Genomic DNA, 144,179 nt, shown 5'->3' on the forward strand with positions numbered 1-144,179 from the left:
ATAAGATTAACTTGGCCTTTTTTGGTTTTTAACTTTGTGAGGTTTTATCATACAGACACACACACAAAAAAAAAAAACAGTCATAAACTTTAGTACAGTATCTTGGCTGTGCAATAATATGTCCACATCATAATATGAGTGACTAAGGTCCCTATAAGGGGTGCCTTGGGTTCCACATAGAAGAGCCTTGATGATGTAAGATGATTATCAGTAAGAGTAGGCTTAAATAAATGCCATGCATGTCTCTATGTCTGGAGTATAATGAATCTGGAGTTTCTGCAGAGCCAGCTGAAAGGCTCTGTTTGGTTTATCCCTAGGACCTGGCTTAGACATGTACAGTGGTGCTTGAAAGTTTGTGAACCCTTTAGAATTTTGTATATTTCTGCATAAATATGACCTAAAACATCATCAGATTTTCACACAAGTCCTAAAAGTAGATAAAGAGAACCCAGTTAAACAAATGAGACAAAAATATTATTCTTGGTCATTTATTTATTGAGCCCCTCCTAGAACTGCCACCTTATTGTGGTGGAGGGGTTTGTGTGCTTGAATGATCCTAGGAGCTATGTTGTCGGGGGCATTATGCCCCTGGTAGGGTTTCCCAAGGCAGACAGGTCCTAGGTGACAGGCCAGACCAAGAGCAGTTCACCAAAAACCCCCTATGGAGAAAAAATCCAGGACCGTGACGTCGCCCGGTAGGACGCAGCCGGGGCCCCACCCTGGAGCCAGGCCCGGGGTTGGGGCTCGTATGCGAGCGCTTGGTGGCCGGGCCTTTGCCCATGGGGCCCGGCCGGGCTCAGCCCGAAGAGGTGACGTGGGCCCGACCTCCTGTGGGTTCACCACCCACAGAGGTAGCAGTAGGGGTTTGGTGCAATGTGGATTGGGTGGCAGTCGAAGGCAGGGGCCTCGACGACCTGATCCCCGGACACAGCGGCTGGCTGTTGGGACATGGAATGTCACTTCGCTGGGGGGGAAGGAGCCTGAGCTTGTGCGGGAGGTTGAGAGGTACCGGCTAGAGATAGTCGGGCTCACCTCCACACATAGCTTGGGCTCTGGAACCCAGCTCCTTGAGAGGGGCTGGACTTTCCACTTCTCTGGAGTCGCCCGTGGTGAGCGGCGGCAGGCTGGTGTGGGCTTGCTTATAGCTCCCCAGCTCAGCCGCCATGTGTTGGAGTTTACCCCAGTGAACGAGAGGGTCGCCTCTCTGCGCCTTCGGATTGGGGAGAGGGCTCTTGCTGTTGTTTGTGCCTACGGGCCAAATAGCAGTATAGAGTATCCGGCCTTCTTGGAGTCCCTGGGAGAGGTACTGAGGGGTGCTCAGACTGGGGACTCCATTGTGCTACTGGGGGACTTCAATGCTCACGTGGGCGACGACAGTGACACCTGGAGGGGCGTGGTTGGGAGGAACGGCCTCCCCGATCTGAACCCGAGTGGTGTTTTGTTATTGGACTTCTGTGCTAGTCACGGTTTGTCCATAACGAACACCATGTTCGAGCATAGGGGTGTCCATAAGTGCACGTGGCACCAGGACACCTTAGGTCGGAGGTCGATGATCGACTTTGTAGTCGTTTCATCTGATCTCCGGCCCTATGTCTTGGACACTCGGGTGAAGAGAGGGGCTGAGCTGTCAACTGATCACCACCTGGTGGTGAGTTGGATCCGCTGGCAGAGGAGGAAGCTGGACAGACCTGGCAGGCCCAAACGTATGGTGAGGGTCTGCTGGGAACGTCTGGCCGAGCACTCTGTTGGGGAGGTCTTTAACTCCCACCTCCAGGAGAGCTTTTCCCAGCTTCCGAGGGAGGCGGGGGACATTGACTCTGAGTGGACCATGTTCTCTACCTCCATTGTGGACGCAGCTGATCGGAGCTGTGGCCGCAAGGTCTCCGGTGCCTGTCGTGGCGGCAATCCCCGAACCCGGTGGTGGACACCGGAAGTAAGGGATGCCGTCAAGCTGAAGAAGGAGTCCTATCGGGCCATGTTGACCTCCGGGACTCCTGAGGCAGCCGACGGGTATCGGCAGGCCAGGCGTGCTGCAGCTCGGGCAGTTGCGGAGGCAAAAACTCGGAACTGGGAGGAGTTCGGGGAGGCCATGGAGAAGGACTATCGGTCGGCCTCGAAGAAATTCTGGCAAACCGTCCGGCGCCTCAGGAGGGGGAAGCAGTACTCTGCCAACACTGTTTACAGTGCGGGTGGGGAGCTGTTGACCTCGACTGGGGACATTGTCGGGTGGTGGAAGGAATACTTTGAGGATCTCCTCAATCCCACCGTCATGTCTTCCACTGAGGAGACTGAGGCTGATGACTCAGAGGTGGACTCGTCCATTACCCAAGCCGAAGTCACTGAGGTGGTTTGCAAGCTCCTCGGTGGCAAGGCACCGGGGGTGGATGAGATCCGCCCTGAGTATCTCAAGTCTCTGGATGTTGTGGGGCTGTCTTGGTTGACACGCCTCTGCAACATCGCGTGGCGGTCGGGGACAGTGCCTCTGGAGTGGCAGACTGGGGTGGTGGTCCCTCTTTTTAAGAAAGGGGACCGGAGAGTGTGCTCCAATTATAGGGGAATCACACTTCTCAGCCTCCCAGGGAAAGTTTACTCCAGGGTACTGGAGAGGAGAATTCGACCAATAGTCGAACCTCGGATCCAGGAGGAACAATGCGGTTTTCGTCCTGGTCGCGGAACACTGGACCAGCTCTATACCCTTCATAGGGTGCTCGAGGGTTCATGGGAGTTTGCCCAACCAGTCCACATGTGCTTTGTGGATCTGGAGAAGGCATTCGACCGTGTCCCCCGTGGTATTCTGTGGGGGGTGCTTCGGGAGTATGGGGTTCGGGGCTCTTTGCTAAGGGCTGTCCGGTCCCTGTACGAACGGAGCAGGAGTCTGGTTCGCATTGCCGGCAGTAAGTCAGACCTGTTCCCAGTGCATGTTGGACTCCGGCAGGGCTGCCCTTTGTCACCGGTTCTGTTCATAATTTTTATGGACAGAATTTCTAGGCGCAGCCAGGGGCCGGAAGGAATCCTGTTTGGGAACCACAGGATTTCATCTCTGCTTTTTGCGGATGATGTTGTCCTGTTGGCTTCTTCAAACCAGGACCTTCAGCATGCACTGGGGCGGTTTGCAGTCGAGTGTGAAGCGGCTGGGATGAGAATCAGCACCTCCAAGTCCGAGGCCATGGTTCTCGACCGGAAAAGGGTGGCTTGCCCTCTCCAGGTTGGTGGAGAAGTCCTGCCTCAAGTGGAGGAGTTTAAGTATCTCGGGATCTTGTTCACAAGTGAGGGAAGGATGGAGCGTGAGATCGACAGGTGGATCGGTGCAGCCTCCGCAGTGATGCGGTCACTTTACCGGTCCGTCGTGGTGAAGAAGGAGCTGAGCCAAAAGGCGAAGCTCTCAATTTACCGGTCGATCTACGTTCCGACTCTCACCTATGGTCATGAGCTTTGGGTAATGACAGAAAGAACAAGATCGCGGATACAAGCGGCTGAAATGAGTTTCCTTCGCAGGGTGGCTGGGCGCTCCCTTAGAGATAGGGTGAGAAGCACAGTCACTCGGGAGGAGCTCGGAGTAGAGCCGCTGCTCCTCCACATCGAGAGGAACCAGCTGAGGTGGCTCGGGCATCTTTTTCGGATGCCTCCTGGATGCCTCCCTGGGGAGGTGTTCCAGGCATGTCCCCCCGGGAGGAGGCCCCGGGGAAGACCCAGGACACGCTGGAGGGACTATGTCTCTCGGCTGGCCTGGGAACGCCTCGGTGTTCTTCCCGAGGAGCTGGCTGAGGTGTCTGGGGAAAGGGAAGTTTGGGCTTCCATGCTTAGACTGCTGCCTCCGCGACCCGGTCCCGGATAAGCGGAAGAAGACGAGATGAGACGAGATTTATTTATTGAGGAAAATGATCCAATATTACATATCTGTGAGTGGCAAAAGTATGTGAACCTTTGCTTTCAGTATCTGGTGTGACCCCCTTGTGCAGCAATAACTGCAACTAAACGTTTCCGGTAATAAGCAGTCCTGCACACCGGCTTGGAGGAATTTTAGTCCATTCCTCCATACAGAACAGCTTCAACTCTGGGATGTTGGTGGGTTTCCTCACATGAACTGCTCGCTTCAGGTCCTTCCACAACATTTCAATTGGATTAAGGTCAGGACTTTGACTTGGCCATTCCAAAACATCAACTTTTATTCTTCTTTAACCATTCTTTGGTAGAACGACTTGTGTGCTTAGGGTTGTTGTCTTGCTGCATGACCCACCTTCTCTTGAGATTCAGTTCATGGACAGATGTCCTGACATTTTCCTTTAGAGTTTGCTGGTATAATTCAGAATTCATTGTTCCATCAATGATGGCAAACTGTCCTGGCTCAGATGCAGCAAAACAGGCCCAAACCATGATACTACCACCACCATGTTTCACAGATGGGATAAGGTTCTTATGCTGGAATGCAATGTTTTCCTTTCTCCAAACATAACACTTTTTATTTAAACCAAAAAGCTCTATTTTGGTCTCATCCGTCGACAAAATATTTTTCCAATAGCCTTCTGGCTTGTCCACGTGATCTTTAGCAAACTGCAGACGAGCAGCAATGTTCTTTTTGGAGAGCAGTGGCTTTCTCTTTGCAACCCTGCCATGCACACCATTGTTGTTCAGTGTTCTCCTGATGGTGGACTCATGAACATTAACATTAGCCAATGTGAGAGAGGCCTTCAGTTGCTTAGAAGCTACCTTGGAGTCCTTTGTGACCTTGCCAACTATTACACACCTTGCTCTTGGAGTGATCTTTGTTGGTCGACCACTCCTGGGGAGGGTAACAATGGTCTTGAATTTCCTCCATTTGTACACAATCTGTCTGACTGTGGATTGGTGGAGTCCAAGCTCTTTAGAGATGGTTTTGTAACCTTTTCCAGCCTGATGAGCATCAACAACACTTTTTCTGAGGTCCTCAGAAATCTCCTTTGTTTGTGCCATGATACACTTCCACAAACATGTGTTGTGAAGATCAGACTTTGATAGATCCCTGTTCTTTAAATAAAACAGGGTGCCCACTCACACCTGACTGTCATCCCATTGATTGAAAACACCTGACTCTAATTTCACCTTCAAATTAACTGCTAATCCTAGAGTTTCACATACTTTTGCCACTCACAGATATGTAATATTGGATCTCATCTCATCTCATTATCTCAAGCTGCTTTATCCTTCTACAGGGTCGCAGGCAAGCTGGAGCCTATCCCAGCTGACTACAGGCGAAAGGCAGGGTACACCCTGGACAAGTCGCCAGGTCATCACAGGGCTGACACATAGACACAGACAACCATTCACACTCACATTCACACCTACGGTCAATTTAGAGTCACCAGTTAACCTAACCTGCATGTCTTTGGACTGTGGGGGAAACCGGAGCACCCGGAGGAAACCCACGCGGACACGGGGAGAACATGCAAACTCCACACAGAAAGGCCCTCGCCGGCCCCGGGGCTCGAACCCAGGACCTTCTTGCTGTGAGGCGACAGCGCTAACCACTACACCACCGTGCCGCCCTAATATTGGATCATTTTCCTTAATAAATAAATGACCAAGTATAATATTTTTGTCTCATTTGTTTAACTGGGTTCTCTTTATCTACTTTTAAGACTTGTATGAAAATCTGATGATGTTTTTGGTCATATTTTTTGCAGAAATATTGAAAATTCTAAAGGGTTCACAAACTTTCAAGCACCACGGTATGCACATAATTTCGGAGAGGATAACTCAACTATTATAGGCTAACTTGACCCCAAGGAACAACTTGGGATGTGTGCCAAAATCACTATCCAGGGTGAACAGGCTGAAAATGACCAATCCAAGATGGCCGCCAGTAGCCATATTGAAAATATCAATTTTTGAGCCACTCACCATGGAAGTATGTGTAATACCTAATTTTATGGGTTTTGGGGTATGAGGAACCCATTAATTATATCATTTTCATGATGGAAGGACAAGGGAACAAGTTAGGGTCAAGGTCAAAATTCACCAAAAATGACCAAAATTGCACTTTCACAGAAAACACGAGAAAAACAGAATAACCCTACCTTAAACATGAAATCATGGAATTGGGAGACCTATGCACATAATTTGGGAAAGTATAAGAAAGCAAGCATTTGATGAATATAAAGAAATTGTATTTTCAATCGTACTATTATGATCAATGGAATGTTAACTTAAAGTGAAAAATACGAAACAAAACCTTACTTTAGTAGGCAGCAATATCTTGAGAGCCTAAATGTTTAACAGCCAACAATACAACTTTTAACATCACATTATTACTGTTTATGTGTCACATAAACCAGGGTCAGGAGCATGAAGAGTAACACAACAGTGTCCTGGTATCATTATGAGGATGATGAGCATTGTTCAGGCAGTGATAGGGTTTTTGCAATGATCACCTCCCTTGCATTCGCAGTACTTGCAGCAATGGATCCCAGCTACCTGGCAGGGACACCCATTCTTGTGCGCACACTTGCCACACATGCAGGGATCTGGCAGGCCTTCTGGTTTTGAGATCACAATCTCAGGGACTAATAAACTGCTTCTTATTACAAAACCATAAGACTCGGCATTCATAAACAAGGTGACATCTCTAAATGGGGCTTGGACCCAGAGCTGCTGTTGGTAATAGCTTCTAAGGATATGTTTCCTTGCATTAGTTGAGGTGCAAGGGGTTCTCTCAAAGTCCATCTTGAGGGCTATTGGTTTTTCACAGATTCTGAACAATGTGTGTATTTTCTTCTGTTTAACTGTCTTGTGATCTGCACCACAAAAGATACAGACATTTTTAGTTACACTGAACTTTAATTTCTTGCTGCATCATTCAGATGTATCATTAATAGGCCCCTGCTGAGATGGTTCTGATTGTTCTAATGGTTGAGTTATGCTGTCAGTCTTAGCCATATCCCTTTGAAAACTTCTGTAGCAAGATAAGGTGTGGTATTTCATGATATCCTGCTCTTGCACTGTCAACTGAAGAATCCTAATAGCTCAAATGTCATTACTGTCTGTTTGTTTGGCAAGTGAAACAATAACACTGCGGCCGATTGAACCACTAGAGAGGTACTCAGATCGCTTCTTCTTCTGGCATAGGATGCACTCCTCTAGATTGATCGGCTTAGGCTTATGTGTAGCAGAAGAAGCAGTGAGAGGTACCTCATCCTGAAAAGAAACAACTATACTACTATTAGATTGCTAAACAAAGCTAAGACTAATGTTTGTCTGAAAAAGAAATAACTATATTACTATTAGATTGTTAGACAAAGCTAAGACTAAAGTTTGCTCTGCCATCAAATAATTTCCACCTTAAACAAAATTCAATAAACTTGTTTTGCCATTATCTTTCTGTACTTTAGTGACATTTCATCTTGGTGACACTGGATAAATAAATCATTTCCTCACTCTCTTCAGATCTTGTAGCACTGGTGCTAGAAACAAATCATATCAGTCTTGTTAGTTTATAATTCAGTGATTATATTAATCAGTAGAGGACCTGGCTTAGGCATTTAGGCATGCATGCACATAATTTAAGTCTAGAACATTTAAGTTAATAAATACATGGCTTCTCTCAAGTTTGCTTCTGGAAGTCTGTAAAACTGCAATTTTGGCCAAATTTTGGTGTGTTTTTTTTTTTTTACCTTGCCCTTGACCATAGCTTGTTCCCTTTTCCTTCAATCATGAAAATGATGTCACTAATGGATTCCCCATACCCAAAAACCCATAAAATGAGGTACTGCACATACTTCTGTGGTGAGTGGTTCAAAGATTTATATTTTCAATATGGCTACCAGCAGCCATCTTGGATTGGTAATTTTCAGCCTGTTCGCCCTGGATAGCCATTTTGGCACACATCCTAAGTTGTTCCTTGGGTTCACATTAGCCTATAACAGTTGAGTTATCCTCTCCTAAATTATGTGCATACATGTCTAATCCAGGTCCTCTATTACTAAGGTGTACATAGCACTATTGTTTATTTGTATGGGAACTGAATGATGGAGCATATGAACTTGTTAAATTTTTTGTACAGTGTATCTGACCTCCACAGAAAATGACGGCCATTCGGTGGGTTCTGGCCTTTGGAACTATGCAGTTTGTACAACTTGTCATATGACTCTCAAGAGAAGATGTACTGGATGCAGAAAATGGTTTCTTACTTTTTCTGGCCATCTCTAAAAATACAGTTCAGTAATGAAATGAATGAGAAGACCTTGGTTCCCAATGCTGCTTTCACTTGCTACCACAACACTCGGACAGCTTCCTCCCTGAGCTGATCTGCTGCTCCAAAAGTTTCCTTTATATGGCAGTAAGACATGGGGGCTTTAAGCAGAGGCTGGCTCACTGGGTGTGGCATCCTCATGGGCATTACATAGAAGTATGTTGCTCCAAAATGCCTGCTCAGATGCTACCTAAGCATACATTTTCTTCAGGTTATTAAAGGCTAGTCTCACCTGTGAGTGCAGCGGTCATCTTGGAAAATCTTTCTGATTAGCTGCAATCATGCAGTCACCTCAGATTATTGGAACTGCAAGGCCAACACTTTTGTAGTACACTGAAGACATTTGAATTTGAGATCAAACAATGAATGAGAGACAATAGTTCAGAGTTTCAGATCTAATTTCCAGATATTTACATCTAGATGTGTTAAACAACTTAGAACATGCACCATTTGTCTGGAATGCAGGTGGCAGATAGATGTAAAAGCTGGAAGAGAGTTTATTCAGGTAAAGTGACAGGCAAATCCAAATCATTGGCAAAAATCAGAATTCAGAAACAGGCAAAGGTGAGGCAAGGCATAATCAGGTTAACAGAGGCAATATCAGAAAGCACAGTCCAAACCAAGTCAAAACCAGAATCAGCAGAACAGTGACAAAAGGCTTGGTAAAGTCAGACATAAGGAACTGAGCATAGACTTCACAGTGAGCTGTGAATACTGACGTCCTTAAATACTGTGCTTGTGAATAGGTGTGTGCAATCAATAATCAGGGGACTGTGAGCGCTGAAGTGCAGGATAGGTGTTGTGGTCCATGGTGGCTATATTTGAAGGAAGGCTGCTGTGAATTCTGGGAAGTGGATTCTTAGGAGCAAGTAGGTACAGACATGGCACCATTGATGGCAGACTGGCCTATTTTTAGGTAAGTAAATGTAGAGGAACAGATAGTATTAAAGTAAATAACACTGAATATTTGGTTGAATATACCTCGCTTGCAGTAACTGCATGAAGCCAGTGACCCACTGACATCACCAAACTGTTGCATTCTTCTTTTGTGATGTTTTTCTAGGTATCAGCTTCTTCCAGTTGTTATTTGTTTTGGGGGATTTCTCCCTTCAGTCTACACTTCAGGAGGTGAATTGCATGTTCAATTAGATTAAGGTCTGGTGATTGACTCAGACAGTCTAAACCCCCCCCCCCCCCCCCCCATGAAGTCCTGGTTCTGTTGACCAGAAGTGAACCAAGGAAGGACTACTGGTGAACTGGTGACAAGGTCATGGGTGGCCAAGGCTCACTGATGTGCATGGGAAGTGAAAGCTAACCAGTCTGGTCTGATCCATAGTAGAGCGTCTATAGTGCAAATTGCTGAAAAAGTTAATGCTGGCTATGATAGAAAAGTGTCAGGACACACAGTGCATCACAGTTTGCTGTGTATGGGGCTGCATAGCCATAGACTGATCAGAATGTCCATGATGATCCCTGTCCACCACTGAAAGTGCCTACAATGGGCACATGAGCATCAGAACTGGACCATGGAATAATGGAAGAAGGTGGCCTGGTCAGATGAATCATGTTTTTTTGTACATCATATGGATGGCCGGGTGCATGTGCATCACTTAACTGGGGAAGAGATGGCTCCAGGATGCACTATGGGAAGAAGGCAAGCTGGAAGAGGCAGTGTGATGCTCTTGGCAATGTTCTGCTGGGAAACACTGAGCCCTGGCATTCAATCTGGATGTTACATCAACATGTCCCACCTGCCTAAACACTGCTGCACACCAGCTACACCCCTTCATGGCAACAGTATTCCCTAATGACAGTAGCATCTTTCAGCATGATAATGCAACCTGCCACACTGCAAAAAATGTTCAGGAATACTTTAAGGAACATAACAGAGTTGACAGTGTTGAACTGGCCTCCATATTCTCCAAATCTCAATCTGATCAAGTATCTGTGGGATGTACTGGACAAACAAGTCCAATCCATGGAGGTCCCAGCTCACAACTTGCAGGACTTAAAGGATCTTCTGCTAACATCTTGGTGCCAGATACCACAGCATACCTTCAGAGGTCTTGTGGAGTTTAAGCCTAGACTGGCCAGAGCTGTTGTAGTGGCACAATGGGGATCTAGATAATATTGGACAAATGATTTTAATGTTATGGCTGATATCTATCTATCTATCTATCTATCTATCTATCTATCTATCTATCTATCTATCTATCTATCTATCTATCTATCTATCTATCGACAGGCTGTTGTTGTGTATACTGTATTATTTAAATAAGCATATCAATAGTCAAGGAAAATTTTACAGTAGCACACAAAATTTAAGGCTTTGTGTTGTGTTGTCTAGGTCACGTTTTGAGTAGACTGTTAGACTTTTATTTCCCTCATGTTTATTTTTATTTTCCAGCAGTTACTTTTAGATGACCACTAGTGGTCATGAGTTTTACATACTCTGCATATTCCTATGCACCCATGAATTAAAATACAATTCTGTGATTTATATATTTATTTATTTATTTTACCTGGGCTCAACTTTCCCATCTCTTTGGGTCCAAATATTTACTAGGGACTAAAACAATTGAAATTGGGCCAGTATTGATTTAGAATGCTTTAACCAACGACTGCAAAATGGCTATACAATGTAATTCTATGGGGAAATCATCCACCTCAAAGGAAACTGCTTGTTTTTGCCACTGAAAGGTTCATAATGTTATTAAAATTGTCAAACAACATGGAAGTGATCCCTAGAGAGAAATGCCTGTGTCTGTTTACCTCTAACTGTAAAGAAACGGGAGAAAATAACTGTTTCTACAATCATTGATTTACCTTTCTCTTCTTCTGGTCTCTGATTGAGTACCCCATTCAGTGCCTGTAGTCGATTGTCACATGGGGGCTGTTTTATGATATTTACAAAAGGAGAAGTCATGCAGAACTTGTGAAGAAGTCTATTTCCAAAGCACTGCCTACATATTTAGCTGATTACGACAATACGAATGAGCATTTGACAACATGGAAAGGATCCCTTTTGTCAACATCAGAAAACGGCCATCATACGATAATCACCCACAAGCAGTTTTAACACTAAAGCCGATTTTACACTGTGCAATTCCAGCAGTCTTTTACAGTTATTACTTGTCACACTGTACAAGAAGATCCCAATAAGAATTCTGTAACAGACTGTGTGATCACATGTGTCCTTCATGTCAGAGTAAACAAGGAAGATAGCTAATATGTTCTGTCATGCTGTGTGCACAGCAATGCACGCTAACTCTTCATCTGGAATGCATAAAATTAGTTTCACTTTGTCATCATAAACCATTATCTTATATAATTATAAATATACAACCCTGATTCCAAAAAAGTTGGGACAAAGTACAAATTGTAAATAAAAACAGAATGCAATAATTTACAAATCTCAAAAACTGATATTGTATTCACAATAGAACATAGACAACATATCAAATGTCGAAAGCGAGACATTTAGAAATTTCATGCCAAATATTGGCTCATTTGAAATTTCATGACAGCAACACATCTCAAAAAAGTTGGGACAGGGGCAATAAGAGGCTGGAAAAGTTAAAGGTACAAAAAAGGAACAGCTGGAGGACCAAATTGCAACTCATTAGGTCAATTGGCAATAGGTCATTACCATGACTGGGTATAAAAAAAGCATCTTGGAGTGGCAGCGGCTCTCAGAAGTAAAGATGGGAAGAGGATCACCAAACCCCCTAATTCTGCATCAATAAATAGTGGAGCAATATCAGAAAGGAGTTCGACAGTGTAAAATCGCAAAGAGTTTGAACATATCATCATCTACAGTACATAATATCATCAAAAGATTCAGAGAATCTGGAAGAATCTCTGTGCGTAAGGGTCAAGGCCGGAAAACCATACTGGGTGCCCGTGATCTTCGGGCCCTTAGATGGCACTGCATCACATACAGGCATGCTTCTGTATTGGAAATCACAAAATGGGCTCAGGAATATTTCCAGAGAACATTATCTGTGAACACAATTCACCGTGCCATCTGCTGTTGCCAGCTAAAACTCTATAGTTCAAAGAAGAAGCCGTATCTAAACATGATCCAGAAGCGCAGACGTCTTCTCTGGGCCAAGGCTCATTTAAAATGGATTGTGGCAAAGTGGAAAACTGTTCTGTGGTCAGACGAATCAAAATTTGAAGTTCTTTATGGAAATCAGGGACGCCGTGTCATTCGGACTAAAGAGGAGAAGGACCACCCAAGTTGTTCTCAGCGCTCAGTTCAGAAGCCTGCATCTCTGATGGTATGGGGTTGCATTAGTGCGTGTGGCATGGGCAGCTTACACATCTGGAAAGACACCATCAGTGCTGAAAGGTATATCCAGGTTCTAGAGCATAGGTGGCCAACCCGCGGCTCGCGAGCCGCATGCGGCTGTTTGCCTGGTGTCATGCGGCTCTCACCTTCACGTCCAAGTTGGTGTTCGTTTGTGGTTTTATGTGCGTTTTCGCTTCACTGCAGTTAATTACGGTTATTTTATTAAAGGTGCTTCGCTTGGTTTCATTACGGTATTTTCACATCATGACAAATGCGCAGGTGCGTGAGATGATATGCTAAATTCCCCTACAAGTAGCACTTCTGCTGCTGTGTGTGTGTATATGTGTGTACATTTGAGTATGTGAATGTGTGCTGATGTGAATTCAGATACACTACAGGCCAAAAGTTTGAACATACCTTCTCATTGAAGTAGCGGGTGACCGTTTGTGATGCTAACTGCGTGTGTGAGTATTGTACTATCCCTGCTGCTGAGGCTTGGGATACGCGCTGGGTGCGCAAGCCTGAGAAGTGGGTGAGTGCTCATTCAGTTTTGATGCCTTGAGTGAGAGTAGAGTATACTGTAAGTGTAAATAGTCATGAGAACACAGAACACATTGAATGAGAAGGTGTGTCCAAACTTTTGGCATGTAGTGTATATACATTATGTATTTGTTCATTTGTTTTCCAGTTATCAATTTGTGTGTGTGCGTGTGTTCTTCTTTCAAAAAATTTGAGCATTGTATTATATTTTATCTATATTTGCACTTGCACTGATCACTGTTCCCAGTGCCTATGGAGCTTGTACTGTTTGAGGAAATTAAATTAGCACTTTAATTTCCATTTTCCGACTGACTGTATTTATTTGAATACTTATTTATTTGAATGCAGGTCTTGTGCAGGTCATGCAATTGAGAATTCAAGCTGAATCAAAATGGCTTTTGCATTTTCGATGTTAAACAGGTAACTCCAAAATGCACTAGAATACAGGAAATTGCATCTAAGAAATCCAAAATTTTTCGGGGGAGGCCCCCCGGAACCCCCCCAATGGGGGGAATCCCCACATGTAAACAATGTCTGCCTTTGTGCCCCACCTACAATTTTCTTCACCAGTCGCCACTCTTGAAAATGACTGGCCTGTGGTCTTGGTACTGCAGTAAATGTATCATCATGTTGGTGTGGGGCATTGGTTAAGTTGGAGTGTGACATCAATGTGGCTGTGTGTGTGTGTCCGCGCGCGCAGAAGGAAGGGTAATTGTGTGCCCATGTTCATGTGCCGATGTGGCTCTTTGCCGTAACACAGTAAGAATTGTGGCTCTTGGGCTCCGACTGGTTGGCCACCCCTGTTCTAGAGCAACATATGCTCCCATCCAGACGACATCTCTTTCAGGGAAGACCTTACATTTTCCAACATGACAATGCCAAACCACATACTACATCAATTACAGCATCATGGCTGCGTAGAAGAAGGGTCCGGGTACTGAACTGGCCAGCCTGCAGTCCAGATCTTTCACCCATAGAAAACATTTGGCGCATCATAAAACGGAAGATACAACAAAAAAGACCTAAGACACTTGAGCAACTAGAATCCTACATTAGACAAGAATGGGTTAACATTCCTATCCCTAAACTTGAGCAACTTGTCTCCTCAGTCCCCAGACGTTTACAGACTGTTGTAAAGAGAAAAGGGGATGTCTCACAGTGGTAAACATGGCCTTGTCCCAACTTTTTTGAGATGTGTTGTTGTCATGAAATTTAAAATCACCTAATTTTTCTCTTTAAATGATACATTTTCTCAGTTTAAACATTTGATATGTCATCTATGTTCTATTCTGAATAAAATATGGAATTTTGAAACTTCCACATCATTGCATTCCGTTTTTATTTACAATTTGTACTTTGTCCCAACTTTTTTGGAATCAGGGTTGTAAATAAACTCTATGTACAGAGGATCTGCATGCTAATTAGCTAGCTACCAGTCATCATATACAAACTCAAAACTGTACTTGTCACTGAGGTGGTACACGATAATGCGCACCATATCCACATTATCCAGGTGAAAGATACATATTAAAGATAAAAAAGATAAGGGGATGACCTCCATGCCAAGGCCGGGTACACTTTTTTTGTGAAAATGTAGAAGATAATACCACAAATTCTGAATTGACTAATTAGTTTACATAATTTCATTTTCAGAAGACCTGTATAGAAACAGGTAAGAAAACATGCAGATCATTTGTGTTCAAATATGTATTCACTTTTTCCCTGACTTCGTTTACTATTACATATTTAGAGGTGGAAAGAGCATGATTGAGTTTTTGTTACCGCTAGAATATATTTTTTGCTTTAGTTTCTAGCAGTTAGTTTCTAGGTTCTTTCTTTTCGTTATCTCCACCAAAGTTGTTGGAGGAGGTTATGCTTTCGCTTCCGTTTGTTTGTTTTTGTTTGTTTGTTTGTTTGTCTGTCTGTTCCCAACATAACTCAACAAGAGTGCAATATCCTCCGCTGGCAACTATGCCATAACTCTGGTAAAATGCGACTGAATTGAACAAAATTGCAATATGCATTATTACCGACATATAACAAAGAATCCTGTCAAGTTTCATGAAATTCCTCCAAAAATTGTGAGAGAAGTTCATTTCAGAAGGTGAGTACCCTTCCCGGGATAGACAGAAGGACGGATGGACATCACCATGACATAATCCCCCTTCGGGCCTTTCGGCCAGTGGGGGATAATAAAAATTGTGCAAGAAGTTGATTTCAGAAAGCAAGTACACCTTGATGAAATTGCCAAAGTACAAGTTTGTTAATAATAAAGGACATAACTCTGGTCAAATTTGCCCAAATTAAACAAAATTTCAATATGCGTATAACTGTCGTATAACAAATCCTTTTGCCAAGTTTGGTGAAATTCCTCCACAAACTGTGAGAGGAGTTGATTTCAGAAGAACGTACACCCTCATGAAATTGTCAAAGTACAAGTTATTTAATCAAGGGTCAAAACTCTGGTAAAATTTTCACAAACAAAATTAAATCGCAATATGCATATTACCGTCATATAATAAGGCCTTTTGCCAAGCTTCGAGAAATTCCTCCAAAAATTGTGAGAGGAGTTGATGTCAGAAGGCAAGCACACCTTCATGAAATTGTGAAAGTACAAGGTTGTTAATCAAGGGCCACAACTCTGGTAAAATGTGACCAAATTGAACAAAATTACAATATGCATAGTACCGATATACAACAATGCCTTTTACCAAGTTTGGTGAAATTCCTCTACAAATTGTGAGAGGAGTTGGTTTCAGAAGGAAAACACACTCTCATGAAATTGTCAAAGTATAATTTTGTTAATCAAGGGCTGTAACTCTGGTAAAATGTGACCAAATTTAACAAAATTACAATATGCATATTATTCACATATAAAAAAGAATCCTGCCAAGTTTGGTGCAATTCCTCCAAAAATTGTGAGAGGAGTTGATTTCAGAAGGTGAACACCCTTCCCGGGACGGATGGATGGACGGAAATTGCCACAATATAATCCCTCTTCAGGTCTTTTGGCCAGTGGGGGATAAAAAGTAGTGAATGGATTTTGATGAAATTTTGAGGAGAGGTGGGCCATGTGCCAAGGAACAACTAAATAGATTTTGATGCAACTCCGGATATGTATGTGGATCCAATTTTTTTTTTTTTGTGGATATTCTAATACATTATGTGGCTTGGCAGAGGTGTGCACCAGTGATGTGCCCTTCTAGTTTGTAGTGGTCTTTCCTGTTCATGACCATTCTGTACAATTATGTTTGTAATAAAAGGTTTTAAAATATTTCACCTATTACCCAAGAATCAGCATTCATTTTATAGACCTACTGTAATGGTAGTTATCAGTGGATTTTGTTTTGGTCATTTGGAGACATGGTTATGGTGGTGAATTCAGTGAAATAATGCATGAAATGAAATAATATGCCAAGCTTTATGTTTTGTTTAAATTGTTCCACTAAAGCGAGTATAAATAGATTCATAGCACTATCTATTCCTGAATCATTTTGACAAACACAGTATAGTGTGCTATATCTTCCTGAAACAACCAAGCATTGCATTTCCTTGTCCTGATCGTACATTATTTCTGGATGGCACGTTTTAGTTTCCCTCTTCTAATATATTTGACTCAATTCAACACTGAGCTCAATACAGTTACGCATTCTTTATTAGTTTGAATTCAGTGGTTCACAACAGGGAAAACATCATAAATGTGCAATTTGAAAATCCTGGAAAATAATGCTAATTAACTATGCATTTGCTTTCAGCAGATTTTGGCTGGGGCTAAGACATTATTTAAAAACTCTGAAAGAAACTTTATATTATTTGATTCTGTCTTATAAGATATGTATGCGTGTGTGTTAAAAAGCGAGCTTGTGTTCAAAAAGTGCTAGAAGCAGTAAACATGACCAGCCCACCAGCAGGCCAATATTCTGCAGAATAAACATAAGAAATGGATGTGGAGAGTGAATTCTGCTCATTTCAGGCATCTAGAGAGAGAGAGAGAGAGAGAGAGAGAGAACTTGAGTGACAAATATGTAGATTGCTAAATCAGTGGGTATGATCTCAAAACTATTAAGAATACCCTTTTAGCATATTGATTTTTTTTCTTTTAACATCTGACTTACCATCTCTACCAGTGACAGATAGAGAAATATCCCGGCCGTGACAGTAAAGATCCACTGTTGAACTTCCATTTGTGAGGAGACAAAGAGACCAATGTAGAGCCCCATGAAGGCTGTGAGGGCGCTGACAAAGTTCATGAGCACAGCACACCTCACTGACAGACCAGAACTCAGTAACACTGCAAAATCACCTACAGAGAGACAGCATTCCTGCATTCATAAGTAGTGACCCATTTACAGAATGAGTCTGGATACTTTTTGTCATTGAGTTTTTGTGGCACTAACAGTGTACATGGACCAGAAAGCAAGTACTTTTTAAACTTAAATAAGTAAATACTTCTTTTCAGATCTATATTATATTATTAAAAAAAAGTTTTCAAGATAAAGGTTTTTTTAAGTATACTGCCCTACCAAACAAACAAACAAAAAAAGTCGCGCACTCAAATATTTGGTTGGACTGCCTTTAGCTTTGATTACAGCATGCATTCGCCATAGCATTGTTTCAATAAACTTATGCAATGTCACAACATTTATTTCAGTCCAGAGTTGTATTAATTTTTCACCGAGATCTTGTGTTGAGAATGGGAGCGTCGAACCACTGTATAAAGTCTTCTCCAGCACATCCCAAAGATTCTCAATGGGGTTAAGGTCGGGACTCTGTTTTGGCCAATTCATGTGTGAAAATGATTCCTCGTACTCCCTGAACCACTCTTTCACAATCTGATCCTTAATTTTATGCCCATGCCATTAGGGAAGAAAAAAATTCCATTGATGTGATAACCTGGTCATTCAGTACATTCAGCTAATCAGCTGACTTCATTTTATTGCCCCATACAGTAACATTGCTGAACCTCGACCTGACCAACTGAAGCAACCACAGATCATAACACTGCCGCCAGAGGCTTATACAGAGGCCACGATGCATGATGGTGCATTGCTTCATGTGCTTCCTGACACACCCATAACTCAGGTAAATCTGGACTTATCAGACCACATGACCTTTTTCCATTGCTCCAGAGTCCAATCTTTATGCTGCCTAGCAAATTGAAGCCTTTTCTCCTGGTTAGTCTCACTAACAAGTGATTGCCTTTTTTTCTTATGGCCACACAGCTGTTTAGTCCCAATCCTATGAGTTCTCATCATACTGTGAATATGAAAATGCTCTTACTTTCACTATGAAACATAAACGTGAGTTCTACTGTCAATTTGGTTTTTTTTAATGATTCGACTTCACTAAGCATTCAAGTGATCTCTGATCATGGTCAGTCAGGATCTTTTTCCAACCACATTTTTTCCATGCAGCAAATGGTTCATCATTATTCTTCCAGGTATTAATAATGTGTTGGATAGTTCTTAACCCAATTCCAGTCATTTCAGCAATCTCAGCTGTTTTCTTTGCTTGATGCAGGCCAATAATTCGCCCCTTCTGAAAGACAGTAACATGCTTATATATATATATATATATATATATATATATATATATATATATATATATATTTATTGTGACATCACGAGAGGTTGGCTGGCTCTCAGCGGGACCCTTCAATCAGTGCAAGGACACAAAGGTTAGAACAAATTAAGATTTTTAATGTTATGCCAGGAGATTAAACAGAAAAGGTATCTCAAAGTCCAATGTTCAAACGAAGATGGATTCCCAAAAGTCAAACTCAAACAATGTCTCTGGCTTTAGAATAACAAAATTATAGGCAGGTTTCCTTCAGTCCAATATCCTTTTCACGGAACAAACAAAATCTTCTGCCTTACTTGGAGTCCAGTCAACAATCCCTGTAGTCTTCAGCCCAGTGGCGGTCCAGTAGCAGGCGTTCATAACACAGGCAAGTATTTCAGTGAAAAATCCCTCAGGTAAGAATTCCAGATAAGCATTTCGATGAATACTCCGCCCAGCAGGATCCACTCAGCAGGAGAGTCCATGAACCTCGCTCCTCTCTCCTCCACCTTCACACTGGGAGTTTTGAGCTCTCACAAAGCCCTCTTACTCATTAGGCCCTCATTGGCCACAGGTGTGTTGCCGTGTTGTGTGCTGGGGGGTGAAGTTCCCAACTTCACCACCAGATGGAGATATAGCTGCAAGTGGTTGGAGCCATCTCCGTGGAATATAGCGCCCCTCCAAGACGCAGCCTCTCGGGATGTCACACATCCCCCCCCTCGGGACCGACGTCCTCGTCGGGCTGAAGGTTGCGAAGAAGGCATCTCGCCGGGACAGGGCATCCGCATTGCCATGGTGCCTGCCAGCCCTGTGGGCAACAGAGAAGTTAAACGCTTGCAAGCTTAAAAACCATCTGGTAACCCTACTGTTTGTCTCCTTGTTCTTGGCCATCCACTGCAGAGGGGCGTGGTCAGAGATCACCATGAAACGCCGGCCCAGGAGGTAATATCGTAGGGACTCCAGGGCCCAGGTAATGGCGAGACACTCCTTTTCAACTGTTGAATAGTTCTTCTCTCTTGGGAGTAGTTTTCTGCTTAGATATAGGATGGGATGTTCCTCACCTTCATGCACTTCAGCGAGTACAGCCCCCAGCCCCACCTCTGAAGTGTCTGTCTGAACCACGAACTCCCTCTTGAAGTCGGGTGCCACCAGAACCAGACTGGAACTGTTAGGGTTTTGCTGGGATTCGAACCTGGTTCGTTGGTGTGATAATCCAGCAAACCCCCACTAGGCCACCAGGGGGATGACTCAAATGCAGAGGCGTGAGGCGGAAGTAGAAAAAGAATCAAAAGGTTTATTTAAACTATATACACTATATACAGGGCAAAACAAAAGACAAAAAAAAACCAAAGAGTATAATCCAAAAGAAAAGCAAAGTGCAAAAATACAAAAGCTAAGAAGATCAAAAAACACAGTACAAAGGAAACTGGAGATAAACATAACAGCACAAAGACTCCGTGACAAGAGGACTGAACTCAGGGGTATAAATAGACAAACTAATTAAGGACACAGGTGAAGATAATTAGGCAATTAACACAAACACAAAACACAGGAACAGTGGCGGCCTCTAGAGGCCAAAATAAACACGACATGAAAAGGAAATAACAGCGGCCTCTAGAGGCCAAAACAGTCCTAGTCCTAACAGGACCCCCCCCTCTAGGAGCGTCTCCTGACGTTCCTAGGGCGATCCGGATGGGCCGAATGGAAGTCCCGACATAGTTCTTTATCAAGGACATCCCGAGCAGGAACCCAGCAGCGCTCCTCAGGACCATAGCCCTCCCAGTCCACCAGATATTGCAACCCGCCGCGGACCCGGCGGGAGTCAAGCAGGCGATTCACAGTGAACACAGTCTGCCCCTGGAAGATGCGGGGGGGTGGGGGGTTCCTAGGGGCAGGGGCATACGTAGACGTCAGTACGGGCCGTAACAGGGAAACATGGAAAGTGGGGTTGATCCTCAGAGTCCGGGGCAACTGGAGCCGGTAGGAGACAGGGTTCACCCTGCGCACCACCTTGAAGGGGCCAATGTAGCGAGGAGCAAGCTTGCGGTTCTCCACCCGCAGTGGAAGGTCCTTAGTGGACAGCCAAACACGCTGCCCAGGGCGGAAAGCGTGTGCAGGTCTTCTATGGCGGTTGGCCTGAGTCTGGTTGGTTCTGGAGGTCTGTATGAGGGTCTTCCTGACCTTGCTCCAGGTCTTGCGACACCGTCTCACATATTGGTTGACCGAGGGCACCCCCGCGTCCTCCTCCTGGTCCGGGAACAGAGGTGGCTGGAACCCGAATTGGCACTGGAATGGCGACAGCTTGGTGGCCGATGACTGCAGGGTGTTGTGGGCGTACTCCGCCCATGGCAGCCAGGTGCTCCACGATGTCGGGTTATCCATAGCCAGGCCTCGCAGGGTGGTTTCCAGGTCCTGGTTGAGCCTCTCCGTCTGACCATTGGACTGTGGGTGAAACCCAGAGGAGAGGCTGGCAGTGGCTCCGATGACCTTGCAGAACCCGTGCCACACTCGGGAGGAGAACTGGGGCCCTCGGTCTGAGACGATGTCCTGTGGAAGACCAAAGACTCGGAAGACATGATTAAACAAAAGTTTCGCAGTTTCAAGAGCAGAGGGGAGTTTGCACAGTGGTATGAAGCGGCAGGCCTTGGAGAATCTGTCAACTAAGACCAAAATGACCGTGTTACCTTGTGACTCAGGGAGACCCGTGATAAAGTCGACTGCCACGTGGGACCAGGGACGCCGGGGAATGGTCAGAGGATGCAGGAGACCCTGGGGACGCTGTCGTGGGTTCTTGGTTCTGGTGCAAACCTCACAGGACAGGACAAATGACCTTACTTCCTTCTCCATGTTAGGCCACCAGAAGCGTCTTTTCAGGAAGTCCAGGGTCCTCCGAGCTCCCGGGTGGGCGGTGAGAGGGGAAGAGTGACCCCACTGGAGAACCTTGGCCCGGGCTTGATGTGGGACGTACAAGAGGCCTGGTGGCCCCGTCCCAGGACCGGGGTCCTGGCGTTGGGCTCGTCGGACAGCCTCCTCAATACCCCAGCGGACAGGGGCCACAATCCGGGACACAGGGATAATAGGCCCGACTTCATTCTCCCTGTTAGTGGCAGAGAACAGTCTGGACAGTGCGTCAGGTTTGGTGTTCTTGGAGCCGGGGCGGTATGAGAGGGTGAAGTCAAACCGACTGAAAAACAGGGCCCACCTAGCCTGTCGAGGGTTCAGTCTCTTGGCTTGCTGGAGGTACTCCAGGTTCTTGTGGTCAGTCCAAACCAGGAATGGATGTTGTGCTCCCTCCAGCCAGTGCCTCCACTCCTCAAGGGCCAGTTTGACCGCTAGCAGTTCTCGATCCCCCACATCGTACCGGGACTCAGCAGGACTCAGGCGGTGGGAGAAGTAAGCGCAGGGGTGCAGCTTTCCTTCCGAACGTTGAGAGAGCACCGCGCCGACACCACTGTCCGAGGCGTCCACCTCCACGATGAATGGTTGGGAGGTGTCCGGGAGAACCAGAATGGGTGCCGTGCAGAAGCGGTCCTTGAGGTCTTTGAACGCCTTTTCTGCCTGAGGAGACCAGCCATAAGATCCACCTGTCCCTTTGGTGAGGTCTGACATGGGTGCTGCCACAGAACTGAAGTTCCTGATGAACTTGCGGTAGAAGTTAGCGAATCCTAAGAACCGCTGAACCTCCTTAACGGACTTGGGAGTAGGCCAATCCCGGACGGCCAGGGTCTTGGCAGGGTCCATTTGGAGTTGGCCTGTCCGTACAATAAATCCCAGAAAGGAGACCTCGGGAACATGAAATTCGCATTTCTGGGCCTTGGCGAACAGATTGTTCTGTAGCAGCCTCTGGAGAACCTGGCGGACATGGTGGCGGTGCTCCTGCACGGTCTTGGAAAAGATAAGGATGTCGTCGAGGTAGACAAAAACGTATAGGTTAATCATGTCCCTTAAGACGTCGTTGATTAGGGCCTGAAAAACAGCTGGTGCGTTGGTGAGTCCGAAGGGCATCACCTGGTATTCGTAGTGCCCAGACGGGGTGTTAAAGGCAGTCTTCCACTCGTCTCCCTGTCGGATACGGATGAGGTGGTATGCGTTCCGTAGGTCCAACTTGGTGAAGACGGTGGCGCCTTGGAGCAGGTCGAAAGCTGTGGACATCAGCGGAAGGGGATATCGGTTGCGCACAGTGATCTTATTCAGGCCCCTGTAATCAATACATGGTCGGAGCCCCCCATCCTTCTTGCCGACAAAGAAGAAGCCGGCTCCAGCAGGTGAAGTGGAGGGTCGAATAAACCCAGAGACCAGGGCATCTTTGAGGTATTCCTCCATGGCCTTGCGTTCTGGCTGAGAGAGTGAAAACAGTCTGCCACGAGGAGGGGTAGTCCCAGGGAGCAAGTCGATGGCACAGTCGTAGGCCCGGTGCGGAGGAAGAACGGCGGCCCTGCTCTTGCTGAATACCTCCTTGAGATCCCAGTACTCTGTGGGAACTTGAGATAACTCGGTGAGATCAGGGGGCTCGGCAGGAGACACAGGAGAGCTAGAGAGCAGACAAGAGGCATGGCATGCAGGGCCCCATTCCACAACCTGGCTTGTTACCCAGTCTATGCGAGGGTTGTGGCGAGTAAGCCAAGGAAGGCCTAGAATAACTGGGAACTCAGGTGAAGGAATCAGGTGCAGGGATATTTCTTCCTTGTGACCTTGAGACTGGAGGAAAACTGGAGACGTAACTTGGGTGACTCTTCCATCACCTAACGCTTGGCCATCGAGGGCAGACACAGACAGTGGGACTTCAAGAGGTGCAGTCGGAATATTGATGCTTTGGGCGAAGTGAATATCCATAAAGTTCCCAGCCGCCCCTGAGTCTATCAAAGCTTGACAAGAGTGGACAGACTCACCCCAGGAGATGGAGACCGGGATGTAGATTCCTTGGCCAGGGAGTCCGGGAGAGAGGGTAGGCCCCGTCACAACCCTCCCTCGGCTGGACGGGGCGGTCCTTTTCCCAAGAGTTCGGGACATGATGCTCGGAAGTGACCAGGCTTGCCACAGTAGATGCAGCACTTGTCCCTCCTTCTGCGCTCCCTCTCAGATGCGGAGAGGCGAGTACGACCCACTTGCATGGGTTCTGGACAGTCACTGAAGGAGGTAGACGGTCTCCAGGTAGAGGTAGGGAGGCTGGGGGGGCTCAAGGCTTGGTGGCGTTCTCTCATCCTGTTGTCCAGACGAATAGCATGTGAGATGAGGGTTTCGAGGTCACTTGGGCGTCCAATAGAGGCCAGACCGTCCTTGATGGGGTCAGACAGACCATGGTGGAAGGCTGACACCAGGGCAGTCTCGTTCCATCCACTTACTGCTGCGAGTGTTCGGAACGAGATGGCGTAATCTGCGACGCTTCCTCCTTGCCGGATGGACATGAGCTTTCGGGCTGCGTCGGTACTGATGTCTGCCTGATCGAAGACCCGAAGCATCTCTTCAGAAAACAGCTGGAAATCAAAGCACTCAGGTCCCTGTCTTTGCCAGATAGCAGTAGCCCAGGCTCGCGCCTTACCAGCTAATAAGGTGATCACAAAGGCAATCTTGCGGCGATCCGTAGTGTAGGTGGTAGGCTGAAGCTCAAAGGTGAGTTGACACTGGGTAAGGAACTCTCGGCACTCACTGTGCTTGCCATCATACCTCTGTGGTGCAGGAAGGCTGGGTTCGCGAGGTGAAGAAGGCAGCATTGCAGGAGGCACTGGAGCAGGAGTGGGAGCTGGATCAGGAGCAGGAACTGGATCAGGAGCAGGAGATGCAGGCAGAGATGTCAGCTGTGCCAGGGTTTTCCCAATTTGCTGAAGCAGTTCCTCGTGGCGAGCGAGGGCCTCACGTTGGCTGGTGAGCGTACGTCCATGAGCGTCCATGGTCGCTCCGAAGCGTGTCAAAGCTGCCATAATTCCCTGAAGGTTGGCCGGGTAGACAGTTGAAGCAGCCTCTGCTGAGTCGGTCATGACGGAGTCTTTCTGTTAGGGTTTTGCTGGGATTCGAACCTGGTTCGTTGGTGTGATAATCCAGCAAACCCCCACTAGGCCACCAGGGGGATGACTCAAATGCAGAGGCGTGAGGCGGAAGTAGAAAAAGAATCAAAAGGTTTATTTAAACTATATACACTATATACAGGGCAAAACAAAAGACAAAAAAAACCAAAGAGTATAATCCAAAAGAAAAGAAAAGTGCAAAAATACAAAAGCTAAGAAGATCAAAAAACACAGTACAAAGGAAACTGGAGATAAACATAACAGCACAAAGACTCCGTGACAAGAGGACTGAACTCAGGGGTATAAATAGACAAACTAATTAAGGACACAGGTGAAGATAATTAGGCAATTAACACAAACACAAAACACAGGAACAGTGGCGGCCTCTAGAGGCCAAAATAAACACGACATGAAAAGGAAATAACAGCGGCCTCTAGAGGCCAAAACAGTCCTAGTCCTAACAGGAACAGAGGGCCTGCTTCAGGTTGATGAAGGCTGCCTCCGCCGCGGGATTCCACTTCACCATTCTTGAGTGTCATTTGGTTGTCAGATCTGTCAGGGGTGCAGCAATGGAAGCAAAATTGGCAATAAAACGCCGGTAGTAGCCGGCTAGGCCCAAAAACGACCTCACCTGCTTCTTTGTGAGGGGTCGCGGCCAGTCTTGTATGGCCCGCAGCTTCGCTTCCTGTGGCTTGACCAGTCCCCGGCCCACGGTGTACCCCAGGTAATTGGTTTCACTGAAGGCTAGCCTGCATTTTTTCGGATTTGCCGTCAGACCTGCATCTCTGAGGGAATCAAGCACAGCTTGTACATGGGGTAAATGACTGTCCCAATCTGGACTTTGAATGACAACATCATCTAAAAATGCAGCTGCATACCTCTTGTGGGGAGCAAGGACCCGATCCATTAAGCGCTGGAACGTGGCCGGTGCTCCATGCAGACCAAATGGAAGCCGTGTGTATTGGTAGAGACCTTCTGGTGTGGCAAAGGCCGTCTTCTCCTTTGATGCTGAGGTCAGGGGCACCTGCCAGTAGCCTTTTGTAAGGTCCAGAGTGGTGAGGAACCGGGCATGTCCTAAGGAGTCTACTAAGTCATCGACACGGGGCATAGGGTATGAATCAAACTCTGACACCTCATTCAATTTGCGATAATCATTGCAGAATCTCACCGACCCATCTGGTTTGGGAACCAGGATGATGGGGCTTGGCCAGGCACTTTTGGACTCTTCGATGACTCCCAGCTCTAGCATCTTTCTCACCTCCTCCTGGATAGCCACCTTGCGAGCCTCCGGCACATGATAGGGACGCTGGGTCACTGTTCGGCCCGGGACGGTGCGGATCTCGTGTTGGGCCACCTCTGTGTGCCCGGGGAGTGAGGAGAAGATGTCTCAGTTGTGGTCCACCAGCTCTAGGATCATCTGCCGCTGGTGTGGGGATAGGCCTGGCCCCACCTGAACCTCCTCTCTGGCGGGTTCTTTGGACTCTGTAGGGGGCAAACAACTGAACAATGCCTCCCTGGCGTGCCATTTTTTCAAGAGGTTAACGTGATATATCTGCTCAGGTTTTCTTTTATCAGGCTGTCTCACCTTATAATTCACTTCTCCTACCCGCTCGATGACCTCATACGGTCCTTGCCAGGTTGCCAGGAACTTACATTCCATGGTCGGCACCAGGATCAGCACTCTGTCCCCCGGCTTAAACTCTCTCGGCTGGGCAGGTCGGTTGTAGGAGGCCTGCTGTTGCCATTGAGCAGTCTCCATGTGTTCCTGCACTATCGGGTAGACTGCCCTCATTCTCTCCTTCATGGCCCTGACATGCTCGATCAGGGTCTGCTGTCTGCAGGGTTGCTCCTCCCAAGCCTCCTTGGCAATGTCCAGCAGCCCTCTGGGTCTGTAAGAAAGCAAAAGTTCAAAAGGCGAAAAGCCAGTAGAAGATTGGGATACCTCTCTCACTGCAAACAGCAGGTATGGCAGCAGCTGGTCCCAATTCCACCCATCCTCTTCAACCGCCTTCCTCAGCATTGACTTCAGATTCCTGTTAAAATGTTCGACCAATCCATCTGTCTGGGGGTGGTAGACAGATGTTCGCAACTGTTTGATCTTCAACAGGGCACACAGTTCTTTCATCACCCTGGACATGAACGGGCTGCCTTGGTCCATTAATATCTCCTTTGGAATTCCTAGACTGGTGGAGAGGAGGAACAGCTCCTTGGCTATTTGTTTGGAGGTCGCCTTCCTCAGGGGGGATGGCCTCAGGGTACCGGGTTGCATAGTCCAGGATGACCAGGATATACTGATGCCCCCTAGAGCTTTTTGGCAAAGGACCAACTATATCCAGTCCAATCCTCTCAAAAGGAGTTTTGATAATTGGTAAGGGGATGAGCGGGTTACAGTATGGGGGCTTAGGCGCCACCTTCTGGCATTCTGGGCAACTACGACAGTAATTCTCTGTTTTCTTGTGCACTCCAGGCCATAAGAAACGCTGTAAGATCCTCTCTTTTGTCTTCTCTACACCTAGGTGGGCCCCCAGTGGATGTGTATGTGCCAGATTGAGCACAGTCGCCCGGTGGGGCTGTGGTACAAGGAGCTGTTCATGCACTTCGTCATTTTTCTTCACTACCTGATACAGTAGGCCATGTATAATTGCGAAATGGGGGTATGTAGGGCTTGCTCTATCCCCTAGCAGTACACCCTCTAGCACCTGCACATTTCTTAAGGCATTTGCAAGAGTGGGATCCTGCAACTGGGCAGTACCATACTGGCCTGTGAGAGGGGGAAGCTCCTCAATGCCTGGGGCGTCTTCCTCGTTTGAGCTCGGAGAGCTTTCCGGGGCCACATTCTCTTCTCCAGTGTCCGGGCCAGTCTCTGTGTCGGCCTGGGTGCCTGTCATCTCTGTGAGGGCAAACGTGGGGATGAGTGGTTGTGCGGGTTGCACTTGTGTGTTTGCAGGACGAGTCTTACCCCTCTGACTGCAGGGTACCCAGGCTGGCCTCTGCTGGGTCTCTCTCCACAGCAGGTGGAAGGCTGGGCAATCTCGCCCAATCAGAACAGGAACAGGGAGGGAATCAACCACTCCCACCCTCGTGTGTATAGTCCCCCTGGTGGTGGTCACTTTTAGTTCAGTGGTGGGGTACTCTTTGGTGTCTCCATGGACGCAGAAAACTGGGAGAACTTTGTCAGTGGTCAGACACGATGGATGCACCAAGGTTACCCGACTACCCGAATCTAACAATGCTTCGACATCATGGCAATTCACCATCACTGGGCAGGTGGGGGGTTGATCTGGGGGCCCGTCTGCGGCCCCAACGAGTGATGCAAACAGCTGGGAGGATGGTGAGCTGAAGGACCCTGCAGTGGGCATAGGCTCGTCCACCGATTTCCCACACTGCCAAGACATGTGTCCCATATCCCCACACTGGAAGCATTGTCGGGTGTCACCATCACGGGGAATTCTAACCAGACCCGGCTGCCTTCTGGCTCCCCCTGGAGCATAGCCAGGTCCTGCTGTGGCTGGGCTGGACACCTTGGGGTTTTTGGGGCGGCCTCCCCCTGTCGACAGCGGGGGTGCAGTCCTGGGGTCCTTCCTGGAAGCACGGAGCATTTCAGTTGTGGCCTGGTACTTTTCCACAGCTTCAACAGTCAATTCAGCTGTGGTTAGGGCTTGTTGGCTGACGAAGCGCTTCACCTCATATGGCAGGGCTCGTATGTAGTGATCCATGACAATGGCTTCCACTACTGCAGCCACTGTGGTCTTTTCAGGTTCCAGCCATTTCCTCGTGATTCTGGAAAGTTCATGCATCTGCGCACGGGGAGCCTGGTCTGCTTGGAAGGTCCAGCTGTGGAAGCGTTGAGCTATACTGAACTTGGTGAGCCCATGTCTGCTGAGGATCTCCGTCTTCAGAGCATCATAGTTCGTAGTCTTGTCAGGGGGTAGGTCTCGGACAGCATTCAATGATTCTCCCGTTAAGAATGGGGCTAACAGTCCAACCCACTGTGCCCTGGGCCATCCTTCCCTAGTGGCCGTGGCTTCAAAGGTGTGCAAGTATGCCTTAACATCATCTGTGGCCCCCATTTTGGAGATAAAGTTACTTGCCTTTATTGGGCCCACACTCCGAACAGCCATCCTCTTCTGTAGCTGCAACTCCTCTGCCTTCAGTTGGTTGGCTTTCCTTTGTCCTCCAGGAGGGCCGCACTCACCTGTATTTGGGCTTGCTGGCCTGCAATGAGGGCCTTCAAAATTTCCTCCATCTTGCTGTGTGGAGGGACTATAGCTAACGGGGAAATTAAGCAATCAAATGTTCAGTGTCCTCCTCATACACGCACTATTATTGAAATGCCCGCATTCTCCACCATATGTGACATCAGGAGAGGTTGGCTGGCTCTCAGCGGGACCCTTCAATCAGTGCAAGGACACAAAGGTTAGAACAAATCAAGATTTTTAATGTTATGCCAGGAGATTAAACAGAAAAGGTATCTCAAAGTCCAATGTTCAAACGAAGATGGATTCCCAAAAGTCAAACTCAAACAATGTCTCTGGCTTTAGAATAACAAAATTATAGGCAGGTTTCCTTCAGTCCAATATCCTTTTCATGGAACAAACAAAATCTTCTGCCTTACTTGGAGTCCAGTCAACAATCCCTGTAGTCTTCAGCCCGGTGGCGGTCCAGTAGCAGGCGTTCATAACACAGGCAAGTATTTCAGTGAAAAATCCCTCAGGTAAGAATTCCAGATAAGCATTTCGATGAATACTCCGCCCAGCAGGATCCACTCAGCAGGAGAGTCCATGAACCTCGCTCCTCTCTCCTCCACCTTCACACTGAGAGTTTTGAGCTCTCACAAAGCCCTCTTACTCATTAGGCCCTCATTGGCCACAGGTGTGTTGCCGTGTTGTGTGCTGGGGGGTGAAGTTCCCAACTCCACCACCAGATGGAGATATAGCTGCCAGTGGTTGGAGCCATCTCCGTGGAATATAGCGCCCCTCCAAGACGCAGCCTCTCGGGATGTCACTATATATATATATATATATATATATATATATATATATATATATATGAAGGTCCTGGGTTCGAGCCCCGGGACCGGCGAGGGCCTTTCTGTGTGGAGTTTGCATGTTCTCCCCGTGTCCGCGTGGGTTTCCTCCGGGTGCTCCGGTTTCCCCCACAGTCCAAAGACATGCAGGTTAGGTTAACTGGTGATTCTAAATTGACCGTAGGTGTGAATGGTTGTCTGTGTCTATGTGTCGGCCCTGTGATGACCTGGCGACTTGTCCAGGGTGTACCCCGCCTTTCGCCTGTTGTCAGCTGGGATAGACTCCAGCTTGCCTGCGACCCTGTAGAACAGGATAAAGTGGCTAGAGATAATTAGATGAGAATATATATATATATATATATATATATATATATATATATATATATATATATATATATTGATTGCCTGGGCAGTGTAGAGTTGAGATCAGAAGTTTACATACAGTGACATGAATGTCATCTTGGATATGAATATCATGGCAATATTTGGGCTTTCAGTAATTTCTCTAAACTGTTCTTTTTCTGTGCCAGAATGTACAGCATACATCTTTAATTAAAAAAACACACTAGAATTTGGTGCACAAGTTTTAATTTTCTTTGGGTTTTCTGAAATCAACACAGGGTCAAAAATATACATACAGAACACCTAAAATTTGGGTAAAATGTCTTTTCGCAAGATTCACCTTGACCAAACATTTTTGCTTACCACGAACAAGCTTCTGGCAGAATTCTGGTTGGATATTTCATGACTCTTCATGGTAGAATTGGTAGAGTTCAATTAATTTTTTTTTCTTGTCATGGACTTGACTCATAAGCACAGTCCATATATTTTCAATAGGGTTGAAGTCAGGACTTGTTTTAGGTTTAATATTAGCCTGCTTTATCCTCCATAACCAGCTCTGATGCGTGTTTGGGCTTATTGTCCTGTTGTAACTCCCAAGTCCCAAGTTGTGTTCAAGTTGCTGATGGTTTATGCTGAAAAATTCTGAGGTAGTCCTCCTTCTTCATTATTTCATCCACTTTGTGCAATGAACCAGTTCCACTGGCAGGAAAACAGACCCAGAGCACCAGCTGGTACAGTGTCCAACTGTACATGATGGTCATTGTGGCCAAACAACTCAATCTTTGTCTCATTTGACCATACAGCTTTCCTCCAGAAGGCTTTTTTTCTTTGTCCATGTGGTCAGCTTCAAACTTTATTAAGACTGAAGGTGTCAATTTTGGAGCAGGGGATTATTTCTTGGACAGCAGCCTCTTAGTCCTTGGTGATCTGAACTGTAGACAGTGATCCATCAGCTTCCAGTTCATGGCAGGGCTGTGCCATGGTGGTTCCCAGGTTGTTCCTGACCATCCAAACCAATTTCCTTTCAGCTGAGGGTCACAGTTTGGGTTTTCTTGAAGCAAAGTGGCTTGGCAAAGTGACTGCATCTCACAATAACTTGGATACAATTGTTTGAACTGATCTTGGAAGTTGCAGTTCTTTAGAAATGGCTCCAAGAGACATTCTGGAATTGTGTACATCTGCGATCCTCTTTCTCAGATCTGCACTGAGCTCCTTGGACTTTCCCATTGTATTGTGTGTTGGTCAATCCAAGGAGTGCTGTAAACAAACCATTTTATGAAGGCACAGAGAAGCTACCAGCTGTAGTCAATCATGATCACTAACAGGAAGTTAAGAGACCTTGGCCTTGGCAAGATAAGAGACATTTTGGAAGTTTCAGCCACTCTGAATTAATAATCTCAGTAAGCATATGTAAATTTTTGCCCCTTTATGTATAATTTTGACCCTGTGTTGATTTCAGAAAGCCCCAAAGAAAATTAAAACTTGTGCACCAAATTCTCATGGTTTTTTATTTAAAGATGTATGCTGTACAATGATTCTGCCACAGAAAAAGAACAGTTCAAAGAAATTACTGAAAGCCCAAATATTGCCAAATATTGTCATGACATTCATATCCAAGATGACATTCATATCACTGTCTGGAAACTTCTGACCACAATTGTATATACTATTAAGTGCATTTTGTAGATCAAAAATAAGCAGACATTCCACATATTTGGGCGCACTGCATAGCCCAAACGGCATCACTCAGAATTGCCACAACCCTGTTCCTAAACACCGTAATTGCCTGGCAAAGCAACTCATGGAAGCAAGCTCAGGATTTGGAGATGTCCATGGGTTCCAGACATCAGGCAGTCATTGACCGCAAAGGATTTGCACCCAAGTCTTAAAAATAATTCTGATATTTATAATTTTTTTAATTTGTCCAATTTCTTTTGAGGCTGTAAAAATGGAGGGATTATGTAAAAAATTGATGTAATTTTGAAACAGTGAATGAAATATTTTTGCTCAAGCCCTTGAATTAAAGCTGAAAGTCATTTCAAAATCATTGTAGTGGTGTACAAAGGCAAAGTTCTGAAAATTGTGTTGCTGTCCAAATACTTATGGACTGACTATGTGTATATTTTACCCTTGCCTGACAGTTTGATTGCACAAGATTTTTTTTTAATTTTGTTTGATTCACATTTCCAATTTCTTCAAGAGAGGACAATTTAGGTGTAGTGTAAACTGATGGAATAATTTAAGGTCTAAGATATTTATCATGGGGCAGCACAGTAGTGTAGTGGTTAGCACTGTTGCTTCACAGCAAGAAGATCCTGGGTTTGAGCCCAGTGGCCAACGAGGGCCTTTCTGTGTGGAATTTGCATGTTCTCCCCATGTCTGCGTGGGTTTCCTCCGGGTGCTCCGGTTTCCCCCACAGTCCAAAGACATGCAGGTTAGGCTAATTGGTGGCTCTAAATTGACCATAGGTGTGAATGTGAGTGTGAATGGTTGTTTGTCTCTGTGTCAGCCCTGCGATGACCTGGCGACTTGTCCAGCATGTACCCCACCTCTCGCCCATAGTCAGCTGGGATAGGCTCCAGCTTGCCTGCGACCCTGCACAGGATAAGTGGCTACAGATAATGGATGGATATTTATAATGAGAGATATTAAGGCAAGCAAGGAAATGTCACAATTGCTTAAAAATTTTGCTCACTTAAAGCTAAGTAAATTGAGGTCTTTACATTAATTTTCACTTCAAAATTTAACTCACCCATTTCATGGGGAATCTCATGGCACAGGATAGCTACTGTTGTGGCCATGCCAGTTTCGACTGAGTTGGAGAAAGCTGCTCCCACCATCAAACCATCTGCAAAATTATGCAGGCTGTCACCCACTATCACCATAACAGCCAGCAGTGGAATGCCTTGTTCTGGGGAAATATAGAGAAGAAAAATAAATTAGTCTGTAAAGATGATGATAATGATGACATAGAATATGAGGGTACTTTGAAAAGTTCTCGGCCTCACCCAGAAAACGTCACAGGAGAAAGATTGTTCTTGCATTATTTTCCATCACAGTCTTCTTCAACTTCAATGCACTTGGTCCACTGATGTTCAAGTTTCACTCTCCCTTCATGGAAGGTCACATCTTGAGCCTCCAGATCCTCCTCAACAGCATGGATGACTTCATCATCACTCTAAAAATGGTGACCACCAAGTGGGATTTCAGTTTGGGAACGAGATAGAAGTCAGACGGTGCCAGGTTGGGTGAGTAAGGTGCATGCGGCAACAGTTCAAAACCACATTTGGCTGTTTCTGCCCCTGCCACCTGTGCTGTGTGGATGAGCACATTGTCCTGGAGCAACATCACGCCAGCTTGAAGCGTTCCTCTCCTTTTTTCTTTGATTGCTTCTTTCATTTGAGTTTTTGTGGACAGTGATATAAGGCTTTATAGTATACAGTTATGCCCCAAAATGGGAGCTACACCCCTTGTTTCTGGGTGAGGCCGAGGACTTTTTGAAGTATCCTTGTACACTTACTCTGTTGCTGACCAGGATTGGTGCTGGGCTCCACTGGTTGTATTTCTGTACACTCTGTCTCCTCTAACCTTCTCTGCACACAAATTTAACAGGTCCACTGAGGTGAATATTGTGCCAGTAATTATTCACTCACATCTCTGAAACAACATATCCCACAGGCATAATGTAGTTTCATAAGAACCCATAGCACACACTGACCAATTGCATGGTGGACACTGATTTTCCTCGCTGGCCTTCTCCATTACAGCTCAGTTCCACAGGCAAGCCATGTGAATGACTCTGCGAGAGAGAACACAATGCTACATACTGAGATATACATGCATCCAGGATACATTTGCCTGAATATCCAGTGTACTACATACACCAGATGTGCACACATGGGGTTCACAAGTAGTAAAAAGAGGTAGACAGCACAAACTCTAAACACTAGATGGCACTTTTTCAAGGAGAAAATAGAGATTACACAGACTAGTTATACACTCACTGGCCACTTTACTAGGAACTTGTTCTTGATTCTAAGATTCCTGTTCTTGGCTGCAGGAGTGGAACCCCATGTGATTTTCTGCTGTTGCATGCTGAGATGCTTTTCTGCTCACCACGGTTGTAAAGAGTGATTATATGAGTTGCTATATCCTTCCTGGCAACTCAAACCAATCTGGCCATTTTCCTCTGACCTCTCTTATCAACAAGACGTTTCCACCCACAGAACTGTCGCTGACTCAATGTTTTTTTTTGTTTGTTTTTTTGCACCATTCTGTGTCAACTCTAGAGAGTGTTGTGTGTGAAAACCCCAGGAGATCAGCAGTTTCTGAAATACTCAAACCAGTCCATCTGGCACCAACACCCATGCCACAATGAAAATCACAGAGATCACAATTTTTCCCATTCTGATGGTTGAAGTGAACATTAACTGAAGCTCTTGATTTGTATCTGCAAGATTTTGTACATTGTGATGATGTCAAGGGATTGGCTGATTAGATAACCCACAGAAGACAGCAGGTGTATGGGTGCACCTAATAAAGTGGCCAGTGAGTGTATACTGTATAATTCAGTTGTATATGCTATATACTAAAATCTATACTTGTAGTATGCAGTATAGTATGCAGCATGCCAGAATTATTATCTGTCAAGAACTCTTAGCCGTAGTTAATTTTGCATCTCTTACATCACAAAAGTGGCCAATTGTGGCACAAGAGGAAGTGGGTCAATGGGGGAATTACTTGATTTGATTAGATTAGATTAGATTAGATTAGATTAGATTAGATTAGATTAGATTAGATAAAACTTTATTGATCCCTTTGGGAGGGTTCCCTCAGGGAAATTAAGATTCCAGCAGCATCATAACAGATAAACATAGAAAAGAAAGAGAGAAAAACTTCTAGATAAATTAAAAATAAATTAAGTATTTACATATACAAATATAAAAGAATAAGATATGGGGAAGAGAGGAAGGGGGGAAGGAGGGGGGAAAGGGGGGAGAAGTGGGGTTAGGGTAAGTGTGTGTGTGTGGGGGGGGGGAAGCAGGAAAGATATTGCACTTTATATTGCACATTATATTGCACATTGTCCAGTATTGCTTATTGTTAGGCTAGGCTACTGCTCCTTCCCGTCCTCTGTCCTCCTGTTACTCCTCCTCCCCCCCAGAGAGGAGTTGTACAGTCTGATGGCATGAGGGACAAAGGAGTTTTTGAGTCTGTTCGTCCTGCACTTGGGAAGCAGCATTCTGTCACTGAACAGGCTCCTCTGGTTGCTGATGACAGTGTGCTCTTAATAATAATAATAATAATAATAATAATAATATTTAACTGGCAATGTGTCTCGTCTACAGCGTTTACCTTTAACTGTGTTGTATTGGCTGGCTGCAAACTAGATAGTGTGTTATTTGGATAGCTTGCTTGCTAACTAGAAGAATTAGGTAATGAGGTTACAACATATTTCATGTAAAGATGCACTAGTTGACCATTAAAAACTGATCTGATTTATAGACTGCTATGTCCATGTTTTACACTATGGCCAAAAAGTATGTGGACACCTGACCTTCACGTGGGCCTTCCCCAAACTGTTGGCACAAACTTGAAAGTCCACAATTGTCTTCAATGTCTTTGTATGCTGTAGTTTTAAGATTTCCTTTCACTGGACCTAAGGGGCCCAAACATGTTCCATCATGACAATGCCCCTATGTGTCAAGTAAGATCCTCGAAGACATGGTTGGCCAACGTTGGTGTGGAAGAAGTTGAGTGGCCTGTACAAGACCCTGACCTCAACCACTAAACATCTTTGGGATGAATTTAAATGACAGTTGTGCACCAGGCCTCCTCGCATGACACTGGTGCCCAACCAAACACTAGTGAAAAGCTTTCCCAGAAGAGTAGTAGCAAAGGGGGAAGAACTCAATACTAATGCCAATGTTTTTGGAATGGGATGTTTAATATTCAGGTGTACGCATACTTTTAGCAAAATAGTGGATTTATAAAGGAAATTGTATCAGATCAGATTCACGGTCATTAAGTTTTGCAACTAAATTGTATTACGATACAGTAAGGTTGTTTTGATTCTTCTGATTTCCAAAGTTTTGCATTTTTTCTTTTTAGCTGACTGCATTTTTTGCGCCTCAACATGTTGGACCCTATAGAGTGCGTCCCTATAAGACAGGGTTTAATGTAGACTCTTTTTTGGAAGCTAATAACACCTAAATATCCAGAAAAGCCATAAAGAACCCCTTTCCTACAAAGAAGAAATGACAGGGAGAAGAGTGATTTTGAAAATAGAATTGAAACAGTGGATTTTTGAAAGAACTTACATGCCCATGAGATGACATTACAAACGAGAAGATTCTCTCAATAAGAAAAAAACCATAGATCCCAGAAATAATGCCCATGATCTTCCACAGGTACTCTTTTTGTTCCATGAGGTTAGAGTCATCGTGCTGGCTGTCATCATGAAGGCCAAGGATCTCCAAATTAGTTGGGAAAATGTGGACAAAAACATATGAATAGTAATGATTTCAGTTTAATGGCCAGCTATGACATAATTGCAAAGGTTTCTGTCAAACCTAGAAGATACTGCTAACTTCTCAGCCCTGTTTATGAATCTTGGATGACATGCAGAGTGGCTAGCAAAGTAAAGGAAAGGGATGAGCCATGTCTTTCTGTTTATCCAATAGGAGTACAGCCAATTGCATTATTAAGCATCTTTGGACATTGATGACTAACAACACAGCTTAAAAAAAAATCAATCCTGAATCCTATGAACAGACCCCAGCTTTCACTAATCATAATCAATCTAAACATTGTGCTGTTAGGTTTTGCTCATCAAATACTCAAAACAAATTTTATTAAAATCTTCAGAGATTAGTTGGTAGATTTTATATGCATTCATAAGTAATAATAAAATTAGCATAACATCAGTCCAACATATTAGAGTAAGATTTACCATTATAGCCCTTTCATATCCTTATGATTATATGGATTATTTTAAATTCTGTGACCCCCGAATTAGATACAGATTATGGAGTTTTTGACACCCACCAAGAAGACAAATGTACTGAAAACATTTGGGTTAGGTGGTATAGAGAGTTTTAGGGAGTCAATTAAAAATGTACTGTTATATATAAGTTTACTATCGAGACTTAGGTTGGTTACCTCTGGTATCAGATGGAGCAGTGCCTCTCCTGACAGTGTGCCCACAGCAAGCCCAACAAACAGCTGCAGGATGAGATTGTAAGTCTTCTGACAGGAGCTAAAAAAGATCAGGCAAATCCCCAACATCGAACCCAATGTGATCAGCAACACAGCAACTGAACTGTAGCCGTACTCTGTTGAAGAGAGATATAGAGGTATATATATATATATATATATATATATATATATATATATATATATATATATATATATATGGAAACTGTTTCATACAAGCTACATCTCCACATGTCGCTTGTGAGGAAATTGCTGAGTTATTTTTATAAATTTGGGTACTTTTTGTTTGTGAATGTGTCTATATCATAAAAAGAAAATCACACACTGGCTTGAAGACATGAAGTTTATCTTCTCGTGCTGAAAAACTCACATTTTTCATACAAAATACACTGCGGATCTGAGTGACATATTTCCCGAAATTTCACTCCAATGACATCACTCCCAGTGTTTTCCCACTGACTGGAGCCGCATTGTCAAAATGGTGAACCGGTTCAAAATTAAAATTCTTTTGATTACCTTTTTTTTGTGGATATATCTAGATAATATAAAGAACATTACATGGTTGCGCAAAGATATGAAGTATATCTTCTCGTGCTGAAAAATATATTACTCATTTGTGATATATTACATTATAGGCATTTAGCAGATGCGCTTATCCAGAGCGATGTGCCACATGCTCAGAGCAACCTGGGGAGCAGTTGGGGGTGAAGTGCCTTGCTCAAGGGCACTTCAGCCATTCCTGCTGGTAAGGGAATCAAACCAATGAACTTTCAGTCCCAAAGCTGCTTCTCTAACCATTAGGCCATGGCATTCTCATGGCCAAATGGTTGGAGTTTATATACACAACCCCAATTCCATAAATTTGGGACACTGTGTAAAATGTAAATAAAAAAAACAGAATATGATAATTTGCGGGCGGCACGGTGGTGTAGTGGTTAGCGCTGTCGCCTCACAGCAAGAAGGTCCTGGGTTCGAGCCCCGGGGCTGGCAAGGGCCTTTCTGTGTGGAGTTTGCATGTTCTCCCCGTGTCCATGTGGGTTTCCTCCAGGTGCTCCAGTTTCCCCCACAGTCCAAAGACATGCAGGTTAGGTTAACTGGTGACTCTAAATTGACCGTAGGCGTGAATGTGAGTGTGAATGGTTGTCTGTGTCTATGTGTCAGCCCTGTGATGACCTGGCGACTTGTCCAGGGTGTACCCCGCCTTTCACCCGTAGTCAGCTGGAATAGGCTCCAGCTTGCCTGCGACCCTGTAGAAGGATAAAGCGGCTAGAGATAATGAGATGAGATGAGATGATAATTTGCAAACCTTGGAAACTCTATATTTCATTGAATATAGTACAAAGACAGCATATCAAATGTTGAAACTGAGAAATTTTATTTATTATTAGTATTTTTTTAAATGCTCATTTTGAATTGGAGGTCAGCAACATGTTTCAGAAAAGTTGGGACAGGGGCATGTTTACCACTGTGTTGCATCACCTCTACTTTTAACAACACTCTATAAAAGTTTGGGAACTGTGAGGACCAGCTGCTGTAGTTTTGAAAGAGAAATGTAATTCAGCATTAATGATGCCTTCCCAGATGTACAAGCTACCCATGCCCTGTGCACTAATGCACCCTCATACCATGACAGATGCTGGCTTTTGAACAGTGCACTGATAACAAGCCAGATGGTCCCTCTCCTCTTTAGCCTGGAGGACGTGGTGTCCATGATTTCTAAAAAGAATTTCTACTTTCGATTTGTCAGACTATAGGACAGTTTTCCACTTCACTTCAGTCCAACTTAAATGAGCCCAGGCCCAGAGAGGGTAGCAGTGTTTCTAGATATTGTTCATATTTGGTTTCAACTTGCAATTGTGGATGCAGTGACAAACTGTGTTCACAGACAATGGTTTCTGAAGTGTTCCTGAGCCCGTGCAGCGATTTCCACTACAGAATCCTGTCTGTTTTTAATGGATGTTCGCCTGATCACAGGCATCCCATGTCAGTTTTCAGCCTTGTCTCTCACATCCAGAGATTTCTCCAGATTCTCTGAATCTTTTAATGATATTATGTACCATAGATGATGTGATCCCCAAATTCTTTGCAATTTTACATTGAGGAACGTTATTCTTAAATCCACCAGGGCCAGAATAAATGCTTGGTGCAGGAGAATGCAGCACAATGCACAGGACCAACGCCTGATGAGATGCAGGAGGAGCCTGGCCCAGAGACAACCCACAGAGCCCAGAACCTCCAGGTGCGCAGCACTCCAACTCCTAGCAGAGTAGCCCAGAACCATTGGATCAAGTGGCCTCAAGCAAAGAAGCACGAGCTGTGGCAACAGTTTGATGAGGATACATCCAGTATCATCAACTCTATGGCAAAGGGAGGCGTAGAAGGCTGACTCAAGTACCTGACCACCATTATTACAAACTTTGGGGCCGAAAGGTTTGGAGTTGAGGAGTTTAAGTCCAGCAAGCCCACTTACACCAACAACTGCAGGGCAGAGAGATCCACCAGCTACGGAAAGAGCTGTGTATGCTGGCAAAGCAATTCAAAGCTGCAGCTGAGGAGGTCAAGCCACCCCTTGTGGAGCTCCGGCACACCTGCCGGAAGAAACTCATGACCCTGCGTAGAGCTGAATGGCATAGGAGAAGGAGGAGAGAAAGAGCCAGGAAGCAAAGTTCCTTCCTAGCTAACCCTTTTGGCTTCACAAAGTGGTTATTAGGACAGAAACGAAGTGGGCATTTTGAGTGATCCCAGGAGGAAGTGGACAACTTCCTGTACAACAGCCTCAGCGACCCAAACAGAGAGCAAGAGCTTGGACCACTGAGAGCCCTCCTGGACATGCCAGCCCCTACAACGGAGTTTAACACCTCAGAACCCACTTGGAAGGAAGTCCAGGAGGTGGTAACAGCAGCCAGAGCCAGCTCTACTCCAGGCCCAAGTCGAGTACCCTATAAAGTGTATAAGCGCCACCCAAACCTCCTCAGAATCCTCTAGAAGTTGCTGCAAGTGATTTGGCGGAGGGGAACCATCACAGACCAGTGGAGACAGGTGGAGGGCGTCTGGATACCTAAGGAGGATAACTCAATCAGGCTGGAGCAGTTCTGATCCATCTCACTCCTCAGTGTAGAGGGAAAGGTCTTCTTCAACATCCTCAACAGAAGGATGACACACTTCCTCCTAAAGAACAAGTACATCGACACCTCAGTACAGAAGGGTGGCATTCCTGGAGTTCCTGGCTGCCTGGAACACACTCAGCTGATCAGGGAAGCAGGTGAGGGGAATGGAGACCTGGCAGTGCTTTGGCTGGACCTAGCCAATGCATATGGGTCAATCCCCCACAAGTTGGTAGAAACTACGCTGGACCGACACCACATACCTGACAAGATCAAGGACCTCATCCTGAATTACTATGGGAACTTCAGGCTGAGAGTGACTTCAGGGAGCGTAACATCAAATTGGCATCGGCTTGAGAAAGGAATCATTACTGACTGTACAATCTCAGTTATCCTGTTCACCCTTGCCATGAATATGTTGGTAAAGGCAGCTGAGACGGAGTGTAGAGGCCCCCTATCCAAGTCTGGAATCCGACAGCCCCCCATCCTAGCCTTTATGGATGACCTGATGGTGACCACCACATCAGTGCCTGGATGCCAGTGGATCCTTCAGGGCCTGGGAAAGCTCATCCACTGGGCTAGGATGAGCTTTAAACCAGCAAAATACAGATCCATGGTCCTGAAGAGAGTGAAAGTAGTGGACAAGTTTCGCTTTTTTGTGGACGGTGTGGTAATACCATCTACTGTATCACTGAAAAACCAGTTGCAAGCCTGGGCAAGGTTTTCAACAGCAACCTCAGAGACATGGCAGCAGTCCAAACTACCATCAAGAAGCTTGAAGCATGGTTGTCTGCAGTGGACAAGTCTGGCCTTCCTGGAAGGTTCAAGGCATGGTTATACCAACTTGGCATTCTGCCCCGCATCCTCTGGCCACTGTTGGTGTATGAGGTGACCATGACCACCGTGGAGAGCCTGAAGAGAAAGATCAGCTCCTACCTCCGAAGATGGCTGGGCCTGCCACGTAGTCTCACTAGCACAGCACTGTATGGGAAGAGCAATAAACTTCAGTTTCCTTTCAGCAGCCTGGAGGAGGAATTCAGAGTCTTCTGCACAAGAGAGGCACTAGCCTATTGAGAATCCAGTGACTCCAGAGTTGCAGCAGCAGGTGTTGTGGTAAGGACGGGCAGGAAGTTCAGAGTTCAAGAGGGGCTGGAGCTGGCGGAATCCCGACTAAGACACAGGGCTCTATTGGGCTCAGTGGCTGTCGGACAAGCAGGGCTGGGGGTCATCACTCAGCCCCGCTGTGACCTAGCCCAGGGAAAGGTCAGATGCCATCTTGTCCTAGAGGAGGTGCGGGCAGGGGTTGAGGAGGTGAGGACCAGCAGGATGGCAAGCATGAGGCAGCAGGGAGCATCAACAAGGTGGGAAGGAGCACTGGAGAGGAAGCTGACCTGGAATGACATCTGGAAGGTAGAGCCACAGCGCATCAAGTTCATGGTCCAGGCTGTGTATGATGTGCTACCCAGCCCAGCCAACCTGCACACCTGGGGAAAGCTTCCAACATGTCCTCTCTGCCCAGGAAGGGACACACTGGAACACATCCTTAGCAGCTGCCCAGCAGCCCTCAGAGGAGGCCACTACTGCTAGCGTCACGACCAGGTGCTGAAGACAGTGGCCGAGACCATCTCCACTGCAGTGGCCAACAACAAATACATCCGTAGCTAGAGGCCAGTACTGTTTGTGAAAGCCGGAGAGAAGCCACGAGCACAGTCACAGCCAATACCAGCAACCAGCCTGCTCTCATCGGCATCAGACTGGGAACTGCAGGTTGACTTGGGCAGGCAGCTCAAGTTCCCAGCGTATGTGACAACAACCTCTTTGAGACCAGACGTGGTGTTGACATCTGCCTCTTTGAAGCAAGTCCTCCTATTGGAATTAACAGTCCCTTGGGAGGACCGCATGGAAGAAGCCAATGAGCACAAGCGGCTCAAATACCACAAGCTGGTAGAGGAATGCTGGAGGAGAGGCTGGAAAGCCCGCTGTGAGCCAATAGAGGTGGGATGTTGAGGCTTTGCAGCCCGCTCCTTATGCAAGACCTATACCCTCCTTGGCATCACAGGAGTTAGGAAGAGGAGAGTCATCAAGTCCACCATAGAGGCTGCAGAGAGAGCATCTAGGTGGATTTGGATTAAAAGGTCCGAAACATGGGCTAACGCTGCTGGGACACAAATCAGGGTCTGATCAGGCCCGGCTGGGTCGCCTGAGTGAGGGTGTCTGATGTTGAAAGACCCGAAACACCCAGTGACCTCAGGAACATCACTGAAGATGCGTCCCAGTGCATCGCAAGATGTATCTATACACATACCATAGATGATGTGATCCCCAAATTCTTTGCAATTTTACATTGAGGAACATTATTCTTAAATTGTTGCACTGTTTGCCCACGCAGTCTTTCACAGAGCGGTGAACCCCTCCCCATCTTTACTTCTGAGAGACTCCGCCTCTCTGGGAGGCTCTTTTTATACCCAATCATGTTACTGGCCTGTTACCAATTAACCTAATTAGGTTTTTTTGTTTAGCATTACACAACTTTTTCAGTCTTTTGTTACCCCATCTCAACTTTTCTGAAACATGTTGCTGACATCAAATTCAAAATGAGCGTATATTTTTCAAAAAACAATAAAATTTCTCAGTTTCAACATATATTGTCTTTGTACTATTTTCAATGAAATATAGGGTTTCCATGGAATTGGGGGTTTGTTTGTTTGTATATATATATATATATATATAGAGAGAGAGAGAGAGGGCGGGCGGCACGGTGGTGTAGTGGTTAGCGCTGTCGCCTCACAGCAAGAAGGTCTGGGTTCGAGCCCCGTGGCCGGCGAGGGCCTTTCTGTGCGGAGTTTGCATGTTCTCCCCGTGTCCACGTGGGTTTCCTCCGGGTGCTCCGGTTTCCCCCACAGTCCAAAGACATGCAGGTTAGGTTAACTGGTGACTCTAAATTGACCGTAGGTGTGAATGTGAGTGTGAATGGTTGTCTGTGTCTATGTGTCAGCCCTGTGATGACCTGGTGACTTGTCCAGGGTGTACCCCGCCTTTCGCCCGTAGTCAGCTGGGATAGGCTCCGGCTTGCCTGCGACCCTGTAGAACAGGATAAAGCGGCTACAGATAATGAGATGAGATGATTATATATATATATATATAGTATACACACACACATATACACACATATATATATATATATATATATATATAGAGAGAGAGAGAGAGAGTAATGAAGGTAGATGAAAGTGCAGATGATTTATTAACCGAAAACAAGCACAAGGGTGAGCATAAGGAACATAAACATGAACTACAGTCACAAGGCAAGAACCATATGAAATAGAAGCAAAGTCATGGCACACACAGAACAATGACAACAATAGCAAAGACTTGACAAACGGTACTACACAAGACAGCACTTATATACAAGTGCTCATTATCTCACAACATGATTCAAGTGCTGTTGATCTTTCTTGGTGTGTGACATGGCCATGTACTGTACAGTGGCTGATGGCTATTGTAATTCTGCGCCTTTGGCACTACACTGACACTCTTTCAAGTCTTTGGAGTATTTTAAGTCAGGAGACATTGCCCATGTTTAGGCTCACAGATGTTTCTTCATTATCAAAACAGTCAAGTACATCCAGTAAATAGTGAAATAGTGGGGAAAATATATCCATCCCATCCATTATCTGTAGTCACTTATCCTGTTCTACAGGGTCGCAGGCAAGCTGGAGCCTATCCCAGCTGACTAAGGGCGAAAGGCGGGGTACACCCTGGACAAGTCGCCAGGTCATCACAGGGCTGACACATACTGTAGAGACAGACAACCATTCACACTCACATTCACACCTATGGTCAATTTAGAGCCACCAGTTAACCTAACCTGCATGTCTTTGGACTGTGGAGGAAACCAGAGCACCCAGAGGAAACCCACGCAGACACGGGGAGAACATGCAAACTCCGCACAGAAAGGCCCTTGCCAGCCGCTGGGCTCGAACCCAGGACCTTCTTGCTGTGAGATGACAGTGCTAACCAGTGTACTACCGTACTGCCGGGAAAATATATATATGTTTGCTTAATTGTTTATTTGTTTGTTTGTTTATCCACATGTTGTCATTTGTTGTGTAGTTGCAAAATACAGCTATCTTTCATTTTAACTTCTTGGATTTTTTTTTTACATTTTTTTTTTAAACACATGATAAATTAGAGTTATGTTTTCTTTTTATTCAAGCATCAATATGGGATGCAAACTTGAACTATTAAATGCTGAATTGGAAGTTATGTGCTATAAGTACCTGTAAAGAATGATCACAGATCCTTCAGAACAGAAATACCTAAATCACATTAAAACAACAGCTGACTCAAAGTAATAAGATAATAATTAGTAATGAGTCTTACTCTCAATGTCACTTGGTGTTGATTTCCTAGCTACTGATTGGGTAGGGTTACAGGCATCACCCAGCAGCTGCTGAATGATTGCAGGACAGATGTTTCTGAAGTGACCTCTGGTGATTGGTGAAAAAGAATCAAGGGCAAAGATGTCCAGCAGCTGGCTAGCTGAAAAGCACATCTGTATGAGGATATAAATTTTTGAGATTCAAAAAAACATTCTACATGCCTAAAAAATCAGTTTGCAACTGTGCAGCAAACCTGCATCCAAAATGTTGTACTTGTTAACTTATTCACCAGTATTAAACCTCTTTGAATGATAGTACCTGCATCCAGTCTCTGGTTCCTCTTAATAATTCGTGACGATATGCATTGGAAGATGGTCCTGTTGTGCTTCTCATTCTTCTGTCTTGTGATTTGTTCGTTGCAGCTACACCAACACCAAGTTGGAATAATAACTGCTGCAGATCTAAATAACCAATAAGTAGCATCTGTCCTCCATGCATATTATGTACACACAGTGTTTCTGTATGTGTGAATTTGTGTTTATAATTACCCATGAGGTGGAGATCACTGGTTTGGTTGAGAGATTGGAAGATGTAATCAGTGAAGAAAGCAGGCGAGGGGAGGTTTTGTGTCCTGATGCAATGACCTTGGCGCAAGTGATTGACAATAGCCAAAGCCAACAAAGGAACAGAGGATGAATCAATACCTCTGCTATCAGTCACGCCCAATTCCTCCATCAGGTGTGTAGCATCAATACACTGAAGGTACACATATACATGCAATTATTGAAGTTTCTCTGTAATGCTTAGCCCTATAGTTAACAAAAACTAAGACTAAAACTAAAACTGGCAGTGAAAAAAATCATTAACTGAAATAAAAATAAAAACGAGAGTCTTTAAAAAAATGAAAACTACAATGGACAATGCAACACAAACCGAAATGAAATAGAATTACAGGTAAAATCAGCTTCATTTTCAATTTCATTTTGTTTTACCCCTCGAGACAGTAGCGGACTAGTTCCAGAAGGTGGCAGTAATATAATGCCAGCTTCCATAAAACTCCAAAGAAGAGGAAAACTAAAACTAACACTAAAACAAAATAAAAACTAAACTAAAACTAGAGCCGCAGCTACAATTATTGACACCTTAATGATCTTTTGGCTGTTGCAAAAGTAGAAAAGACTTTCAATACGTAAATTGTGCATGAATAATTACTCAAACTTCAACTGAAAAAAAAATAGCTGATTCCTGATTACTTGGTGTATCAGTCCATGTGACACTGTTCCACAAGTATTGACACCTTTGTTCACAATTATCGACACCATTCCACAATTATCGACACCCAGATGATTATTTATTTAAAAAATAATAATAATCGGTATTGTTAACAAAACATAGTTTTTATTTAAAATTAATTTTACATAGACTTTTATTTAGTACAAAAATATCTTTTATATAAATATATTGATGTTGGTGCTTACGTAAATGAGGAATTAATTCTAATGTTTGTAAACTAATGAATTCATAATGTTTAACCTGTCAGAAAATCTTTTTGTTCCCCTTTCTACCCACTTTCAAAATATTTTCATAGATCACATTTTGTTAATCATATATTGTTGTTTGTATTATTTTCTAGTTTTGTAGTTTACCAATAAATATCAACAGGTAATTGACATTGTAACCGCATGGAAATCCAGGTCAAAGGTTGCATGTCATTCCTCGAACCAAAATATAAAATGTCGACTGATATTGTAATATGTGGTAGAGATTTACAACAAACTGCAAAAAAAAAAAAACAACAACAACATCTGAATGGAATAAAAAAATCTGAATCTTTCAAGCATGTAATTTTTTTTATACGCTAGGAATTTAATTCAGGTCTAATTCTATTTATTGTAATAGGATTCAAAATAATTCCAAATAATGGAATGCTCTATAAGCATTCCATTCTGTTATGAATCAGAAAAAAAAATCATTATAAATCACAGCACTTTTATTTTTTTAAGTACTTCATCTACTTTCACAATGTTATACAAAGATCCATGCATAACAGTTGTAAATGCCACTTAAAGGAGAACTGAAGGCAATTTTTTTTTATTAACAAAATTCTATTTATCTCATTTTATTAAATATCGGAATGCATTTCTGACAGCTATTTTGTCACTGCTATAGCAAGTTATGAGTGTTTGAAATATGCTCTGTAATATATCAGTCCATATGTCAAAGCAATGGCCGTAAACGAGACTTGTTGAGACCTGTGCGAGACATCATAGGACGGAAGTAAAATGTACAGCAGAAATCAAAGCGACCAACATCTGCCAATGTTGTCAAAAGACGTGCACACCCTCTTTCGAATGCTGACGTAATCAAGCCGGAAGTTTTGTTTGTTTTGATAGCAATCAGGAAAGTTTGAAAAAAGTAGGCAGTGATTGTCATTTAAACTCATTTTTGTGCAATATTTCATTTGGAAAACAGTTTTCAAAATGGCGGCACTGACACCTGGCTGACACTTCACGTTTCGAAGTCTCTGGTGAAGATCGTGTGGATAAGCGACACCTGCCGTGGACCAAACGAACTAAATTCAACATGGCTAAAAACCGAACAGGCCAATAAGTATAATATTTAATTGAAATTAGTTGCCAATACGAGTCACGATATAAGGTTACTAAAACCGAAAATGTAATTGGATAACACGTAAATTAAGAAATAAAGCAAGTTTAAAAATTACTTCAGTTCCCCTTTAATTCCACAGGGTGTCGATAATGGTGGACACTGGTGAAAGTGATCACTATTATCGACACCTCATGTGACTTCTCAAATACATGTTTAGATACAAAATGGCGACTGTCAAATGAAAGAGTAAGAAACAAAGTAGGTTTCGACAAGGAGATCATGAAATATCAGTGAATTTGAGAAGTAAAAACATGTCCATGATCTTTCCACCATGCTTACCTGCGATGATAACGTCCAGGTTTTCCTCAAATTGCTGATCATGCTAAAAAAAGAATTCCATCTCCGGTAACGAGCTGTGTCATCAGACAACAAGATCGAAGGGCGAAGCGGGTCTTCCAGTTGATTAATTAACCAACAATAACTGTTGTAACCGAAACTCACCTTTGTAAAATTGTTTTTTTTTATTGGTAAATCTGAAAAGGTGTTGATAATTATGGACTGTCGATAATTGTATCCGTTGCTCTAGTCTCATCTCATCTCATTATCTCTAGCCGCTTTATCCTGTTCTACAGGGTAGCAGGCAAGCTGGAGCCTATCCCAGCTGACTACGGGCGAAAGGCGGGGTACACCCTGGACAAGTCGCCAGGTCATCACAGGGCTGACACATAGACACAGACAACCATTCACACTCACACTCACACCTACGGTCAATTTAGAGTCACCAGTTAACCTAACCTGCATGTCTTTGGACTGTGGGGGAAACCGGAGCACCCGGAGGAAACCCACACGGACACGGGGAGAACATGCAAACTCCGCACAGAAAGGCCCTCGCCGGCCACGGGGATCGAACCCGGACCTTCTTGCTGTGAGGTGACAGCGCTAACCACTACACCACCGTGCCGCCCCGTTGCTCTAGTCAATTTTTCAAAATAAAAAGAAAACAACTTCTGCACTTTTAAAGCTAACTAAAACTACACAGAAATAAACACACACACACACACACACACACACACACAAAAAAAAAAAAAAAAAAAAACACTAAAGAAAATTTCAAAACTATCATAACTGCTCAGCCTTATACAAGTGTGCCAAAGGAATACTCCATTTTATCAATTGTATTACGATACGGTGTGTGTGTGTGTGTGTGTGTGTGTGTGTGTGTGTGTGTGTGTGTTTGTTTGTTTGTTTGTTTACTGTGGAGAAGAATTACAAAACGTTTCTTCTAGTCATAAAAGGGGGGGAAAGCCAGTTTTCTTGAAATTCACATGTTTGTGTTGAGATGTAAGGTCAGTAACCTGTACTTGTTTTGAAGCAGGCCTTTTATCTGGTTGGTAGTATTGGTTAATGAGTTGCAGGATGCTTTCTGTCTCATTGGTTGAGAGGAAACGTCCATCTTCCGATGAGTGTAGTGAAGTCAGAGCTCGAAGACAGTATGAGAAATCATGATATAAAGGTGAAAAGAAGGTGGAGGGTGACAAAGATGAAGCATTGGAGGAACAAATCTGTCTCATGTTGATGATATAATAGAGGAGCATGGTGGATATCTTATGGTAGGTGTCCTCACTGATGGAGTCATTGCCATCGCCCTCTAGTGCTGACATTAGCCAGTCTTGAGGAACGCACTAAGAAGAAGCATCAGAAATAAGAAACATAAACTGTTAGAAAGGCTTCAGAACTGTGCAACAATTGTGCATATTAACTGACAAATAGAGAGCTTAGATTGCTTATAAGACAGACTGATTTATCGAGGAAATAATGTTTTACCAGTGTAAAAAGCATAAACATCTCTTATATTTTCCGAACAATGTTATACAACCCTGATTCCAAAAAAGTTGGGACAAAGTACAAATTGTAAATAAAAACGGAAAGCAATGATGTGGAAGTTTCAAAATTCCATATTTTATTCAGAATAGAACATAGATGACATATCAAATGTTTAAACTGAGAAAATGTATCATTTAAAGAGAAAAATTAGGTGATTTAAAATTTCATGACAACAACACATCTCAAAAAAGTTGTGACAAGCCCATGTTTACCACTGTGAGACATCCCCTTTTCTCTTTACAACAGTCTGTAAACGTCTGGGGACTGAGGAGACAAGTTGCTCAAGTTTAGGGATAGGAATGTTAACCCATTCTTGTCTAATGTAGGATTCTAGGTGCTCAACTGTCTTAGGTCTTTTTTTGTCGTATCTTCCGTTTTATGATGCGCCAAATGTTTTCTATGGGTGAAAGATCTGGACTGCAGGCTGGCCAGTTCAGTACCCGGACCCTTCTTCTACGCAGCCATGATGCTGTAATTGATGCAGTATGTGGTTTGGCATTGTCATGTTGGAAAATGCAAGGTCTTCCCTGAAAGAGACGTCGTCTGGATGGGAGCATATGTTGCTCTAGAACCTGGATATACCTTTCAGCATTGATGGTGTCTTTCCAGATGTGTAAGCTGCCCATGTCACACGCACTAATGCAACCCCATACCATCAGAGATGCAGGCTTCTGAACTGAGCGCTGATAACAACTTGGGTCGTCCTTCTCCTCTTTAGTCCGAATGACACGGCGTCCATGATTTCCATAAAGAACTTCAAATTTTGATTCATCTGACCACAGAACAGTTTTCCACTTTGCCACAGTCCATTTTAAATGAGCCTTGGCCCAGAGAAGATGTCTGCGCTTCTGGATCATGTTTAGATATGACTTCTTCTTTGAACTATAGAGTTTTAGCTGGCAACGGCGGATGGCACGGTGAATTGTGTTCACAGATAATGTTCTCTGGAAATATTCCTGAGCCCATTTTGTGATTTCCAATACAGAAGCATGCCTGTATGTGATGCAGTGCCGTCTAAGGGCCCAAAAATCACAGGCACCCAGTATGGTTTTCCGGCCTTGACCCTTACGCACAGAGATTCTTCCAGATTCTCTGAATCTTTTGATGACATTATGCACTGTAGATGATGATATGTTCAAACTCTTTGCAATTTTACACTGTCGAACTCCTTTCTGATATTGTTCCACTATATCGGTGCAGAATTAGGGGGATCGGTGATCCTCTTCCCATCTTTACTTCTGAGAGCCGCTGCCACTCCAAGATGCTCTTTTTATATCCAGTCATGTTAATGACCTATTGTCAATTGACCTAATGAGTTACAATTTGGTCCTCCAGCTGTTCCTTTTTTGTACCTTTAACTTTTCCAGCCTCTTATTGCCCTGTCCCAACTTTTTTGAGATGTGTTGCTGTCATGAAATTTCAAATGAGCCAATATTTGGCGTGAAATTTCAAAATGTCTCACTTTCGACATTTGATATGTTGTCGATGTTCTATTGTGAATACAATATCAGTTTTTGAGATTTGTAAATTATTGCATTCCGTTTTTATTTACAATTTGTACTTTGTCCCAACTTTTTTGGAATCGGGGTTGTATGTTGTGTGTGTTGGGTCCCCAAGTTTGTTTAAGATAAGCAAGAACTGCTCTCTTAAAGGTAAGTTTTTAGACAGAAAGACAGGGAACCCTTTGTTTCTTTACACACACACACACACACACACACACACACACACACACACACACACACACACACACACACACACATTCAAAAATGCCATTAAGCAGCTCTTTGTACTTAGGGCACAGGCTTTGTATTTCTTAATCACACATCCAAACACACTGACACAGAATAAACCACTTCACTTGTCATACTCAGTACTTTTCCCATGAGTTCCTTTTATTATTAAAGAAACAACAAAGTCCTAATTCCAAAAGTGCACAGATTGTTGGAAAAGAAAAGTCTCCTGCTGACATTAAGTTTAAAGCTGTAATGAGGAAAGCTCTGTTCACAGCACACCTTAACAATCTCTTGGTTTGCTGTAAGAGATCTAGTGAGAGTATTGTGATTATGATTCGAAGGAGCTGGCTGAAAACTGATGAAGTTAAAGAAATAAACAAGCAATAATGGGGCATCATTTAAAGTGTGTGGCAAAGAATAGGAAAAAAAAAAGAATATAAGTTTAAAATATATATATTTTTTAATAATTTAGAACCTGACTTGTTTTCTTTTGGTGCTGATGAGAGATTTGTTATTAGAAAGGTGTCCTTAATCATTCACAAAAATAATTAAATAATTAAAAGTGGACAGCACGGTGGTGTAGTGTTTAGCACTGTTGCCTCACAGCAAGAAGGTTCTGGGTTCAAGCCCAGTGGCTGATGGGGGCCTTTCTGTGTGGAGTTTGCATGTTCTCCCCATGTCCGTGTGGGTTTCCTCCGGGTGCTCCGGTTTCCCCCACAGTCCAAAGACATGCAGGTTAGGTTAACTGGTGGCTCTAAATTGACCGTAGGTGTGAATGTGAGTGTGAATGGTTGTTTGTCTCTGTGTCAGCCCTGTGATGACCTGGTGACTTGTCCAGGGTGTACCCCGCCTTTCGCCCGTAGTCAGCTGGGATAGGCTCCAGCTTGCCTGTGACCCTGTACAGGATAAGCGGTTACGGATAATGGATGGATGGATAATTAAAAGTACTTTGTGAAAATAAATGTAAGCTTTTTTAAAACTTAAATACTACTTAATTACAGGATGCATTTCTTGGAAATAATGTGAATTAAATTGACCTATGTTTGTGTTTTAGCCATGCACACTCTTCTTCAATGTAATCATTAGTCTCCAGCTTGCCTGTGACCCTGGAGAACAGGATAAGTGGCTACAGATAATGGATGAATGGATAGATGGTGCCTAAAAGTTGAGCTCCTGATGAGTGTATGAGCAAAATATTTACAAGGGTACAAAATCAACCTGAATAGAATAATACTAGTATAGTATAGGAACCATTGAATTGTGTAGTGTAATATATTTCATGTCAGTAAATTGCACCATTATCTTGTGACAGTGATACCAATCATGTGATACACATTGCAGTTATGAATACATATTCATTCCTTTCATGGACACCGCATGCCATGCGCCAGAAACAACACCACGATATTTATTATGGTGTGACTCTGCTGGGTGCCTGGTGGACAGCAGTAAACCAGCACTTTCACTTTACATCATTACTATATAGTTACCATCCAGTATCAAACTTGATATGTCAAACAGTTGTCTGGTTGCATCTGTCCTGTCCACGTGCTTTGGAGCTCAGAGCGCAGCCAGACTGCAAAGCATGCACATGACTAATTAGCATGCACCTGTTCCTAATTTAAGCACAGTCATATAAGGACTCTTAGTAACACACAGACTTTGCGAAAGCCTTGTATTTTGCATCGTTTTTCTGGTTTTGACCCTATTTGTGTTTTTGGACTGTGAGTATTGTATTACCTCTGATATCCTGTTTGTGCCTCACTCAGCTCTGCCTGTTTTTAGATTTTGCCTTTGTCTCCATTTTGGATCAGTTTTCTAGCACGTTTTTAATTAAAAAAAAAAAACTTCCTGCACTTACGTCCGTCTATCGTCCTGACATGACAGAAACTCTCAATTGTCCAACAAGCTAGTGGACCAATAAAACTGTTTTAACTAGTTGTCTATGAAACTGTCATGAATATTTTCCATAAAATGTCTCATCTCATCTCATTATCTGTAGCCGCTTTATCCTGTTCTACAGGGTCTCAGGCAAGCTGGAGCCTATCCCAGCTGACTACGGGCGAAAGGCAGGGTACACCCTGGACAAGTCACCAGGTCATCACAGGGCTGACACATAGACACAGACAACCATTCACATTCACACCTATGGTCAATTTAGAGTCACCAGTTAACCTAACCTGCATGTCTTTGGACTGTGGGGGAAAACGGAGCACCCAGAGGAAACCCACGCGGACACGGGGAGAACATGCAAACTCCACACCGAAAGGCCCTCGCCGGCCACGGGGCTCGAACCCAGACCTTCTTGCTGTGAGGTGACAGCGCTAACCACTACACCACCGTGCCGCCCTCCATAAAATGTGTGAGTGAATAATCCAACGTTATTTTTAAAAAGCAAATTGAAATAAGCGCTGGATAAAAATTATTCTATCTTATGTAAATAAACATACAAATTTTGTTGTCCGGTGGTCAAGTGTATGAGATATGTTGCCTTGCACTTATGATCACGTTCCCTGTGGTGGTACACGTACATTGTACATACGGATGTCGTACGGTCAAGACATCAAAAATCAGGTCGACGCAGGAGGAGCTCCGCTATTACCTCTGCCAACTTTGTTGGAGGAGGTTGTTTTCGCCTTCATTTTGTTTGTCTGTTCCCAACGTAACTCAAAAAGTAGTGAATGGATTTTGATGAAATTTTGAGGAAAGGTCAGCCATGGGCCAAGGAACAATTGATTAGCTTTTGATTCAAATCCAGATATGTACAGTATGTGGATCCAGGATTTGTTTGCCCATTCCCAGCGTAACTCAAAAAGTAGTGATCATATTTTGATGAAATTTGGTGTACAGCTTTAGTATTATCCTAGGTTCAAGTGATTTGATTTTGATGTTGATAATATGCGGCTTGCTGGAGGTATGCACTCTACTGTGCACCCTTCTAGTTGACCTTGTGTTGAGCAGAAAATGGTCTTAGATTCATTTTTGAATTTTGAGGTGGATAGGATAAACCTTTTCTTCATACCTTCTCACAGAGCTGCTGGCTTTCTGGACACTCGACAATCCTGAAGACCTCACTGACCAAAGAGCCCACATCTTCCTTTTGCAAGGCTTTCTGACTTTTTGCCACTGGTATCCAGTTACTCAGGCTATTGAGAAGGCCCAGCACAGGCCATAATCTGTACAATCTGGACATTGCAACTGACACACACCTGCATGTACACACACTCACAATAACCGAGACCTGCACAGGACACAGGAAAAGCACAAACTATAAGGGTTTCTTTTATACACCAACAAGTGCTGGTGTATATGAAGCACTGGTGTATATTACTATTCACATGCTACAGTTTCCCTCCATTTCACTGAGATGAAACTGTAGCATGTGAATAGTTAAGGGGTTGTAGGAGAGTATGCTGAGAGGACACTTTTTAATGAATTGTAATTAAGGGGCTTTTCAAAGACTCTTTGGAATAGCAAGTGGACAGAAAAAGTCCCCAATAATGAGCTTTCTCAAACCTTTACACTGACTCCTGTTCTGTTCAAAAAGCATTTCTGAACAAACAGGAGAAAAAAAAAAGAAAGTAGGACAAAAGTGAAAGAGTGGGTTCATTTAATTAAGAATGAAGACAGACAGACAGACAGACAGACAATACTAAGTTCTTTGCTAATACTATTGTTGAAGGCAAGATTTGTTTACATGCACGTTAACGTCATGCTTCCCCCACACAGTATCTAAGCCAGTGCCTAAAAACTGACTACACAAATCCTGAAACATGCACACACAAACTCTACTCATGGATCAACTATGCACAAAATCAAAATGCTCCCTATGACTAGGACATTCTTACTGTATAAATCACAATATTAACTACACACTATACTATTACGCTGTACCAATACGAGCAACACCAAAAACAACAACTCACTCCAACAACTCCCTCTCTTTAAATCTCAACTTTAATTAAGAAATTACTGGCCTTGCTTTTCTTTCCAGTCCACTGTGTAGCTGAAGAAAAGAATATATTCCTTCTCCAAGGTTCAGAAAGCTATGGCACGATTTCCAGAGCACGGGTAAAATGTTTTAATGAGCAAATATGCTAGTGTAGGGGATTAGTGGCCTCTGATTCAGGCTCTTAGATCAGTGGTTACTATAGCAATATGAGCCACATTTTAGCAATGATTGTGGGGATTGTGTAGATTGGATGAGAGTCAGAAAAAGAGAGAGAGAGAGAGAGAGAGAGAGAGAGAGAGCGAGAGCGAGAAGCACCTCATTATACGGTATATTCAGCTGAAGACTCAAACTCATTCAGTTCATTGTGTTAATGTTACATCAGGTAAGGACTTTACATTTCATAAAGCTGAACATGAATATCTAGAACATTTTAACAGCAAGTATAGATGTCATACTTCAAAGTTCCTTTTTAGTTCTTTAAACATTTATTTACAATTTAAAGACATTAAAATAAAGAACAACAATGTCAATAAAGCACAGCTCTGAGAATAAAAACATGGTGGTACACAGTCTATGAACATTTACACTGTCCTATATTAACTTGAACATTTTTAGGATTAAAGAAAGCACTATAAGATGTAAATAAGCAACATGTGATTTCATCACCTTGTGTATTTTGTGAATTTACTAAATATTGAGCAGACATCCTCCTACAACCAAGCAGGTTGGTGATGGACACAGTTCATCTATACATCTTGATTATTTAAAAAACACATTTTTTTCCTTTTATGTCATTAGTAACATTATGTCATTAGTGTGTGTGTTATGCACACTCATTTTGTTCCATGTTGGGAACCAGTCCCTTGGTGTCTACAGTAGTGGTAGCTCGTGAAGGGTTGTTAAAGTAGAGTGTGTTATCAAATGTACACTCCCCGATTACTGGGATAGTTGGTCTTTTATAGAAGAGGAAGGCAGCCAGTCCTACAACAGCAATTATCACCAACACAACTGCTACAGTGATACCAGTGTAGCTATGAGAGGGCTCTTCCACAATCGGACCTGCAGGCCAAAATGAATCATTAGGAGCATTGAAAAACTGTTTGAAATGAAACACAAAATGATGTCATAGTATCAGAAGGTCCCTGTTTCATTTACAAGTTTATTTAGCCTTAAAAAGGATTTTTTTTAGATTAACGTTAATGTTAGAAAAGAAGCAGCTGATTGAGAGTAAATTAACTTTTGTACTCACGACTTGCCGGCTGTTTCTCAGTTGCTGGTATAACTAAAAAAGAATGGGTATATGAGATTAAATTCCACATCCACTTTTAGAAAATGGATTATTCTCTATCTCTCTCTCTCTGTGTAGCTTACTTTTGGAGGTTTTGCAGATATAGGCTCTGTATGCACTGCAGTGCGTGTTTATCCACAAGCCACTTTCTGATTTGGCCTCCACACAGTCACCTTGGGTACCAGGTGACCGTGGTGCCCAATTAGTATAGTCCACCACAGTGTTATCAATCCACATCCACTCACCTGATAAACACATATACACACTTGCTATTTACATGGACGTCTCTTAGTCTGTCTCTAATTTGATATCAAATCTACTTGGAATGGGGCGGTTTTAATATAAATAGGTTTTAAACCTGTGTAGCTGCGGTGGATGCCAATCCAGAAAGATTTGGCTTCATCATGAAGAATCTCAAGATTCTGGCGGATGAAGTTGGACTCCGCTACATCCTCCACACTCACCAATGATGCACCTGTGCATAGGGATTGATCGTTATTAGTTAATGTGATACCGATAAGCAAAATGTTTGTGACAGGAATGAAATCATGGTATTATACAGTACTGTGCAAAAGTCCTCGGCACGCAATTTATTTTCATGAAAACTTTGTGATAGATTTCTATTTTATGACTTCTCCATTATCGAGTCAGTACAAAAACATTTTAGAGTTTCAAACGTTCATTTTCCAGCAAAAAATTAAATGTTACAGAAAAATTAAAGTTTGTATCCAAGCAGCATATGACATAAGAGAGGACTTTTCAGATTAAAAAAGAAAACATAATGAAGGCTGCTGGGTTTTGCTGCAAAATTAAGAAGCAAGTGTGACAGTCAAAGTGTCCAGAAGAACTGTGGCTGGTTCTGTAAGATGCTCAGTAAAACCTACAGCTCATTTCCTTATAAAACTGCACTCGCTGTACCTGAGACTACTAATTTTTTTTAAAGCAAAGGGTCATCTCATGGGCGGCACGGTGATGTAGTGGTTAGTGCTGTCACCTCACAGCAAGAAGGTCCTGGGTTTGAGCCCAGCGGCTGATGGGGCCTTTCTGTGTGGAGTTTGCATGTTCTCCCCGTGTCTGTGTGGGTTTCCTCCAGGTGCTCCGTTTTCCCCCACAGTCCAAAGACATGCAGGTTAGGCTAATTGGTGGCTCTAAATTGACCGTAGGTGTGAATGTGAGTGTGAATGGTTGTCTTGTCTATGTGTCAGCCCTGTGATGACCTGGCGACTTGTCCAGGGTGTACCCCGCCTTTCGCCCGTAGTCAGCTGGAATAGGCTCCAGCTTGCCTGCGACCCTGTAGAACAGGATAAAGCGGCTACAGATAATGAGATGAGATGAGATGAGACTTCTCCATTATCGAGTCAGTACAAAAACATTTTAGAGTTTCAAACGTTCATTTTCCAGCACAAAATGAAATGTTACAGAAAAATTAAAGTTTGCATCCAAGCAGCATATGACATAAGAGAGGACTTTTCAGATTAAAAAAGAAAACATAATGAAGGGGTGCTGAGACTGGGGACTCCATTGTGTTACTGGGGGACTTCAATGCTCACGTGGGCGACGACAGTGACACCTGGAGGGGCGTGGTTGGGAGGAACGGCCTCCCCGATCTGAACCTGAGTGGTGTTTTGTTATTGGACTTCTGTGCTAGTCACGGTTTGTCCATAACGAACACCATGTTCGAGCATAGGGGTGTCCATAAGTGCACGTGGCACCAGGACACCTTAGGTCGGAGGTCGATGATAGACTTTGTTGTCGTTTCATCTGATCTCCGGCCCTATGTCTTGGACACTCGGGTGAAGAGAGGGCTGAGCTGTCAACTGATCACCACCTGGTGGTGAGTTGGATCTGCTGGGGGAGGAGGAAGCTGGACAGACCTGGCAGGCCCAAACATATGGTGAGGGTCTGCTGGGAATGTCTGGCCGAGCACTCTGTTGGGGAGGTCTTTAACTCCCACCTCCGGGAGAGCTTTACCCAGCTTCCGAGGGAGGTGGGGGACATTGAGTCTGAGTGGACCATGTTCTCTACCTCCATTGTGGACGCAGCTGTTCGGAGCTGTGGCCGCAAGGTCTCTGGTGCCTGTTGTGGCGGCAATCCCCGAACCCAGTGGTGGACACTGGAAGTAAGGGATGCTGTCAAGCTGAAGAAGGAGTCCTATCAGGCCATGTTGACCTCTGGGACCCCTGAGGCAGCTGACGGGTATCGGCAGGCCAGGCGTGCTGCAGCTTGGGCAGTTGCGGAGGCAAAAACTCGGAACTGGGAGGAGTTCGGGGAGGCCATGGAGAAGGACTATCGGTCAGCCTTGAAGAAATTCTGGCAAACCGTCCGGCGCCTCAGGAGGGGGAAGCAGTACTCTGCCAACACTGTTTACAGTGCGGGTGGGGAGCTGTTGACCTCGACTGGGGACATTGTCGGGCGGTGGAAGGAATACTTTGAGGATCTCCTCAATCCCACCATCATGTCTTCCATTGAGGAGACTGAGGCTGATGACTCAGAGGTGGACTCGTCCATTACCCAAGCCGAAGTCACTGAGGTGGTTTGCAAGCTCCTCGGTGGCAAGGCACCGGGGGTAGATGAGATCCGCCCTGAGTATCTCAAGTCTCTGGATGTTGTGGGGCTGTCTTGGTTGACATGCCTCTGCAACATCGCATGGCGGTCGGGGACAGTGCCTCTGGAGTGGCAGACTGGGGTGGTGGTCCCTCTTTTTAAGAAAGGGGACCGGAGAGTGTGCTGCAATTATAGGGGAATCACACTTCTCAGCCTCCCGGGGAAAGTTTACTCTAGGGTACTGGAGAGGAGAATTCGACCAATAGTCGAACCTTGGATCCAGGAGGAACAATGCAGTTTTTGTCCTGGTCGCGGAACACTGGACCAGCTCTATACCCTTCATAGGGTGCTCGAGGGTTCATGGGAGTTTGCCCAACCAGTCCACATGTGCTTTGTGGATCTGGAGAAGGCATTCAACCGTGTCCCCTGTGGTATTCTGTGGGGGGTGCTTCGGGAGTATGGGGTTCGGGGTTCTTTGCTAAGGGCTGTCCGGTCCCTGTACGAACAGAGCAGGAGTCTGGTTCGCATTGCCGGCAGTAAGTCAGACCTGTTCCCAGTGCATGTAGGTCTCCGGCAGGGCTGCCCTTTGTCACCGGTTCTGTTCATAATTTTTATGGACAGAATTTCTAGGCGCAGCCAGGGGCCGGAAAGAATCCTGTTTGGGAACCACAGGATTTCATCTCTGCTTTTTGCGGATGATGTTGTCCTGCTGGCTTCTTCAAACCAGGACCTCCAGCATGCACTGGGGCGGTTTGCAGTCGAGTGTGAAGCAGCTGGGATGAGAATCAGCACCTCCAAGTCCAAGGCCATGGTTCTCGACCGGAAAAGGGTGGCTTGCCCTCTCCAGGTTGGTGGAGAAGTCCTGCCTCAAGTGGAAGAGTTTAAGTATCTCGGGATCTTGTTCACGAGTGAGGGAAGGATGGAGCGTGAGATCGACAGGCGGATCGGTGCAGCCTCCGCAGTGATGCAGTCGCTTTACCGGTCCATCGTGGTGAAGAAGGAGCTGAGCCAAAAGGCAAAGCTCTCAATTTACCGGTCGATCTATGTTCCGACTCTCACCTATGGTCATGAGCTTTGGGTAATGACCGAAAGAACAAGATCATGGATACAAGCGGCCGAAATGAGTTTCCTTCGCAGGGTGGCTGGGCGCTCCCTTAGAGATAGGGTGAGAAGCACAGTCACTCGGGAGGAGCTCAGAGTAGAGCCGCTGCTCCTCCACATCGAGAGGAACCAGCTGAGGTGGCTCAGGCATCTTTTTCAGATGCCTCCTGGATGCCTCCCTGGGGAGGTGTTCCAGGCATGTCCCCCCGGGAGGAGGCCCCGGGGAAGACCCAGGACACGCTGGAGGGACTATGTCTCTCGGCTGGCCTGGGAACGCCTCAGTGTTCTTCCCGAAGAGCTGACCGAGGTGTCTGGGGAGAGGGAAGTTTGGGCTTCCATGCTTAGACTGCTGCCTCCACGACCCGGTCCCGGATAAAGCAGAAGAAGACGAGATGAGACATAACGAAGGCTGCTGGGTTTTGCTGCAAAATTAAGAAGCAAGTGTGGCAGTCAAAGTGTCCAGAAGAACTGTGGCTGGTTCTGTAAGATGCTCAGTAAAACCTACAGCTCATTTCCTTATAAAACTGCACTCGCTGTACCTGAGACTACTAATTTTTTTAAAGCAAAGGGTCGTCTCATGGGCGGCACGGTGATGTAGTGGTTAGTGCTGTCACCTCACAGCAAGAAGGTCCTGGGTTTGAGCCCAGCGGCTGATGGGGCCTTTCTGTGTGGAGTTTGCATGTTCTCCCCGTGTCTGTGTGGGTTTCCTCCAGGTGCTCCGGTTTCCCCCACAGTCCAAAGACATGCAGGTTAGGCTAATTGGTGGCTCTAAATTGACTGTAGGTGTGAATGTGAGTGTGAATGGTTGTCTGTGTCTATATGTCAGCCCTGTGATGACCTGGCGACTTGTCCAGGGTGTACCCCGCCTTTCGCCTGTAGTCAGCTGGAATAGGCTCCAGCTTCCCTGCGACCCTGTAGGACAGGATAAAGAGGCTAGAGATCATGGATGGATGGATGGAGGGTCGTCTCACACCAAATATTGGCTTTGTTTCATTTATTATGGTTTACTGCTGTTTATAGTATATATATTTTTTAATGCTGAGATATTTAATTTGATTATTTTAAGCCATTTTTGGTCTATAGCATTTCTTTACGTGCCTAAGACTTATATGTCATATGGAAAAAAAGGAAATGGTTACAGACAAAACAGAGCTACAAGCCATATGTACAGTTTCACAGGAGTAAAACATCTCATCTCATTATCTCTAGCCGCTTTATCCTTCTACAGGGTCGCAGGCAAGCTGGAGCCTATCCCAGCTGACTACGGGTGAAAGGCGGGGTACACCTTGGACAAGTCGCCAGGTCACATTCACACCTACAGTCAATTTAGAGTCACCAATTAACCTAACCTGCATGTCTTTGGACTGTGGGGGAAACCGGAGCACCCGGAGGAAACCCACGCGGACAACATGCAAACTCCACATAGAAAGGCCCTCGCCGGCCCCAGGGCTCGAACCCAGGACCTTCTTGCTGTGAGGCGACAGCGCTAACCACTACACCACCGTGCGGAGTAAAACATAAGAACCAGAAATTATTGGTGTTTTAATTCAAGTTCCATACTGAAACACGTGGTCTCACTTCATTATACAAAACCTGGAATTAAATTATTTTAAAAAATGCAGAAGCACTGACAAGATATGATGTGAGACACACCACTCATTCATAGTTTTTTCTGTATTTGGACTATTTTCTACATTGGAGAACAATACTGAAAACATCAAAACTATGAAATAACAGATGGAACATATATGGAATTATATGGTTTAAAAAGGGGGTTAAAAAACAAAATGTTTCATATTTTAGATTCTTCAAAGTAGCCAGCATTTACCTTGATGACACTTTACACACTACTGCCATTGTCTTAACCAGCTTCATGAGGTAGTCACCTGGAATGCTTTTCAATTAACAGATGTACCTTGTCAAAAGTTAATTAGTGGAATTTCTTGCCTTCTTAATTCATTTGAGAACAAACAGTCAACAGAAAATAATAATAATAATAATAATAATAATAATAATAATAATAATAATCTCATCTCATTATCTCTAGCCGCTTTATCCTGTTCTACAGGGTTGCAGGCAAGCTGGAGCCTATCCCAGCTGACTACGGGCAAAAGGCGGGGTACACCCTGGACAAGTCGCCAGGTCATCACAGGGCTGACACATAGACACAGACAACCATTCACACCTACGGTCAATTTAGAGTCACCAGTTAACCTAACCTGCATGTCTTTGGACTGTGGGGGAAACCGGAGCACCCGGAGGAAACCCACGCGGACATGGGGAGAACATGCAAACTCTGCACAGAAAGGCCCTCGCCGGCCGCGGGGCTCGAACCCGGACCTTCTTGCTGTGAGGCGACAGCGCTAACCACTACACCACCATGCCGCCCAGTAATAATAATAATAATAATAATAATAATAATAATACAGTAAATAGCTGATAAAGATATTTGTTTGGCATGCTTGCAACTGGTTTTGGTCTGTTTGCTTGCTAATTATTTTTGGCTAGTTCCAGTTAAATCCATGAAACCTATCTTGCTCATACATCTGCTCTCTGTTTTCATAAGGCTATCCTGATCAGTGATGTAATGCTTCATCAGTTGTTTGATGCACCCTGTCACACACAGAAACTCAGCTTCTTAAATCACATCTTCCAATTATATACAGTTGTGGTCAGAAGTTTACATACAGTGACATGAATGTCATCTTGGATATGAATGTCAGGGCAATATTTGGGCTTTCAGTAATTTCTTTGAACTGTTATTTTTCTGTGGCAGAATCATTGTACGGCATACATCTTTAATTAAAAAAAACACTAGAATTTGGTGCACAAGTTTTAATTTTCTTTGGGTTTTCTGAAATCAACACAGGGTCAAAATTATACATACAGGGTCAAAAATGTATATACACTCAGTTAGATTATTAATTCAAAGGTGCTGAAACTTCCAAAATATCTCTTATCTTGCCAAGGCTAAGGTCTCTTAACTTCTTGTTAGTGATCATGATTGACTACAGCTGGTAGCTTATCTGTGTCTTCATGAAAAGGGTTTGTTTACAGCACTCATTGGATTGACCTAAACACAGTAAAATGGGAAAGTCCAAGGAGCTCAGTGCAGATCTGAGAAAGAGGATCACAGGTATACACAACTCCGGAATGTCTCTTGGAGCCATTTCTAAACAACTGCAAATTCCAAGATCAATTCAAACAATTGTATCCAAGTTATTGTGAGGTGTAGTCACTTTGCCAAGCCACTTTGCTTCAAAACAAACCAAACTGTCACCCTCAGCTGAAAGGAAATTGGTTTGGATGGTCAGCAACAACCTGGGAACCACCATGGCATAGCCCTCCAAATCCTGACATATTTAATTGAACTCTACCAATTCTACCATGAAGAGTCATGAAATATCCAACCAGAATTATGCCAGAAGGTTGTTCATGGTAAACAAAAATGTTTGGTCAAGGTGAATTTTGCGAAGAGACATTTTACCCAAATATTAGGTGTACTGTATGTATATTTTTGACCCTGTGTTGATTTCAGAAAACCCCAAAGAAAATTAAAACTTGTGCACCAAACTCCAGTGTTTTTTTAATTAAACATGCATGCTGTACAATCATTCTGCCACAGAAAAATAACAGTTCAAAGAAATTACTGAAAGCCCAAATATTGCCATGATATTCATATCCAATATGACATTCATGTCACTGTATGTAAACTTCTGACCACAACTGTAGCTACAACACACTCTTAGATCCCATCTTCCAATCATTTAGCTCCAACACACTCTTGAATGTGAATATATATACTCATGGTTGTCTTTCAATAAACTAAGAAACATCTCCGAACAGCTGTGTCTGTGTCAGTGACTGTTGCTCCTGGATCCATGAGGCAGAATCTCCTAGGCAGGCAGCAGAGGTCTACGTTCCGAGATCATACTTTGTTAATTCAACTTTCTTCAGTACAGAGAGATCAAAACCTATCAGTAGTCCTATTCAACAACTGTAGCAATCCATATATTATATCAAGTATCGCTCAACTTAGTACAGAGAAACGACAGTCCATCATTACTTTAGGACATGAAGTGTCTTTTAATTAATTAAAAAAAAACAACACTGAATAAGAAGGTGCATCCAAACTTTTGACTGGTACTGTATGTCCAAAAACAAAAATATATTTAATAACTATATGTGCCTACCAATTCTCATACACTCCACTGAAGCATGGGCCCAGTTCTCATTCCTTGAGGCTATAAAAACATAACAATGCCCTCGGAAAGGAATCCAGACCTTGGATTTTTTTGGCTCTGGGCAGCGTCCTGGGAGTTGAGGGGGATCAGTGGGTGCAATATCTGCACAGTAGAAAAACACAAATAAGCTGTGAACAGATACATTTGTTTCTGAACTTCTAAAAATTTGAATTTTCAACGACAAGTCATCAGTCATTCATCTAAAGGAAGCCATTTTTCTGAAAGATATAATTCAGTCCAATATAAGTGTGAATGCCACACAGTTGTATTTTCTCAAGGGCACAAACAGAATAGCATTTAGAAGTATCCAACCTGTGAAAATTATTTAAAAAAAATACACATCTCTGTGTTCATACACATAACCATGTGGTGTTTTTGTATGGCCAATGACCCTCTTCCCCTGATTTCACTCGAGCAATTTAATACTGTAGTGATAATCAAAAAGGGCAAAAGTATTAGTCACAGGTCAAATGACCACTAGGACCTACCTGATGAGCGTTTGCAGAGAGAGTAATAGCTTTTACTGCATTCTGATGTTTTCCATGTTCCATCAGTATCAATATATACACAGGCCTGGTTTCTCAGTGGTTCACTTTTAGCCCATTTAGTGTAGCGCAGTAACCAGTTATCTGTCCAGCGGTATCGCCCACCGGTCTACAAGGAACATTAAAAAAGGTAAGATACTCAGATGGGGAGCGGTGTGTGTGAGCAACCAAGATACAGTGTCTTGCAAAAGTATTCAACCCCTTTGGTGTTTGTCCTGTTTTGTTGCATTACAAGCTGGAATTAAAATGGATTGTTGGGGGGTTAGCACCATTTGATTTACACAACATGCCTACCACTTTAAAAGTGCAAATTGTTTATTTATTTTTTATTTTTTTGTGACACAAACCATAATTGAGATGAAAAAACAAAAATCGGGAGTGTGCATAGGTATTCACCCCCTTTTGTATGAATACCTACCCTAAATAAGAGCTGCTCCAACCAATTCACTTCATAAGTCACATAATTCGTTGATTAAGATCCACCTGTGTGCAATCAAAGTGTCACATGATCTGTCACATGACGTCTGTATAAATTAACCTGTTCTGGAAGGACCCTGACTCTGCAACACTACTAAGCAAGCAACATGAAAACCAAGAAGCCTCCAAACAGGTCAGAGACAAAGTTGTGGAGAAGTATAGATCAAGGTTGGGTTATAAAAAATATCCCAAACTTCGAATATCTCATGGAGCACCATTAAATCCATTATAGCAAAATGGAAAGAATATGGCACCATTACAAACCTGACAAGAGAAGGCCACCCATCAAAACTCACAGACTGGGCAAAGAGGGCATTAATCAGAGATGCAACAAAGACGCTAAAGATAACATTGAAGGAGCTGCATAGATCCACAGCGGAGATGGGAGTATCTGTCCATAGGACCACTTTAATCCATACACTCCACAGAGCAGGGCTTTATGGAAGAGTGGCCAGAAAAAAGCCATTGCTTAAAGAAAAAAATAAGACAACACATTTGGAGTTTGCCTAACAGCATGTGGCAGACTCCCCAAACACATGGAAGAAGATTCTCTGGTCAGATGAGACTAAAATTGAACATTTTGGCCATCTTGGGAAACACCATGTGTGGCACAAACCCAACACTTCCCATCACCCTGAGAACACCATTCCTACAGTGAAGCATGGTGGTGGCAGCATCATGCTGTGGGGATGTTTTTCATCTGCAGGGACAGGCAAGCTGGTCAGGACTGAAGGAAAGATGGATGCCACTAAATACAGGGCAATTCTGGAGGAAAATCTGTTTGAATCAGCCAGAGGTTTGAGACTGGGATGAAGGTTCACATTCCAGCAGGATAATGACCCTAAACATACTGCTAAAGCTACACTGGAGTGGTTTAAAGGGAAAAACTTAAATGTCTTGGAATGGGCTAATCAAAGCCCAGACCTCAATCCAATTGAGAATCTGTGGCATATCTTGAAGATTGCTGTACACCAACGCAACCCATCTAACTTGAAGGAGTTGGAGCAATTTTGCCTTGAGGAATGGGCAAAAATCCCAGTGGCTAGATGTGCTAAGCTAGTAGAGACATACCCCAAGAGACTTGCAGCTGTAATTGCAGCAAAAGATGGCTTTGGGGAGTGAATACCTTTGCACACTCCAGATTTCTGTTTTTTTTTTCATCTTAATTATTGTTTGTGTCACAATAAAACACACACACACACACACACACACACACACACACACACACACACAATTTGTGCCTTTAAAGTTATAGGCATGTTGTGTAAACCAAATGGTGCTAACCCCCCCCCCCCCCCCCCCCAAAAAAAAAAAGTCTATTTTAATTCCAGCTTGTAATGCAACAAAACAGTACAAACACCAAAGGAGATTAATAGTTTTGCAAGACACTGCATGATGGTATCTCTAAGAACCACTCACTAGCTCATCTTCCGATAATTCTCTAGCCCTATAGTTTGGCACCAGGCATCCATGAATTATAAACGGGCACATGGTACAGTGGTGGAAATCACAACCCAACTTTATCAAAGTTATTACAGAATCTCAATTACTGAGTTCCAATAGTTATTTGTCGATTTGACAGGTCAGTTGAACTGAATGGGTTTAATCCAGGTCAAATATCTCAAAAACAAGAAAGTGGACTTCAGGAAAGTGAACTCTGTTGTTCCAAAAAATAGCGCAAACATTATTGTCAACATTTGAAGTAATAAGCCGAATATATGAATATTTATATTACGTTTATAAAAATAAATCTGTACTGAAGGTGTCTGTGGATAATTGTTTTGCATTTAAAAGGGTCCCTGGTTTCAAAATGTTTGAGAACACTTGCTCTAGCTTACTCTGTTTTACAGCAGATAGAAAGAAAACTATTGTAATAAAGTCCGAGTTTCATTTTTAAATACTGTGGTCTTGGAAAATCCTGGATTACAGTCAACTTTCAATGTTTGGATTGAGACATGGTATGGATTTGCAGTAATACTGAAGCTCAGGAACATCTGTCCATATCCCCTACAACTGTTTTTCATTTCAGTGGGTCTTTACAATCTGTTTGGTGTGCTTACCACATTGCTGTTTAGGCCAATCCACACAGGCTCTTTCAATCTGCCAGTCTTGAGGGTGATGAATGCCTGGGTGACAGAGTCTAACACACTAGCTAATTCAGCATCGTCTGCTTTGCACTGCCTCCTTGCCTCATCCCAGCTCATCTTCACATTCTGTATCTTATATGAATTATTCCCCAGTTTAAAATATGATGCTGGTGACACTGTTGTTGATGGAACTTGGATCTGAGGATCTGGGGCAGATTAAACACACATTCCTATTAAAGGTCTAATGAAATTGGTTTTATAAACTTTGATGATTATGTTGATTTCACACAGACTGATTTTTGAAAATCCACAGTTACTGTGATTGTGTTGCAGCTACTTCCACTCACCAATATTCCTCTTGCAGATAAAACCTCGTTTTTCTTCACAGTCCTCAACCTTCCACATGCCAGTAATCTTGTCTGGTTGCTTCACCATAATGACACAGTCAAACTGTAGAAGATGATGATGATATAATCAAATAATATCCTCTGAAAAGGATTGAATCAGTATATAACAATATATTGCCAAATAACACATATGCTATGATCAGATTAAAAATGGTAGAATGTGAAACAGTGGCAAAAAACATCATAAAAGTGACAAAAGGATCTCCAGTAGACCAGGGCCTGTATGTATTAAGCCTCTCAGGATCAAGTGTGAATAAGAATCATAGAAATTAGGGCCATATTTATGAAGAAACTTAAAGGTATGAAAACTTAGAGGTAGTTTAGAGGAACTTAGAGTTTAAGAAGACTCTTAAATCACTGGCCCATCACAGGTTTACATTAATGTGCTCATTCTAATATGTTGTCTTTTTTTAGGATAAATACAGAGGTGATTATAAAAAATTGCACACGCTGATTGGTCAAGTAATTCAGACTATTTTTTGACAATCAACTTGAGCGACTCAGCAAAATTGCACCCAATCACTTCGTCACTGTAAGTGAGAAAGAGTTATGAATTTTGAAAGAAAATGCTGTTCTTAAAAGCATTAAAGATGCTATGAAGTTTGGTCTAAAGCTATTCAAAGGTAAGGTGGAATTGTGATTTATTTTATCCCTTTCAAAACAAAGTATTTTATGTGTCCCAGCGTAGCTAAGTGACACAAGTCTGTGTACATTACATTTGCATGCAGCTTTTGAAGTTTGAAATAAATTCTTTTTTCAACACATTTTTTAAAAAAAATAATCACCTGCGTATTTATACTAAAACAATTATCTGCCTCAGACTCAGTGAATATTGGTGAATAATAACCTCAACTTCGTCTCCATTATTATTCACTTCAACTTCAGTGAATAATTGTTAAATAGCAACAAAGTTTTCACTGCAGCTTGTACAACAGATGATTTGTATAATCTATGAATAATAATAAATTGATTAAAATTCATTCTAAGTTAACAAAGTACATTACTCAATATGGCCAAAAGTTTGAAGACCCATGACCATCACACTCATATGTTTTTTGAGTTTCTCATTACAGATTTGTTCCAAATTTGCTGTTATAATAACATTCACTTTTCTGGGAAGGCTTTACACTCGATTTTGGAGCACGACTGTGAGGATTTGTGCTCATTAAGCAACAAGAATATTAGTGAGGTCAGGCACTGATGTTGGACAAGGAGGCGTGAGACACAGTCGGTATTCAAGTTCATCCAAAATGTGTTCAGTGGGGTTGAGGTCAGGGCTCTGTGCAGGACACTTGAGTTCTTCTTCTCCAACCTTAACAAACCATGACTTCATGGAGCTTGCTTTGTGCCCAGGGGCAGTGTCATGCTGGTACATGTCTGTGGCCATTATTTCCACAAAAAGGAAATTCTACAGCATACAAAGACATTTGATAGAGTTGTGTGCTTCCAACTTTGTGGCAACAGTTTGGGGAAGAACCACATATGGTTGTAATGGTCAGGTGTCCACAAACTTTTGCCCATTATTTCATGTAAAATGTGCATGCATATATATACACACTCCAAACAGGTCAGAGACAAATTTGTGGAGAAGTATAGATCAGGGTTGGATGATAAAAAATATCCCAAACTTTGAATATCCCAGGGAGCACCATTCAGTCCATTATAGCAAAATGGAAAGAATATGGCACCACTACAAACCTGACAAGAGAAGGCCGCCCACCAAAACTCACAGACCAGGCAAGGAGGGCATTAATCAGAGATGCAACAAAGACATCAAAGATAACACTGAAGGAGCTGCAAAGATCCACAGCAGAGATGGGAGTATCTGTCCATAGGACCACTTTAAGCCATGCACTCCACACAGCGGGGCTTTATGAAAGAGCGGCAAAAAAAGCTATTGCTTAAAAAAAGAAACACATTTGGAATTTGCCCAACAGCATGTGACAGACTCCCCAAGCACATGAAAGAAGATTCTCTGGTTAGAGGAGACTAAAATTGATCTTTTTGGGCATCTTGGGAAATACCATGTGTGGCACAAACTCAACAGTCTGACAAAACCATTCCTACAGTGAAGCATGGTGGTGGCAGCATCATGCTGTGGGGATGTTTTTCATCTGCAGGGACAGGAAAGCTGGTCAGGACTGAAGGAAAGATGGATGGCAATAAATACAGGGCAATTCTGGAGGAAAATCTGTTTGAGTCAGCCAGAGATATGAGACTGGGACGAAGGTTCACATTCCAGCAGGACAATGATCCAAAACATACTGCTAAAGCTATACTGGAGTGGTTTAAAGGGAAACATTTAAATGTCTTGGAATGGCCTAAGCCCAGACCTCAATCCAATTGAGAATCTGTGGCATAACTTGAAGATTGCTGTACACCAACGCAACCCATCTAACTTGAAGGAGTTGGAGCAGTTTTGCCTTGAGGAATGGGCAAAAATCCCAGTGGCTAGATGTGCTAAGCTAATAGAGACATACCCCAAGAGACTTGCAGCTGTAATTGCAGCAAAAGGTGGCTCTACAAAGTATTGACTTTTTTTTTTTTGGGGGGGGGGGAATACCTATGCACACTCCAGATTTCTGTTTTTTCCATCTTAATTATTGTTTGTGTCACAATCAAAAATAATTTGCACCTTTAAAGTCGTACACACACACACACACACACACACACCGGCGCGGGAACCGGGGGTGCGGGGGGTGCGGCAGCACCCCCTGGTGGTGGACCCTCAAAACTGACATGAACATAAAACAAAACTTACATGAAAATATATTTGTTTATTTATTTGTTTTCATTTGGCTCTGCTGATTTTATATGTCATGTTTTAGATGTAGGATGATGAGGGCTACATTTTAGTTATTTAAAAAAGGATTTAATTAAAACTTATAACTTAATATGTAGCCTAGTGGACCATCAGAATTTTTTTTGTCGTGACGTTGACGTTCAGCTTTTCAGCGCGCGAAATTACAACAGGAAGCGAGTACGAGTCGACCGTCTGTAGAGAAATACAATGTTAGCACATTTCCAGTTTGGTATCTGCGTTGGGTGTGTTAAACCATGTGGATTTAAGTGGAATAATTGCGAGAAGTCATATGATCAAGACAGCGTTTTAAGGTAAGGCCATTTGGTTATTAATTTTGCCCGCTGTGTCGTGTTCACTTGAGCCTATTTGGTATGCCTTGAACAAGTGCAGGTGTTGCTAGCATCGTGCTTTGAAGTTGACTCAGATGTAACTACAGTCTTAAAAAATGTTCGTTTAAAACGGTGTGTCCATGCTCATCATGTTTTACTTTTACTTTTCTTAATGGAGAGTGTGAAATACCGCTGCATCACTTTTATGAGTGATTTTTGCAATAGAACACTAAGTTAGTGTCACTAACCCATAGCAGTAGGATGAGTGGGTTCATGGATTTCGGTCTGTTGATTGAGAGAACCATGGTGTTTGTGTTGTTCCAGCGAGCGTGTTGTTCTGTTTCATGTGTGTGTGTGTGTGTGTGTGTGTGTGTGTGTGTGTGCGCGTGCGTGCGACTAACTACTGTATTTGAAATGCACACTCGCTTGACTGGATCTGGGTATGTAAGGCTGTAATCGGGTGGAATCCGCATCTCCTTCAGTTTATCTAGAGCAGATGTAAAACCTGCGACTGTTAAACCACAGCTGTGCGCTTCTGCTTCTAAAATAACCTGTCCTTCGTAATCGTGTTAACTGAGAATTGTCATTGACAGACAGGCTTCAGATTCTTCTGTCATCACTCAAAAAAAAAAAAAAAAAACGTCGTTTTTACGGATTAGGCCTATAAGTAGTAGGCAGTTTAACGAAATATTGCAATTGCAAGCTTAAAAGGATTTCAGACGCCTGATTGGTTAAAATGCAGGAAATTGCATCTAAGAAATACAAAATTTTCTGGGGGAGGACCCCCAGACCCCCCTTCAAAAAAATGTCCCAGGTCACGTCACAGCACCCCCTGCTGACAATGTCTTCCCACGCCGCTGCACACACACACAACAATGGATGGCACGATGGTGTAATGGTTAGCACAGTCGACTCACAGACAGAAGATTCTGGGTTCGAGCCCAACGGCCAACGGGGGCCTTTCTGTGTGGAATTTGCATGTTCTCCCCGTGTCTGTGTGGGTTTCTTCCGGGTGCTCTGGTTTCCCCCACAGTCCAAAGACATGCAGTTAGCTTAACATGGGGTGGCCATGGCCTGAGGTTGGGCTGAAGTGCACTTGAGCAAGGCACCTAACCCCCAGCTGCTCTCCAGGCACTGTAGCATAGCTGGCCGCTGCTCTGGGTATATGTGTGTGTGCTCATTGCTCACTTGTGTGTGCATGTGTGTGTTCACTGCTTCAGATGGGTTAAATGCAGAGGAGGAATTTCACTGTGTGCTTAAGTCTGTGCTCAAGTGTCCGTGTGACAAATAAAGGCTTTTTATTCTTCATATATATATATAAAATACAGTTGTTGACATGGTGAAGCTTTCAGTAAGTTGACATTTATTTAAAATTTCTGGAAGAGTCAGCATTTTGTAACAGTCAGTATGTTTTTCCATCATGTGAGAATCTTCAGGACTGAAGACTTTATGTCTTATGTCAATGGGTGATAGTTGGATAGAAGTGCTGAAAAGTGCTGAAAGAGTTTATTTAAAAGCATGCTGGTAAACAGATCCAGAATGTCAGGCAAAAGGAGTGTCAGAAAACAGGCAATGGTCAAGCGAGGCACAAACAGGCTATCAGAGATAATTCAACAGGCAAAGTCCAAAAATACAAAAGGGATTCAGAACCAGAAAAGCACTACAAAATACAAAGGCTTAATAATGTCAGACAGGTACAGCGCGTATACTTTGCAAAGTCTGTGTGGACTGAGAATCCTTATAAATGCAAGCTGTGATTGTGCTCTGATCAGGAACAGCTGCATGGTAATTAGTCCTAATGAGCTTCAGCATGGTGTGCTAGTTGCAATCCTAGTCACCCACTGCACTCTGAGCACCAATGCACATAGATGTGACAGACACCCCCCCACCCCACCCCACCCCCCAAGAGCTAAAACCCTCCTTGGTCAGTTCCAGGGATGAAGATCCAGCACTGAAAGAGGTCCCCTCGGAGTTCCATTCTGATACTGGCATGGCGTGGCACCAGAACATGGACTTTGGTAGAGGTTTGGGTTCTGGATGGGGGTTGGGCTTCATGTGGGAGCATGGGAACAGGTGATGGCTTGGGTTCAGGCTTGGCTTGGTACAGGGCTGTGGATGTAGGTGGAGACTTGGATTCAGACAAGAGCATGGGTTTGGTCAAGAATGTGGACTCTGGCATGGACTTAGAGAATGATTTAGACTCAGGCTTCAGCTCAGAAATGGACATAGGCTTGAGTATGGTCATGGGCTTGAGCATGGGCATAGATCATGGTATCAGCATGGACATGGGTCTAAAGTACCAACCCCCCCCCCAAAAAAAAAAAAAAAAAAATCTTTCCCTCTCTAGAGCCTGGAACCATACCAATTCAGGTTCAGACACAGCAACTCTGGTGTAGCATTGCTCAGCATGCATTCTCTCTTTTGCTACTTGGTCAGCAAAGTATTCTGTGATGTAAATGGGAGATAGCTGGATGTAAAAGCTGAAAGAACTTATTTAAAAGCACATTGGCAAACAGATACAAAATGTCAGGCAAAAGCAGTCTGGGAAAAACAGGCAATGGTCAAACAAGGCACAGACAGGATATCAGAGATAATTTAGCAGGCAAAGTTCAAAAATACAAACAGGAGTCAGAACCAGAAAAGCACTACAAAATACAAAGCCTTGGTAATGTTAGACAAAAGGTACAGCACGTACGCTTCGCAGAATCTGAGTGTACTGAGAATCCTTATAAGTGTGAGCTGTGATTGCACTCTGATCAGGAACAGGGGCATGGCAATTAGTCCTCATGAGCTTGAGCGCAGCACTGCGCACGAGTTGCAGTCCCAGGAGCACGCTACATGCCCCGAGTGCCAACGTATGTGGACATGACATGGTGCTTTCTGAGGTGTGATAGTGAGCTGATAAAATGCCGCAGTGCATTTACCTTTCAGCAGCTGAGAAATGTCTGGACTGTCTAAATGATAATGAATTTAGTTTTAGCAAGCATTGGGATAGAATAATGGCTTTAGGTTTAGCAAGTATTTGGATAGAATTCATATCATTTTTGTTATTGACCTCAAGCAGGATTTTACAAATTGTCACTAGAGCTGAGGTGAATGTCACCTTGTTACTGGGAAGGGGGCAGTGATGCAAAGCTAAAAGTCTGTCATGACTAAGGTCAAACAAACTCTAGCACTTACATTTGCATTTCTTCCCCTGATACTTGGCACAAAACAGTAAACAACAACTTTATACATTGTTTGTTTATTACTGCTCATATTAGCTTTCCAGGGCTGATTGGCATAACTGATGGAACGAAAGAGAAAAAATAAAGCCACGATGCAATATACATGCTTATGAATCTGACTGTATTATAGATAACAACAATTAACAATGGACAACTTCTCCATCTCCATAATACAACCCCGATTCCAAAAAAGTTGTGACAAAGTACAAATTGTAAATAAAAACGGAATGCAATAAATTTACAAATCTCAAAAACTGATATTGTATTCACAATAGAACATAGACAACATATCAAATGTCAAAAGTGAGACATTTTGAAATTTCATGCCAAATATTGGCTCATTTGAAATTTCATGACAGCAACACATCTCAGAAAAGTTGGGACAGGGGCAATAAGAGGCTGGAAAAGTTAAAGGTACAAAAAAGGAACAGCTGGAGGACCAAATTGCAACTCATTAGGTCAATTGGCAATAGGTCATTAACATGACTGGGTATAAAAAGAGCATCTTGGAGTGGCAGGGGCTCTCAGAAGTAAAGATGGGATGAGGATCACCAATCCCCCTAATTCTGTGCTGACAAATAGTGGAACAATATCAGAAAGGAGTTCGACAGTGTAAAATTGCAAAGAGTTTGAACATATCATCATCTACAGTGCATAATATCATCAAAAGATTCAGAGAATCTGGAAGAATCTCTGTGCATAAGGGTCAAGGCCGGAAAACCATACTGGGTGCCCATGATCTTCGGGCCCTTAGACGGCACTGCATCACATACAGGCATGCGTCTGTATTGGAAATCACAAAATGGGCTCAGGAATATTTCCAGAGAACATTATCTGTGAACACAATTCACCGTGCCATCCACCATTGCCAGCTAAAACTCTATAGTTCAAAGAAGAAGCCATATCTAAACATGATCCAGAAGCGCAGACGTCTTCTCTGGGCCAAGGCTCATTTAAAATGGACTGTGGCAAAGTGGAAAACTGTTCTGTGGTCAGACGACTCAAAATTTGAAGTTCTTTATGGAAATCAGGGATGCAGTGTCATTCGGACTAAAGAGGAGAAGGACAACCCAAGTTGTTATCAGCGCTCAGTTCAGAAGCCTGCATCTCTGATGGTATGGGGTTGCATTAGTGCATGTGGCATGGGCAGCTTACACATCTGGAAAGACACCATCAATGCTGAAAGGTACATCCAGGTTCTAGAACAACATATGCTCCCATCCAGACAACGTCTCTTTCAGGGAAGACCTTGCATTTTCCAACATGACAATGCCAAACCACATACTGCATCAATTACAGCATCATGGCTGTGTAGAAGAAGGGTCCGGGTACTGAACTGGCCAGCCTGCAGTCCAGATCTTTCACCCATAGAAAACATTTGGCGCATCATAAAATGGAAGATATGACAAAAAAGACCTAAGACAGTTGAGCAACTAGAATCCTACATTAGACAAGAATGGGTTACATTCCTATCCCTAAACTTGAGCAACTTGTCTCCTCAGTCCCCAGACATTTACAGACTGTTGTAAAGAGAAAAGGGGATGTCTCACAGTGGTAAACATGGCCTTGTCCCAACTTTTTTGAGATGTGTTGTTGTCATGAAATTTAAAATCACCTAATTTTTCTCTTTAAATGATACATTTTCTCAGTTTAAACATTTGATATGTCATCTATGTTCTATTCTGAATAAAATATGGAATTTTGAAACTTCCACATCATTGCATTCCGTTTTTATTTACAATTTGTACTTTGTCCCAACTTTTTTGGAATCGGGGTTGTATCAACATTAAAAAAAAATCACCCCATTGCTTTATTTACTTTTATATAAAATGGCTCTTGCTGTTATACTATATTGGTAGTGGCAGCAAAAGATAAATACTTTTATCAGGTAATTATTATTTATCATCTTACCAAGCTATATTTTTTTCCATTGCCCATGCTTTTCTGCTTTATCAGTCTGCAATTTCTATTGCCAGATTTTTTTTTTTGAACTTAAGAGAAACATTTGATTTCAAGAAATATGCAACTGAGAAGCTCCTGACTTGAAGATGCTACTCAAAACAAAACAAAACAAAAAAACCCGGTAGCTATGCACCCAGAATTTTAGTAATCTGAATGGCCTGTCCAAAAAAATCACCTCCAAGGGGTTGGCTCACCCTTCCCAGAGTCCTCTGCGCCAAGTAGCAAGTCTGATGTTTGAGTTATTCAGAAAACAGTCTGCAAGAATTCTGTGACATCCTAGGCCATAAATCTTAAATGATAACATGAAGATATTGAAGATATTTCATCAAAGTAAGGTATTATAAATTCTTTCGACCAATCCATTCTATTTTCTTATGGTTATTCCATTTTAATGGACCTGAGCCGGGCTTGGCCGTCTTGCAAAGGAAAGAAAAGATAAGGTATATTTTGTTCAAAGTTTCCATGTATGACACATAGATGAAGAAAAAGTTTGAGATGGGTTTTCAAGGAATCACTAACAGTGCATTTGCAGAGGTTTTGCTGCACAGAGAGCTATCAGAGCCGAATGAGGGGAGAAAAAGTATGAGAAACATCAGAGGACCGTTCACTTCATTGAAACTGGATTTAAAAAGGAAACTGAATTTGATCACCACTGGAATCATAAGTGGTTAGCATCAATGCCAACTGCAGTCAAAGACTGGAAGTCAAGCACAATTATGACAGACCTACCCTGCTTTCTTCTTGAAAGTCATAGTCCCAACTTGAGAAGAGGTCCTGTATTGAAAAGAGTAAAATTTTATAACATATAATATTTTTTAAAGGACTAAGTAGTGATGACTATATGTATGAACAAGAGAAGACATCCAACAGTAAGAACATGACTACATAAAGTCAAATGTATGGTTTTGTTCAAACACAAGACAAGGATTTATTTATTTTTATTAGCAGACGGAAAGTCCTAGTTCAAGGACTCAAGTCCAACATACCAGGCCAGGATATTTTGCAGCTCCATTAGTGAGCATGTTTTACTGAGTGTTCTAACACTCTGGATTTAAATGACAAAGCTAGGAATCTTGAGGATGACCTAAAGGCCCAAAGGCTCACGTGTTTTCCAAGTGCATTGCACAAGTAAACCACATACAGAAATAAACAATTGAAAGGTTTTCGACAGAAAGAAAAGATTAAGCAACTCTAATTTTATTTATGCTATCTTAAAATGCAGAATGGTCATACCCAGGACACTGATCAAAAGATCATATGATATAAATATAAAAATATGTGATCTGGTTCATCTGCAAGTCTTTCAAGAAATACCTGGTGGACATGGGCCAAGAACATGTTCATCTTGCACTGGACATCATGAATGTACAAAAACTGAAATTCCAGCAGTAAGTTAACAAGCTCATTCTATTAAGAACCACTGCCCTCTAGAATGCTTTCATCATTTCACCATTTTAAGAGGGTTCCTCTTCTCGGAAGAGATTAAGAAAACATGTAGAAGCAAGAGCAAAGTAAAACCTAAAATTTCTGATGGTAGTTTCTATTGTCGTTCCAGAACCCCAACTTCTTTCAAATGCTCACTGGCAGAAATGACCAAGAGACTTCCGGCAATGAACATGGTATATCTGTTACAAGCAGTGGAAGTCAGTAAAAATGAACTGTGAGGTAGGATCATATGACATTGGCAGAAGAAGTAGGCAAAATGTTTTGTTTACAACTAGACAGTTTCCATTGAACTACTCTGCAATCACATTTAAGGCAGATGAGGATAGAGAAATCTGTGTAACTGAAGATCTACGGTATATGACCCCCAATGCCACAGATTATCCTGAAATGCTGCGATTGAATCTTTTCACCCAGAAGAAAAAGTTGCTAGACTGCTCTGAACCAACTTTAAAGGAACAGTCCACCGTACTTCCATAATGAAATATGCTCTTATCTGAATTGAGACGAGCTGCTCCGTACCTCTCCGAGCTTTGCGCGACCTCCCAGTCAGTCAGACGCAGTCAGACGCGCTGTCACTCCTGTTAGCAATGTAGCTAGGCTCAGTATGGCCAATGGTATTTTTTGGGGCTGTAGTTAGATGCGACCAAACTCTTCCGCGTTTTTCCTGTTTACATAGGTTTATATGACCAGTGATATGAAACAAAGTTCAGTTACACAAATTGAAACGTAGCGATTTTCTATGCTATGGAAAGTCCGCACTATAATGACAGGTGTACTAACACCTTCTGCGTGCTTCGACAGCGCATTGATACTGAGCTCCGTCTGACTGACTGGGAGGTCGCGCAAAGCTCGGAGAGGTACGGAGCAGCTCGTCTCAATTCAGATAAGAGCATATTTCATTATGGAAGTACGGTGGACTGTTCCTTTAAGGCCTTTGAGACTTAGCATATGGGTAAAGTTACATTGCTTTCACTAAGAAGCAATAATTCATAATCAACGTAATTCATAAATGTGTGTGTGTGTGTGTGTGTGTGTGTGTGTGTGTGTGTGTGTGTGTGTGAGATTAGGCAAAATGAATATGTGTATCTAATAAAGAAAGGGCACTTGCATCTACTCCATAACTTCTGCGTCCATCTGGAAATGACACTGGATAACCTTTGGCCCAGTTGGTGAACTGGACACCTTTCCCATCTGTCCAAAGGAAGCGCATCTCCCAGTTGACATCATTCAAGCCAATCCACATGTCATCAGGTGCACTGAGCATCATAGTGGTGAGAAATGCTGAGAAGAAAAAGAGAAATTAAACCAGACTTATGGTTCTTATTTCTCAGTGCAAATTTATTGTACAAAGGTTATTATGGAGGACAATTGTAGAGTTCAAACATTAATAAAATATTTTGCATTCTAGTTCAATGAGTACCTTGCTCTGCTTGACTCCGAATGGACACTAAGTTGCCTCCTTGAGAGATGCAATATTGTCGAGCATCATGCCATGATTTCTCTTCACTGCTATCTTTCCCTACAAATTTATAACACTGGGGAGACATTTCAATAATGTCAGACAAGCAGTGTTTAATTTTTTTTTCATTTTAGTACCATTGGGGCTAATTTATCAATCTTTTGGTAAAATTGTAAAATATTTTAAAATTGTAAAATATGTTTGCGTAAGCCAAACCAATTTTTGAAAATCATCTGTATTTTACAAAAGTTTCAGAAATGCTGATTTTCTTCATACTTGTCTGTGTATGATGAAGAATGCCAATCACCTATAAATTACCACGTGTGCCGAATTAGAAAAAAAAAGAATTAAGTGAGGTGAAAAGAAAATGGTTTGAAAAACCATGAAAAAACCATGAACCATGAAAACCAGAGAAAAAATATTTATCTACTGTATCCAGGTGATCATGCACACCATACATCACAGGGAAGTAGGGAAACCTTTTTTTTTATATTAAAGCAAACTGCCTTGTTTAGAATGTGGGCCTTGTAAATGTTGAAAAAGCAGGGAGTGTCATACAATGGTGCTTGAAAGTTTGTGAACCCTTTAGAATTTTCTATATTTCTGCATAAATATGACCTAAAACATCATCAGATTTTCACACAAGTCCTAAAAGTAGATAAAGAGAACCCAGTTAAACAAATGAGACAAAAATATTATACTTGGTCATTTATTTATTGAGGAAAATGGTCCAATATTACACATCTGTGAGTGGCAAAAGTATGTGAACCTTTGCTTTCAGTATCTGGTGTGACCCCCTTGTGCAGCAATAACTGCAACTAAACGTTTGCGGTAACTGTTGATCAATCCTACACACAGGCTTGGAGGAATTTTAGTCCATTCCTCTGTACAGAACAGCTTCAACTCTGGGATGTTGGTGGGTTTCCTCACATGAACTGCTCGCTTCAGGTCCTTCCACAACATTTCCATTGGATTAAGGTCAGGACTTTGACTTGGCCATTCCAAAACATTCACTTTATTCTTCTTTAACCATTCTTTGGTGGAACGACTTGTGTGCTTAGGGTCGTTGTCTTGCTGCATGACCCACCTTTCTCTCTCTCAGGAACTTCTTCTTTCAGTTGTTCCCATTAGGGGTCCCCACAGCAGCTAATGTTCTTCTATCTCCTCCTGTCCTCCGTATCTTTTTCTATAGCACCAACTGTCCTCATGTTCTCCTTCACCACATCCATAAATCTCATCTTTGGTCTTCCTCTTTTCCTTCTACCTGGCAACTCCATCTCCAGCATCTCTAATTTCAATCTCACTTCTCTCACTTTCCCTTTGTCCAAAATCACTCACAATTCACTATATAGTGGACTATATCATGAGTTCGCCATTTTGTAGTGCTGTCTGAATGTATAGTGAGACTTATTACACCCTATATAGTGGACTCATAGTACTGAAACAAAACTGAACTGAACTGAAAGATGCAGCAGACACAAAGTACTTTGTATTTATTAATGTGGGAAATGCGCTCAGTATAATATGGAGTTATCACAAAAACACATGCATGCATTTATTATTTTGAAAACCCACCAGCCGACTGATCTGGCAAGGCAAGGCAAGTTTATTTATATAGCGCATTTCATACACAGTGGCAGTTCAATGTGCTTTACAGAGGTAAAGGCAAAACAGTAAACAATAGAAAATAAAATTACATAAAATAAAGGGGGAAGAAGAGAGAAAAATAAAATAAGAATTAAACAATAGTAGAAATAAAATAATAAAATTAAGTAAAAGTTCAGTAAAAAACAGCAGAATAAAATAGAATAAAAGTTACCGTAAGTAAAGTTTAAAACATGCAAAGACTGTAAAAGTTAAGTAAAGTTTAAAACATGTAAAGATGATGATATTTATCAGTTAACAGAAAGCATCTGAGAACAGCTTGGGCTTTAGTCTAGATTTGAAGCTGCCAACAGCAGGAGCATTTTTGATGTCCTCTGGCAGTTGGTTCCATAGCTGTACTGCATAGTAGCTAAAAGCTGCTTCACCACACTTTGTTGTGGCACCATGCTGGCACGTTTTAATTGTGCGATAGTAATGATGTAAATAACAGTGCAATGGAGTAGTGTTCGAAAGCGTTTTTTCATTTTACCAATGAGCTCACTATATAGTCCTCTATATAGTAATTCCCTATATAGTGAGTAGGGAGTAGTGAACGAGTGAGTGATTTTGGACAGAGGGTTTGTCTCCAAGCCATGTCCTACATGTGCTGTCCCTCTAATATTCTTATTTCTCATCCTGTCTAACTTTGTCACTCCCAGTGAGAATCTCAGCACCTTCAGCTTTGCTACCTCCAGTTCAGCCTCCTGTCTTTTTGTCAGTGCCACTGATTCCAAACCGTACACCATCGCTGCTCTTACTACTGTCTTGTACACTTTCCCTTTCACTCTTGCTGGCAACCTTCTGTCACAAATCACTCCTGACCCTCTCCTCCATCCATTCTAACCTATTTGCACTCTCTTCTTCACTTCTCTTCCACACTCACCATTACTTTGCACAGTTGACCCCAGATATTTGAACTCCTCTGCTTTGACCACCTCTATTCCTTGCAGCTGTACCATTCCACTGTCCTCACCCTCATTCACATGCATGTACTCTGGATTGCTCCTACTGATTTTCATTCCCCTTTTCTCTACTGCATACCTCCATGTCTCTAAGTTTTCTCTCTGTCGAATGAACAGGATTCTGATATTTCAACTTAATATTTTTATCATGGTTGAGGCATGGTGATGGATGCAAAACACCAGGCAAGAACACACAACAGTAGAAGTGAACACAGCGAACATCAGTATGGAAAAGACAGGATTTTCACGAGTACCAAATTTCATGTGCAAATACTCCTACGAACCATTTTAGGAATAAATTCACTCCTATCAAGATTGATAAATGGGACCCATTGTCTGATCTAGGCAGCCATGGAAAGTGGATTGTTTAGGACATTCATTAGTTTATATCTTTGCAAAGCCAATGTTCTGGTCAAGGTAAATTCACTCACTTTTCCCTGAAAAGTGGTCCAGTCAGAACTACAGCCTCCCTTTGGTGCAGTGGTAGGAGCTGCTGTGCTGGTGACAAAGTCAACACTTCTTTTACAGATAGAGGGTAATTGTACTCCACAATTGATATCATTCCAGAATCCTGAGAAAGAGATGATTTCATGCATCCCCAAAATGTACTGACAACAACCAGATTATTCAGATTAAGGTAGATGAGGTGGTCTTACCCATACTCTTGTACATGGTAACACAGTTTTCATCATTGTTGGCAAAGTTTGGTTCATTTTGGTTCCAGGCTGTATAGACAACTGGGGAACCATCCACCCAACTGGAAGAAGAAAAAATGTTGATACAACTGATGGAAAAATAGACCTACCAAAGGAGTTTCAGAACTGTTCCTTGTGTCACCACTTTGTTAATATTACCTAAAGGATTTATCCAATCCCACAGTCATTCCAATGTAGTACTGGTCTTCTGAGCCTCTTGAAATCTGTAAGATTTTCATAAAACATGGATAGCTTCAGAATTGACATTATCAGAACATGTTAGAGGCACTGGGTTTGGTCCTTTACCTGTTTATATATAAACTTCCTTTCACTATGACCAGTAATGACAATTAGGTCAGAATGGTTCTTCTTGCAAAATGCACGAGCAGTTTCCATATCCAGACGCTCTTTATTAATGTAGTACTGACTACCATTGAACTGGATCCAGCCATCATCTGTAATGTTAAACTCCGCTACAGAGCATAAAAGACACACCACAAGAACATTATATTGTAGAAATGAAAAACATTGCATCAAGGTTAAGCTACTTTTATTATGATCAACACATGACAATCAATATCAGCTATGTTAGCAATCTAATTTAATGGTGGGCAAAATTAATCAGTTAAGTGAAAGCATACCTTGGGGGGTGCCTGTAGGTGGAGGTTTTGGAGTTTTACCTGTTGTAAGGGTCAGAGTTAGACATCTGTACCAACTACAGAATGATTACAGAAGAACAATTGTATGTTGTTTATCCTGAAATAGTTTAAGGATTATGCAAAACATTTGGTGGACCATATACACTGCAGTTGTTGTGGTGTCTATATGTGGGTGAGAGAGGGATGGAGAGAGAGTGGGAGGGAGAGACAGAGAGAGAGGGAGAGAGGGGGAGAGAGAGAGGAAGAGAGAGTACCTACCCAGTCGTATCTGACAGATCCAATCACTGTAGGCTTCACAATCCCTATCATTCCACCTATGACCATAGAAGAAGTTGGTTTCTGCACAATGCTCTTGAGAATTGTAATTATTGGGCTCCCCATAGCCCCAGGACTCATAACTTGACTAACATGTAGGAAAACACACACACACACACACACACACACACACACACACACACACACACACACACACACACACACAATAGAAGAAAATCAGTTTCACATAACATAGGCATAACATACAGCATGTGATAATTTACACAAATGTAAATAATAATTCGACAAATTAAACAATTAAAATATTTCCATGTCTCTAAACTCTTTTGTCAATTCTCCAACCTAAATAAAGCTTTAAATACAAACCAAGCTCACTGATATTCCTAAAATACAAATATAAATTTAAATATAAACTACCTTGATCTAAACTACAATCATATAAAAGTGCCATCCCAATAAAATGGTTTGCTTATATATAATTAATAACAATAAAATAGTGCAGGCAAGAGAATGATTATAATAATCAATGACTGTTGTATACTTCAGTCACCAAGCCCCAGATTCTGATTCCATTTTATACTAAACCATTTACAGTCAACAGTATCTCCTACATGATATCTACTTAACCAACAGCAATGACAAGTGTAGGTCATAAAAATAATTTTCCCTGAACACCCAATTATTTTTGTTTAGTGGACCGAAAGCTACTGAATTCAAATCACAGACTTCCAATTTCATGAGGTTTTTTTTTTTAATAGAATAATTAATGACTTTAGGGCCACGTGGCCCTAAATTCTCTGCTACTTTTTCCTGCCGCACCATGATCCAATTCAAGATACTACGTCATGCATCACGTGGTGGGCTTTCCCCGTTCATGCCAGGCATTGCGGGACACAAATTTGAAACAGAAGAGAAAAATGGAGGACGTAAGTGTGTGAATGAAATAGACCGACTACAGTAACAGAATGCGAGAAGAAAAGACGTTATGTTGTGAAGGAAAGGAAATGCAGGACCAAACTAATAAATATCGGCGGTCAGCGAGCACCTCGGTGTGATCAGCTGTTCGTTTAGCGACAGAATGATGGAACTGTCAGTGCACGGTCAAGGTAAACCTGTAGATGGCAGTAATGCAACACTGTGGATGCCAGCTGCCGTAAAACCCAAAAGAAGAAGAAGAAGAAGGTAAACCTGCGCATGCGCACACGGACTTCCTCTGTCTGCTTGACTGCATGAAGCGAGCGATTTCATGCACATTATTTGCTTTAACCCCCTCAAATTAAATAACTTCCCAGCCACAGAATGGCCTGATATTTTGTGAGATATTACAGAAATAAACATATATCACAATGACCAAATTTCAGAGGGAACTAAATTTAACCGATTTTATGAAATCGAAAGGCAGTCTCACTTCAAGCAATGAATAGGATCATACAAAAATAAACAGCAGAAATAAATGTAACTCACTGGACTTCCATCTGACCACACAAAGCCAGCATTATCATCCAGAATATTAAATCCAATCCATGCTGGATCACCTCCCCCACCATACCTTTTAGAGGACAATAAATAATGAACATATATAAATAGAAGACAGCAAACATAAGGGACCCAAAGGGGTAGAAAGACACTCATAACTGCATCATTTTCTGAAAAAAAAGTAAGAAATCATTGGAATTCTTGTTAAATTACAAAAATTATCTAACTGCAAAGAATGTAGAAAGCATACATACGGTAACTTGCTGGTTTCAGCGTCAGAGTGAAAGCTAGCAAGGTCACCACCAATGGCTTTGCAGAAATTACGAGCCTCAAGCCATGTTTTCTTATTCTCTTCTTCCTTTCTATATACCTGAGTTAGGAAAAAGCGCAAAATATGTGTTGCATGAGAATGTGCATCACTCCACTGTATGGTGCATTATATTCACAAGGCAATTTTTCATAATTGTGGTCATACTGATGATTGTGTCTTTTTTTTCACATGTGCAGTGACTGTACCCGAATACAATTGGCAGGGTCTTTTTTTATCCATTTGGTGGGGCAGCTGAGAGGTTGTGTCACAGGAGGCTGTCTGGTTGTAGTAACACCCTCTGCTATTTTCTGACAGATGTACTTCTCTTTACTGTCACAGGTGATTACATCCCATAATCCTGCTGAAGTCCCAGTTCGCATGGCAACACAGCCCTGGCGCCTATCTAAATGCCAGATAGACAAAAAAAAGTCAACATCATGAATTTAGTAATTCATAAAGTTGAAGTTCACCACAACATTCATGTTCTTTTCAACAAAATATTTTATGTAAACTATAGAAATTATTAATAATATCCATACCTGGCATTCCTACATTAAAGTGTGTAAATTTGACTGCTTCTTTATTTGTCCACTCAAAGTGTTCTTCATGTTCCATATTGGACAGGCCAAGCCAGAAATATTTTTCAGGTCGTAAACCAATCTGGCTGATGAGGAAAGCATTCTCATACCTAAAATAAAGCCCCCCACACCACACACACACACACACACACACACACACACACACACACACACACACACACACACACACACAGCCCCATGTCGGTAAGCAGTTGAAGTTATTAGTGTATAAAAACAGTATTCGACTAATGTGTGCATTACCTGTCTGCAACTTTTATTAGGTTAGCTCCACTCTGTCCACATGCTGTTTTGGCCTCATTGAAGGTTTTGGCTTCTACAGCAATGCTGTAGCAGTAGGAGTTGAACCTGATCCAACCCTGAAAGAACCACAGAAACCAGCCCCAGTTCAGTACGTGTGTATATATATACAGGGCTCAACATTAACGATAGTCCGACTGTCCAGGACAACCAAATGTTTGGTCTGGACAAGTTGAATCCGCATCTGCCTGTCTGATGGGACAAGTTGAACATTTGTTGAAAATCACATTTTTTATCGTAATTATTCAAGATTTACATCAATAAAGTTTCAACAAAACTAGTTCAATCACCTCAGTGATCCAGCTGTGTTATTGTTTACGAAATTCCGGGGAAGCCGAGTACAGCAGGTGCATGTTTAAAAATAACCATATCATAATATCTAATTATAGATTATTAGACTTCATTGAAATCAGAGAAATGGCGATCACATACCTCAATAAAATAAATATCTGTGGTGAATCTTCATTTCATTCAGACATTCATTGTATTTTTCTTTTGTATAGTTCACGTCAACCATCACAAATGTCATAAAACATTTGGCGGGAATTTTACGACAGTGCCAAACTCACTTATGGTTTGTTTTCATTCACAATATGATTCTGTAACCCTTATCATGTCCAACTTGTTTTCTTTCGGTTTCATTTCTTTAAATTAATTTATACTTCACATTTTACTGGATTAATCAAGATTTAACCTTATTTCCTCCACAAGCTTTGAATTTGGGTGAGTCGAATGCTTAAAACTGTAGATCAGGTCATGGGTTCACAGTAAAAAATGGAGTGTCAATATTGCAGTGTAAACCTATTTTCCTCTGGATAGAGTAGTTATAACACTATGGAGAGTAAAATCGTCTAAATGGTAGTGTCAAAAGTGAGAGTTAATTCCCACTTGCACACAACGACAAAATCTACTCTGCAGGGTGATGATTCCCCGCGAAAATACAATATAGAGTCAGATTAACTCTGAAAATCTTACACTATCTATAGTGTTAAATATTTTTACACACCTCATTGTTAATTTTGACACAAAATAGAGTAAAATTAACTCTAAAAATCTTACACTGGCTATAGAGTAAATTTACACTGATTTTGAGTGGGACCAAATGTTATCTGACAGAGAGTTAAATTCAACTCTTAAAGAGTAAAATTGACACTATGATTTTTACTGTGTTATAACAACACATGCACCATAATGGAGCACTGGATAGTTTTTGTTTATAATTACAGTTAAAGTTTGAAAAATTATGGGGCAGCACGATGGTGTAGTGGTTAGCACTGTCACCTCACAGCAAGAAGGTTCTGGGTTCGAGCCCAGCGGTCGACAGGGGCCTTTCTGTGTGGAGTTTGCATGTTCTCCCCGTGTCTGCATGGGCTTCCTCCGGGTGCTCCGGTTTCTCCCACAGTCCAAAGACATGCAGGTTAGGTTAATTGGTGGCTCTAAATTGACCGTAGGTGTGAATGTGAGTGTGAATGGTTGTCTGTGTCTATGTGTCAGCCCTGTGATGACCTGGCGACTTGTCCAGGGTGTACCCCGCCTCTCGCCCGTAGTCAGCTGGGATAGGCTCCAGCTTGCCCATGACCCTGCACAGGATAAGTGCTTATGGATAATGGATGGATGAAAATTATAAATCATTTAAGCATAATGATTATCATAACTACACCTGCTTTTTGAGAAACTTTGTTAATCATTTTCCTTTCACTGAACTAGTAAATACACAGTAATAAAAAGGTTATGGTCAGGACAAGTGAAAAATCTTGCTGCTTTTCCAACTGGACCAGTGGCTTAAAAATTTAATTTCGAGCCCTGCATATATGCATATATATGTATATACACAGTACTGTGCAAAAGTCTCAGGCATGTATAAAGAAATGCTGTAAAACAAAGATCCATCCATCCATCCATCCATCCATTATCTGTAACCACTTATCCTGTACAGGGTTGCAGGCAAGCTGGAGCCTATCCCAGCTGACTACGGGTGAGAGGTGGGGTACACCCTGGACAAGTCACCAGGTCATCACAGGTAAAACAAAGATATTTTCTATAAACATTTGCTCTTTATCTAATATAAGAGCAACAATAAAGGAAACAAAATCCGTATTTGGAGTCACAACCCTTTTCTTGATAGAATGAAAACATCAATAGCTTCAGGTACAGTTTGTGCGGTTAGTTTTTCTGCACATTATGTATTTTGTTTGTTTGTTTAATGTGTGTATTACATAATGTTACTTTTTTAACTAAGATACATACATTTTCGGTAACATTTAATGACTGTTTTTGTTCAAAAAGTAATGTTTGGAAATTAAAATATTTTACTGACTCAGTAATAAAGGAGTCATCAAACAAACATAAAATTATAACAAACTGGAAGAGCACTCAGTTGAGTGCATACCTCCACCACGCCACATATTAGAATATCCTTGTAGGAGCCATATTTAAGTTTATTGCTGTGTATATAATTTAGATAAGCATTGCTATGTTTGTGTTTGTCAGTGTGCGCCCTCTACAAGTGGTGGGGCGTTACTCTATAAATTAGGGTGCTTTATGCATAGCAGGAAGAAGGTGGGCTAGCAGATACCATCATTGACCTCAGCCTCGGTCTCATCATGGCCTTTTCTATGACCTGGTGGCAGCGTCTAAGAGTGATTGGCACCTGTGATGCTACTACTAAATTAAGAACTTTGAGATGTTTATATTTTGGTTTGTATTATCTTTATTTTTCAATAAATGAAACAACAGTGATTGACAAACGCTTGGATTTATTTTTTGGGACAAAGGCTGCGAGTCAGACAACTAGAACCCACATTCTCCAGGTGGCTAAAACAAAAGGAAGTGGAATAGGGGTTAAAGGGAAAACCAAATTAAACTTTTTGTTTTTTGTCACTTCAATCCTGGATCTGCATACATATCCGGATTTGCTTCAAAATCTAATCAATTGTTCCTTGGCCCATGGATCATCTCATTATCTCTAGCCGCTTTATCCTGTTCTACAAGGTCGCAGGCAAGCTGGAGCCTATCCCAGCTGACTACGGGCGAAAGGCGGGGTACACCCTCGACAAGTCGCCAGGTCATCACAGGGCTGACACATAGACACAGACAACCATTCACACTCACATTCACACCTACGGTCAATTTAGAGTCACCAGTTAACCTAACCTGCATGTCTTTGGACTGTGGGAGAAACCGGAGCACCCGGAGGAAACCCATGCGGACACGGGGAGAACATGCAAACTCCGCACAGAAAGGCCCTCGCTGGCCACGGGGCTCGAACCCGGACCTTCTTGCTGTGAGGCGATAGCGCTAACCACTACACCACCATGGCCCCCCATGGATCATCTTTTATCAAAATTTCATCAAATTCCGTTCAGTTCCTTTTGAGTTATGTTGGGAACACACAGACAAACAAACAAACAAACAAACAAACAAACAAACAAACAAACAAACGGAGGCGAAAACATAACCTCCTCCAGCAAAGTTGGAAGAGGTAATAATTTGTATTTAAAAAAAATAAATATTAGGATGCCTTAGACTTTTGTGCAGTACTGTATGTCCCTGAGCCATAGGTCCCTGTTTATATGTTTAGTTCTCAGATGTGTTAGTGTTTTTTGCATAATAACCTTTGACTGCCTTTTTTTTCTGAATACTGCGTATGGACTTGTGATGAACATGTCTGTCAGTGTTCTGTCCCACAGCTTTGCATTTAAACTAAGCTTTAGAGTAAGCTACTGTATATACAGGTTACTGGAGCTTCCCCATGTATGCATGGGTTTCCTCTGGTTTCCTCCTGTTGCTCAAATATGTGCTCATATGTGGTCTGACTCCATTAAATATCCTATAGATGTGAATATGTGTATGCATAGTGCCCTGGGATGAATTCAAAGCCCATATAGGGTATATTTATTCTAATACCCAGTGTTCCCGGGACAGGCTATGGATTCAGCATGACCCTGACCAGGATAAAGTGATGATTAAAGATGAATGAATGAAAGTGTTACATCTGTGTACAGGATGTTATCAGTGGCATTACTTAAAGAGGTTATACATCAAAACCCGAATGTTTAGGATATGGATATTGCTTAATAAAAATAACTAGTGTTCGTTAAAATCAGTGTTTTTACATAGTTGTCTTACCACAACTCAGAGAAGTCACAGGCCAAGAATGGCTTTATTGCATATAGTGTTATTTCGCTTGGGGAAACACAAAGTCAGAAGGAACCCACTCTCACAGTCAAAAATGTATCTCATCAGCATTTTCCTATGGCACTGAGTCTGCCCGTCTGATGGCTGCAACATTTTTAAAAAGTTTTATTGTTTAAAGAACAAAGAGTCAGCAATTGTTCATGCTGTTCCAGAAGAAAAGTCACATTTCTTTCCACACCCTGAGGTGTGGAAATCATTCTCTCACTAAATGGATGAAAGTCATTGTTTGAACAAATGTCAGCTCACCACTGGATAGAACCTTAAGCCATACTTACAACCCGTCGTAAGTGTTTTGGACATGCACGGGTCGCAGGGTTTGGTAGCTCGCAGCCATGCCGCAGAGTCACAGTGAACCTGGGGGAAAGTTTGGGGGAGGAGTCCGGGCAAAGTACTTGTCAAGTACAGGTTGCGCACCTGACTTCCTCGAGGTGTGGGAAAAATTTCGCCGTTAGCCCTTGGAAAGCATATGTCTAATGCACGTGATCAGTACGTGTTCAGTGAGTGTGGAGTGCGTGTGACTTGCAGTTTACCAGTTTCCTGCGCTAGGAATACGGGTCGCACTTGTGAAGCATGTGTGACGCACGTAATTAGCACATGACAATCACTCATAACTTGCGTGTGACGCAAGCCAGGAGTGGGTATAAAAGCGTGTCTGCAGCATTCTGCATCCGTCTTTCGACTGAAGAACATTTGGATATTTTGTGGGAAAATTTTGAAAATTTTCACTTTAAAGTTTAGAAAATGGGACCCAAGAAGAAGTGAGCAAAAGTGAAGTAACCCAGCCTGAAACAACAGAGGGGAAGGAGGAGGAAGAATTTGATGATGATGGTAGCAACACCGGCAAGCCCTGCACGGACAGGGAAAAGTATGCCTTCAAGCCGGCAGAAGGCACAGCACCCCACCAGAGGTATTTTCACAGGTAAATACACATGCTTTAAACATTCATTTCGGTATCTATATGCTTATGTAATTAACATTATATATGCTGATTTTCATGTATGTTTCAGCTAATGACACCCAGAAGTGAGGACATTGCAATCCCATCATCGCTGTCAGGCCATTGGCCATGCTCAGTGATGAGGACAAGGACATCCCGACACCCCGTCCCACCACTCAGCAGGAGTAGGAGCAGGACAGCAGCTCAGAGTCAGAGTCAAAGTGTGTCTCAGTGCTCAAACTGTTGGGCTATTTTTTTTTTAGAACTTTTTATTTATTCACATAGGTAAAACACATTAAGATGTACAGTTTACAATTCACTCAGTCCACATCATATTATCTTCACTCGTAAATATATACAATATCTCCTTTCCATACAAATCAAATATGAGTCACCTACCACATTCTTTAATTCTGACTTCTGGTATTCCACCAGTACAGATAAGTGTATTTGCAAAACCTAAACAGGTGCTACTGAGCAAAAAAAAAAAAAAAATTTCAAAAAGAGGTATTTAGAGCTCTTGTATCGCTTGAATGATTGGTTTCCATCTTCTCTCAAATTTTTCTAGTTTCAGTTGTAATCTTGCTGTAGTTTTTTCCATAATAAAAACCTTTTTTACTTTGTCTGTCCATTGCATTATGTTGGAGGGATGTGGCTTCAACTAATTGATTGTGATCATTTTCTTTGCTATCAAAAGCAGGACTTTCAATAAGTAGCTGCAATCTCTGTCTATCAGATCCTCAGGTAGTATTCCAAGTATATACAGGGTTGAGTCAAGATGCAGGTCAATACCCAGAATTCTTTTTATTTTTGTTTTCACACATTTCCAAAAATCTATGATCTTTGGACAATCCCAAAATATATGAGTGAAGTCACCCACCATGCCACAGTTCCTCCAACATAAATCTGATGTTTTACTATATTTTGCGGTGATAGATGGGGTGTTAAAGTAACGCATCTTTACTTTCCATTCAAACTCCCTCCATGTTGGACTGTTAGTTAATTTATGTCCAGATCTGAATGTTTCTTCCCAATCATCATTTGTTATTATTACATTTGCTTCCAATTCCCATCTTTCTTTAACATACATATTATTATTATTGGATTCATATTGTAGTGCTTTATACATTTTTGAAATCAGCCCTTTTTTTGACTCTTCTTCTGTAAATGACATGAGCAGCTCTTCGACCTTGGTTGGTTCTTTGCTTATTCTTTCCCATTCATTGTGTTTCTGGAGGTAGTATCTCAATTGCAAATATTTATAAAAATCATTATTTGGTAAATTAAATTCCTGTTTGAGTTGTTCAAATGATTTCAAAATTTGCCCTGTTAAAGTCTGTGCTATATATATTAACCCTTTATTAGTTCATTTCTCAGATCCTGCGTCCATAGTACATGGTACAAAGTCTGGGTTTTTGGCTATTTTTGTAGCTTACAGCTTACAGAGCTTGGTATATTTAATTTCTTTTGTATTGTCGACCATATTTTCATTGTTTCTATAATCAAATAGTTTTTAATTTTAAGCTTCCTTTGCACCGGCCTGGTTACAAATGGGAGTGACTCCAAAGACACAGTCAGGCAGGCCCTTTGCTCCATCTCCACCCATATTGCATCTTTGTCTTTTGTTATCCATAATATAAGAGCTTTAAGTTGAGCGGCCCAGTAATAGTTCCTTAGATTTGGTAAATTTAGCCCTCCTTTATTTATTTATTTATTTATTTATTTATTTTTATTTATTTATTTATTTTTATTTATTTATTTATTTTTATTTATTTATTTATTTTTATTTATTTTTTTTTGGGGGGGGGGGCTAAAAGTGTCTTATATTTAATTCTTGCTTTTTTGTTTTGCCATAAAAATCTTGACATACTTTTGTCCAGCATTTTAAAGGTGGAACCAGAAACCATAACTGAAAGTGATTGAAACAGGAACAATGGTCTTGGCAAGATATTAATTCTAATAGTTTCTACCCTCCCAATGAGAGTCAGGGGTAAAATCGCCCATCTATCCAAGTCTTTTTTAATTTCCTTTATCAATTTTCCATAATTCGCATCATATAACTGTGAAACATTAGGAGTAATATGTCTGTGAAGATTCTCAGTCTCTTTTACCACCCACAGATTAGGAGTAATAATAACACCCAGATATCTAAATCCTTTGTCGGTCCATTTAAACCCAACCTTTTCTTTTAACTCTGCTGGACATTTACCTGAGATCATCGTAGCAATTGATTTGCTTTCATTGGTCAGATACCCTGAAATTTTCCCGTATTCTCTAATGGTGATGATACACGGGGCAACTTTTTGGGCAATGTTGCCGAGCAATGTTGCTGGGCAATTGCATTTTGACTCTTTTCTATTGAGATTGGGCAACATTGTTTCTTTCTGAATGGTTTTGATAATCTCTGGCAACTTTTTGAGATAAGCCAATCAGAACGCGAGTATCGAGTCATGTGACCTCCGGTGAGGTTCGGATCAGAAATTTCAAACAAATATGGCAGCCGCTCAGTGTCAGTGGAGTGAAGAGATGGAGAGACTCCTCATCTGTTTTTACGCCGGCAAGTTGTTATTTTAATATTCTATATGGAGGAATTTACCTCACCAAAGCTCTAAAAAACAACAGACAGCTTGATTAAATGGTCACAGCAAAAATTAAGACATCAATTTTTTTTTAGCTAACTGTAAACTGCCGTTGCTAACTGTTGTTGCCCATTGTTAGTTGCCCTGAAAAGTTGCCCTGTGTCTCACCTAGTTGCCCGTTGCCAGCAACATTGCTCGGCAACATTGCCCAAAAAGTTGCCCCGTGTATCATCACCATAAGATTCTCCAACAGGGCTGGTATTGATAGGGATGGGTCATTTAAAAGTATTCGCAAATCATCTGCAAACAGTGATATTTTATGTTCCACCTCCCTTCATCCCTTATTCCCAATATTTGATTGTTTTGTCTTATTGATTCGGCCAGTGGTTCAATACTTATAGCGAACAACAGTGGACTCAAACAATCACCTTGTCTGACTACTCTTTTAAGGCAGAAGAAATCTGAGCAACATCCGTTAGTTCTGATCCGTGATTTGGGGTCTTTATAGATTATTTTTACTCATTCTATATAATTCTGGGGGAATCCAAAAGCTGATAATGTCTGGTACAAGAAGCTCCATTTCACCCTATCGAAAGCCTTCTGGGCATCAAGATTAAGCATCATTGAAGCCCGAGATTTGTATTTTGAACCTGAAATAATATTTATTATTCTCCTAATGTTGTTTGCTCCCTGCCTACCGGGAATGAATCCAGTTTGATCTATGATAATTAATTTAGTTATGTATTTTTGCATTCATTCTGCCATTATGCCTGTAAGAATCTTTAAATCATTGCAAAGTAGACTCACAGGTCTGTATCCTTCACATAGAGTTGGATCTTTTCCTTCTTTATGTAGGACTGATATGATGGCTTCTGACCATGACTTGGGTGGGTCCCCAGATGATAGAGCATAATTAAATACTTTATATACAGTGGTGCTTGAAAGTTTGTGAACCTTTTAGAATTTTCTCTATTTCTGCATAAATATGACCTAAAACATCATCAGATTTTCACACAAGTCCTAAAAGTAGATAAATAGAACCCAGTTAAACAAATAAGACAAAAATATCATACTTGGTCATGTATTTATTGAGGAAAATGATCCAATATTGCATATCTGTGAGTGGCAAAAGTATGTGAACCTCTAGGATTAGCAGTTAATTTGAAGGTGAAATTAGAGTCAGGTGTTTTCAATCAATGGGATGACAGTCAGGTGTGAGTGGGCACCCTGTTTTATTTAAAGAACAGGGATCTATCAAAGTCTTCACAACACATGTTTGTGGAAGTGAATCATGGTACAAACAAAGGAGATTTCTGAGGACCTCAGAAAAAGTGTTGTTGATGCTCATCAGGCTGGAAAAGGTTACAAAACCATCTCGAAATAATTTGCACTCCACCAATCCACAGTCAGACAGATTGTATACAAATGGAGGAAATTCAAGACCATTGTTACCCTCCCCAGGAGTGGTCAACACCCAAAGATCACTCCAAGAGCAAGGCATGTAATAGTCGGCAAGGTCACAAAGGACACCAGGGGAAATTCTAAGCAACCGAAGGCCTCTCTCACATTGGCTAATGTTAATGTTCATGAGTTCACCAGCAGGAGAACACTGAACAACAATGGTGTGCATGGCAGGGTTGCAAGGAGAAAGCCACTGCTCTCCAAAAAGAACATTGCTGTTCGTCTGCAGTTTGCTAAAGATCATGTAGACAAGCCAGAAGGCTATTGGAAAAATGTTTTATGGATGGATGAGACCAAAATAGAACTTTTTGGTTGAAATGAGAAGCGTTATGTTTGGAGAAAGGAAAAACACTGCATTCCAGCATAAGAACCTTATCCCATCTGTGAAACATGGTATGTGGTAGTATCATGGTTTGGGCCTGTTTTGCTGCATCTGGGCCAGGATGGCTTGCCATCATTGATGGAACCATGAATTCTGAATTATACCAGTGAATTCTAAAGGAAAATGTCAGGACATCTGTCCATGAACTGAATCTCAAGAGAAGGTGGGACATGCAGCAAGACAACGACCCTAAGCACACAAGTCGTTCTACCAAAGAATGGTTAAAGAAGAATAAAGTTAATGTTTTGGAATGGCCAAGTCAAAGTCCTGACCTTAATCCAATTTAAATGTTGTGGAAAGACCTGAAGCGAGCAGTTCATGTGAGGAAACCCACCAACATCCCAGAGTTGAAGCTGTTCTGTACGGAGGAATGGGCTAAAATTCCTCCAAGCCAGTGTGCAGGACTGATCAACATTTACCGGAAACATTTAGTTGCAGTTATTGCTGCACAAAGGGGTCACAGCAGATACTGAAAGCAAAGGTTCACATACTTTTGCCACTCACATATGTAATATTGGATCATTTTCCTCAATAAATAAATGGCCAAGTATAATATTTTTGTCTCATTTGTTTAACTGGGCTCTCTTTATCTACTTTTAGGACTTGTGTGAAAATCTGATGATGTTTTAGGTCATATTTATGCAGAAATATAGAAAATTCTAAAGGGTTCACAAACTTTCAAGCACCACTGTAGCACAGGTGTTATCTCCTCTCTAAAACTTTTGTAAAACTCTCCTGGGAACCCATCAGTCCCAGGTGATTTATTATTTTTGAGAGTTTTTATAGTATCCAGTATTTCCTGTGTAGAAACTGGCCGAATCATTTCAGATGCCTCTTCACTTGGCAGGGTTGGTAAATTTATTTTTATTTAAAAAGGCTTCTGTGTCGGGCGGCACGGTGGTGTAGTGGTTAGCGCTGTCGCCTCACAGCAAGAAGGTCCGGGTTCGAGCCCCGTGGCCGGGGAGGGCCTTCCTGTGCGGAGTTTGCATGTTTTCCCCGTGTCCGCGTGGGTTTCCTCCGGGTGCTCCGGTTTCCCCCACAGTCCAAAGACATGCAGGTTAGGTTAACTGGTGACTCTAAATTGACCGTAGGTGTGAATGTGAGTGTGAATGGTTGTCTGTGTCTATGTGTCAGCCCTGTGATGACCTGGCGACTTGTCCAGGGTGTACCCCGCCTTTCGCCCGTAGTCAGCTGGGATAGGCTCCAGCTTGCCTGCGACCCTGTAGAACAGGATAAAGCGGCTAGAGATAATGAGATGGGAATGAGGCTTCTGTGTCACTATCATTGTGGTCAGATTCAGAGTCGTCATATAAGCCTTTATAATACTCCGCAAAAGCTTCTGCAATTTCTTTTAATATAGTTTGTTTAGATGTGGGGTGTTTTATTTTTTATATTATTCTATTTGTTTGGGCCTTTCTAAGTTGAAATGCCAATAAGGGACTGACTCTATTACCCATTTCGTAGTATCTCTGGCTTGTAAAACGTAAGGACCCTTCTGCTTTAAATGTTAAGAGATCATCTAATTTGCCTCTGATTGTTTTTAAATCACAAAAAATGGATTTATCTGATGTTCTTTTATGTTCCGTCTCCAATTCTTTAATTTTGTTCTCTAATTCTCTTTGTTTTTTTAGTCGAGATTTCTTCAGTCGAGATGATATTTCTATTATTTTCCCGCATATCACTGCTTTCCCTCCTTCCCATAATATTGATGGTGTTACCGCACCATCATCATTTATTTGGAAGTATTCCTTTAAATTCTGCTTTATTTCTTTTACTACACTTTCACTCAACAGAATAGATACATTCATCCTCCAATATCTGAAAAGGGGCTCATTACCTAGGTCTACGGTTAGGGTAATGGGTGCATGGTCACTTATAGTTATATTTTCTATTCCACAGTTCAATACTTTGTGTATATGTTGTTGTGACACATAGAAAAAATCTATTCTCAAATACCTACCATGCGGGTTTGAATAAAATGTACAATCTCTCCTCTTTGGATTGTTATCCCTCCATGGATCAGTAAGACCGAGCTCTTTAGTCATGTTATTCAATACTGTAGATTTTTTGTGCTTGGTCCCTGGTCTGGAGGAAACCTGTCGAATCTCCCATTTTGTATTATGTTAAAATCTCCCCCTATCACTACCATTCCCTTTGCTTCATTGGATATTACTTTAGCTATCTGTTTAAAGAATGTCTCTCCTCATTTGGGGTGTATACATTTAGTACTGAAACAATCATGTCTCCCACAATCCCACAATCATTACATGTCGTCCAGTGTTATCCTTAATCTCCTTTTCAACCTTAATTGGTGTGCCTTTACCAATTAAAATAGCTACCCCTCTCCTTTTGCCATATGAGGCATAAAATACCTGATTCACCCATTTCCTTTTTAATTTTCTATGTTCAGTGTCCGTCAAATGTGTCTCTTGTAGTAAAGCTATTGAACATTGTAATTTTTTCAGTTGGCTCAGTATCTTCTTCCTCTTAATGGGATGATTCAGACCAAGTACATTGTATGACACAAGATTAAGCTTATTCATATTATTTTCAGGTGGCACGGTGGTGTAGTGGTTAGCGCTGTCGCTTCACAGCAAGAAGGTCCGGGTTCGAGCCCCGTGGCCGGTGAGGGCCTTTCTCTGCAGAATTTGCATGTTCTCCCCATGTCTGTGTGGGTTTCCTCTGGGTGCTCCGGTTTCCCCCACAGTCCAAAGACATGCAGGTTAGGTTAACTGGTGACTCTAAATTGACCGTAGGTGTGAATGTGAGTGTGAATGGTTGTCTGTGTATATGTGTCAGCCCTGTGATGACCTGGCAACTTGTCCAGGGTGTACCCCACCTTTCGCCCGTAGTCAGCTGGGATAGGCTCCAGCTTGCCTGCGACCCTGTATAACAGGATAAAGCGGCTAGAGATAATGAGATGAGATGAGACCCACAAGCTCTACACCTCACACAAAAGTAAGAAATTGCATAAAACCTTGCATAATAAAGAAAACAAAAAATGTGATTGAAGACCTGCACTACTACCTCATTAGGAGGCCCTTCACCCTTGTGAGAATTATGAGGCACAGCCTCTAAAATGTGAACCACCAACCTCTGAATACTGACAAACCAATTGCAGGACCATGGCCAGCAACATCTCAGATGAAAAAACAAATGCACGTACGGGCAAGATAGAGAAAGCAGCAACTGTGCATAGCTGCAGGGTGATGATTACACACCTCTGGTACTGGCAGTTCATCCAGGGGAGAAATCTCATCTCATCTCATTATCTCTAGCCACTTTATCCTTCTACAGGGTCGCAGGCAAGCTGGAGCCTATCCCAGCTGACTACGGGCGAAAGGCGGGGTACACCCTGGACAAGTCGCCAGGTCATCACAGGGCTGACACATAGACACAGACAACCATTCACACTCACATTCACACCTACGGTCAATTTAGAGTCACCAGTTAACCTAACCTGCATGTCTTTGGACTGTGGGGGAAACCGGAGCACCCGGAGGAAACCCACGCGGACACAGGGAGAACATGCAAACTCCGCACAGAAAGGCCCTCGCCGGCCCCGGGGCTCGAACCCAGGACCTTCTTGCTGTGAGGCGACAGCGCTAACCACTACACCACCGTGCCGCCCCCAGGGGAGAAATAAAAAGGCAAATAACACACAGACCAAATGGTAGCACTGAAGGCAAAAAAGTTCTCTAGGTATGATTAAAGTATCCATGACTCCCTCTCACATTATTATCCATCCATCCATTATCTGTATCCGTTTATCCTGTGCAGGGTTGTGGACAAGCTGGAGCCTATCCCAGCTGACTATGGGTGAGAGGCGGGGTACACCCTGGACAAGTTGCCAGGTCATCGCAGGGCTGACACCTAGAGACAAACAGCCATTCACACTCACGGTCAATTTAGAGCCACCAATTAGCCTAACCTGCATGCCTTTGGATTGTGGAGGAAACCGGAGCACCTGGAGGAAACCCACACAGACAGGGGAAGAACATGCAAACTCCACACAGAAAGGCCCCCGTTGGCCACTGGGCTCAAACCCCGAATCTTCTTGCTGTGAGGCAACAGTGCGAACCACTACACCACTGTGCTGCCTCTCACATGATTACGGGACCACAAAATGGGTAAAATTATTAAATAATAATCATAATCATAAACTAGTCACACTATTTAACTGAACATTTCCATTCAGACAACTGGAGAACTCCTTCCTTCTCACTCTCAAAGTTTTTAAAAATTACTTAAAAAATCATATGGGGCAAAATTATTGAAACCCATAGCGAATATTTAGAAGCAATGAACTATCATTCTTGAACTTCTCATTCTTGGATTTTTTTTTTACATTACTCTCAGTCCTAAGGATTTCTTGCTGTTTCCTTTGATCACTTCCTGATTTATTGGGTTGGAAATACGAGACTGTACACACATAAAATCTCTTGTTATCCAACACCATGAAGTTAGGTAAAGGATACAGAAATAACTGCATCCAGAAAAAAAGACCCAGCATAAAATATGTTTGTGGATCATTAATGTTTTGAGTCTGTTTTGGGGTTACTGCACCAGTGACACTAAGAAGATTAATGTCAGCATGAATTTCACAAGGGCGGCACAGCAAGAAGGTTCTGGGTTCGAACCTAATGGCTGACAGAGGCCTTTTTGTGTGGAGTTTGCATGTTCTCCTCATGTCTACATGAGTTTCCTCCGGGTGCTCCGGTTTCCCCCACAGTCCAAAGACATGCAGGTTAGGCTAAATTGACCGTAGGTGTTAAGTGTGAATGGTTGTTTGTCTCTATGTGTCAGCCCTGCGATGATCTGGCGACTTGTCTAGGATGTACCCCGCCTCTCGCCCATAGTCAGCTAGGATAGGCTCCAGCTTGCCTGCGACCCTGTACAGGATAAGCGGTAATGGATAGTGGATGGATGGATGAATTTCACCAGGTTTTAGCCTAAAACCTGACAGCCGTCAACAAGGTAACGCTTTGAATCAAACATTAACAGCCATCTCAGCCCCTGCATTTGAACCCTGTTGAAATTTTGTGGTGTCGTTTCAAGAACACAGTACATATACACACCACTAAAATGGGATCTTAAAATGGTGGCATGCAGGCGTGGTTCTCTAATTGTCACAAAACAGAGAAGACATTACAGAAAGAGGCTCTGGGATGTTATCCTCTCCAACAGAGGCTTTATTAAATATTAATTGTGATCATGCAGATAATTTTGAAACTAGTGTTCTGCAGAGGGACAAATGCTCAGCTTAATTAATGCTGTGTGTAATAAAACCATAAAGCATACCCATGTGTTTATATTAAAATATCATAAATTACATATACTATATTTGTATACTTTTTTTCATTTTCATGAAGGGTATCGTTCATTCTAAATGTGTACATGGGTCAGGGTACAGTTCTGCACTGTACATGGTTTAGTGGTTCCAGGTGGAAACAAAAGAACAGTGCAAGTACTGGGAATTTTTTGTGTGTGAGTAATAAAAATAAATACATAAGGACTAAAGCCCCTTTAAAGGTGTGTGTGCAGAGAACAAGAGGGTATGACTCACAGCAGGACATCCAGGACTGATCACCTCAGGTGACCCTGCAGGTTTGGTGGAAGCTTTCTTCTTACATATGTAGCCATACTCCTTTTCACACATGTGATCTGCCCACTTCCCCTCCTAACACATGATATGAGAAGTACTCACAATCAATTCTCAGACTGAAGCTAGAAGAGGATTTTATTATAGAAACACTCTCAGTGTGCCATCTTCATACATTATACCAGCATAAAATGTGTTAGACTTAGTGGTGACTGTACCTTTCCTTTCATGAGAACGCAGTCCTCTCTCAGAATAGATGTGTGTGAAGGTTCTCCCACCAGCCATTTGGCAAAGGTGACATGGGTTCTGTCTGACCATTCAAACAGGTTCTGAGTCTTCTGATCATTTAGACCTATCCATAATTCATCAGTAGGCACTGTCGAACAAACACATATGCATCCAAATCAGTATCCATGTCAGTCAGGAAACAGGTCCATATATTTAAGACCATATGCAAGGCTCATGGTCCAAAATTGGAGATTTTTCTCTTGCAGCTAAAAAAGCAAATCATGATTTACATGGTTCATTTGGCCAATTCAGAAATGTAACTTTAACTTTAATTATGTATTTTCTTAAAGATTCTAGAGATTTTATTTTGGTTATATGCATCATGATGCTTTGTCTGTGAAGGTTCTCAGTCATCCAGGTCATCGTAAACGATAGGTACTAAAGAAGGCAACTGGACTTGCTTGAAATTCTTGAAGATGTTTCACCTCTCATCCGAAAGGCTTCTTCAGTTCTGCCTGACTAGTGAGGAGTTCCAGGTATTTATCCTCTAGTGGAACAAAAGCAACCCTAAGGAGAGTTGCTGAGGTCACATTGACCCTCTCAGTTATCCTGTAGGTGTTAGGGTCACTGGAGGCCAGGTGGGAATGGTAATAGCAGCCTAGAGGGCCGTTAGGGTGACCTGTGGATCATTGGCTCTCTCTGCCATCATGTGAGTCATGGAAGCCAGCTGAGCCTTGGTGTGGATGTGTATTCAGTTTTCTGGGAAGTGTGCCAAGGACTGCATAGCAGGTGGCTGATAAGTGGTGTCTCAGACCACCTCCTCTGTTCAGTGATGGTCAGCCACCTACAATGCAGTCCTTGGCACACTTCCCAGAAAACTGAATACACATCCACACCAAAACTCAGCTGACTTCAATGACTCACATGATGGCCTCCGGTGACCCTAACACCGACAGTACAGGATGACTGAGAGGGTCAATGACCCATGACCTCAACGACTCTCCTTAGGGTTGCTTTTGGGCCACTAGAGGATAAATACCTGGAGCTCCCCACTAGTCAGTCAGAACTATAGAAGCCTTTCAGATAAGAGGTGAAATGGCTTCAAGAATTTCAAGCAAGTCCAGTTGCCTTCTTTAGCTCCTATGGATCATGATGCTTTGGTTTCTAGGCTAATCCAAATAGATTATGTAAGTAGGTGCTCTTACAGTATCCACTCTGTGATATAATAAAGCTGTATTCTTCTATATTGTGAATACTGGTCAGATCAGCTCCTTCTTTACGACAAGCTGTCAGAGCATCTTTCCAAATCTTCTTAGTACGTGAGAGAGAGTAGCAGTGACCAGAATATGGCACCCAGGAGGATGGACAGAAACTGGGCTGGTCTTTACCTATCAAACACACACACACACACACACACACACACACATATAGTATATATATACAGTATATACTGTATATACAGTGTGTATATATATATATATATATATATATATATATATATATATATATATATATATATACAGTGTGTATATATATATATATATATATATACAGTGTGTATATATATATATATATATATATATATATATATATATATATATATATATATCACACAAGTGAAAGAGGAAAAGAAAGTTGGAAGGTGCCATATGAAAATTTGAACACTTAGTATATGTGCCTCTAGATCTTACCCACGGAAGGTGTAATGGTAGTGGAATTTCCCTTGCGGCAGATGTATCCCAGTTTACTACCGCAGGCTATACTCTCCCATTTCGATGCTTTCCCAGCATTAAGTGCTGCACAGTTCATGCCAGGCTCCAGTAAGGGGTGGCCTAAAGGATGAGGTAGGGGGTAGGAGCATGCTTGGAAATAGCCTTAAAGCATATAGGTATGTGTGTGCACTTACCTGGAGCCCAGTTCAGATATCTAAATGGGTTTCCATTGCTCCATTGCCAGCCACTTTCAAAATCCAGACTATTCAGTCCAATCCAAAGAGATGATCCAAGTATATTAGTTAACCCTGGAACGAAATATATGACCAGCTACAGGATATGATATGTAAAAACCTTCCTGTTACAAAATAATCCTTGGGTTACTTGGGTTTACTGATGTGATGGCAAGCCTGTGTACCTGATATATATGCTTGCTCATGCAGCTCCATGATGCTGAGTAGGTCAGCGTCTTGCTGCTGGCAGCTTTTGCGAGCCTGATGCCAGGTCAGCACTGACTGAATGTTCCTCTGGTACAACACACCTGTTACTGGATCAGAGTCCCAACCTGATGATGCTAACACACCACAGACAAGCGTTTATACACACACTTATAAACATATAAGTTACTATATTTATCATATGGACATGAGTGTTTTACTGGAAAATATGCCACTCGTATTTTTCATACAAACTACATCCAGGACATTCAGTAACATATTTTCCAATATCCTCACTCATGAGGATGTCAATTAATTGTTTTGATTAACTTGCATCGTACTTGTTTGTGAATGTGTCTATATAATAAAAAGAAAATTACACATTGGCTTGAAGATATGAAGTTTATCTTCTCATGTTGAAAAACAACTTTTTTGCTGGCTAAAACAGAAGGGTGTCAGCATTAAGTTATTCAGCAGTTTGTGCCACAATAGCTCTTCTGTGGGATTGGATCAGATGAGCAAGCCTTCATGCTCCATGCGAATCAGTGAGCCTTGGCTGACGATGACCCTGTTGCCGATTCACCAGATGTCCTTCCTTGGACCATTTTGGTAGGTATTAACCACTGCATACCAGGAACACCCCACAAGATGTGCCATTTTGGAGATGCTCAGACCCAGTCATCTAGCCATCACAACTTGGTCCTTGTCAAAGTTGCTCAGATCCTTACTCTTGCCCATTTTTCCTGCTTCCAACACATCAACCTTGAAAACTGACTGTTCTGTTGCTGCTTAATATATCCCACCCCCTGACAGGTGCAACTGTAATGAGATAATCAATGTTATTCACTTCACCTGTCAGTGGTCATAATGCTCTGGCCAATTGGTGTGTGTGTAGATAGATAGATAGATAGATAGATAGATAGATAGATAGATAGATAGATAGATAGATAGATAGATAGATAGGTGGCACATTGGTGTAGTGGTTAGCACTGTTGCCTCACAGCAAGAAGGTTCTGGGTTCGAGCTGGAGTTTGCATGTTCTCCCCGTGTCTGTGTGGGTTTCCTCCGGGTGCTCCAGCTTCCCCCACAGTCCAAAGACATGCAGGTTAGGTTCATTGGTGGCTCTAAATTGACCTGTGAGTCCACTGAGACCTGTGTGAATGTGAGTGTGAATGGTTGTTTGTCTCTATGTGTCAGCCCTGTGATGATCTTGTCCAGGGTGTACCCCACCTCTCACCCATAGTCAGCTGGGATAGGCTCCAGCTTGCCTGCGACCCTGTAGAACAGGATAAAGTGGCTAGAGATAATGAGATTATATATATATATATATATATATATATATATATATATATATATACACACACACAGTGGTGCTTGAAAGTTTGTGAACCCTTTAGAATTTTCGATATTTCTGCTGTTAGGACTAGGACTGTTTTGGCCTCTAGAGGCCGCTGTTATTTCCTTTTCATGTCGTGTTTATTTTGGCCTCTAGAGGCCGCCACTGTTCCTGTGTTTTGTGTTTGTGTTAATTGCCTAATTATCTTCACCTGTGTCCTTTATTAGTTTGTCTATTTATACCCCTGAGTTCAGTCCTCTTGTCACGGAGTCTTTGTGCTGTTATGTTTATCTCCAGTTTCCTTTGTACTGTGTTTTTTGATCTTCCTAGCTTTTGTATTTTTGCACTTTGCTTTTCTTTTGGATTATACTCTTTGGTTTTTTTGTTGTCTTTTGTTTTGCCCTGTATATAGTGTATATAGTTTAAATAAACCTTTTGATTCTTTTTCTACTTCCGCCTCACGCCTCTGCATTTGAGTCATCCCCCTGGTGGCCTAGTGGGGGTTTGCTGGATTATCACACCAACGAACCAGGTTCGAATCCCAGCAAAACCCTAACAGAAAGACTCCGTCATGACCGACTCAGCAGAGGCTGCTTCAACTGTCTACCCGGCCAACCTTCAGGGAATTATGGCAGCTTTGACACGCTTCGGAGCGACCATGGATGCTCATGGACGTACGCTCACCAGCCAACGTGAGGCCCTCGCTCGCCACGAGGAACTGCTTCAGCAAATTGGGAAAACCCTGGCACAGCTGACATCTCTGCCTGCATCTCCTGCTCCTGATCCAGTTCCTGCTCCTGATCCAGCTCCCACTCCTGCTCCAGTGCCTCCTGCAATGCTGCCTTCTTCACCTCGCGAACCCAGCCTTCCTGCACCACAGAGGTATGACGGCAAGCACAGTGAGTGCCGAGAGTTCCTTACCCAGTGTCAACTCACCTTTGAGCTTCAGCCTACCACCTACACTACGGATCGCCGCAAGATTGCCTTTGTGATCACCTTATTAGCTGGTAAGGCGCGAGCCTGGGCTACTGCTATCTGGCAAAGACAGGGACCTGAGTGCTTTGATTTCCAGCTGTTTTCTGAAGAGATGCTTCGGGTCTTCGATCAGGCAGACATCAGTACCGACGCAGCCCGAAAGCTCATGTCCATCCGGCAAGGAGGAAGCGTCGCAGATTACGCCATCTCGTTCCGAACACTCGCAGCAGTAAGTGGATGGAACGAGACTGCCCTGGTGTCAGCCTTCCACCATGGTCTGTCTGACCCCATCAAGGACGGTCTGGCCTCTATTGGATGCCCAAGTGACCTCGAAACCCTCATCTCACATGCTATTCGTCTGGACAACAGGATGAGAGAACGCCACCAAGCCTTGAGCCCCCCCAGCCTCCCTACCTCTACCTGGAGACCGTCTACCTCCTTCAGTGACTGTCCAGAACCCATGCAAGTGGGTCGTACTCGCCTCTCCGCATCTGAGAGGGAGCGCAGAAGGAGGGACAAGTGCTGCATCTACTGTGGCAAGCCTGGTCACTTCCGAGCATCATGTCCCGAACTCTTGGGAAAAGGACCGCCCCGTCCAGCCGAGGGAGGGTTGTGACGGGGCCTACCCTCTCTCCCGGACTCCCTGGCCAAGGAATCTACATCCCGGTCTCCATCTCCTGGGGTGAGTCTGTCCACTCTTGTCAAGCTTTGATAGACTCAGGGGCGGCTGGGAACTTTATGGATATTCACTTTGCCCAAAGCATCAATATTCCGACTGCACCTCTTGAAGTCCCACTGTCTGTGTCTGCCCTCGATGGCCAAGCGTTAGGTGATGGAAGAGTCACCCAAGTTACTTCTCCTGTTTTCCTCCAGTCTCAAGGTCACAAGGAAGAAATATCCCTGCACCTGATTCCTTCACCTGAGTTCCCAGTTATTCTAGGCCTTCCTTGGCTTACTCGCCACAACCCTCGCATAGACTGGGTAACAAGCCAGGTTGTGGAATGGGGCCCTGCATGCCATGCCTCTTGTCTGCTCTCTAGCTCTCCTGTGTCTCCTGCCGAGCCCCCTGATCTCACCGAGTTATCTCAAGTTCCCACAGAGTACTGGGATCTCAAGGAGGTATTCAGCAAGAGCAGGGCCGCCGTTCTTCCTCCGCACCGGGCCTACGACTGTGCCATCGACTTGCTCCCTGGGACTACCCCTCCTCGTGGCAGACTGTTTTCACTCTCTCAGCCAGAACGCAAGGCCATGGAGGAATACCTCAAAGATGCCCTGGTCTCTGGGTTTATTCGACCCTCCACTTCACCTGCTGGAGCCGGCTTCTTCTTTGTCGGCAAGAAGGATGGGGGGCTCCGACCATGTATTGATTACAGGGGCCTGAATAAGATCACTGTGCGCAACCGATATCCCCTTCCGCTGATGTCCACAGCTTTCGACCTGCTCCAAGGCGCCACCGTCTTCACCAAGTTGGACCTACGGAACGCATACCACCTCATCCGTATCCGACAGGGAGACGAGTGGAAGACTGCCTTTAACACCCCGTCTGGGCACTACGAATACCAGGTGATGCCCTTCGGACTCACCAACGCACCAGCTGTTTTTCAGGCCCTAATCAACGACGTCTTAAGGGACATGATTAACCTATACATTTTTGTCTACCTCGACGACATCCTTATCTTTTCCAAGACCGTGCAGGAGCACCGCCACCATGTCCGCCAGGTTCTCCAGAGGCTGCTACAGAACAATCTGTTCGCCAAGGCCCAGAAATGCGAATTTCATGTTCCCGAGGTCTCCTTTCTGGGATTTATTGTACGGACAGGCCAACTCCAAATGGACCCTGCCAAGACCCTGGCCGTCCGGGATTGGCCTACTCCCAAGTCCGTTAAGGAGGTTCAGCGGTTCTTAGGATTCGCTAACTTCTACCGCAAGTTCATCAGGAACTTCAGTTCTGTGGCAGCACCCATGTCTGACCTCACCAAAGGGACAGGTGGATCTTATGGCTGGTCTCCTCAGGCAGAAAAGGCGTTCAAAGACCTCAAGGACCGCTTCTGCACGGCACCCATTCTGGTTCTCCCGGACACCTCCCAACCATTCATCGTGGAGGTGGACGCCTCGGACAGTGGTGTCGGCGCGGTGCTCTCTCAACGTTCGGAAGGAAAGCTGCACCCCTGCGCTTACTTCTCCCACCGCCTGAGTCCTGCTGAGTCCCGGTACGATGTGGGGGATCGAGAACTGCTAGCGGTCAAACTGGCCCTTGAGGAGTGGAGGCACTGGCTGGAGGGAGCACAACATCCATTCCTGGTTTGGACTGACCACAAGAACCTGGAGTACCTCCAGCAAGCCAAGAGACTGAACCCTCGACAGGCTAGGTGGGCCCTGTTTTTCAGTCGGTTTGACTTCACCCTCTCATACCGCCCCGGCTCCAAGAACACCAAACCTGACGCACTGTCCAGACTGTTCTCTGCCACTAACAGGGAGAATGAAGTCGGGCCTATTATCCCTGTGTCCCGGATTGTGGCCCCTGTCCGCTGGGGTATTGAGGAGGCTGTCCGACGAGCCCAACGCCAGGACCCCGGTCCTGGGACGGGGCCACCAGGCCTCTTGTACGTCCCACATCAAGCCCGGGCCAAGGTTCTCCAGTGGGGTCACTCTTCCCCTCTCACCGCCCACCCGGGAGCTCGGAGGACCCTGGACTTCCTGAAAAGACGCTTCTGGTGGCCTAACATGGAGAAGGAAGTAAGGTCATTTGTCCTGTCCTGTGAGGTTTGCACCAGAACCAAGAACCCACGACAGCGTCCCCAGGGTCTCCTGCATCCTCTGACCATTCCCCGGCGTCCCTGGTCCCACGTGGCAGTCGACTTTATCACGGGTCTCCCTGAGTCACAAGGTAACACGGTCATTTTGGTCTTAGTTGACAGATTCTCCAAGGCCTGCCGCTTCATACCACTGTGCAAACTCCCCTCTGCTCTTGAAACTGCGAAACTTTTGTTTAATCATGTCTTCCGAGTCTTTGGTCTTCCACAGGACATCGTCTCAGACCGAGGGCCCCAGTTCTCCTCCCGAGTGTGGCACGGGTTCTGCAAGGTCATCGGAGCCACTGCCAGCCTCTCCTCTGGGTTTCACCCACAGTCCAATGGTCAGACGGAGAGGCTCAACCAGGACCTGGAAACCACCCTGCGAGGCCTGGCTATGGATAACCCGACATCGTGGAGCACCTGGCTGCCATGGGCGGAGTACGCCCACAACACCCTGCAGTCATCGGCCACCAAGCTGTCGCCATTCCAGTGCCAATTCGGGTTCCAGCCACCTCTGTTCCCGGACCAGGAGGAGGACGCGGGGGTGCCCTCGGTCAACCAATATGTGAGACGGTGTCGCAAGACCTGGAGCAAGGTCAGGAAGACCCTCATACAGACCTCCAGAACCAACCAGACTCAGGCCAACCGCCATAGAAGACCTGCACACGCTTTCCGCCCTGGGCAGCGTGTTTGGCTGTCCACTAAGGACCTTCCACTGCGGGTGGAGAACCGCAAGCTTGCTCCTCGCTACATTGGCCCCTTCAAGGTGGTGCGCAGGGTGAACCCTGTCTCCTACCGGCTCCAGTTGCCCCGGACTCTGAGGATCAACCCCACTTTCCATGTTTCCCTGTTACGGCCCGTACTGACATCTACGTATGCCCCTGCCCCTAGGAACCCCCCACCCCCCCGCATCTTCCAGGGGCAGACTGTGTTCACTGTGAATCGCCTGCTTGACTCCCGCCGGGTCCGCGGCGGGTTGCAATATCTGGTGGACTGGGAGGGCTATGGTCCTGAGGAGCGCTGCTGGGTTCCTGCTCGGGATGTCCTTGATAAAGAACTATGTCGGGACTTCCATTCGGCCCATCCGGATCGCCCTGGGAACGTCAGGAGACGCTCCTAGAGGGGGGGGTCCTGTTAGGACTAGGACTGTTTTGGCCTCTAGAGGCCGCTGTTATTTCCTTTTCATGTCGTGTTTATTTTGGCCTCTAGAGGCCGCCACTGTTCCTGTGTTTTGTGTTTGTGTTAATTGCCTAATTATCTTCACCTGTGTCCTTTATTAGTTTGTCTATTTATACCCCTGAGTTCAGTCCTCTTGTCACGGAGTCTTTGTGCTGTTATGTTTATCTCCAGTTTCCTTTGTACTGTGTTTTTTGATCTTCCTAGCTTTTGTATTTTTGCACTTTGCTTTTCTTTTGGATTATACTCTTTGGTTTTTTTGTTGTCTTTTGTTTTGCCCTGTATATAGTGTATATAGTTTAAATAAACCTTTTGATTCTTTTTCTACTTCCGCCTCACGCCTCTGCATTTGAGTCATCCCCCTGGTGGCCTAGTGGGGGTTTGCTGGATTATCACACCAACGAACCAGGTTCGAATCCCAGCAAAACCCTAACATCTGCATAAATATGACCTAAAACATCATCAGATTTTCACACAAGTATGAAAAGTAGAACCCAGTTAAACAAATGAGACAAAAACATTATACTTGGTCATTTATTTATTGAGGAAAATGATCCAATATTGCATATCTGTGAGTGGCAAAAGTATGTGAACCTCTAGGATTAGCAGTTAATTTGAAGGTGAAATTAGAGTCAGGTGTTTTCAATCAATGGGATGACAATCAGGTGTGAGTGGGCACCCTGTTTTATTTAAAAAACAGGGATCTATCAAAGTCTGATCTTCGCAACACATGTTTGTGGAAGTGAATCATGGCACGAACAAAGGAGATTTCTGAGGACCTCAGAAATAGGTTTGTTGATGCTCATCAGGCTGGAAAAGGTTACAAAACCATCTCTAAAGAGTTTGGACTCCACCAATCCACAGTCAGACAGATTGTGTACAAATGGAGGAAATTCAAGACCATTTTTACCCTCCCCAGGAGTGGTCGACCAATAAAGATCACTCCAAGAGCAAGGCATGTAATAGTCGGCGAGGTCACAAAGGACCCCAGGATAACTTCTAAGCAACTGAAAGCCTCTCTCACATTAGCTAATATTAATGTTTCATGAGTCCACCATCAGGAGAACACTGAACAACAATGGTGTGCATGGCAGGGTTGCAAGGAGAAAGCCACTACTCTCCAAAAAGAACATTGCTGCTCATCTGCAGTTTGCTAAAGATCATGCGGACAAGCCAGAAGGCTATTGGAAAAATGTTTTGTGGGCGGATGAGGCCAAAATAGAACTTTTTGGTTTAAATGAGAAGTGTTATGTTTGGAGAAAGGAAAACACTGCATTCCAGCATAAGAACCTTATCCCATCTGTGAAACATGGTGGTGGTAGTATCATGGTTTGGGTCTGTTTAGCAGCATCTGGGCCAGGACGGCTTGCCATCATTGATGGAACAATGAATTCTGAATTATACCAGTGAATTCTAAAGGAAAATGTCAGGACATTTGTCCATGAACTGAATCTCAAGAGAAGGTGGGTCATGCAGCAAGACAACGACCCTAAGCACGCAAGTCGTTCTACCAAAGAATGGTTAAAGAAGAATAAAGTTAATGTTTTGGAATGGCCAAGTCAAAGACCTGACCTTAATCCAATTGAAATGTTGTGGAAGGACCTGAAGCGAGCAGTTCATGTGAGGAAACCCACCAACATCCCAGAGTTGAAGCTGTTCTGTACACTGCAATAAATTGAAAACTGAATTTGAGGAGAAAATGACTTAATACTAGTGAAATTATCTTGCTGAATGGACAGACATTTTTACTTGATAAGACATCTTAGAATAAGTTGGTTGCAATCTAGAACTAGGTTTAATAATCTCAGAATTGGTGTTTTGTATTCTTAGAATAGGAAATGCTAGATCATTTCAACTATTTTCAAAATATTTTCACTTGCTAAGATATCATTTTTTTGCAGTGTATGGACGAATGGGCTAAAATTCCTCCAAGCCGGTGTGCAGGACTGATCAACAGTTACCATAAACGTTTAGTTACAGTTATTGCTGCACAAGGGGGTCACACCAGATATGTAATTGTGGCAGCGGGGGCGTGGCCAAGCGTCAGTCTGTGAATGGAGGGCGGAGTTAGGGAAGGTGAGTGGTCATGTCACTACACCTGTTGTCAATTAACGTGTGTTTGTGTGTCTCCTCCAGTGACCACGCCCTATCAAAGGAGAGTGAGAAGGGGAGGTCGGCACCGAGGGCTTGCTAGTAGCCTGTGTGTGCATGTGTGTGGCTGTGAGAGAGAGTCTGAGTTGTGTGCTGAAAAGCAGCAATAAAGAAAATAATTAAGTCGCAAACAACCGCCTGCCGTGCTTCTGTGCTCCACCCACATCAGGGTCTTTCTACAGTAATATTGGACCATTTTCCTCAATAAATAAATTACCAAGTATAATATTTTTGTCTCATTTGTTTAACTGGGTTCTCTTTATCCACTTTTAGGACTTGTGTGAAAATCTGATGATGTTTTCGGTCATATTTATGCAGAAATATAGAAAATTCTAAAGGGTTCACAAACTTTCAAGCACCACCTTATAATAATACACTTCAGACTGTGGGGTTATATAATAATCCACTTAGGGGTAGTAAAGGCATCACACCAGATCACACCACCCTGACATGGATATAATTTTTTTTTCATATAACCACCCGGTCTATCATATGTTATCCCTTACTAAAATGCAAATGTTAGAGTATGTGTAAAATACATCCAGAAACTAATTAATGTACATTTTGGAGCTTTGTGAGTATTTATTGTAGTAATCAATTGGTTCTAGGTTTTTAATAAATTATAGATAATTGCAAGTATAGTAATCTTCATGAATACAAACTTCACTGAAAGCATTAGTATATGAAATTTAGCATTGTCTATCGTTAGTGCCCCAGCACTTTCAGTATTTAATATTTTTTATTTGCTTTATTGAACAGAGAAATGTTGGGACATGAATGACATATTACTGCTCTGTAAGACTAGTATTTGTTCAGAAGTGTGGATTTTGTATCACTAAAGTTTGTTCCAAACAGGTTCAGAGTAATTTGCGACACATTTTTGTTAACCTCAAGCAAATATTTCTACTGTTGTCACTTGTCAGAGTAAATAATAAAAGGAAAGGGTATATTACATGTGATTTCCTCATGATATTCCAGGAGCAGTTAAACAGTCATGTTTCAGCATTTCCGGAGTTGAATTCCCAATCGACAGTGGAATCTCATGGACGCTAACAAGGGCAGCTTTAAAATTTTTCAGTCAGACCTGAGTCTGTAGGTGAAATTATGAGTAAAAATATAGAAAAGTCACGTCTCTCTCTTTCTTTTCCAGATAAAGATTAGATATTATCAAGTCAAGTTTATTTGTATAGCGTTTTTAACAAAAAACATTGTCGCAAAGCAGCTTTACAGAATTTGAACGACTTAAAACATGAGCTAATATTATCCCTAATCTATCCCCAATGAGCAAGCCTGTGGCGACGGTGGCAAGTAAAAGATATGATAAGTGATTGAGTCACTGTGGTCATTGACTTTCCTTTGTCAAATGCAATATTCCACTGATGACAAAAAAAAGCAAAAGAAAAAGCAAAACCTCATTATGGCCTTTGACCAAAAATAACATTTCACTCATCTAAAACCACTTTGTAATCAATCATTTCTGGGAAAATCAGTTAGCTTTCAACAGAAAAAGATGACGGAGATGATTGTTCACCCACATGAATCAAGTAATGCATGAAACAAAGAAAAAACAGAACCAGTTCAATATACTGTGAAGCACAATCAGGTCAAAGAAGACATATCCATATTGCTCTGTGCAGTGAGAAAGATGGTGAGGACTTAAATGGTTATATAAATAAAATAAAATAAAATAAAATAATATGGTAGAGGGAAAACAAAATATTGCAACATTCATCCCAGTCTCTGGATTAACACATTAAAAGTAGATGGCCTTTCGATTTAATAAAATTGGTGAAATTTAGTTCCCTCTGAAATTTGGTCATTGTGATATATGTTTATTTTTGTAATATCTAAAAAAAATTAGGCCATTCTGTGGCTGGGAAGTTATTTAATTTGCGGGGATTCCCGAGCAAATAATGTGCATGAAATCACTCGCTTTGCGCAGTCAAGCAGACAGAGGAAGTGGGTTTGCCTTTGTCGTAGTCTTCTTCTTTTGGGTTTTATGGCAGCTGGCATCCACAGTGTTGCATTACTGCCATCTACAGGTTTACCTTGACCGTGCACTGACAGTTCCATTATTCTGTCACTAAACGAACATGTGTGTGTGTGTGTGTGTGTGTGTGTATATTGCACAGTTGTGGTCAGAAGTTTACATACAGTGACATGAATGTCATCTTGGATATGAATGTCATGGCAATATTTGAGCTTTCAGTAATTTCTTTGAACTGTTCATTTTCTGTGGCAGAATGATTGTAGAGCATACATTTTTAATTAAAAAGAACACTCGACTTTAGTGCACAAGTTTTAATTTTCTTTGGGTTTTCTGAAATCAACACAGGGTCAAAATTATACATACAGGGTCAAAATTATACATACAGGGTCAAAAATATACATACCCTCACCTAGATTATTAATTTAGAGGTGTTGAAACTTCCAAAATGTCTCTTATCTTGCCAAGGCCTCTTAACTTCTAGTTCGCGATCATGATTGACTACAGCTGGTAGCTTCTCTGTGAAAAGGGTTTGTTTACAGCACTCCTTGAATTGAACAACATTGAGTAAAATGTGAAAATCCAAGGAGCTTAGTGCAAATCTGAAAAAGAGGATCGCAGATATACACAACTCCAGAATGTCTCTTAGAGCCATTTCTAAACAACTGCAAATTCCAAGATCAGTTCAAACAATTGTAGCCAAGTTATTGTGAGGTGTAGTCATTTTGACAAGCCACTTTACTTCAAGAAAACTCAAATTGTCACCCTCAGCTGAAAGGAAATTGGTTTGGATGGTCAGGAACAACCTAGGAACCACCATGGCACAGTCCTGCCATGAACTGGAAGCTGATGGATCACTGTCTACAGTTCAGATCACCATGGACTAAGAGGCTGCTATCCAAGAAATAACCCCTGCTCCAAAATTGACACCTTCAAGCTTAAAGTTTGCAACTGACTACATGGACAAAGAAAAAAAGCCTTCTGGAGGATAGCTGTATGGTCAGATGCGACAAAGATTGAGTTGTTTGGCCACAATGACCACCATGTACAGAGGGACACTGTACCAGCTGGTGGTAGGATCATCATGCTCTGGGGCTGTTTTGCTGCCAGTGGAACTGGTTCATTGCACAAAGTGGATGGAATAATGAAGAAGGAGGACTACCTCAGAATTCTTCAGTATAAACCATCAGAAACTTGAAGATGACTTGGGAGTTACAACAGGACAATGAACCCAAACACACATCAGAGCTGGTTGTGGAGGATAAAGCAGGCTAACATTAAGCTTAAAACAAGTCCTGACTGCAACCCTATTGAAAATATATGGACTGTGCTTATAAGTCGAGTCCTTGCCAAGACAAAAAAAAAAAAAAAACAAATTTAATTGAACTCTACCAATTCTACCATGAAGAGTCATGAAATATCCAACCAGAATTCTGCCAGAAGCTTGTTCATGGTAAACAAAAATGTTTGGTCAAGGTGAATCTTGCAAAGAGACATTTTTTCCCAAATATTAAGTGTGCTGTATGTATACTTTTGACCTGTATGTATAATTTTGACCCTGTGTTGATTTCAGAAAACCCAAAGAAAATTAAAACTTGTGCACCAAATTCTCGTGTGTTTTTTTAATTAAAGATGTACGCTGTACAATCATTCTGCCGCAGAAAAAGAACAGTTCAGAGAAATTACTAAAAGCCCAAATATTGCCATGACATTCATATCTAAGATAACATTCATGTCACTGTACATTATGTAAACTTCTGACCCCATCAGTATCAAACATATCTCATGGAAGAGAAGAGATATTTTAACTGACATTAAAATTGATACTGGCTTTTTTGACACTTTTGACAATCATAGGAGGCTTACGTGTCCTGTATTGTGAGATTCAAAAAAGAAAAGAGTATATTTTCATAGAGTATATCACAATGTGCTTGTAGTTGTCTATGAATAAAATCATGATTTATTTATTTTAGTCTTTAATGTGATCATATTTTCATGCATGATATAAATGTTTGGGGTCACAAGAAAGGCCACTCCCTCATGCCATGAGCAGTCCAATGGCAAAAGAGGCAAGTTATCAAGAGTAAACATTATTATTAATAATTTCTTTTATTTTTTTATTTTTTTTCACAGATGTTACCCTAAATAGACTACCAAAGTGATCAGGGCATAAATTATCTTGTTCATTACTTGTGAATTAAACTAATTATTTCTACACATGTTGAACATTAGTGCAGACAAATGGAACATAAAAGCTCTCTAAATATTACCAAGGCAGCAAAAATCTTTCACTTACATCTGCAATAAAACAGGAAAATACAGAGGAAACAACTTCACAGGAAGTGTGTTTTTCAGCAGGTCATGGCCCCAGTATAGCACACAATAAAAATGAAAATCATCTGTCCCAACTACCACAGCACTTACTCCATAGCTGTGCCTGTCCTTCCTGTCAGATTCCTATCCTTTCTCTCAGTAACTATCCAACATGTATCCATGCTCAAACAAACCTACCAGTGAAAAATCATTAACTTAATGTCAGGGTAATGTTTAACATTTCATCCCATACACATATCTAAGTGAATAACATCTCGATGATAACATTCATTATTACTCCCGACAAGTTTGTTGGAGGAGGTTATGTTTTCGCCTCCGTTTGTTTCTTTGTTTGCCTGTTCCCAAAGTAACTCAAACAGTAGTGAACAGATGTTGATGAAATTTTGAGGAAAGGTGGACCATGGGCCAAGAAACAATTGATAGATTTGATGCAAATCCAGATATGTATGTGGATCCAAGATTTTTTTTTTTGTTCGTTCTCAACGTAAACCAAAAAGTAGTAAACAGATTTTGATGAAATCTGGTGTACAGCTTTAGTATAATCCTAGCTTCAAGTGATTTGATTTTGATGCTGATAATATGTGGCTTGCCGGAGGTGTGCACTCTACCAAGTGCCCTTCTAGTGAACATTGATTTCAACATCTCTTAAAATGTGCTAATAATAAATCAGTACTCTCTTACATTTCGTTGGACAGAAACCCCATTTCTTCTCCTGGTCATAGTCTGTGACTGTGGCACACCAAAGCTGTCCGTCAGATCGTCCATCAAGTGTGCACTCAGCGTACCACTTTGCTCCAAATTGAAAGGGAAACTGACAGGGGCTGCCCATCGAATTGCCACCAATGGTGAAAACCTCTTCAGAAAATACATAAGAGAAAGTGTTAGGGAGAAGAGTGTGACCCTTCAGACTTATATTCATTTTATATCTAAAATAATGGCTACTGAATCGGTTTTCTGAGCACATACTGTACATTTAATGTAAATTGTTCTCAGTTAACTCCTGCAAAGTTTTTCATGCACAATGTGCAAGCTAAGCATTGTCACAACTCATAGCATGTTTCTCCAGACTTAATGTTTCTCCTTCACTTCAAATTTTTATGCATTTAAATCTGTTGCTGCTTGACCAGGCTTTATGGATCATTCAGAATCCAAACAATGGCTTAATTCACAGATTTACCATGAGTAAAATTCATTCTCAACTTTACCAACCTTCCATATGCCACATCAGTGATCACTGATCAAGTGATCAGGCTACCTACCAAAATGTCTCTCTTTGATCAAAGATGCATTATACAGGATAAACCTCTACAAATTGCCTTATACAAATTCAAACCTAGATCCTACCTTGGTATCCGTGAGAGCACAGGTCTTTCTTCTCGCCATATATCTGCCAGCGGCTCCACAAACCTGTCCCTGAGTAGAGCAGTATATTGGGCTCATGGCGATTGCCGTAATTCAGATGCAATTCTTGGCCCTTTATACCAAACAGAGTTTCATTCTTGCACTCCCATGTCTGCAATGGACTGAGTTTATTGCAGGGGACCAGAACAACTCGAACCCAATCTTTAAGGTCCTGAGATCCAAGGCACAGCTTGTGAGAAATGCTTAGGACCTGAGAAGAGGAAATCCATCGGAAACGTTGTGTGTCTGAAGACAAGTCGCAGTCACTGATCTGTGCTATATTGGGCTCTACCACCTTCACACATTTGTTGTGAAACTCATTGTAGATGAGGAAAGAGCTGCTGTCTATACAATGAAAGGAGAAAACACAGAATACGATTTAATTTATTAACTACTAACTATAAACCAGTGCATGTAGTCTTAGAATGAACAAAATGCTATTTCTACAAGCCAGGACATATCACAAGTATCACATCACATCATGTATTTATAATCACACCTGTTTCATCATCAGTGGTTAAGTATGTAATCAATATTTCTCTACTGAATGAAACACATTTCAACTCAATTGATCTACAACAACAACAATCTTTATTACTTCTTATTAACTCTATTTAAATTTTTTGAATAGATATTTTTCATAACAAGCTTTAATAAAAATAGACTGAGGGCCCAGGCAACCTAAAATAACCCTAAACAGGTAAAAATGCCAGGTTGTCAGCTTTAAGGAAAGAGTTTGCTAAGGTCAGACATTTACACACTTTCCACAGAAAACACAAAAACAACACAGACCAGAAAAAGGGAGGAAAAAAAATCCCACAATCAAATAAGCCTTGCAAAACAGTGGTATTATCTGAATGTGTCTTCATATAAAGAATTAACTCGTAGCTGTTAAGAAAGTTTTGTTTTTGTTTCAACAGAGAAAATGATAGGAGACTTGAAAATGATCAACATCGATACCATTCCAGATTATGGGACCTTGGTAACAAATATTAAATTTTCCATAATTTGTTCTCCAGGAAGATAGTACAACTGTTTTGCAGCATGCCTTGTGTTATAGGTGTGAATCACCAGGGCTCGCCTCCCTGCCTCACCGGGTTAGTGAGGAAACGATATCAGCTGAGCTATCGATTTGCACACATGTATCTGTCTTATGTACACATATACACATATTTATTACATACCTAGCTGCACAGTGTGGTGCAAAGCCATGCAGAGGCACAGCAGCACAAACAGAGGAAAGTGGAGCTTCTTCATATCTGTCTTTTAGTTCATAATCCAAGAAGAATAATCCAGGGAGTGAGTTGTGTCTTTATGTGTTTGTATGTGTGAGTTTCTGCTCGAGTGAATAGTGTGAAGTTAACAAACCGTGTGGAAAAAATGCACACCCCTCATTTGTTTTAAGGTCGGCGTGTGAATCCTTTTGTGGGGTGGGAGTTAAAGACAGGAACAATGTGGCAATCCATGCAGAGGATCTCGGTCTTATTCTCTCACTCACTCATAAACGTTTGTGCACAAACACACACACACACACACACACCAGACAGACCAACTTATAAACTGCACTAGGCCTTGTTTTATTATTTTATTTCTGATTGTATTGGTGTATTCCTGAATCAATGACTTGATTAAATGAATTGATGAATGAATTATTTAAATGACTGTCCAGAAATGTTCTCCTCATTATGCCAGGAGAAAGTAAAACTCTGACTAAAGTAGCTGTCCTTTCGCAGTGTATTGATATTTTGAGTCATTTTAGTGGAAAAACTGTCAAAAACAACTGTTCATTTTCAAAATGTGGTATGTAAAGGACTGAAAGGCCTCAATTCAGTCTAATTCTGAGAACTGTGTGTGTGTGTGTGTGTGTGTGTGTGTGTGTACTTGCACTTGCTACATAATGAGGACTGGAACATGTTTTATACCAACAGCGTTAGGACATTTTTGAGAAGTGAGGACATTTTGGCTGCTCCTCACTTCTTCAAAGGACTGTTTGAGGGTTAAGACTTCGTTTGAGGGTTTGGGTTAGAGTGAGGTTTAGGGTTCGGCATTTAATTGTGATGGTTAAGGTTAGGGTAAAGAGCTAGGGAATTAAGGCCCGGTCACACAGCACTCCGCGTCTATATCACGTACAAAAAGATACAAAAATCTGGTGGACGTGGTCGTAAGTGGTAATTTTTGGTCAATTTTGGCTTTGCCGTGCTTTGTACGGGGTATGGCCGTCGGCGGCTGTTTCACTGCCATAGCACTGCCAAATCACGGGTAACCGCGGCTCAGCGTCGTTGGAAGAGCGGCTTGCTGCGCATATAAAAGCGGTAGGATATGTTGAGCCTGTATCAGTTGGTTCTGTTGGTGCTGGAGCATTAAGATGAGGACATCACAGCGTTGAGGGTTCATGTTCACCCCTTGACATCTAGACTGCAAGTGCCGAGGTCTCAGAAAATTACGGTATTTACATGCCGCAAATCAGAAGTGATTAGACAGTGATCAATCGAATTTAGAACTTGTTTGAGACGTCGTTTAACGGGCTTAGACAGTGCTATGTACGCGGAAAAATCCATTTCTCAGTGATAAGCCGCTAAACACACGGTATATCCCGTGATACCAACGCGTAACACCCGTCCGATGACCGTGCTCTGCCCGTGATAGACCGCCAAACTTTCGCGTCTTACCACGTCTCCCCAAGTTTTAATAACGGCCGGGACACTGATTATCACGTGTTTTTCACCTGTGTTGCACGTCTTTACCACGTGTGCCGGCCGTGGTTGTCCGCGGTCTAAAGTTTTGAGCAGTCCAAAACTTTTTACCGCGTCCGACGCCGTTCCGATTTTCCCCTGCGTCCTGTCACGTCTGTATATCGACTGTAACACGTCTTAACTTCGACATCAACACGAACAATATCGTCTGCTTCACGGGAGAGCACTTTTTGACGGGTTTTGGCCGTGATAAAGCCGTAAAGCGCTGTGTGACCGGGCCTTTAAGTTCATATATAAGATGAACTGCCATCACTAAATTCTTAGGTCATTATACAGCAAGTTACAATGTATTCAGCTTTCCTGCACCATTAAATGACCTTTATTTATGTTCCTGAATGTCTACAGGAACTGATAAACCCTTCTACAGCCTATTAGCCTATTTTGACATATGCAGGTTAAAACAGTAGTTAGAATTCAGGTTGGTAGGAACAACCAACCCAAAGAACATTTTGTGAAAATAATTTATTGAATATTTTAAATAAATAAATAAATAAATAAATAAATGTTTTTGGAGAACTTTCACTACAAAGGTTTATGCACTAAATGATATTAAGTGCTATTTCCAGGGTTGGGGGGGTTGGGGGGGTGGGGGGGGGGGGTGATGTTAGGAAAAATGCTGATAAAGTAAAAGTGAAAGGCAATAGGAATTTTAGAGGACCTGCAGTTCAGCAAGAAGGAAATCTGTTCCAAACACTGCAGTACAAAGCAGGGAAATCCTGTTTCCTCTCCTGGGGTTAAAAAGAGTTGAGGTTGGCATATATAATATAATATATAATATAATATATAATGAAAAGCTGGATCAATGAAAAAAAAAATCACCTCAGTAAATCAGGTGTAAAAAAATTTTTTTAAATCAATATTCCACAAATCTAAAATCTATTGATGAACTTTGGTTTTATGTTTTCTTTCTGTTCTTTTGATACAGTATGGGGGTTAAATTGCACCTGAATAAGAAAAGTATCAGAAAGATAAAACAATGTAGGACTTGAGAAAGAAAAGGAAAAAAAAACACTTGAAACTTCACATGTACAAAATTTTTTTTTTCAGGAAAATACCAATCTGTTTATTTCCCTTTTTTAATTCTGCTTTTCACATCACCGCTATTCTGAACTCCGGTTCCAAGAATGCACAAGGGCCTACAAATATCACTGCCATGAACTACAACTCCCATCATGCACATTCACAGTCACCTGAGTACTAATTATCATACCTGTAACTCTATAAACATACTTTGGACAATGCCTTTTTGCCAAGTAACACTCAGTGTGCCTCTACCTGCCTTACCAAGCATTTATATTTTGTATTTGCTTCTCTGGTTTTTGCTATTTTGGATATCGCCCAAGTATCGGTGCTTGCTTTTCACCTGAACCCTTGCTTGACCTTGAGCTTGATTCTCATTTTGGATTTGTTTCCTGGACTTTTTTTTTTTTAATAAAAATGCTAACCTACGCTTGCATGTGCTTCAGAACTGTGCCGTGACACTGACTACATTTACATGCACATCCAAATCGAGCTGCTGTCGGTAATCGAGCTGAAGGTCCCAGCAGGGTGCCAGAGAAATCCAATCCTACATGCACACAATGAAATCGGGCTATTGTGTGAGGTACATTGTGCACCTGAGCCACAGGTGGCGCAACACGCCCCATCGTGTTGGTACACTTCCGGTTGTCATCATGAAGAAGAGCTATTCAAGAGTGTAAACAAAGTTATCAGTTCCGTGTTCTCCATTGCGCGTTTTTCTCCCGTCCATGAATTTTAATATATTCAACTCCTTAAGCTGAATGAGCATGAACTCTGTCTCCTCATTGCTCCAGAAGTGCACGTTTCTGCTTGCCTGTGGCAGTGGGGGCGTGGTCAAGCGCCGGTCTGTGACAGGAGGGCGGAGCCAGGGAAGGTGAGTGGCAGAATCATTTCACCTGACGGTAATTAACCTGTGTTTGTGTGTCTTCCCAGTAACCGCACCCTATTTAAGGAGGCAGAGGGAGAGCAGAGGGGACAGCTCATCCCGGGACTAGAACACAGCGCGCGCGTGTGTGTTTTTCTCTCAAGAATAAAAGTAGGCTGTTAAACTGAAAAGTCTGACAATAAAAAGCCTATTAGTACCAGAAGCTTTGTCCTGCCGTCCTCTGTGCTCCACCCACACTTCAGAGAGCTCTACATCGCCATTTTCTCTTTTTCGTTTGTTCCTCCTGACCTCTTCTGCTGCTCGCTACTACTGTTGTCATGCCGACCGAGGCTGTTGTGTTTCCCGCTTGTGGTCTCGTCACTCGTCACTTCCGGAAGTAGCTTGACAACTAGCTCGATAGGGTATACATGCACAAAGTAGCTCGGCAGAAATCGCATAAACTAGGTCGTGTAGCTCGATTCCGAGAAATCAAGTTCGGTTCAATTTCAGCTGAATTAAGGTGTATATATGGCATTTTGAACTTCGATTTCAGTTGAGCAACGGCAGAAATTTGATTCTCTCTATGTGCATGTAAACGTAGTTATAGAGGGGAAAATACCCTTTCTCTATTTGTGTCTGAAGTTTGAATCTCAGAAAAATAAAACTAGGAAGTTTGATTGATTGATTGATTGATTACTTTATTCTGAACAATAAAGAAGATATAAAAATAAAAATTTAAATAAAAAATACAATAATCAAAACATCATCATAAACAAACAGAATAGCGTAGCCACAAGGCAATAACATAACAATGTTCAGAAAGGATTAGGAAGAACTAATAACTTATCCAGTCCTAACCCTCTATACCACCGCTAATCAAATGTCACTTTCCACCATAATAAACTATATATACAAAAGAAAACAAAAGCAATAAACAAAAAAGAAAACATACCAACATACCAACATGGTATAATATCGACCAAATCAAATCATATATACAGATACTTATGTTATGCATATATACACACATACAATACATATATACAGTACATACATATACACATACCTATAACTATACACTAAATACAAGAAGACCAGTCACAGACTTACTCTCAATTTCATCATCACCTATATAGTCTGCCTATCCTCATTCTTATATATTTTTATTAACATGTTTTTATATAATTTTTTAAACAGTTTTATGTTGGTGCTATTTTTGAGTTCATTTTCCAGACCATTCCACAATTTCACCCCACAGACTGTTATGCACATACTTTTCAGAGTTGTTCTAACATTTACTCTCTTAAAATTCATTTCCCCTCTCAGGTTATACCCACCCTGCCTTTCCATAAACGTATTTTGTACCTCACCCGGAAGAAGGTTATGTCTTGCTTTATACATAATTTGTGCAGTCTTGTGTTTAACCGGATCAGTGAATTTCAGAGTGTGTGCTTTTACGAATAATGCGTTTGTATGCTCAAGATATCCCGTATTATTGACAATTCTTATTGCTCTTTTTTGTAATGTGCATAACGGCTGCAGGTTAGATTTGTAGGTATTACCCCATATCTCCACACAGTAGCTCAGATATGGAAGTATGAGTGCATTATACAGAGTATGTAGTGATTTATAGTCCAGAATGTGTCTTGATTTCCCCAAAATTGCAGTAATCTTTGCTATTTTTGCTTTAACATGATTAATATGCGGTTTCCAGCAGACTTTATGATCAACAATCACACCCAGAAATTTTATTTCATAAACTCTTTCTATGGTTATGTTGTCAATTTTCAATTCAACTTGAGGGTTCGACTTTTTCCAAATAACATAATCTTTGTTTTACTCAAATTCAATGACAATTTGTTTACATTAAACCACCTTTTTAATTTATTCATTTCGGTTGTGATTGTTTCCATAAGCTGCTGTGCATTGTCCCCGGCGCAAAAGATGTTTGTATCATCAGCAAATAAAATGCATTTTATTATACATGATACATTAGGAAGTTGTTTTCAAATAATATACATTTTTTAAATCTGTACATGTATAGGATACAAGCAAATAAGCAAAGGTTAAAAAAAGTGATGATGTAATATAATGTACGTGTAAAGACAATAAAGCTACACAAGGAATAAAACAACTTATAGAACAAATATCTGTTTTATGATTTGAATCAGGCGGCACGGTGGTGTAGTGGTTAGCGCTGTCGCCTCACAGCAAGAAGGTCCTGGGTTCGAGCCCCGGGGCCGGCGAGGGCCTTTCTGTGTGGAGTTTGCATGTTCTCCCCGTGTCCGCGTGGGTTTCCTCCGGGTGCTCCGGTTTCCCCCACAGTCCAAAGGCATGCAGGTTAGGTTAACTGGTGACTCTAAATTGACCGTAGGTGTGAATGTGAGTGTGAATGGTTGTCTGTGTCTATGTGTCAGCCACGGGCGCAGATAGAGGGGGGGATTCGTCCCACCCAGATTTAAATTCACCTCGTTCGGTCCCCCCCACTTATAGGGAGGAAAAAACGTCTATGCTGTCTTTCTTTCCATAAGGCAAACCTCACGGAAAAATCAAAAGACTAATTACCATTCGGTTTATTGAGGTGCACAGCAGTGTATACATAGTTGCAACTGCATAGACTGCACAGGTTGCGAGCTCGAGCTTGGTTGCTATGGTTACCCACAAGTTTGACAGGCATATCGGGGACAGCTCCTCCTAGTTCAGGACCCCAACACGGCATGATGAAGGGTGCCAAAAGGCAGAAAACGATTGCATCGTTTAAAAAAAAAAAAAACGACTGTAAGTAAACTGTGCCTTACTTTATCATATCACCTTGCAATTTTTTGATAGTCTGTTCAAAGTCATGTCGTAGCGAAAGTAAAATCGTACGGAGTAGAGATGCCTTTCTGGTAGCCTCCTTCTTTCGGTGGCAGCCTGTAGATACAGTGCTCAGAAGGCAGTTTTAATGTTTAATCTGGCGTTCCCTGCCATAATTTCAGCGAGCATATTGTTTCATAAGGAAACTTTGCGAAGAGTTGTTGACTGACTGCCGCTCACGCAACACACAGGCAGAGTTAGAAAGTCAGGATGCGCTGGTTTACACTTTACACACACACGCGTAGCCCAGCCTCTCGCTATGTTTAACAGGCAGAGTTAGAAAGTCAGGATGCACTGGTTTACACTTTACACACACACACACGTAGCCCAGCCTCTCGCTATGGTTAACAGGCATAGTTAGAAAGTCAGGATGCACTGGTTTACACTTTACACACACACACGTAGCCCAGCCTCTCGCTATGATTAACAGTTGGAACTTAGCGGTTTTAAAACTAGTTTTGCAATTTCTGTGCGTGATGATAATGTGTAAACTTTGGATTTCCATAGGCTATGTTAAAATGTTATCATTGTCCTGGCCTGCAGGTAGTTCCTGGTGATGGCAGTGAGGAAGGTGAAATAACATGTATACACACTACCGTTCAAAAGTTTGGGGTCACCCAGACAATTTTGTGTTTTCCATGAAAAGTCACACTTTTATTTCCCACCATAAGTTGTAAAATGAATAGAAAATATAGTCAAGACATTTTTCTGGCCATTTTGAGCATTTAATCGACCCCACAAATGTGATGCTCCAGAAACTCAATCTGCTCAAAGGAAGGTCAGTTTTATAGCTTCTCTAAAGAGCTCAACTGTTTTCAGCTGTGCTAACATGATTGTACAAGGGTTTTCTAATCCTCCATTAGCCTTCTGAGGCAATGAGCAAACACATTGTACCATTAGAACACTGGAGTGAGAGTTGCTGGAAATGGGCCTCTATACACCTATGGAGATATTGCACCAAAAACCACACATTTGCAGCTATACTATTCAAAAAAAGTAGGGGATATTGGATTTACAAGTAGAATGACATGCAGATCATGAGGTCAGGAAGGAAACAAATGACAGAAAAACATTAAGGAAACATTTGTCAATTTATTCGAAACCCTGTGTACAGTCAGTAAAGGACAGATTCTCCAGAATAAGGGTCAACACAAACACAGGGTCACACAGCAAATTTACCACCATTTTGAAACCAAGTCAGTAGCGGGTAAAACCCCCTCGGTTGGCTAGACAAGCTCGAATTCGGCGTGGCATACTCCTAACGAGACGTCCCAGGTCATTTTGGGGAATGTTATTCCATTCCTGTTGCAATGCTACAGCAAGTTCTTGGACATTGGCAGGAGGTTGTTGACGTTGGCGTAGCCGCTGTCCAAGCATGTCCCAGACATGCTCGATGGGGGAAAGGTCCGGACTGAGTGCTGGCCATGGTAATCTGGTGATATTCTGCTGCTGGAGGTAATCTGTAACAATCCTGGCCCTATGACATCTGGCATTGTCATCTTGGAAAATGAAACGGCGGCCATAACGACGTGCAAACGTCACAACATGGGGTGCCAAGATGTTGTCCCGGTAGTACTGCCCTGTGACACGTCCAGCAACAACATGCAAGTCTGTTCTGCCGGCAGCAGTGATGCCTCCCCACACCATTACAGAGCCACCCCCATACGGATCATGTCTAATGACGTTAACATCATGGAAACGTTTGTTACGTCGGCGCCAAGCCCTCCTGCGTCTGTCCAGGAAGTCCACAGTGAACCTCGACTCATCTGAGAACATTACGTGGTTCCATCGGCGATTATCCCAGCGTTGATGATGACGACACCATTGGAGTCTGGCCCTAATGTGACGATCCCTCAAACAGGGAATGACACGAGGACGTCGGACGTGTAAGTGAAATCTGTGCAGTCGATTCCTGATGGTCTGGCCACTCACTACCAAGCCAGTATCCCTTCGAAGTTGAGACCTTATCTGATTTGCTGTTACCATACGATTTCTCAAGGCAATAGTGCGGATGAATCTGTCCTGAGCCTGAGTTGTTGCCCTTGGTCGACCGGATCGTGGTCTATCCTGAACAGACCCTGTAGCACGATGTCTGGACCATAATCTGCTGATGACAGACTGGGAAACATTCAATGCTCTTGCCACAACGACCTGTCTTGTGCCAACCTGTAGCATGCCAAGGGCACGTAACCTCTCATCCTGTGTTAGACGGCGCATGGTGTCTGTTTAATTAACGACTTCAACCACCGCTAATCTGATGCTTTCTCTTCAAAATCTTCCTTTGGAGTGGCTCTAACCTTCCAATTCAGAGTCATGCAAATTTGTGGCACGACCCCCTTGATCATCAGTAGCATCCCGTGCTGATCATGAGAGTGTCATTGATGTGTTTGGGTGATGAATTTCTTTGGAAATGCTTCCTCAGTAAGGAACTATACAACATGCTTTCGTATCCCTTTGTATATGTGAAAATTTGGATCTCAAAATAAAATATCCCCTACTTTTTTGAATAGTATAAAATAGTCATTTACCACATTAGCAATGTATAGAGTGTATTTCTGATTAGTTTAAAGTGATCTTCATTGAAAAGAACAGTGCTTTTATTTCAAAAATAAGGACATTTCAAAGTGCCCCCAAACTTTTGAACAGTAGTATATATATATATATATATATATCTCATCTCATCTCATTATCTCTAGCCGCTTTATCCTTCTACAGGGTCGCAGGCAAGCTGGAGCCTATCCCAGCTGACTACGGGCGAAAGGCGGGGTACACCCTGGACAAGTCGCCAGGTCATCACAGGGCCGACACATAGACACAGACAACCATTCACACTCACATTCACACCTACGGTCAATTTAGAGTCACCAGTTAACCTAACCTGCATGTCTTTGGACTGTGGGGGAAACCGGAGCACCCGGAGGAAACCCACGCGGACACGGGGAGAACATGCAAACTCCACACAGAAAGGCCCTCGCCGGCCCCGGGGCTCGAACCCAGGACCTTCTTGCTGTGAGGCGACAGCGCTAACCACTACACCACCGTGCCGCCACATACTGTACATATATACACAAAATGGAATCATTTGCTGACAGCTCAGTCCCCCCCACTTCAAAAATCCTATCTGCGCCCCTGGTGTCAGCCCTGTGATGACCTGGCGACTTGTCCAGGGTGTACCCCACCTTTCGCCCGTAGTCAGCTGGGATAGGCTCCAGCTTGCCTGCGACCCTGTAGAAGGATAAAGCAGCTAGAGATAATGAGATGAGATGAGATTTGAATCATTTTAACCTCACTTGAAATTCAAACTTTGTTCAAATGCAACAGGCCATCATTCAAACTCTCTTTAAAACAGGTCTGGTGGCACAGTTATTCTCCCTTTATCAACTCTTTATATCGCAATTTAGTATGAATACGGAGGAGATTATAGGAAATGGTGCACACTGATTGGTTGCAAGATTCAGACTATTTCTCGATAATCACCTCGAGTGACTTAGGCAAGGCAAGGCAAGGCAAGGCAAGTTTATTTATATAGCACATTTCATACACAATGGCAGTTCAATGTGCTTTACAGAAGTAAAAACAAAAACAGTAAACAATAGAGAAATAAAATTACATAAAATAATTTTATCTTTATTCTAAAAGAATTAAAAGAATTCAAAGAAAATAATAAGAATTAAACAATAGTAGAAATAAAATATTAAAATGCCAAAAAGAAAAAGAAAAAGGAGAAAAAGAAAGAAAGAAAAAAATACTTAGAAAATGTGTGGCCAATCGCTCTGTCACCATAAGTGAGGAAGAATTACAAATGATGAAAGAAAATGCTGTTGCTAAAAGTACTGAAGATACTACAAAGTTTGGTCTAAAACTATTCAAAGGTAAGGTGGGATTTATTTTATCTATTTCAAAGTAAAGTATTCTATGTGAGTTGGCGTAGATAGGTGACACAAGTCTGTGCTGCACCGTTATTACATTTGCATGCCACTTTTGAAGTTTGAAATAAATTATTTTTAATACGATTTTTTAAAATAATCACCTGTGTATTTATACTAAAAAGTATTATTATTATTATTATTATTATTATTATTTGCCTCGGGCTCAGTGAATATCAGTAAATAATAACTTCGACTTTGTCTTGGTTATTATTCACCGATATTCACTTCACCTTCAGTCAATAATTGTTAATTAAACTATTTATTAAGGCAAAAAGGTTCAATTTATTATTGCAAGAGTTTGCACCTTAATGTAAACAATGCTTATCCATATTGTGTTTCATTCTCAGATTTAGCAGTTTGGATAGTTGCTTAAAGAAGATACGCAGAACCTTTATTTTTAAATAAATTTCTGAGTGGATAGTATCTCCACCCTTGACTTTTGTATGCTGCATAAATGGGAATTAAAAAATATATATTTTTGAGAGTTAAAATTGACTGCAAAGTTGGCATTGGGGCTGCCCCGCTGAGCCAGCCAGCTCTGAGCGCGTGACATCACAGCGGTAACCAGTTTTAAGGCCGAGGCCTTTTACAGCTATAGACCAAAGTCATATAAATAAAAATTTATGGTGAAAGTAGGAAATACCATTACCGACTCGCTCAACTAAGACTGATTTGACTTCATTGATTGTGGGTTGACTCTCATTAAAACAGGATAGGTGTTATAACTGATGCAGCATACATGTACATGCATGCATTTTCACTGATAAAACGTAAAAGGCTAATTAAATAATCAGATGAACTGAGACAATCACATTCTAAAGCAAATAAAATTAATCTCATACTGCTAACTTAAACACACAATACAAGTTACATGGATCAATCTAAATGCAGGTAAACAATATGTTTTTGTTGTTTTATATCCAAATGAGAGTCGGCGCTTACCCATCTGTGTTCTCACTTCTTGAAAGCTGATCTTGTGGCTGATTGTTTTGAAACAATCTGACTTTCAGTTATTCGTTCAGTTCTCTGTTCATTCACTTCTTCCACGTAAGGGCGAGATGGCAGCAATATCCAGTGAAGGAATCAGATGGCTGGTCCACTCATTCTCCATTTTCTCCATACTGAGTACTCTGCCATTACTGCTCGGCTCAGGCACTTACTAAAACCTGGGACAGAATGGAAAGTCACTGGTTTTAGCAACAACCGCGGGGAGGTCACTGCCTGAGCGATCTGTCCCATCCTGTTCCATCCCGAGTTTTACCAACAACCCTCGGCTCACTCTCTGGGAAAACTGGTGCAACTGAACTCACTTTCCTTCTCAAAAATAAATAAAATAAATGCTTTCCTTTTTTGTAGTTTTATTTAATTGTTGGTACTGCACCCTCTTTCAATACGGGCTTATAGCCAACGCTCCTCAACAGATCAGAGGTCTCGTACAAGTCTTCAGTAAAATGTGCAGAGCAGAGGAGAGGTCACTTCGTAGGCGCCCAATGTGCCCGTGAACTTCTCGCAAAACGCATCCAAATCTTTGCAGTTTGAACATTCTTGGGCCATGAATGCAACATAAATCCATCTTCTGTCGTGTTGCTGGCACATCTACGTGACATGGCAATAAATTAGCTCAAAAAGGAGGATCAGAGTTGCAGTCAGCTCTGTGTTTTAGTATAGCGGAAATGGCAATGAGACCGATAGACTTCCTGCTGTGACGTCACGGACGTCAACATCATTCACTCAGACCGCTACCTACGTATATGAATCACTTTAATCATAAAAATTACTATAGTAGATTCATTGTTTATGCTTAAAACTATTTCTGTGCCATTCTTGAGGTCGCAAGGCATTTATAAATGAAAGTGAGGCTATGGCTCTGCGTATGTGCTTTAATTTCTCATCAGGATTTACTGCTACTTTCTCATTACACCAGACAGAACATCCTCTTAATGGTTGAAAACTTGCTTACAGTAAATATAGGCACACCAACAATTTCATAAAGACAAAATGTGGGCTAGCTTGACCTTCCAGAACCACCAGAACAAAAAGCTATCAAGCTATCGGTTAAAGGTTTAGTATCCAACCTGCTCAGTGGCCAAAAAGGTAGTTAGTGTTTCTGAATTTGACTGCCACTGCTCCATTGCTGAGCAAACTGAGACTGTTATGTATCCTGAAAATATTGGAATTACTGAAGACCTGATAATGCTTTTACTCTAGCACATGAAAAGGTTGAAAAATAACCTATGAGAACCGTTAGATATTCAGTTTATGGAATGAAGGACAATGATCTTACTCCTAAGTCTAAAATACAGTTGTTAATACATCCATCCATTATCCGTAACCACTTATCCTGTGCAGGGTCACAGGCAAGCTGGAGCCTATCCCAGCTGACTATGGGCGAGAGGCACCCTGGACAAGTTGCCAGGTCATCTCAGGGCTGATACATTGAGACAAACAACCATTCACACTCACATTCACACCTACGGTCAATTTAGAGCCACCAATTAGCCTAACCTGCATGTCTTTGGATTGTGGGGGAAACCAGAGCACCCAGAGGAAACCCACACAGACATGGGGAGAACACAGAAAGGCCCCCATCGGCCACTGGGCTTGAACCCAAAACCTTCTTGCTGTAAGGCGACAGTGCTAACCACTACACCATCATGCCGCCCATTGTTAATACAGTCAAGCAGAAAGAACAGGAGTTGTTACTAGACTGATATAGGCAATGCAGTACTAAGGTTGCAACTTGATCTATAACTGTGGACTAGGTCCAGCCAGGTCAGGTCCAACAAAATATTTTAGATTAAGTAGAATATGCAAGCGACATGGTGGTGAAGTGGTTGAAGTCACCAAGTGATGAAGTGTTTCAGGTCCCATTCTTCCTGCAAACATGTCTTAAGGTGTGAATTTCATCTTAGTTTGAGTTTCTCTTCTCTTACAGTAAAGAGTTATAGTGTGCTGCAATGGTGCCGATATTCCAAATGAAATGGCAGGGTGTGATTATGAATTTGTGATGGGGGTACCAAGGACATCTTTCCAAGCTCTGGTCCAACTGTCCACTTTAGCCACACAGCCCCAGCCTCCTTCTTCTCCTCTTTTCCTCCAGTGAAAGGTGGGAAGTACCTCATTGCATGGGTGGCTGTTTGGATTCGGATCGCCCTCTGTGACTACTGACTACTGAGAAAGTCTCTGTGGCCTTGTTTCCGTTCTCAATTTAGATGAACTAATTTGATGGGCATGTTTTTGAGAGAGTCCAAACTGACACTGCACCACAGTATGCAAGGTCACTTTGTACTTTTCCCTTCAGTCATCTTCAGAAGTGGCCACACAAAGGAGGCCACTGCTACAGCTGCAGCTGTACAACCAGCTGCTACAACCAGCAATAGTGTAATGCAGTGTGGAAATGTAGCACATATTTGGCATAGTATGTTGGGTATGAAGCTTGGTGGTGGGTGAACAGTGAGTTGTAGATGTTTAAGTATCACCTCCATAGTGGAGCTGAAGTACACCAGTTTCTGTTCATGGTCATCCAACATGTTTCCTTGATTAGTGACAGCTTTATGGAGATTAGTGCCATTTCTTCAGTCTGATATTTTTATACTCTTTGTTTCCAGTTGGCTGGCAGACTTGTGGTCAGAAACAGGAACTGGTTAAACAATTGGGTAAATTGAGTAATATTTGACAAAACAGGAACTAAACATCAAGAAAGTAAAATTCACATACTATTATCTGACTAACTATAATAAAACTAACTAAAATATATGTTCTGATTCAAAGGGAGTGTGTGCTCATCTGTAATCTTACAGTGTGCTGCTTGGCTCTGGACTGCGGGTTGAACTTAGGAGCTTTCCTAAAAGCTACGCATTTCTTCAAAGCCAATGGGGCTAGCCCACGACAGTGCAAAAAAGAAAACTATTATTTTGGGTAATTAAAAGATGGATTGGTGAATGAAATGCACATATTCTTTGTGACACAACAAAGTTTACAGTGCATAAATGTACACAAACACACACAAAAAAACCCAACTATTTAAGTACGGCTTGGCTCATCTATAAAACTACTGTCAAGTGGGTAGTGATACATAAGTCCACTACAAAGACAAATCATATAACTATCATTAACTAGCTTCCCACCAAGTTAGAGAGCAAATAAATGTCAGCTGTTCAGGAAGAAAAAAGCAAAAACTCGTCAGGTTTGAATCCATTTTCCTCATATTGACTGATTCTGCCCCCTGACTGACCATCAGCTTTTACCTATCACAATGTAGCCAGACATGACAAAAAAAAGTGGTTTGATTTGATTTGTCCAAAAGCACCAAAACAAACACTAGAATAAGTGTTATAATCATTTATGCTTTCATATTAGGTTGCCTTACGCACAAATAGTGTAGCTACTAGTCTCATATAGACATAGATATAGACATTACACATACAGAATTGTGACTGGTATCCTTCATGAATATAAGAAAAAATGAACATGTACAATGAATAGCACTAAGAATTAATGATACTTGTTCGCATGTTTTTATTTTGTTTGTTTTATGAGATATGCACACAGATACCCCTTGAAAATCAGACTACATGTTTTAAAGCTATACTGCCTTTCAGATTTTTCAAGTTTAGGTCATGAAAAGAATTTTCCCTGAAGACCCAATTATTTTTGCTTTGTGGATCGAAAACTACTGAATTTGAATCACAGACTTCCAATTTTATTCTTTTTTTTAAAGAACAATTAATGAATTTAGGGCCACATGGCCCTAAATTCTCCGCTGTTTTTTTTCCTGCTTCACCATGACCCAATTCAAGATACTACGTCATGCATCACGTGGTGGGCTTTTCCCATTCGCTCAAGGCATTGAAACAGGAGAGAAAAATGGAGGATGTGAATGTGCAAATGAAACGTGAAAGACCGACTACAGCAACGGAAAGCAAGAAGAAGAGACGTTATGTTGCGAAGGAAAGGAAATGCAGGACCAAACTAAAAAATATCGGCAGCCAGCAAGCACCTCGGTGTGATCAGCTGTTCATTTAGCGACAGAATAATGGAACTGTCAGTGCACGGTCAAGGTAAACCTGTAGATGGCAGTAATGCAACACTGTGGATGCCAGCTGCCATAAAACCCAAAAGAAGAAGACTACGACAAAGGCAAACCCACTTCCTCTGTCTGCTTGACTGCGCAAAGCGAGTGATTTCATGCACATTATTTGCTCGGGAATCCCCGCAAATTAAATAACTTCCCAGCCACAGAATGGCCTAATTTTTTTAGATATTACAAAAATAAACATATATCACAATGACCAAATTTCAGAGGGAACTAAATTTCACCAATTTTATGAAATCGAAAGGCCATCTACTTTTAATGTGTTAATCCAGAGACTGGGATGAATGTTGCAATATTTTGTTTTCCCTCTACCATATTATTTTATTTTATTTATATAACCATTTAAGTCCTCACCATCTTTCTCACTGCACAGAGCAATATGGATATGTCTTCTTTGACCTGATTGTGCTTCACAGTATATTGAACTGGTTCTGTTTTTTCTTTGTTTCATGCATTACTTGATTCATGTGGGTGAACAATCATCTCGGTCATCTTTTTCTGTTGAAAGCTAACTGATTTTCCCAGAAATGATTGATTACAAAGTGGTTTTAGATGAGTGAAATGTTATTTTTGGTCAAAGGACATAATGAGGTTTTGCTTTTTCTTTTGCTTTATTTTGTCATCAGTGGAATATTGCATTTGACAAAGGAAAGTCAATGACCACAGTGACTCAATCACTTATCATATCTAATCTTTATCTGGAAAAGAAAGAGAGAGACATGACTTTTCTATATTTTTACTCATAATTTCACCTACAGACTCAGGTCTGACTGAAAAATTTTAAAGCTGCCCTTGTTAGCGTCCATGAGATTCCACTGTCGATTGGGAATTCAACTCCGGAAATGCTGAAACATGACTGTTTAACTGCTCCTGGAATATCATGAGGAAATCACATGTAATATACCCTTTCCTTTTATTATTTACTCTGACAAGTGACAACAGTAGAAATATTTGCTTGAGGTTAACAAAAATGTGTCGCAAATTATTCTGAACCTGTTTGGAACAAGCTTTAGTGATACAAAATCCACACTTCTGAACAAATACCAGTCTTACGGAGCAGTAATATGCCATTCATGTCCCAACATTTCTCTGTTCAATAAAGCAAATAAAAAATATTAAATACTGAAAGTGCTGGGACACTAACGATAGACAATGCTAAATTTCATATACTAATGCTTTCAATGAAGTCTGTATTCATGAACATTACTATACTTGCAATTATCTATAATTTATTAAAAACCTAGAACCAATTGATTACTACAATAAATACTCACAAACCTCCATTAGTTTCTGGATTTATTTTACACATACTGTAACATTTGCATTTTAGTAAGGGATGACATATGATAGACCGTGTTGTCACGCTCCCAGGCTCACCCAGCACTCAGGACTCCACTTCCCACAATCCCTCTCACACATCAGTCACTACCACGTGCACTCCGTCAGCCAACCCAGAGCCACTTCCTAGGAGTGGCTCCCCTGAGTGCTAATCACCATCGCCTGTACCTTTTTGTTTCTATTTGTATTTATACCCCTTTGTTTGTTTTGTTCATCGCACAGTATTGCCTCTACTTTTCGTGAGCCTACTGAGCGTTATTATTCTGATTGTATTCCTGTGTATGACCCTGTGGCAGCGGGGGCGTGGTCAAGCGCCGGTCTGTGACAGGAGGGCGGAGTTGGGGAAGGCAAGTGGCAGAATCGCTACACCTGAGTGTGATTAACCTATGTTTTGTGTGTGTTCTCCCCAATAAACCGCGCCCTACTTAAGGAGGGAGAGTGAGAGCGGAGGGGGGCATTAAGAGGAGACTACAGTCTGCGTGTGCGCGAGCCAGTCTCCGGATGTTTAAATGAACTGTTAGACTGAAAAGTTTGGCAATAAAAAAGCCGTTGTGCATCCTGATCTCTGTCCTGCCGTCTTCTGTGCTCTACCCACACACTGAACTCGCTACAGTGGTGCCAAAACCCGGGAAGGTGGAGCACCGGTCCTGCAGCCCCATGGAATCCTCCCCGTTCGCGGACTTGGTCCACGCCCTCGCCACGGCCCAGCAGAGCCAGCACCAGGCACTCGTCACGCTCTGGAAGGAGCAGGAGCGCCGCTTCGAAGCCATGGTGCTGGCTCAGCAGGAAGACCGAGAGGCGTTCCGGCGCCTCCTCGTGTCGGCGGGGTCCACCAGTGCCCCGGCCGCGGGCCCATCTCCCATCACCTTGACTAAGATGGGCCCACAGGACGACCCCGAGGCGTTCATCGCGTTATTCGAGCAGGTCACCGAAGCCTCGGGGTGGCCGATGGAGCAGCGTGCGGCGCGCCTCCTCCCCCTCCTGACGGGAGAGGCGCAGTTAGCCGCACTACAGCTCCCCACCGACCACCGGCTGGCCTACGCCGACCTTCGCCGGGCTGTCCTCCAGCACGTGGGGCGCACGCCGGAGCAGCAGCGCCGGCGCTTCCGCGCACTGCGGATGGAGGAAGTCGGCAGCCCGTTCGCGTTCGGCCAGCAGCTCCGGGACGCCTGCTGGCGGTGGCTGAGGGCCGAAGATTGCGACGCCGAGGGAATCATAGACCAGGTGGCGCTGGAACAGTTCATCGCCCGCCTGCCCGCCGGAACCGCGGAGTGGGTCCAGTGCCACCGCCCGGCGTCGCTGGATCAGGCCGTAGGACTGGCGGAAGATCATCTGGCGGCTGTCCCGGCGGCAGGACAACGGATGGCATCATCATCTCTCTCCTCTTCTCTCTCTCTCTCTCTTCCCCCTCCTCCCGTGTCCCGTCCTCGCCCCATTCCCCCACCACGGAGGCGGGGGCTGGCTCCACCCCAGCCGGCCCGCCGCACCCGTGGTGCCCTCCCGTTTCTCCCTTCTGTGTCTGTCTCTCCCCCCCCTCAGGTGAGTGACCCTCAATCCACAGCTGCAGAGGGGAGGCCCGGGCCGGTTTGCTGGCGCTGCGGGGAACCGGGCCATCTGCAGCAACAGTGTGCCGCGATGGAGGTGGGGGCGGTGGTGCGGATCCCTGACGCGCCAGAGGCTGCCCTCGATCAGGCCGGAGCGTATCGCATACCGGTAAGTGTACAAGGGGCGACATATCAGGCGTTGGTGGATTCGGGTTGCAGTCAGACCTCGATCCGCCAAAGCCTGGTGCAAGACGAGGCATTGGGGGGAGCACAAGGGGTGAAGGTGTTGTGTGTGCACGGGGATATTCACTACTACCCGTTGGTGTCGGTCCACATACATTTCAGAGGGGACAAATCCATAGTGAAGGCGGCAGTTAATCCTCGCCTTACCCACTCTTTGATCTTGGGGACTGATTGGTCGGGATTTCGAGGGTTGATGGCACGCCTAGTAAAGAGTGGGTCCTGCAGGTTATCAGGGGAGGGTCCCGGTGTCGCTTTGGCTGGAGCTGCGGTCGCAGAGCCGTCTGCGTCATCTCCGCGACAGAGTGAGGAGCCCCCGGCCCCTCCTCTTTCTATTGGGGAATCCCTCGCGGATTTCCCACTGGAACAATCGCGAGACGAAACTCTGCCACACGCGTTTGACCAAGTGAGAGTAATCGATGGTCAAACGCTCCAGCCGAACGCCACCCCGCCCTTCCCCTATTTTTCCATTTTATAGGATAGGTTATACCGAGTGACGCAGGACACTCAGACGAAGGAGCGTCTTAGATTCGGCTACCGCAGTTTGGCCCATAGTCCAGTCTGACACTTACGACAATTTCGTTAAAGAATTTAAAGCAGTTTTCAATCACTCCAATGAGGGCCACTCTCAAGGGAAATTACTCACCCATTTATAATAATATAATAATAATATAGCATTTTTATAGCGCCATATACACTATCTGCCCTATGGCGCTTCACAATAATACAGTTTAAAAAATCTTATGTTTAAGCATTAAACAAAAGATTATCACAATACTTAACAAAATTACAAAAAAGATTTCTTAAAAAGAAATGTCTTAAGTCTTGATTTAAATTATGTTATTGAATCGCTTATCTTTATGTCAGCAGGCAGGGCATTCCAGAGCTTTGGTGCAGCAACTGAAAATGCCCTGTCCCCATAGGTCCTTTGATTAGACCTTGGGATGGTCAGGAGGCATTGGCCAGCAGACCTTAGATTGCAACTAGGTTGATAAGGACTTAATAGATCACTAAGATATGCAGGAGCTAAATTATTTAAAGACTTATAAACTAATAATAATATTTTAAAAATAATTCATTGTTCCACTGGCAGCCAGTGCAGCTCTCTGAGGATTGGTGAGGCAATGTCAGGGTAATTGCTCAGTTTCTGACTACGCTTTGGAATTTTGCACTTTTGCGCCTGGGAGTGGTTGGAATGAACCGTCTTTACTAGTGACATTTCTCAACAGATTGAACTTCAACATCCTAACAAAAATGGCTTGTAAGGATGACAGCCTTTCACCAGAGAAGTTGATTTTATTAGTCATTCGCCTAGACCAACTGAAGCATGGGAGAGGTCTTCGTAAATCCCCTACGATTCCAGCTGCTGCACTGACTCCTTGCTGCCTGTATCCACCTCCGACCTGGACTCGTGAGGATCCAGAATCCCTAGAACCCATGCAGTGTGACTCATTCCATTTGTCTGCGGAGGAGAAGCAACGATGTCCCCATGATGGGCTGTGTCTCTATTGCGGAACTGCTGGTCACATTCTACATGACTGTCAAATCCGCTGATGCAGTACTTCAGCACCGACCCCAGGAAAGTGCATGGAGCCTGTTCCACATGCTGATGTGGTAAGTGCACCCACTAAAGGGTTGGTCTCCAAGTCCTTCCTCCTACCTGTGACAGTTAACTGCCCTCAGTCTGTCTTTGTGTTCTCAGCATTAATTGATTCCAGAGCTGAAGGGGACTTTATTCATGCTGAGCAAGTGGAGCAACTCCAGATTCCTGTGGAGCCACTGGAAAAGCCTCTGAGATTGACTGCTGTCGATAGGGATCCTGTGGGAGAAGGACTTGTTAACCGGGTCATGAAACCCATTAATATGACTGTCAGTGCTTCACATTCTCAAGAGATTAGGTTTTTTGTATTGAATTCTTGTGAGTATGCTATTATTTTAGGTTTGCCCTGGCTTAGAAAACGTAACCCCATCATATCTTTGTAGGTGCAATTGGTAATTATTAAGTGATCAATCTCATTAAATCTGAAGTTAAATCATTAAATTGAATCAGTCTCATATCATTAAATCACTCATGGAATCAGTCTCATTGGATCAGTCTCATTAATTAATACCATTAATTTTGGTGCTTAATAATAAATTACCAAACAGCTAAATTATGGTATATTCCAAATTATTAATAATAATAATAACTTTATTTGTCCACAAAAGTGGAAATTTGTCTTTGGCTCCACAGGTGGGTTTTAAAAATACAATAAATAAACAACAAGAAACACAATACATACACAATAAATAAACAGCAAAATACAACATATATCACATTCATCTTGATACATACAACACATTACCAGCAGCAGCAATAGTCTAAATGTTAGATAGACCCAAATATCTAGAGTAAGTGCACAGATATTTCACATGGACTATTGGGAATTAAGCAGTGATATTGCACTTGGTATGAATGACTTTTTATATATATTCTTGGTTACTATAGCAGCTGTGTACCTCCTTCCTGATGGCAGTTTCCTGAATTCTCTAAACAGAGGATGCACTGAATCAGACACAATATGCTGGGCCTTATGTCTTACATATGTGGCATATATATCTGCTAATGGTTTCTGCCCTTCGCCAACAATTTTACTGCCCATGTTCACGATCCTGGATAGTTTGTTTCTGTTCTTAGCCCCCAGGTTTCCAAACCAAGTATACACATCAAATGTCAACACGCTCTCAACCAAACTCCTGTACACAGTCTCCAAAACATTCTTGCTGACCCCATAGGAATTCAGCTTTCTAAGTAGATATAGGCGCTGCATTGCCTTTTTAAAAATATACTCAGTATTTTTAGTAAAACTCAAGGTGGAATCAAAATATGTTCCTAAATATTTGAAGTCCTCGACCTCCTCTACATGTTGGCCATTGATTACAACAGGTACGAGTTCATGGCAGGCATTTTTCTGTTTCATTATCACCATCTCTTTAGTTTTTCCCTCATTAATAAAAAGAGCACTATCATTGCACCAAGTAGTAAGCTCCTCAATGCAGTTAAAATATGCAGATTGGTTGGCTGTATTCCCTGCCTGCATTAAACCCACCACAACCATATCATCAGCATACTTATACAAGTGACAAGTAGAGTTCATAATTTGCATTTCATTAGTATACAAGGAAAACAAAACAGGTGAAAGTACACAGCCTTGAGGCGCCCCCGTATTTAAAATTACAGTTTCAGAAGTGATGCCACTGAACACCACTCTTTGTGGTCGATCTGTAAGGAATTCCTTTATCCATTGCACAAGAATACTATTTGCATTAATATTGCACAATCTTTCAACTAAAATATGTTTCTGCATACAGTTAAAAGCTGAGCTGAAGTCAATAAACAATAATCTTGCAAAGTTTTTAGGTTGCGGTACATGTTTGCTGACTGTATTCATTAGTGTTAAAGTTGCATCGCCAGTGCCCCGCCCCCTCTTATATGCAAATTGAAGTGGGTCAAAATGTTCATTAAGCGAAGATAAAAGATGGTTAACTATGACCCTCTCCATACACTTGCACAGAGTGCTGGTCAGTGCAACAGGTCTAAAATCATTAAGCTCTGTGGCTTTTGGTTTCTTGGGAACGGGAACTATATTTAATATTTTCCATAGACTTTGGGACATACTGATTGTTCAATAAAAGCTGAAACAGTTTTGTAAGCACTGAGGTAAGCTCAAACCTGCATGTCTTAAGCACTCTAGTCCGGAGCCCGTCGGGGCCAGGTGCTTTACCCAATTTAGTTCTAGCTAAACTGCTTGCTACCTCTGTCTCTGTCAGTATTATTGAAGAGTGTGTAGTTGTGTTGTTAAGTATATCAAAACAAAAATCAGTACTATCAGAATTTGTATGTAGAGGAGTTTCAAATCTAGAATAAAATTGGTTTAAGTCATTTGCAAATGACTCCCCTTTATTCTCAAGTGCAACATGTTTCTTCCCCTCCCTTCCCATCATGGCATTCAGTCCATCCCAGGCTTTCCTAGCATTCCCTGAACAGAATTGGCTCTCTACCTTTTCCTTGTATTTCAATTTATTCTTCTTTATTATTGACCTCAATTCCCTACGTTTCAATTTGACAAGATCCTGATCCCCCTTAATAAAAGCTGCCCTCCTCTCTCTTATACACTTGTTCATCTCTGCAGAGGCCTCAAATTTGTTATTAGGATATAATGTAATCGTTTTCTTAGTAGTGACATTAGCTTCACAAAATTTCATATATTCAGTCACAGTCTCTGTTAATTCATCCATATCATCACAACAGTCAAAAAACAATTGCCAGTCTGTGTCTCCAAAACAGTCACGTAGCATCTCCTGACTCTTAGTATCCCATACTTGAATATCCTTAACAACCGGTCGCTCTCGTTTACTTTTCGCTCTGTATTTGGGAAGCAAGTGAACAACGTTCTCATCTCATCTCATTATCTCTAGCCGCTTTATCCTTCTACAGGGTCGCAGGCAAGCTGGAGCCTATCCCAGCTGACTATGGGCGAAAGGCGGGGTACACCCTGGACAAGTCGCCAGGTCATCACAGGGCTGACACATAGACACAGACAATCATTCACACTCACTTTCACACCTACGGTCAATTTTAGAGTCACCAGTTAACCTAACCTGCATGTCTTTGGACTGTGGGGGAAACCGGAGCACCCGGAGGAAACCCACGCGGACACAGGGAGAACATGCAAACTCCACACAGAAAGGCCCTCGCCGGCCCCGGGGCTCGAACCCAGGACCTTCTTGCTGTGAGGCAACAGTGCTAACCACTACGCCACCGTGCCGCCCTGTGAACAACGTTATGATCCGATTTTCCCAATGGCGCACGACAGAGTGCTCTATATGCATCGGGTATATTACCAAAACATCGGTCGAGAGTTCTCGTGCCTCTAGTTGGACAGTCAATGTATTGATAGAGCGTAGGGAGATGGTTTGCTAAGTCACAATGATTAAAATCTCCGAGTATGAACACTGGCTGGTCTGGCGAGCGCAGAAGTGCAGCATTATAGCTATCTGCTATCCTACCTGCAGCCTCCTGGTGTTTCGGTCCAGGTACATACATCAAGATGATTGTGATCTGTCCAAATTCCCTTGGAAGATAAAAAGGGCGAAATGATACCGTCAAAATTTCATAATCCGGGGTGCAGACTTGTTCGTAAATGTGCATCTGCATGGCCCATTTATTGTCCAAAAACATGCATAATCCCCCACCGATTGATTTCCTCGACAGGTGTTCGTCTCTATCTGCCCGTATTGTTGTGTAACCGGCAATGGAGACCACTGATTCAGGCTTTAACCATGTCTCTGTTAGGCAGATTAAATTGCATAGTTTGAAGTCTGTTTCCAGATGTACTTGTGCAGCTAATTCCTCAACTTTATTGTTGAGGGAGCGCACATTGGAAAGTGTGATTGTAGGTAGAGGAAATCTGGAGCCGCGTCTCCTCAGTCTCGCCCTTACTCCTCCTCTCGAACCTCTCTTCTTTATCTTTGTATTTCTTCTTGATGCGGGCCATCGCACTTTGTGTTGTTTTAATACTTCTTTACAGTCCGTAGGAATTAGGTGTTCAAAATTCCCGGCGTGGGCCTGCAGCGTCAGCAGCTGATCTCTGGTGTAAGAGAAAACAGCGTGGACATCCTGTCCTCTGCTTGAGACGCTCACCGACAACAGCAGCAACACGATGTAAATCACCATCCAGAACTTTAGAAATTCCATATTGAAGCTGCTCGTTCTAATGTTGTTTAGACAGACAGGCTTATCATAGACGTTTAGACGAAATTAATAGACAAGCAAACAAAAACAAACAGACAAACCACCAACGTGAAGCACTGGGTCAGCGGCCGTACCGCACCCCGGAAGAAATTATGATCACTTACCATATTACATAAATCATATGCACCTTTGAATTCTTTGAGATTGTGTGACTTCAAAAATATTGGAACAACAAATAAAACACACAGTTTCAATAATAATTGAATTTATTATAACGAAGATAAAAATGAATAATAACAGTTGAAATATATACAAATATGATATATACTTGATGAGATGTGTATGTGAGAGTGTGTGTGCGTGTGTTGTGGTGAAGACAAAAGATTGGCTTTGTGTGCTAATTAAGATGTGTGCGGCCTGGTGACCACGTATTTCTAAGTAACACAAGAGAGTTAGCTTTGGTTGCTAATTGAGATGTGTTGACCACGTGTGGAGACACAGATTAGCCTTGTGTTGCTAGCTAAGACAAAGGAATGCTAGCTAAAGTGTGTTTGTGTGTGGCCTAAGCAAAAGTTAGCATGGATTGCTAGCTAAGGTGTGTGTGTTAAACAAAAGGTTAGCCTAGCTTGCTAACGAGACAAAAGAATTAGCCGTGTGGCTAGCTAAGGCCCAAGGATCCTACCTCGTGGAATTAAGACAAAAGAATGTTATCTAAGGTGTGGGGGAGGGTGACCACATGGTAAGGCCTTACAGTCCCTTGAGACAATGCAGTTAGCTCTGGATGCTAATGGGACAAAAGAATTAGCCATAGGCTAATTTCACTAGCTTATAACAGTACTAAATCCACTGAAATCTTGATGCGGTCAAGATACGTGTAATTAATGAAATTAAAGTGTTAGAAAGAGAAAGAGCATGCAACCTATCTATTAAACAAAACTGAGAGATCAAAACAATAATTAATTCAACATGCTGCATGTTTACAGTGTACACATTTAAACTGTTCCTGAGTTTAAATTCACACTTCTTCATAAAAGCTAATTCCTAAGACTAGGTTTTGCCCAAATGCCAATCTACTCCAGTACCTTGTTTATAGCAAGATTATGGAGACATGTTCCAAGATTTTTGGAGTTTCACCGTTGTGGAGCACGTGAGTTGCTTCTGTAGAAACAAGAGGATCTCTTGGTCCAACGCGTGGTCGCTCGTGATGAAAAGAGAGTCTCTGATCAGAATAATGTGCACAGAGAATTAATTAGAAGGATCCGGTCACTCCTAATTTTAAATTAACTGCTTGGCTGCAGTCCGTACGTACTGATAATGAATAAAACCGGTTGTAACTCAAGCTGAGTTTAAAAATCGCGCGATCTTAGAGTCTACCGTGGCCAAAGGTAAACAAAGAAATTGCGTTAAATCG

At 42.6% G+C, this 144,179-nt stretch overlaps 2 protein-coding genes across 3 annotated transcripts; both read right to left on the reverse strand.

Annotated features, from left to right (window-relative positions):
• Positions 1–16,906: 16,906 nt before the first annotated feature.
• On the reverse strand, positions 16,907–54,108 carry LOC132887697 (zinc transporter ZIP12-like). The gene is made up of 12 exons (XM_060923218.1): positions 53,938–54,108; positions 48,654–48,980; positions 45,237–45,444; positions 45,007–45,149; positions 44,690–44,861; positions 37,149–37,321; positions 36,308–36,460; positions 33,706–33,786; positions 33,508–33,580; positions 32,740–32,898; positions 17,174–17,361; positions 16,907–17,035 (listed from the first exon to the last, which is right to left on the reverse strand). The coding sequence occupies exons 1-12, from the start codon at positions 54,106–54,108 to the stop codon at positions 16,907–16,909; spliced, it is 1,977 nt and encodes a 658-aa protein (XP_060779201.1).
• Positions 54,109–54,508: 400 nt separating this feature from the next.
• Positions 54,509–118,806, reverse strand: mrc1a (mannose receptor, C type 1a). 2 transcript variants are annotated; one of them, XM_060932828.1, is made up of 31 exons: positions 118,579–118,806; positions 117,338–117,739; positions 116,675–116,848; positions 103,221–103,376; positions 102,997–103,110; positions 102,782–102,922; positions 102,296–102,478; positions 101,081–101,238; positions 100,827–100,940; positions 85,648–85,763; positions 85,348–85,496; positions 85,015–85,211; positions 84,753–84,868; positions 84,487–84,571; positions 83,005–83,149; positions 82,729–82,767; positions 82,394–82,560; positions 82,247–82,311; positions 82,049–82,149; positions 81,824–81,963; positions 78,748–78,862; positions 78,436–78,608; positions 76,611–76,655; positions 67,501–67,603; positions 67,127–67,359; positions 64,533–64,698; positions 63,994–64,146; positions 56,514–56,630; positions 56,239–56,400; positions 56,117–56,149; positions 54,509–55,926 (listed from the first exon to the last, which is right to left on the reverse strand). In XM_060932828.1, exons 1-31 carry the CDS (start codon positions 118,649–118,651, stop codon positions 55,691–55,693), a joined length of 4,371 nt encoding a protein of 1,456 aa, XP_060788811.1. In that variant the 5' UTR covers positions 118,652–118,806; the 3' UTR covers positions 54,509–55,690. The 2 variants fall into 2 exon arrangements, with proteins under 2 accessions (XP_060788811.1, XP_060788812.1); XM_060932829.1 differs by lacking the exon at positions 76,611–76,655.
• Positions 118,807–144,179: the final 25,373 nt, after the last annotated feature.

Source organism: Neoarius graeffei, chromosome 1, assembly GCF_027579695.1.
Source record: "Neoarius graeffei isolate fNeoGra1 chromosome 1, fNeoGra1.pri, whole genome shotgun sequence".
Lineage (NCBI taxonomy): Eukaryota > Metazoa > Chordata > Actinopteri > Siluriformes > Ariidae > Neoarius > Neoarius graeffei.

Excerpts from the sequence above, each read along its gene's own strand:
- mrc1a (XM_060932828.1), bottom strand. The coding sequence starts at position 118,651 with ATGAAGAAGCTCCACTTTCCTCTGTTTGTGCTGCTGTGCCTCTGCATG. Across the intron at positions 116,849-117,337 it reads GTGCTCTCACGGATACCAAG|AGGTTTTCACCATTGGTGGC; the intron begins GTAGGATCTAGG and ends TATTTTCTGAAG. Across the intron at positions 56,401-56,513 it reads CATCCACCGCAGCTACACAG|GTGAGTGGATGTGGATTGAT; the intron begins GTTTAAAACCTA and ends TGTGTTTATCAG.
- LOC132887697 (XM_060923218.1), bottom strand. The coding sequence starts at position 54,108 with ATGTCCAGATTGTACAGATTATGGCCTGTGCTGGGCCTTCTCAATAGC. Across the intron at positions 44,862-45,006 it reads GAACCAGAGACTGGATGCAG|ATGTGCTTTTCAGCTAGCCA; the intron begins GTACTATCATTC and ends ATCCTCATACAG. Across the intron at positions 37,322-44,689 it reads AACACCAAGTGACATTGAGA|AGTACGGCTACAGTTCAGTT; the intron begins GTAAGACTCATT and ends TCTCTTCAACAG.